The 144,179-nt window shown below is 44.6% G+C and overlaps 1 long non-coding RNA gene across 1 annotated transcript; it reads left to right on the top strand.

Annotated features, from left to right (window-relative positions):
• The first annotated feature begins 61,418 nt into the window (after positions 1-61,418).
• Positions 61,419-125,453, top strand: LOC138261545 (uncharacterized). Its single transcript, XR_011199110.1, has 2 exons — positions 61,419-61,670; positions 116,623-125,453. It is a non-coding gene; the product is annotated as an uncharacterized lncRNA (long non-coding RNA).
• The last annotated feature ends 18,726 nt before the right edge of the window (positions 125,454-144,179 follow it).

Genomic DNA, 144,179 nt, shown 5'->3' with positions numbered 1-144,179 from the left:
TTCAGTTCTTCACATTTAAAGAAATGTAAACATTTAGCCTATTTAATTTTTGGACACTCATTTCTTGCGTTTCAAAACATTGTCCTGCTCAAAGAAAATAGGAACAAAGCTTGTTATATTACAATGTAATGTTTAGGTCAGGTATGAAATTGGAAATAGTTTACTCTTAGAAAATGGGGGCCAGGGGGTAAGAGTAGAATGGAGGTGGTGTCAAGAGAGGTGGGGTCAGGATGAACTAAATCTGACAGTCAAAGCTCTTAACTTTGAAGAATCTGCCCTCAAAAATTGGCATCAAAGATAAATGTGATATCTGGCTTACTTAACTGGTCACTGATTGTATTAAGGCACTTAGGGCCAGATGTAGCAAAGGTTTGCGACTCGCAAACGGGCAGAATCGCAATTTGCGACAGTGCAAAATCGGAAATGGGATGCAAAAAGCCCATTTCCGACTCGCAAAAAGCGATGGGACCCGTTTGCGAGTCGCATCCGTTGCGACCCCATTTTGCGACCCGCAAATACCAAGTCGCAATTTGCGAGTCGCAAACCTTATGCAATTGCAACTCGCAAATTGCGACTAGTCGCAAAAAGGCCATTTTGCATGTCCCATTTACCACTAACTCAGAGCAGGTGGTAACCATTACCAAAGTATAAAAGGAGACCCAGAAGGCATCTGGGTTACACAAGATGGCAGAGATATACCTGATAGCAGTGAGAAGGAGAGTCCACGCAGCCCAGCAGAGGAGGAGGAGGGGCCACAGACAGGAGAAGATATATAGAACAAGGCAGACTCTTTTTCAGCAAACTGAGGATGAGATCTATGACAAATACCGCCTTAGCAGCGCAGCCATCCTAGAATTAATAGATTTACTCAAACCACAGCTAGAGCACCAAACTCTGCGTGGCTGCGCCATCCCTACGCATGTGCAAGTGCTATGCTCACTGCACCTCTTGGCCTCAGGGAGCTATCAGGGGGTCATTGCTGTGGCAGGTGGGGTATCCCAAAGTGCAGTGTCAAGGTTCCTCAGGGCCTTCCTAGATGCCTTAGTCACGCACATGTCCCACTTCATATACTTACCAAGGAATGAGGCAGAAATGAACAGCACCAAGCTGGACTTTTACCGCATTGCCCACTTTCCCCATGTCATAGGGTGTGTAGATGGGACACACATTCAAATATGCCCCCCTGCTAATCTAGAACACATTTTCCGCAACAGAAAGTGTACCCACTCACTCAATATTCAGGTTGTTTGTGACACCCATTATGTCATCACTGACATTGTAGCTAAGTTTCCAGGCAGTACCCATGACTCATACATTTTTAGGCACAGTGGGATACACCAACGCCTGGAACGTGGGGAATTCGGAGACGGTTACCTCCTAGGTAGAGCCACAGACACTTGCAGACATACACACAGGTCACTGTGCACGACAATCTGGACTTCCTAACAGTGTACTTTTGTGCCCAACAGGTGACAGTGCATATGCTCTCAGGCCTTGGATCATGACTCTGTTTTTAACACCCAGCAATGATTCAGAGAGGCAATACAACAGTGCACATAAGAGGACCAGGAACCTCATTGAGCGCACCTTCGGACTCCTGAAGGCAAGATTCAGATGCCTCCACCGCAGTGGAGGTGCCCTCCAATACACCCCCATTACCGCATTTAAAATTGTGGTCGCATGCGCCATCCTCTACAACATAGCCACCCGACGTGGGCTACCTCTCACCCCTGCAGACCCAGTTCCTGATGATGAAGAGCAAGAACAACCACATCGCCATCATGGGGATAGGAGTTTGGCAAATCAAGGCAGACTGAGACGGGAACACATTGCAACACAATATTTTGGACGGTACGTGTCAACTCCAACCATACTCACCTATTAACCAAAAACTCCATTTGTTAAGTGGCACAACAATAACTGTTTTATTAGTGTATTAAATAAACTATTCACAAGTGAAGATTGTCCATGGGCAGTAAAATGCCAACCAGGCATGTGGCACATTAACGTCATGTGCCACATTTAATGGTCCAGGGTGATCTCTAAGACCTTCTGCCCCTCCTGTGTGGTTTCTGGAGTGTTCTGCTGCACCTGTAAGCAATTTTCAAGGTAATCGCAATTTGCGACACCTACTCGCTAATTGCGAGTTCGTTTTTTGCACACTTGCAAAAAGCGACCTCGCAATCTGCGGACTCGCACACTGCGTTGCGAGTCCGGGTGCGAGTCGCTATTTCGGAACGTTTTTTTTCCTTGCATTACAAATTGCGAGTCGCATTTTGCGAGTCGCATAAACTCGCAAAATGCGAGTCGCAATTTTTTGTTTTGCTACATCTGGCCCTTGGTGTCAGCACTTTCCTCAGGGTCATTTGTAGAATGAGTGCCAGCTGCTGCAGATGCATTGTATCTAGACAAGGTCAATGACAGATGGTGTCACTGAAGCTGATGGTGACTGCTGAGCAGGGTTCCCTGTAGCTGTAGGTTTACTACTGGAAACTGCTCAGGGAAGCCTAGGCCTCAGGGCACTCAGGGCACTGAGGGCAGGAAAACAAAACTTTACACCTTGCAGTCGACAATTCTTCCAAGCACCAGTCTAAAGACTCTGGGCCTGATTACAAGTTTGGCAGACAGAAAACCGGACTGCACGACCCATGGTGAAGAAACTGCCATCGAGGTGGCGGTCTCCCCACTGGCCCTATTACAACTTTTCCTCAGGGCTGATTGGTGGGAACCAAGGTTCCTGCCTGTCAGCCCAGTGGGAAAGGTGTGGCAGCATTGTCGTGGCTCATAATTGAGCCGGTAGCAATGCAGCCACATGCAGGGTGCACAAGCACCCTTCAAATGCACACTGTCTGCACGCAGACTGCTCATTTCAAGGGTTCTGGGCAGGGGGACAGTAGGGCATAGGCATGGGCAGTGCAGGGGGCTCCCTGTGCCCCCCTGCACTTGATCCCCACCAGCCTCTTCATGGTGGTTGAGCCGCTATGAAAAGGCTGTCGGAGAACAAGGTTGTAATCAGCAGGGCAGTGCAACCAAGGCCTCCCTCATCCTGTTGGGATCACTGATCTTTGGGGGACAGCGGTATCTGGGAGGGTCTGCCCAGCAACCTCGTAATATGGCGGTCAGACCGCAACAGCCGCGGCAGTCCAACTGCCACCACGAGACTGGCGGTCTTTGGACCGCCAGCCTCATAATAAAGCCCTCTATTTTTGAACTTTCTGTAGATCTGTAAATGAACACAGGAACAAAATAAAACTCGGAACTCACCATGGAGTGTGAAGTTGTTCATCTGGAACAAAGGTATCAACATTGAACTGCTAAATTCAGTGCAACAGCTAGGAATGGAATGGGCACCTAGAACTTTTAAATACCTGTGGGGTCAAGGTTTTTCACGGGGACTCCATTGTGGGGAAGAAAAACTTGGGTGGAGTGATCCAGGTCTTCAGTGGGAGCATAACCTTCTGGCAGACGCTCCAGATCCCAAAAATAGCTAGGATAGCCCTAACAAAAATGGTCATGCTGCCAAGGGTCCTCTACTTTTTTCACAAATCTGATAGTCTGGATCCTGAAACTCTGATTCAGAACTCTGAATGGCATTCTCTGGGATGGGCAGCAGAACCAGGGGTTGTTGTACACACTTCAGATACTGACCGATAAAGGGGGACTGGGAGTTCCAGACTTTGAAATCCATTACTACACAGCCCAATTACAGTGACTGGCCAGATGGATGACTGAACTAGGTTTTAAGGAGCTAGGGGAGTTTGTTCCATGCATAGAGAGGGGTCGATGCTAGCAATGATGCAGGTGGCAGTATTACCACAAACCTGCAAACCAAAACCCCTGCACATTAACCTTTGTTGCTGGAGGGGATTACAACTCAGTTGGTTGCACCCCGCTGTAAACTCCTGCGATCCTACTAGTGGGGTTACCAACACTGAGGGGTAGCTTTTTTACAGCCTGGCAAGGGGGCCTAGAGGGAGGTGGGCATAGCGATGCTACATGCCAGTTATTCCAAAGGATCCTTTAGCACACTGGAGAAACTAACTACAGGCAGTGGTCTAAGGGAGGGCCAGTTCTTTGGTCTTTGGAACAGTCTTGCAGCACTAACTGGACTATATGGAGCAGTGAATCTGGACCCCCCTTCCCATGACATGCAACAAACAGTGCTAATATTTGGTCATGGCAGGCACTTAATATCTTGGTTATACAAAATGACACAGTCCATGACAGAGGACCCCATGCAGAACCTACAGGCTTGGTGGGAGACCTATATTTGCTGACAATTCTTGGGGAAGGAGTGGGAGCAGATGCTAGAACGCACATACACATACACGTGTAACACTCAATTCAAATTTACACAGCTTAGTTATCTGCACTGTACCTACCTAACGCCACACAAACTAAGGCCCTCATTATGAGTTTGGCTGTCAGACCGCCATGTTGGCGGTCATACAGACCGGCTTATTACGAGCCACACAGCCAGGACCGCCAAAAGCCAGCCAAAAACTGACACTGCCAGGGCTTGTGAGGGCACCAAATTGGCAGTCCGACCACCAGCACCGCCAGCCCGTCAACTAAACGCCAAACCTATTACTAGTCAAAAGTCTTAATGACGGTTCAGCCATTGCAGTTTTCCAATGGCAGTTCTGGGTCACCACAGTAATACACAACACCACATTGTATGGATCTGAAAACAACACAGCCGACACACATTCCTACAATTGACACACCTACAAAGTACACTATAAAACACACCCCTTCACACACCACAATCCTCTGCATTTTCACAGCAGGCCCTTGGAAGACAGTGCGAAATTCCTATAACTTAAAATCCACTACAATAGGCTCCCCTCCAATTTACACCAACCACACACCCCACACCCTCAACACACTCCTATCACATCCATCTGCACCTCCCTGCTCCATTTACTCCCCGTCACCTATTCATTTTCCCAGCACCCACCCATCTATTTTTAACACTACCATGTCACAAAAAAATCTGTGTTTCACTGAAGATCAGTTAAGAGTCATGGTGGATGAAATCATTAGAGTAAAGCCACATTTATTTGGTGCCTAAGTCCAGCAAACTACTATTGCATGGAAAACGGAAATGTGGCAAAGGATCGTCACAGAGTGAAAGCTGTAGACCCCACCCCGTGCACAAGGGACAACATCAGGAAGAGGTGGGACAACATCAGGAAGAGGTGGAATGACCTCAGGGGGAAGGTCCATTCCATGGCATCCAGGCACCAACTGCAGTATCAGAAGACTGGTGGTGGACCCCCGCCTCCTCCTTTACAACTCACATCATGGGAGGAGAAGGTCTTGGCCATCCTGCATCCTGAGGGCTTGACAGGAATAGCTGGGGGAGTGGAGTTGGGTAAGTCACAACACAACAATATTGCACTTAAATGTATTGGCATGCATGCGCACCTTTGGACACCTTCACTGGCATCCCAATCACCAGCCCAGTCTTCACCTGTCCAGAGAACACTGTCTGCCATCTCACATGTGAACTAGACTCACCTAGGGTAATCTCATTTGTGTATACTGGGTGTAGGACAGGGGCTGACAGCACTACAGTTCCCAGGAGGCACTGTTGTACAATTCGAAAAACCAGAACCGTGTATCACATACAAAATTACCATGTATTGCAAAGCTCCAAACTAGTGTATTTGCCTAGAAAGGAGCTCAACTGTACATTGTGCGTGTGTAGCACAGGCACTGACAGAACTGCTAAGGCCAGGTGGGCACTAGTGGTGTTACCCCACTCAGCCAACACAGTGTCATCTGCTATAATGAGCCTACTACCACTACTCAGCCATTGAACTGTACTCACCTATAAAGGATCACAACTGTATAGTGTGTGTGTGTGTGTGTGTGTGACAAAGGCCAGGATGCACTAGTAGTGTTACCCCACTCAGCCAACAAAGTGTTCTCTGCCATAATGAGCCTTTCACATCTACTGAGCCACTGAACTGTACTCACCTAGAAAGCGTCATGTCTGTATGGTATGTGTGATACATGGAGTCCAATGGCTACAATACACAGGAGGATCCCTAACTGCCATTCCAAGTACCAGTCCAGTGAACAACTGCCAAAATAAAATTTTCCTGGGATTTCACACATGAAGTGTACTCACCTGGGGTGATGACACATAATAAGGAGTCACATGATTGCTAAGCCAGGAGGCTAGGTCTACCCAATCCAAAGCACCAGCCCACTCTGCATATGCTCAAATATCCTTGTAGGTTAACTTGTAATAGAAGTGTACTCACCTCAGACCATGACCCATGTATACTGTATGTAGTACTTGGAGACACATCACTGTAAATCCCAGGAGGGTAAGTCCTTGTAACTCCTATCACCAGGCTAGTGTTCATGTGACATTGCACATCTGTCTGTGAACTCACTAATGAAGTTTACCCACCTGGGAGGGACCAATATACAGGTCATGGTACACACTGTGATGTGGCTACACACCCAGAACCATTTTAAGCAGCTTTGGCAAGATGAAATGTTGTGGACAGGAAGGAGAGCTCAAAATGTGGGCTATAAAACTTTATGACAGATCAAAGTCCCCAGGATGCATCATCTGAATTGTATTGGCAGCAGACATATCCACAATGCACTGACCACATGGTGACAACTATCACATATACTGCAAGGTATTGGGTCTGCCTGCATAACAGCCAACTAAGTCGTAATATGACCTAAACCACATCCTGCCCAACCACTGGTTTGCCTGCACTGCTGGGAAGATAGAAGTCTTTGACCCTCCATCCAAGTGCCAAGGTACTCAGACATTCTGAAGTCAGATGACTGAAATGAAATAGGTATGTTACTCAAATCTCAGGTCATTACTAATGATAGCATGTCAGCCTATCATATAAGGGAAAGCTTCTAACCCAAATGTGTACATGATCCTAGCCAAATATCACTGTCATCTATTGGAGGTAGATGTCACAATGCAACCTGTAACACTGTATCTCTCAAATCAACAGGTTAAGCAGCCACTGCAACTACTGACATCACTGAAGAGACTGCCACAACCCCCATGGATGAAGCCCTCAGTGAGGACACCACTCCTGGACGTGTGGAAATTGAGGACAGTTCTGGCCCATCCGGGCAACCTGGTCAGACAACACCAGTGAGCCTCACCCTGACCACATCAACTCCTCTCAACCCTGTGGCTTCAACATCTTAGGCAGCCAGTCACCCCCCAAACGTGTGTCCAGAGGAGTCACTAACATCTTATTCCCCCAGCCAGGTTCCTGAGTCACAGCAAGCCAACTCCGACAATGATGGACCTGGAATCAATGGAAGGGGGCAAGATGCGCCAACGGTGCAGGCATGTGGGGTCAGGGTGTGTGGGAGGGATTGTGTGGCCCAGGGACAAGAGACTGCTGGTGATGCTTTTGGTTGGGACACCATCAGCCAAGTCTTGGGACCCTACCAACAATCCTAAGGTGTGATGGGCCAGGTACTTACCAAACTCAGGAAGATGAAGCAGCTGCAGAGGGACTTCCATCGGGAGGCCATGAAAAAGTGGGAGGCCTCCAACGCCATCTTCACCTAACAGGAGTGTTCAAGGAGATCAGCAGTACCCTGATCAGGGACCGTGAATGAACAACGTACCCCTTCCTGTGGCCCAGCAACACCAGCTTCTTCAACACCTGTGGCAGCCACTGGAAGGGAGGCTATGTCAGGGGAAGCATCCGTCTCACACACCCCCGCGTCTGTAGCTACTGATCCCCCACCACAAGTAGGAACGTCCACTCAAGACTCCAAGAGGTGCCGATGGCAAGACACCAACCACTGCAGAAAGTGACCTCTTCCTGATGGAACTCCTTTGTGTGCCACAGATTCACTCTGTTGACTGGTCTTTTACCACTTTACATTTGCCATGGTAGTAGGACACTGGACTTTGGACTTCAAATGTTGTAGCATCTTCTCTATTGATTACATACACCATAACTGATCACTTCACCTTACTTTTGCTTTTGAGAGTTTCACAATTATTCTATCTAAATAAACACACCTATCACAAAAACACTGCTTACTACCTCTTTTTTTTTTTAGCAATTTTGAAATGTCAAATGTTAAAACCATGTAATGCACACGAGGAAGATATGAGACGGTAATAGAAGGAGGGTGAGGTCTCAGGTAGTATCATGCTGAGGATGACTAGCAACACAATGTCACAAAGGTCTGTTTACACCAAACATTTTATTGCACTGTACTGCACATAGGCTGTTAAACTGTCTGGATTGCCATAGCCAAGAACATCTGAACCACATTCAGGCCAGATATCCCAAAGGGACCGTCCACCAGACCACAGCAGAATGTGCTTTGTCAGACCTTGTCACGTAGAATAGGCCAACAGATTAGTCGATGTTGTCACCTGCTTGAGCCTTAACACATACTAAACCAGGTCTGCCAACTCCACATACACCAGGGCACAGCAGAGGGCAGTACAACATTTCCTGACCCTGGGTCCATCCTATTACAATGACCAAGCATCTGGTGGTATGATGCTAACCTGTGTCAGTGTTGTGGCACAGGCACTCAGGCCTTCAACAAGGAAACACATTGACATACACAGAAATGTTATACTGGATCACTGTACATACAATGTGAAGGAATAATGCATGGATTGCACTGGATGACGTAGCAAGGCAACATGGTCACACACATGAAGCAATTGGCCCATCACACCACAACTCACAAATGTATTGTGCACTTCAGATCTCCCCCAATCCACTGTCCAGGCTTCTTTGACACAGGACCCATACATCCCAAATCTGTGACAAGCATTACCTGAATCAGTCCATGTCCACTTCACATGTCAGAACAGCTACAGCTACCTGCCAATGTCACAATTCAAAAATGTCCACATGATGATGAAGAGACCTGGGTGAAAAATTAGAATATGGGGAGTTAAGGCATGCAAAATCGTACATATGACCCACATCACATCACAACCTCATCACTGTAGACCCACTCAAATTGCAATGAGACTGACACAAACAAGGCGGATCGCAAAGGTAGTTACATGTCCTAGTCTGACTTAGGCAGCAAAGCTTGGCTGTATACTGCAAAGCATGAGATGCCCTGTCTTTAGTGGGAAATTATCCCACTCAACACATCCTGACCTCTACATTTCCCCAGATAGTCACAGAAATCACATCACATATATTTACACTCAAGTGAAGAAGTGATTGATGAGATCCGCCCACAAGTTTTCACCTTCCTCTTCATTAATGTAATCCTAACTTGCCATTTCAGGAGGCTCACCCGATGGCACTGATAGCTCCCACTCATCTAGTATATATGGGATACTATTCCGCAGGGCAATGTTGTGGACCATGCAGCAGGACACAATGATCTTACAAACCTTTTAGGGTGAGTAGAGGAGGGCTCCACCTGTCTTGTCCAGACACCAAAATCTGGCTTTCAGGACCCCAAAAGCCCACTCCACGACATGCTGTGTTCTTCCATGGGCATCACCGAAGCTGTCTTCTCCTGGTGTAGTTTGGTTCCTCAACAATGTCAACAAACATGGACGGTTTGGGTATGCAGAGTCCCCTGTAAGGGAATGCGACATATGTGCAACTATGAGTCCCTCTCATCATTTTATTAATACAGACATTGCTTTAAAAAACATAAATGACATATGTGACTTACCAACCACCCAGGCCCTCTTTGGGTACAGTTGTGACATCAGCTGTGGAATTGCGCTGTTCCCCATGGTGAAGGCATAATAGACTGAACCCAGATAACAGGCTCAGACCTGTGAAATGTAGAGATCTGCCAAACAACAACATTGATGGAATGGAAATTCGTCCTGTTCCGGTAGACTTGTTTATTGCCATGTGGTGGAACCAAGGCTGCATGTGTACTATCAATGGCTCCCACCACATGTGGGATGTGTGGCAAAGAAGTCAGCCTTCACATGGGCAAAATCCTCATATTGAAGAAATCGGTCCAAAGCAGCTGTCCAGGTGTTTCAACATTGCTGAAAGTACATCCTTCAATACTAGAATGAACTTAGGCTGGGAAATCCCAGCAGATAGTGCCATTGTATTCTGGAAGGACCCTGTGGCCAGGAAGTGCAACACTGTTATGACTTGTGTGTTGGGTGGCATGCTATTTAGATGACCAATGGTAGGCATCAGATCTGGCCCCAACTGACGACACAGATCCACGATTGTTTGCCTATTCAGACGGTAAATCTGGATGATGTGTCTGTCTTTCATGGCCTGAAGGTCTACCAATGGAAGTCACAGAGGAGGCTCCTTCCCCTCCCTGGGTACCTATGTGGAACAAAAAATGAGTATAGGCATCATTCAATGTGTCCCTTGCAACATACATATATGTCTGTCATTCACAAACTGTGACAAGGCATGTCATAGGTTGAGGACATGATACACAGTACACATCACCACTATCAATCACACAGAAGTAACATATTTTCCCCTTGGATTCCCACAACTGTGTACACATCATCTACCTGGACAGCAACTATTTGTGCATGAGTTTACATCACTTAACATAATTTGTGCGGGGGCTGTGTCCCAGAGCAAGTAGCCATATGTGTGTAATGTATGCCCAAAAGGGTGTAAAATTCGAAGGACTTAAATGCCAGCACAAGACCAGCACATATCACTAGCATTAACAAAATTTTTGCACTTGTCACACATTTTGTTTGGCCATTAACCGCATGTTATGTTCCTAAATGGCTGCTGCCTGACCTACTCAACTGGACATTGTGAACCCCCCTCAACCGCCGGTGAAAGTCGTCATGGCTGTAGGCAGAAGCTACCGCAGCAGGCTCTGCCGTAGGTTAACATTGTTGCCAGTGGCTGTCTTGGGTCAATGGATGTGTCCGCCAGCGGTGACAGCTGCGTACATGGCGGACATGACCAGCATGTTCTGCAACATCCCTCATTTGACTCTTGACACTGCTGCCAGCAAGACCTCCATGTCCTGAGCAGCTGTGTACAGCCTCTGGGAGCAATCATGCCACGTCCAGCAGGTGATAGGATCCCAGCCCTCTCACCTGAGGTGTTGACCAGCACCATAAAATGGCAAGTGCCTGTCCTGTATGTAGGGACAGGTGGAATTCATTTAACTCCTCCGACGTTGGGCGTTATGGCGGAAGGCGGTCTTGCACTGCTGTGCTATTCCTCATTGGCTAAATTGGGGCTGTATGAAGTACAGTGTCCAATGAGGTTCACTGGTGACGGTGTACACCGCTGCAGACGTGACCGCCATTTTCTGTCTATGACCACTTGATTCCTGACTTTCCATAGGATAACACATCCACTGCGTGTGCTTCTGTGACCTGAGCCATGGCCTGTGTGACAGGGGAAAGGGCCCCTGCCTTCACTCCAGAGGAGTTGTAGCACCTGGTTGATGGGGTCCTACCGCTGTATGGATGGCTGTATGAGTTACAGTTGAGTATAGCATGGGGACGATGCATGCAACAAGGTTGCATGGAGATGTGTGTGGGCTGGCAGTGTGTAATTTGGGTGGGGGTATGGCTGGTGATAGTTTACATGAAGGGCTTCAGGTGATGTGTGTGCCATTTGAGGGTAAATGGTATTTGTCCGCCATATGTGTGTCAGGCTGGATTGTATGGTTAATTGTGTCCTCCTGTCTGTATTTCCTCTACAGGTCAGCGCCCATCAGAAGAAGGGATAGTGGCATGCCGTAGCCAAGGACGTGCGGACCCTTGGGGTCTATAGCAGGCGAAGCAACCACTGCAGGAAACGGTGGGAGGACCTGAGACGCTGGGCCTGGAAGACCGCAGAGGCCCAGCTGGGGATGGCCTCTCAATGAGGGAGGGGTGCCTGTCGGAACCTGACCCCCTGATGGCCTGCATTACTGGCGGTGGCATACCCAGAGCTGGATGGGCGCGTGATGGCAGCACAGCAGCCACAAGGGGGCGAGTACAATGTATGTAATAACCGTCTTTTTTGCCTGGCATGGGATCCTGATGGTGGGTTTTAGTTAGTGGGTACCCCTTAATGCCAGCTTAGACATGGCTGCGTGGTCCAGCTCAGGGTAAATGGGTGAATGGCAAAATCATGTTAACTAGCTAGGTGGCATTCCATGTCAGACAGGGCTTAGTAGGTCCCAGGAGGGGTACAGGTGTCGGTGGTTGGCTCATCCTGCTGTGATACCTAGCCAATGGAATGCCAGTGCGGTGCATACTGCTCAATCTTTGTCCCTGTTTGTGATGGTAATGTGTATGCCATCTGTGGTGTTGGTGCTGTAATTGACCAAGTGCTCCCTTTCTCTCCCCCCCTATTTTCTTCTGTCATCCTGTGCATGTGTGCATTTGCATCATCTGGCAGGGGAGCAGGGGCACTGGCTACTAAGGAAGCTGCAACCCATGGGACTCAGGAGGCAGAGTCCTCCGACACCGAGGGGACCAGTGGGACGGAGGGCGAGGGAGCACCACGGCAGGGAAAGGAGGTGACAACACTGACTCTGATTCCTCCTCCAATGGAAGCTCCCTGGTGGTGGCGGACACCTCTGGAACCACCCCAGCTACGGGTACAGCCGCCACCCCCATACCAGCACCAAACTCCCAGTAGCCCCCCACCGAGTTACCCGTGCCCGCTCACCCAGGAGTGTGGGCATCTCCTTCGCTCCAGGCACCTCAGGCCCTGCCCCTGTGAGCCCTGCTGCCCTCAGTGAGGAGGCTATTGACCTCCTGAGATCCAGCTCTGTAGGGCAGTCAACCATAGTGAATGCCATCCAGGGGCTGGCATTCCAGATGCAGCAATGCAATGCCTACCTGGAGGGCATCCATGGTGGGTTGGCAGCCCTACAGAGATGGATTCAGGCTCTGGCCTCCTCTCTGATGGCAGCCAGTGTCCCTGGTCCTTCCGTCCCCCTTCCAACTAACACTTTCCAGTTCCAGTCTCCTCAACCCCAGCCCATCCCATGCAAACATCCAGACACATAAAACATCACACAAGAGTGGCACAGACTAAAACAGGCAGCACACTTCAAGCCACAAGCACTCACACAAACAGACAGTTGCACACACAACATCCACTGCCTCCACTCTCTCCACCTCGTTCTCCCTCACTGTCACATCTGCACACACACCTACATGTACTGCATCAACAGCCACCACCGCCGCCACTACCATCACCACATCATGCAGCACTCACACCTCACTTGCAGACACCTCTACATCATCCATCCATACGTCCTGTTTGTTCTCTCCCACCCCGTCTGCCCCTCTAAGAGACACAAACGCTCCCACTCAGACACCCAACAGCCATCCACCTCACACATGCACACTGTTCATACACCTGCACCCAAGTCCAGCAGACGTACACCTCCTACAGCCACTCCCTCTACCTCCACTCCCATCTCTCCTCCCACATCCCACCCCAACATCCCTAAGAAGTTTTTCCTTGCCCAACTTGACCTCTTCCCTTCCTCTCCACCCCACACCCCGTCCTGCCCATAAGAGCAGGGTCCTAACAACCCTGCCCAGAACCTCAGCCAAACAGTCTACCACAGCTCCCAACAAAAAAACAGTTGCTGGCACAAAGGGGCCCCTGAGTGTGACGCAGCCACTCCTAGTAAGTGCACACCTCTGCCTCAGAAAGGGAGGAATAGGGTGACAAAAGCCAGGGGGTCAAAGGACAGGGTCAGTGGAGGCACCTGCTAGACCTGGAGGCAAGGACACCAGTCACATGTCAAAGGCCAAGGGGGGCCGTCACAAGGGGAAACACATAGACCCCCCTCTCCACCACCAAAGAAAGCCAAGGTGCCCCCTCCACCACCAAAGAAAGCCAAGGAGCCCCCTCCTCCATCAAAGAAAGCCAAGGAGCCCCCTCCACCACCAGAGAAATCCAAGGAGCCTCCTCCACCAGCAGAGGGCAAGGATCCGTCTTCACCAGCAGAGGGCAAAAAGCCCTCTCCACCAGCAGAGGCACCCAAGGAGCCCCCTCCACCAGCAGAGGGCAATGAGCCGTCTTCACCAGCAGAGGGCAAAAAGCTCTCCCCACCAGCAGAGGCACCCAAGGAGCCCCCTCCACCAGCAGAGGGCAAGGAGCCGTCTTCACCAGCAGAGGGCAAAAAGCCCTCTCCACCAGCAGAGGCTCCCAAGGAGCCCCCTCCACCAGCTGAGGGCATGTAGCCTACCCTCCAGAGATGGTTGGGCAATGAGCCCCCTCCAGAACCAGCATGCATGTTACCCACTCCAGAGACTGTAGCCATTCAGTCCCCTCCAGTGACAATTGGGCAAGAAGCCCCCTCCAGAACCAGTGGGCATGTTACCCACTCCAGAGACTGTGGCCTTTCACTCCCCTCCAGTGACAAATTGGGCAAGTTGCCCCCTCCAGAACCAGTGGGCATGATACCCACTCCAGAGACTGTGGCCTTTTACTCCCCTCCAGTGACAAATTGGGCAAGTGGCCCCCTCCAGAACCAGTGGGCATGATACCCACTCCAGAGACTGTGGCCTTTTACTCCCCTCCAGTGACAATTGGGCAAGAAGCCCCCTCCAGAACCAGTGGGCATGTTACCCACTTCAGGTGAGGTGCCCCCCACCTCCCCTTCCCTCTGAGGTGCCTGACCATTGGCAACACAATGCCCCTGAACAGTGGAGTCCGGATTATGGTAGGAGTCAAGTTGGGCCTTGGACTGTGCCCTGCGGCCATGTGTGTCTTTGGTACTTTGGACTGGCCATTGGCCCAATCTGGACATTGACGCCTGCATTTACATTTCATGTTTCTTTATGGTGGCTGTTGGTAGCAAACTTCAGTGTTCGTACATCAGTATTGTTGTCCTTGCATTATTTTCACATGGGTCCTGTGACATTCGTTTTAATCTGCAGCTGGTTCTGTGTATGGTGTGTGGGTGAATGGTGTGTGTTGTGCATGCGTGTGTCACTCTCCTTTTCCTTCCTTCCTCCCATGTGTGCTAGGTGGCTGTACTCACCGTCGTCTTTGTCAGTGTTGGTGTTCCAGGACGGCCATGGCATGGTAGAGCACTGGGAAGACTTGAAGTTCCATTTCCATGGCGGTGGCGGCGGAGTCCTCTGTGTCCCTGATGGTGAGTCTTTCGTTTTCTGTGAAGTGTTTCCGCTAGGCTTTTGATGGCGTTGGTACCACCCCAGAAATCCTGGTGGTTTGCTATGTCATAACATGGAGGGCGGTACCTTGACTTCTGCCTGGCTGTTGATGGCTACTGCCGTGGTCAGTGGTGTTAACGCCCTGGCGGTTGGTGTGGTATATTGGCTGTATATCGGAGGTATCACTGCCATGGTCATAATTTGGCAGCAATTACCACCAGGCTGTTGGCGGTATTACCGCCACTTTAACAGTCACTGCTAAAGTCATGAGGAGGGCCATAATAAAGATGTCGTCTAGAAATATGATCATACCAACATCCCTCTCTCTCAGGTAAGAACCCACAGCTCTCATCACTTTTGTGAAATACCATGGAGCTGAGGATAGGCCATACAGTAGACAACAAAACTGGAACAATTGATTCTGCCAAAAACTGTTGGTATGGTTGGCTGGTCTCTGCACTGGGAACTGTAAAGTAAGCATCCTTGAGATCCAACTTTACTAACCAATCGTTCTGTAGCAACATATCCCTCAAAAGATAGATCCCTTCCATGTTGGAATGTTTGTACACTAAATATCTGTTCAAATCCCTTAGGTTTATAACTGGTCTCCACCCTCTGTCCTTTTTATCTATCAGAAATAGTGTGCTTACAAAAACATGGTCTTCCTTTCCCACTTCTATAATAGCTCCTTTCATCAATAAGGAATATATTTCTTCTTCTACCATTTTCTGTTGGTCTGCACTTAAAATTAACTAACTTGGGTGTGGCAGTGGGTGTAGTGATAAGAAGGACGAAGGTACTCAATCGGAAGGGTGAATAAACGTGGTTTTATTGTATAAAGTTTTAACTTTGCAATTTCCAATGTTTTGAGGTCTGTTGGTTAGTTATCTCTGTTGTCCTCTTCTCCCTTAGGGTTCCTGATGACTGGAGATGGTTTTCCCCGACGGTGTTTCCAGGAGGACAGGAAAAAAAACCAAGAGGAACAGAACGATCGGTAAGTCTAGGGTTTGGATACTGTTGTGTGCTTTAGTGAATAGAGAGAGAGAGAGAGAGAGAGAGAGAGAGAGAGAGAGAGAGATTGTGGTATGTAAGGGTCCCCTCCCCACAGATAGAATATCGTGGTGATAGTAAGTTCCGGCGTCCAGTGAAGTCACCTCTGTGAGTTGTAATTTGTTTGATAATTCTTCTTTGTTTCTGTGCCCATTAATGGTGTTCAAGTGCCCCTTCCCTCTCCCCTTCTTGTCCCCTTCCTCCACCCCCTCTTCTCCTCTTCTCGTCTCCCGCCGCCCCCTCCCTCCCCACAATATAATGAAGGCTATCCTTTAAACAGGACCGTACCTGACTTAGCCACGTCCCTCTGGAGATGTGGCGGCGTTCGAGCTCTTCGGGACCGCCCTGTCCAGTAACAGTATCTCATTGACCGCCGTTCGTCTGTTCCTCCTTCGGCGTTCGTTCGGGGGACGTCTCCTCTCTTCTGCCTCCTTCCGCGTCTCCTTCTTCGGCTTCCCTTGTTGTCAACGCACGCCGTGCGCGTAGTCCATCGTCTCTTTTTACACTGTCGGGAACTCGGATATCCGGGTTCCCAGTTATGGCGAACGTTTCCCAGTCTCTGCGTCCCTCAGGTATGTGTTCGGGAATCCGGCCATCCGGATTCCCAATATCATTATTGTCGTGTCCGCAGGGGTCGGTTGAGCTGCATTCCACTCCGGGTTTTATATGCGATGTAGTCGGGGAGTCCAACTCCCGGCTACACACCCCATCCCAAGCTCGGGACTGATATAGTTCAGAAGGTTCAGGGAACCTAGACAAATAGTCCGCAGTACATTGGAGAGTGCCCGGAATGTGACAAACCTGAAATGAAAAGGGTTGGAGTTCCATAAACCACCTGAGGATGCGGGAGTTGGTGTTCTTATTGGAGGCCAACCAAGTTAGGGGAGCATGGTCAGTGTATAAAACGAAAGGATGCCCCAAGAGATAGTATTGTAGGTTCTCAATGACCCACTTGATAGCGAGACATTCACGCTCGATTATCAGATGACGTTCTCTGGCTAACAGTTTCCTACTAATGAACACAATGGTGTGGTTATAGCCATCTTCGTCTGGTTGGGACAACACTGCCCCTAACCCCACGTCAGAGGCATCAGTTTGAAGATGAAAGACCTTAGTAAAATCAGGACACCTTAAGACAGGTTCCGTAGTGAGACAGGATTTTAGGTGTTGAAAGCTAGCGAGTTGGTCGGCTGTTAGGGTTGATATTTTGGATGGTAGGGTTTTTTTTAAGGAGGTCTGTAAGGGGGGCTGCTAAGGTGGAATATCTGGGTATAAATTGTCGGTAATAACCTATTAACCCCAAAAAGGATCGAAGTTCTTTCTTTGTTGTGGGAATAGGAACTTGTTGGATAGCTTCTATTTTACTCTTCTGAGGTCGGAGTTGTCCCCTCCCTATAAAGTACCCTAGATATGCGATGTGATCATATGCCAGATGGCATTTCTTTGGATTAGCTGTGAGACCGGCTGTGTGTAAAACCCGGAAAACACTATTTAGATGGTCAAGATGGTCTTTCCACGTTTCGCTGAAGACCACTATATCATCTAGATAGGCGGCGGCATACTTTTGGAAAGGTCGTAAGAGATGGTCCATTAACCTTTGAAAGGTAGCCGGAGCCCCGTGGAGGCCAAATGGGAGTACCGTAAACTGATAGAGCCCCGAGGGAGTGGAGAAAGCGTTTTTTTCCCGATCTGCGGGGGCTAGGGGTATTTGCCAGTATCCTTTTGTTAGGTCAAGTGTTGACATGTACTGGGCTTTGCCTAATCTCTCAAGTAGATCGTCAACTCGAGGGATAGGATAGGTATCAAATAGGGAAATGTCATTTAAACGGCGAAAATCAATACAGAAATGGATAAAACTATCTGGTTTCGGCACCAGCATGACGGGGGAACACCAAGGGCTAACAGATGGTTCTATTACTTTCATTTGTAACATGGTCTGTACTTCTTGCTTGATTAGATGTCTGCGGGCCTCGGGAATATGATAGGGTCGAAGTCTTACTATTTGACCCTCCGGGGTTCTAATATGATGTTGTATCAAATGTGTTTTACCGGGTTTTCCCGAGAAAAAGCTGTTATGTGGAGTCAAAAGGCTCTCTAATTGTTTTAGTTGTTGTTCTGTGATATCTGGATTAATTTGGGGTCGTTCTGGGGGTGTATCTGGGTTGGTGGGACACAGTTCAATGTCTAATGGTTTATCTGGTGTTATCAAAACACCTGTAGCAGTAGGGTTTATGGAGATAGTGGGCTCTTCCCATTTTTTTAATAAGTTGATATGGTAAATTTGTACTCTTTTTGGAGTCTTGGATAGTTCCACGAGGTAAGTAACAGGGGAGTCTGATTTGAATACGGTATATGGACCTTGCCATTTGGCTAATAGTTTATTGTCAGAACAGGGGCGTAATATAAGAACTTTATCATTGGGTTGTAGGTATCTTGTTTTTGTACCTCGGTCATAGTATCTTTTTTGTGTATTCTGGGCTTTTTCCATATGACTGCGTACATCTTCCCACACTGTATGTAGTTGGTATTTAAGTTTGTGTACATAGTCCAATAGGGTTTTTTCGCTTTCTCCTTCTTCTTCCCACATCTCAACCACCATATCTAATAGGCTACGGGGTTGTCTTCCAAAGATGAGCTCGAAGGGACTATGTCCGGTAGAGGCTTGTTCATGCGATCTTATGGCATAAAGAACCAATGGGAGCTTTCGATCCCAATCTCGCCCCGACTCAGAGACAGTTTTTCTCAGTAGTGTTTTTATGGTGCGGTTGTATCTTTCAACCAAGCCATCCGTTTGTGGATGATATACCGAGGTTTTAATTTGTTCGACTCCTAAAGTCTTACAAATATCTGCCATTAAGGAGGACATGAAAGGTGTCCCTTGATCCGTCAGGATTTCATTGGGAAACCCAACCCTGGCAAAGAAAGCAATCATGGCTTGGGCTACATTCCTAGTTGTCATGCTAGTGAAAGGTATAGCCTCGGGATACCTAGTGGCATAATCAACGAGAACTCAAATATATGTGTGTCCTTTTGTGGATGGGAGAAGGGGGCCTACTAAGTCCATTCCAATTCTAGAAAATGGGACGTCTATTATTGGTAATGGTTGTAGGGGTGCTTTCCTTTGGGGCCCTGGGTCTACTAGTTGACATCTGGGACATTGGGCACAATACCGCCGGATGTGGGCATACACTCCTGGCCAATAAAATCTTCGTAATAAATATTCTTCAGTTTTCTCCCTACCATAATGCCGCCCCCCTCCCGGTTGGTTGTGAGCCAGGAAGAGTACTTTTGTACGGTAGGGTTCGGGTACCACTAATTGTCGTTTCTCCCCATCGTCCCGTTTGATGACTCGGTAAAGGAGGTTTTTTTGTATAAGGAAATTCGGACCCACCTCGTTGGTACTTTCTGTTTCAGCTGTTTTCCATGCGTTGTGGAGAGACGGGTCCTCCGGTTGACTGGCCAGGAAGGAAGGGGAGGGATGTGGAATAGTGGCCAAGACCTTCCCTAAGTTCTTTTCTTTCTCTGTGGTCCAATAGAGTTGTTTTACATGTCTCTTCTCCCGTTTGGTGGATTTATGACGGTGAGGCTTACTCTCTATATGGGAGTCAGAAAAGGGGGCCTCGGCCCACCAGGAGTCTGACAGGATTCTAGATTTCACCCCCTTTAACCGTTCCGGAAAGCGTATATAATCGGTCCCTTGAATACGTTCTTCGACCAAGCGGTCCATTACACCCACATGTACCAGGTCCTGTTTTCCTTCCCAATCTATCTGCACAGAGGCAAGGGGGTAATTTCTTTTATCCCCGTGTATGCAACATATAGAGACCCATTGTGGTGTCTGTTGTCCTGACAGGTTTACCACGTTGGCTCTTATGACGGATTGACTACATCCCGAATAGAGCAGGGCTATAATGGATTTTCCATTCACTTTTATTTCCTGTCTGTACCGTGGGTCACCCCATCCTGTGCATAGGACTCTTCCCTTCGTAATCCCAATTTACATAGGCTCTGGTTTATCCCTCTTGTGAAGGCATACCCGTGCTATATGTCCCCACTCGCCACAACTGTAGCATTGTGGTTGTTGCATAGGCGGGGTTTCCCCTACTTTGTGTAGTCCCATGTCCTCTGTGGGTTTCCGGGGAAAAGACCGAGCAGGTACTGGTGACAATCGGGTTGCTGTTTTAGGTACTCCGCTCCTAAACTCTGTCGACCTATGGTAGGCACAGGCTAAGTCTACAGCCATAGTTGTATCTACGTTGGGGTGTTGACGTATCCAACTACGGGTGTGGGAAGGAAGGGATTCTAGATATTGTTCTAAAATCACGGCTTTTATAACGTCTTCCCTTTCTGTTCCTAAAGGGCCTAGCCACTTAAGTCCTAGATCCTTTACTTTATAATATAGTGTTCGAGGGTCTTAATTAGGGCCCCATTTTATTTTCCGGAACCGCAGGTGGTAGTACTCTGCGTCGTGGCCTACCCGCTCCAGGATACTCTTTTTGATGTCTTTATATGGAGTTGTACCGTCCGGGTTCGCAGCCTGATAGGCGGTTTGGAGGATGCCTGTTAATAACGGGGCTACATATTGACCCCAGCGTTCTTCAGGCCATTGGGCGGAGGAGGCTACTCTTTCAAAGTTTATAAAAAATGCGTCGGGGTCCTCCCCTTCTTGATATTTTTGGAGGACCGAGCTAGGTACATTAGGATGGACCTTGCTAGCCGCAATAGAGTCTGTTAGCTTTTGGAGGGCCGTTTCGTGTACTAACTGATTGTTTGCCATGATGGTGGCCTGGCTCTTTAATGCGTTCTGGAGGGCCTCCCTATCTTCTTTGGCTTCTCTTTGTTGGGCCTCCCATACTAATTGGAGATGACGTTGACCTTCCGCCAACTGCTGAATCATATCTTCCAAAGTGGGTTTCCCTTCCATTTTATCCTTTTGTTCTGTCCTCTATCGCTCAATAAAATCCCACTTCTGACACCACTGTGGCAGTGGGTGTAGCGATAAGAAGAACGAAGGTACTCAATTGGAAGGGTGAATAAATGTGGTTTTATTGTATAAAGTTATAACTTTGCAATGACCAATGTTTTGAGGTCTGTTGGTTAGTAATCTCCGTTGTCCTCTTCTCCCTTAGGGTTCCTGATGACTGGAGATGGTTTTCCCCGACGGTGTTTCCAGGAGGACTGAAAAAACAAGAGGAACGGAAAGATCAGTAAGTCTAGGTTTTGGGTACTGTCATGTGCTTTTGTGAATATATATAGAGAGAGAGAGAGGGAGAGAAGAGAGAGAGATTGTGGTATGTAAGGGTCCCCTCCCCACAGAAAGAATATCGTGGTGATAGTAAGTTCAGGCGTCCAGTGAAGTCACCTCTGTGGGTTGTAATTTGTATAATAATTCTTCTTTGTTTGTGTGCCCATTAATGGTGTTCAGGTGCCCTTCTCAACCCCTTCCCTCTCCCCTTCTTGTCCCCTTCCTCCACCCCCTCTTCTCCTCTTCTCGTCTCCCGCAGCCCCCTCCCTCCCCACCATCTAACGAAGGCTGTCCTTTAAACAGGACCGAACCTGACTTAGCCATGTCCCTCCGGGGACGTGGCGGCGTTCGAGCTCTTCGGGACCGTCCTGTCCCGTAACAGTATCTCTTTGACCGGCATTCGTCTGTTCCTCCTTCGGCGTTCGTTCGGGGGACGTCTCCTCTCTTCCGCCTCCTTCTGCGTCTCATTCTTCGGCGTCCCTTGTTGTCAACGCACGCCACGCGCGTAGTCCATTATCTCTTTTTACACTGTTGGGAACCCGGATATCCGGGTTCCCAGTTAAGGCGATAGTTTCCCCGTCTCTGCGTCCCTCAGGTATGTGTTCGGGAATCCGGCCATCCGGATTCCCGATATCATTATTGTCGTGTCCGCAGGGGTCGGTGGAGTGGCATTCCGCTCATGGTTTTATATGCGATATAGTCGGGGAGCCAAACTCCCAGCTACATTGGGGTAGTGAATTGTAAGTGGGTTTCCAAAAATTACATTTTGAATCCATTGACTGTTTTTAAAACCGATGGGTCTTGAGTAATGGTCTCCCACAAGTGGGAAAAATATTAGGCGACCCCCTACTCTTCCTGGGAAAGAAAGAACAAAATCAGTGTTCTTACCCTGGAAACTAGAAGTTCCTTGGCCATGATTCTTAATCCCTCCTGTTCCCTGGAAGCAACCTCTGTGTAGAATGAACTTCCTTGATAGCCTCTGCCAAAAGTTCTTTGGATGTAGTTATTGATTTGGGACCTCTGAAAGTCACAGCCGTTAGAAGGGGACTTTGCAAAAAAACACCTTCACTGAGGCTCTGTGCTTATTGGTTTGAGCCTTGTCTACAGCTGTAAATGTCACAACATACTTGCCGAGGCTCTTGATAATTTCTTCCTCAAGTAATAAACCTTTTGGGTTCTCACTGGGCTCTTTAGTAACTAGATCTCCAAATTTGGGATTTATCTTCATTAACACTGTTTGTGTCCTTCGGCATTTAGGCCTGCATTAGCATTGCACTGCACTTTGACTCCAGCCTCTCAAAAAATCCAGATCTAAAGGATTTTAATGTGTGTGTGCTTCTTCTGTAATCTATTATTCTTACTAGAAGCCCAACTACATCCAGGAGTCGGTCCTGGCACTGCTTGAGGGATCTTTCTAGGATCCCTGCCCATTTTAAAAAGGAAGGTGATTAATTAGGGATCCAGATTTGGGTGAGGCAGACCTTATCATCAATGACTGATCTTTGGCATTCTGCTTTAAGAAAATTCCTGACTTATTTTTTGAAAGGATTTCTAATCACTCTCTTGATAAAATGGGCTACATGGCCAAGAGGCCACCATTCTGCACTTCTTGAGTGCTCGATATTGTGTGGCAAAAATATTTCCTCCCCTAAGGGATTCACAATAGTAGTCCTGGAGGTGGAGGGAACAACATTCTCTTCAAATAGCTCATCAGCTCCATCCTTATCCTGTTGGAGGTCTAGAATATATTTGTCAAAGGACTCATTATCTAATCTTTGATAGATATCCTCCATAAACTCAATATCATGAGTGTCTTTCACTTATATGCCACTCTGTGCACCCATCCCCTGCATGTCGCAGAGGACTCCTTTCCTTTTGGATAATATGCTGCATCGGGGACCGATTTCTGAGGTGCTAGGACCTCTCATCTTTCGTAAGGGCATTTGCCCTTTTATAATGTGTTTCATCTTCCTTGTCTTCTTCCCTTTATTACTTTCATCATCTGAATTGTCTGATAAACCTCAGTAATCATTATCTGATGCTTTCCTATTTTTCCTTTTCTGTATCACCTTGTCAGTGGTATCTTTTACACAGCTTCACATTTCATATTGAATTAATCTCTTACTCATTTCTTTATTAATATTCCCTTGAAGGGCTCAAGGGTTTCTCTCTCCTTATTAGACATTTTAAAACTAAAAAGCCACTGTAGAGATATTAAGTAACCTGCCAAATTGCATCAGATATGACAGACAGGTGAGATTAATGTACATCTTGCCCATATACAAATGATATATTAATATACCTTTTAACTTCTGTTAAAATAGATCCCAGCTGTGTAAAGTGGAGTAATTCTATAAAATCTCCTCAAAACAAGAATACTCAGCCTTCAATTAAAGGTAATTTGCTGCTAAGAGATACTGTAATGATCAATTGTCTTCGTGACAGTAACAGATCTTGATCAAAACAACAGCATGTTGTGTATTAAACTGTATGAACCGAGGCCCAAAACAAAATGGAGGTGAAATCTTGCAATGTTTCAGAAAAAAAGTCTGTTGCCCGTTTCTTTCTTCAAATATGATGTTAGCAGCGTTTCATACTTGTTGCCCTGTTTTGAAGGAACAATCGGCCAGAAACTGGATTGTTTCCATATACTGTTTACAGTGACTGTAATTTTTGGAAGACAGCACAATATTTGAAATGAGCTTAATGATGTTATCAAACCACTCGGAAGCGGAAAGCTCCTCATGGCTCTTCCAGTAATGTTGCTGGCTAGCTGACAATCAGTACGCAAATCTGGTTACTGTCAGATTAGTTTGACCGTGGCCTGTCTTGGCAGTGCTGTGGGAAACAGTCACCTGTTATAGTAGTCACTCCCAGAAGAGAAGGTAAAACAAACACTCATAATACTATATATATGAATCAACAAAGCCCTAAAACTAAAATAACATGTTTCCATAAACTGGAAACCAAAGACAACAGAACACTATAAAAAGTGTTTACATAGACTATAAGATGCTAGTATCAATCAGGTATAGAGAATATGAAGTGCTACTTTTCTGTCAGGAGCATCATTTAAAAGAGGAAGATTATTCTTGGCATTGACCTTTTATATGTTATGAAGATTCTATTCTGGATTGTTTTGTTTATGATGTATTACCTTTGAAGTGCTGTGTGGTGTAGCATTAAAGGATTATTGCATAATGATAGCCTCCGGTCTTGTAATGAGATTTCAGTGACAACGTTGACATTTTAAATGTACAAAACCACTGAAACTCGTGTCCACAGAAAGCTATAACTCCTGCCCTCACCATGCACTGCTAATTACCCAACATATTGCAACAGTTGTGACATCTTCTTTGACATCATTGATAATAATTCTGCAACATTTCCAATAAAATTATTGATGCGTAAACTGTGCATGGTGGGCACACAAGTTATAGTTACCTTAGGACCCAGAGCTAACTAACTTGTGAATTTCAGTTGTTTTGTGTGTTTAAAATGTTGTGTTGTCACCTACATTCTCAACTAACTATAACATTTCTTTAACTTTTGTTTTTTTCAGTGAATTATATATATGCAGAGAGAGAGACTTTACGATGCACTGTGTATACCTTTTCATATGACATCACTTATAACATGTGAAATCATGTTGTGGTGGCTGGTAATTTTATCAGGGAGGGGGACGGGGGTCACAAATGCACACATATACACCCATACATTCACACACACGCATACATACACACCCATCCACAACACTCACTCACAAATACACATACATTCATACATACAGGCACCAAACATCAAAAAATATAAAACTTACATTCACTACAGCTCCACTGGAGGGAGGCATCAGATGTTCCAAGAGGATTGGGATTGCTGCCTCCCCTCACTCATCACAGAGTGGGATGGAATCAGTGAGACTGTGACCCCACCCTAATCTGTGACGAGGTGTCACTGATTGACATTCAGCCCTGTGCACTTCAGGGCTTAAAACTGAAGCACCCAGGCCCGAGGCTATCAGTGACACACCCCTTGTCATGAGGGGGAGGGCCTCACGCCACTTTTGCCAGATTGAGCAGATCACGCCCACTGGGCTATATAATCCTCACCCTGGCAAAGTTAAGCTCAGGCACCCAGCAGCCTGCACATTTAGTGCATCTCTAGCTCCTGGCTGCCTGACCTGAACAGTAAGAGTGTCTGTCAGGCTGACCTTTGTTCATCGTGACAGGCACTACTTTTGTCAGGGAAAAATGTGGGGGTCATGGCCCCTCCACAATTACGGCCAGACTGCGACTGCTCATAACAACATTTAACTTATAACATCTCAAATTACATTTTTAGTGAGGTAGAATGCAGTTATAGTTATTGTAGTGTGGCTAGTGAGCTGGAAACACTGTGTACAGAGGTGCATGAGTTACAGTAATTTGTAGGTGGTGCATAAATTATAAATGTAAGTTTTTTTAACCAAAGAATTATATATATATATATATATATATATATATTCGTACTATACCTTTAGAATGTCTAATGTTTGTGTTAGTTTAAGTTGCTGTTCCATAGAGAGAATAAATTAGGTTTTCCTAACTATAATTAACCTTTAACCTTAATTTTTGTCATTGAATTTGTAGAGTTTTTTTAATGTTGTAAAATGTTTTTGTAACAAATCACAAATGAAATCCATCATTGATTTTCTTTTTATACATTGGTTTGGGGAGGAATAAAGTACAGCAGCATAAAGTGGAGTGCCGCAGAGTAGAGTGGCATAGAGTACAGTGGCATGGAGTGGAGTAGGTTGAGTGAAGCTGGGTGGAGTCAAGTGGAGGTACATAGAGTGGCGTAAAGTAGAGTGGGGTACAGTACAGAGACTTAGAGTGAAGTGGGTAGAGTGGAGTAGAGTGGAATACTGTATAATGGAATGGCATAGAGTGGAGTACTATAGAGTGGAGTGGTCATGTCGTAGAGTACAGTGGGGTAGAGTGGAATGGAGTGTTGTATAGTAGAGTGGGGTGTATTGTCAAAGAGTGGCATATCGTACACTGTGCTTCAATGGAGGATCAGATAGTGGAGTGGCAGTGTGGAGTGGTGTGGAGTGGTGAAATTACCACAGTATACCGCGGACCAATATTTCACTAAGTTTTAATGCCTTCTAACTTTAAAACTACTGAACCAAATTACATGAAGTACCAAAAATGATACTTTCTACCCCATAATGTATATTTCTGACAATTATTATCACAATCTAACTGAGCATTTTGGAGTTACACCAGTTTAAAGAGTCTATAAAAAATGCATTGGCGGAAAAAAAGGTTTTTGGACCTCCCTTTTTCTTTTTTTTTTAACTCCCTTAACGAATCACTGTGAAACTTTGCATTGTCTGCCAATGTAGAAAAAGCAATAAGTCTTCAAAGTTTCGCAGAGATTTACAAATGGTGGCAAAGTTATAACCCAGCAAATATCAGAGAAATTCCTATCTTGGAGAATGTGAACTATAACAGCAGAGTGGCTCCTGCCACTCTCTAATATAGATATATAAAGAAATAAATAAAGATATACAAGTATTCACTAAAAAAACAAGGTTAAATGGAAGTTATAGTTGTTTTGCTTCACTAATGACCAAACTGAAACACTCATACACTGACAAAAATCTCTGGAATGCGCTTCTTAGTCCAAAGAAGACATTTATTATTTCACTTCGCAAGGTTCGTTAAAGGAGAATACCATGCTGAAAACACACGTTTAAAAATAGTCACAGCAATTAAATGAAAAGATGTACAAATGATTCTCCACTGTAATATACACAGCAAGTATATGTATCTACATTATAATGCAAAGCAAATAATGAATTAAAAAATATGCATCACCATGAGACAAGAGCACAACTGCTTCATCTTCCTCCTATTCAGCATCAGATCGCCAGAATCGATTGAGGCAAGAGAGATCAATTATCCTCGCGGGAAGGATGACACACCCCAGCGTCCTGGGTATGCCTGAGATCTGCAAACACTCTCAGTCACAGGTTAATCTGGTCTCGGCCTCTTATACTTTGAACAAACAAGAGAGGAAAATTCTAGAACCTCTCTCTCACTGCAGAAGTTTATTTATAAAAAAAAAAATGCTGATTGCTTTAGGCTACTTTGAAAATAACATGTCAAGACTTGGCCACAATCCCAAGGTGCCACTTCAAAACAAGAGCGTTCCCTATCTTAGTAAATTCTTATCAGCCTAAGCTGTTGGTGGGAAAGTACATGAAAAATAAGAAAAATGAGCACAGTATACAACGTGGAAAGCTACTTGCAGCTTTTAACCTGGCGGTGGCTAATGCTAAAATAAAGTCAATAGGCAAAATGAAGTTGGTGGTCACTAATGTGACGGTGTGCTGCTAGAGTCAGTGGTTAAAACTCACATATCAATACAATAGTTGAGGGAAAATGTCAATTTCAATATACCATTTCAGATTAAGAAAACCATTAAAATTCACCAGTTATAGTTACATCAAGGAACTATAACTTGTGCCCTAAAGTAACTTTAACGTGCGCCCCAGCCATGCAATGTGTCAATGATGTCATTTAAGATGTTGCAATATTGTTATTAATTATGTCATTGACTATGTCATGAGTGATGTAATATGTGAGGTAATTAAAAGTGTATGGTGAGGGTGTGAGTTATCGTTACGGATAGTTACTTGATATAACTATAACCTTTGAATTTTTTTAAATGTGAAATGAGATAATTGCAATTTCTAACTATGAGGTCACTTTAACCTTTGCTTTTTCAGTATATTTTTATGTTTTTCTTTAACATAAAGGTGTCCATCAACATGATCAGCAAGAGTTTGGGTACAGGGCCCTGCACCCAGCACCCTGCTGGTGCCCAACCTCTTCCAGCACACAGCTAACAGTGTGATATAACAGTATAAAGGGAGTCATTTTACGTATTGTTTAAAGCAGACCTATTAGCTCCATCAAAAAGTCACCAATTATTATAATCAAATGTACATTATATAAATTCACACACTGCAGTACTGCAGTGTTTAATAAAAGTGACTGTCAATATTTTTTAATAAAGCTTTTTTAAAAACACATCATGTGTTTGAGTCTTTCTTAAACCATTTTCCAGGACACAACATGCTGGCAGCACCACACACTAGAGGGCCCTGCACTGAAGAGCCTACTGCTCTAGCTCTAGAGTGCTTTAACAAAAACTATGGTAAGCTCTCTTTAGTTCATGGATTTAATTACCCAGGAGTCTTACTGTGTTTTTAATAGTATTTGGGGTGGCTGCTGCTCTTCCTGCAGCGCTGAATTACATTAAAAAAGTGCCAGGTGGTGCCCTTGCCCCTTCAAGGGCCATCACCAGTTTCCAAAATTATAAAGACATAGGCCTTCATTCCGACCCTGGCGGTCAAAGACCGCCAGGGCCGCGGGCAAAGGAAGCACCGCCAACAGGCTGGCGGTGCTTCCCTGCCCATACTGACCGCGGCGGTAAAGCCGCGGTCAGAAAACCGGGTCCGGCGGTTTCCCGCCGGATTTCCCCCGGCTGGGCAAATCCGCCATGGCGGCGCTGCAAGCAGCGCCGCCATGGGGATTCTGACCCCCTTCCCGCCACCCTGTTTCTGGCGGTTTTTACCACCAGGAACAGGATGGCAGGAACGGGTGTCCTGGGGCCCCCTAACAGGGCCCCAGCCTGCTTTTCACTGTCTGCCTAGCAGACAGTGAAAAGTGCGACGGGTGCAACTGCACCCGTCGCACACCTGCAACACCGCCGGCTCCATTCGGAGCCGGCTTCAGTGTTGCAGGCCCCTTTCCCGCTGGGCCGGCGGGCGCTAACTTGGCTAGCGCCCGCCAGCCCAGCGGGAAAGTTGAAATGGCCCCAGTGGTCTTTTGACCGCGGAGCGGCCAAATGGCGGTTACCGCATGGCGGGCGGCTTCCGACGCCTGCCGCGGTTGGAATGACCGCCATAGCCCTTATAGGGCATTATGGGGCACTCCTTGCCTAGGGAAGTGAATAATAAATAAGCAGATCCTGACGCTTATTTATTATTTCTTTACTTTACTTACTTTTATATTTTTTTTAATAAACATTTTGGGTGCCCTACTACTCACCAGGGCACCCACACAGTTTAATATTAGGGTTGTGAGACCCAAGGCCGTGGCTGGCTCCCCAGGCACTACCGGGAGAGTGCCATTTTTTAAAAACGTTTTGCTAAGTGGATGTCCTGGTGCCCACCTGTGGCACTCAAATGGAGCAAACCACTGGGGATCAGGGAGTAACCCCAAGGCCCCCACAGCCTCAGCCAACTCCCTAGTCAGCGCCCATTGTGGTGCTAGCGGGAGTTGGCTCACTTTGTACCAGCCCCTGCAGGAGCATCATGCTTTACTGCTAACATGCAGGAGCAAAGCTATGTTTTCTGCCAGGGAGAGTGTGGGCATTGTATGCCTGCACTCTCCCAGGCTGAAAAACGAAATGTCCCAGGGAATGGGTTACCTGGGACACTGCTTGGATTTGGCCCCAAGGCATTGGGTCCCCGGGGCTTATCTCTGGCTTGAGGATGGGGGGCAGACACCACCCTCCTCAGTTACAAATTGGCCCAGGGATATGGGACCCTGGGGCCTCAAAGAGGCCTGCCCACATCCTCTCCTAAATATAAATACCATCCCAGGGGATGGGGTATGGGGTACCTGGACCCTCATACAGGCAAGAGGAGTAGGGCTGCACGCCCCTGCCTATAATAATAAATAACGGCCCGGGGTATGGGGTCCACGTGGCCTCAGAGGCTTTGGGTGGGAGCTACACACCCTTTCCCCAAAATTACTGTCCTATGTCAAGACCTAGGGGCCTGGCCCACCCCAGGAGGCTTTTCTTTGGAAAGGGCTGAAACCTGCCATTTTTTAACCTTGTCGCCGGATCTGAAGATCCTCTGCGAATTTGCGTACTTGATAAAAATAAAATAAATTACATTTTTGTCCCCAGGGTGACCTTGCCACCAGGCCTTCAAGGGGAAGGGTATCCCTACACTGCCTCCTCCTTTTTTTTTAACCTGATTCCACAAGTTCTAAAATAGCTGCTGCAAGATCTTAAGCTCTGTCAGCTCTGCGGATCGTCCGCAGCATGAAATATATAATGTTTTTGAGCCTTAATTTCACCAAACTGCTACAACAATAAATGTATCCACCTCAGCTCCTTTCTGGCAAGTTTTGTGGTGATCCACCAAGTGGGTGCCGAGAAAGAGTGGGTCACAATATATTTTTACCCCCATACATTATCCATAGGAAAAAGTACACAAGGATATAGAGAAAAAGGCTGAACAGAATTCCACCAAATTTTACAGAAAGCTAAATCTTTGTCAAGAAAACATGCTTTTTGTGATGTGCTGTAAATCTTTGAAAAATTAAAGTTCAATAAATATATATATATATATATATATATATATATATATATATATATATATATATATACACACACACCTTTTGTTTCTCAATGCACTGCCTAGAAAACAGTCACGACCACCCACTCTTCCTTTCAGTGGCAATTTATTTTCATCCATTTAAGACAGGTATTTCAACACCCAATTTGTTTCGGAGAATCAATCTCCTTGATCACAGGTAACAAGTACAAATGCAAGACTCCATTTTTAAAACACACCACCCTCGTGTATGAAAGAACAGACTAAATACTCATTGCTTAGCTTCTAAATACATATAACGTGGCTGTCATCTTTAAATGTCATCACTTTCCATAACATTTACTTCCACTTAATCAGCCCAAGTGGGCATCTCTTCGTATTCACATTTATATCAATTATACTCCATATCAATTCTCAGCCACATTATTACTCAACGTATTAAGCCCCCAGTGGGCAACAAAGAATACAATAATTCTTTTGAGATAAAAAGTTTTTTTCTCTTATCTTTACACCCATGTATACAGACACAGGATAAGCTCCATTTTATACCACCTTGTGGTTGAAAAAAAACTACTCTATGTTATTTACGCAGGCAGTGAGGAAAGCATAATGCTCCTAAAGCTAGTGCAATTTAAACAAAAGTATTAGACAAACTACCCTTAGTGGAGGATGGAAGACAAACTCTACCAGCAGTGGAACAGTGTGTTCAATCATGCCTGCGTAAAGGATTTGTTAAGATAGTCGAGAGCCAGTTAAGAAAGGAGTGTCCTTAACTGATCTGTCAGACAAAGTAGCAGGCATCCAGGGTATTAATCCCCATACACTCACTTTCTTAAAAACATACTGAAGAGACCTTAAAAAAGGGCACAGATTGAGCTGGCCAGCATGCCAAGACAAATTATTAGATATCTTGGGCCCGCTCACTAAAATATTGGTGCTTGCTCTGCACACAAAGATACAGGGTTGGCAGTAAACCCTGACATCTTGGCAGAATGGACCCAGAGAGCCATATGCCAGCTGGGAAACACTAACTGCACTATCTAAGCTGAGAGGCACAGGTCAATATTGATGAGAATTAATCCCAAATTAGTGAACTTGACTTTGCCTAAAGGAGGACCCATATCTGAAGGTCTCCTATTTTGGGATTGATTATAGATCTGGGAATATTTATGTTCTCCATGCTTGATAAAATGCAAACATCCTATAAGAAAATATTACACCCTGTCCTTTTCGGCAGGGCCAAGAGAAGGAGGGGACATTCTCCCGGGCAAACAAACTATCAAGGTTCCCAGAGGGGATATGGGATTTGAAAGAGGCGAAATTGTCAAGAAGGTTCAAGAGGCATGTCTTCAGCACTTGGCTCTCAGTGGTAGTGCGGATAGAGCAGTCCAAAGCTTCTCAGGGGCAAGTGGACGCAGGAGTAAGAACACAGACTTACAACTCAAAATACAGGCAGTAGCAGCAATAAATGGTGGATTGCGTAGAATTCTTGGGGTTCCAGGTAGATTCCTGCAAAGCCCAGTTACAACTTTACTAACAAAAAATGAAAGACTTCAAAAAGTAGTTGAGATCTACTCTGGCCAGACAGACAGTGCCCTTACGGGTAATAGTTCAGATCGTGGGGTTTCCGACATCCTCTATCCAAGCGATTTTCCCCAGACCTCTCCATTATAGGCCCCTCAGCACCTACAAATTCAACATTTGAGGAGGTGTCTGGCATATTCAGACAGATCAAGATCTTGGATGAGGCAAGAGAAGAATTAAGGCGGCTAGAAGACATGAAGGACTAGAATGCCAGGGACATTTTCAGCACCAAACCGCAGATGGTTATAGAGTCTGACACCAGCAGACATTCCTCACTGGAAGATATCATGAGAGCAGCTCATTGGTTGTCAGAATTAATATTTAAAATAATTCTATTTTAAACAAATATTAAATGGGACATCTAGGGTGGTCGAAAAACTTTAAACTAGCATAACCTGAGCCTTCAGTTGTGACCTTGAACAAATTATGTTCTAGCTGACACATCAAGAATTTGCAATTCTATTGAGGGAAGGGTGAGGGTTATCACACCCAATAATGATTATTATAATTAATATGTTTGTAAGTGATTTCACATGTTATGATCTTAGGAATATACATAGTGCTGGTACAGCTGTTTTTTTCTTTTATAGGATCGGAAAACAAACAAGAGTATAAAGAGAAGGGACAGTTTTGCAACACCTGTAGGTATACATAAAAAGTACTGTATGGAATTGAAATAAATTAATAATGTTGAATAAATAACCTTTTTTTAGATTTTCAGTTTTGATTCAATTTTAGATGATATTTGGTGACTTAGCTCTCTCTTTGAATTTAACATAGACAGAGAGAAAGAAGAGCAAGAGAGAGGGCTTCAGAGAGAGTAGAAATGACTTAAGACATGACATAATGCGACTTTCACATGAGGCAAGCGATGTCGCTACGGGTAGTTTGTCGCAAACATTTGTTTCAATTGCAATAGCTTTAGGAGAATTATGCTTTCCTCACTGCCTTCGTAAATAACGTAGGGTGTCTTTTTTACCCACAGGGTGCTATAAAATGGTTCTTATCCTGTGTCTGTATAGAGGATCAGGTTTTGGCATTTCTGAGCTGGACCTAGGTGAGTTAAAGGAGCCACACATGCAGCCAGTGTCAATGGTTAGGGATACAGTGGGGGAGGGGGGGAGCCAGCACAGATTGGGAAGGACCAAGTTTATCTGTGGCGTAGCAATGTCCACATGAATGCTGGATGTTTTTGCAAAATAGCCACTGAAGGGAACCTACCCTCCCCAGCTTCTTATACAAAATTTAGTGGGACCATGCACCCAATTACACCCCCATCCCGCTCCGTACCTGGGCTTGTTAGCTTCCCGTAGGTCATCTGCTGTTTCGCTTTTGCTCTCCTCGGCTTGTACTAAACATGGTCCTTGCAGCCAGACAGGGTGCACCTAAAGTTGGCCACCAGCATCCGATGGCAGCATGGGAGGGTGAGGGGCCATGTAGGCTTCATATATGGCCCTCATTGGAGCCTGATTAGTAAGCGAGGGTAAAGTGGGAGAAGAGGCCGAGTGTGGCAGGGCTCTGCTCAGCCTTTCATTTTTGGCTCCATAGGCTGTGGGCCCTAGGCCCTGCCCCTGGGTAGTTGTGCCTGGCTATCACCACTGTGTGGACAGGTACAAGGCAACATTGCAGAGAGGCATATCTCCACCTCACTGGGAAAAGCAATTTCTGCTGCAGAGGTTGTAAATGAGCTGTGCTGTCCAGAAGCCTCTTTGTACCTCAGCCCAGGGATGGCTGCGCACCTCCCCCGCCGCTCTCATTTATAAATAAAAATCAAACACGCCTAACTTTACATTATATCAGACACAAATTTAACGAAATGGAGCTGAGCGGAGCGATTTGGGTGGTTGGAGGACAATGTTGGTATCACACGCTCCGATAAGGGGGTAACAATGAGTTAACACGACTGAGGGCTGGGATACTGGACTGCATGCTCTAAGGGATTAATCAGGCTAGGCGTGCAATTTAGCTTTAAAAAAAAAAAAAAAAAACAATGAAAGGACCAAAACACTCCTTTAGCTGTACACTCATTCCATGATAGAAAAGGAGAGTCACATAGGTAAGGCTCCTACATCATGTCAGGGATTGATTTGAAGAGAACACCAAGTAGGCATGGCCCTTGGTCAGGCTCTGGCCGGGAAGCTGGTGTGTCAGAGCCGAGGATGATTAATGGGATGTCTCGCTTGAACTACAGATGATTACACATGGACCACACAAGGGGTAAGTTATGAGCTATGCAGTGGCCGATTTTGTGGGTGATGTGTTAGTTTTTAGTTCACTTGCATGGATAAGATGTGGATAAGGTTGCCACCACCTTCCCCCGCCACCCCTTTTTCCTTTTTCAGAGGGATATACTGGGAGATACTGGCCATTTATTGTTATTTTGTGCTCTGCAACAGCCATTATGTGATACAAATCATGACTTTAAATGAAATTGTATGTATTTATTTGTAACATGATGTCTGCTTTGTTGACTTTGGGATATTAGTCAGTGATGGTTAACACAGATCTGGAACTCAGTTAAAACAGTTTTCTAGTATAAAAAAACACAAACAGCTTCAGGTGACTCACTCATGATGTACCAGCCTGGACATTAAAACTCCGGGAGGACCGGTAAGAAACCAATCAGGTAGCAACCTAGGTGGGAGCACTTTCTGTCCTGTAATGCTCTGTCTTTTAAGTGGGGGGCATGCTGACTTCAATCCTTTGCATATAGTATATGAATTGCTGTTTCTGTATGGCTGTGATGTAGGGCATACTACACAGAGAGGTTGGAAGGGGCACTTGCTGGCATGGTAATGCTGGGTGCATAACATGAGCTGTCACGATTGCTTTCTTGTTGATGCATATCCTACACCACTGTTGCAGTTGCAGTGGGGGATAAGCGAATAAAGGCAAAGGCACATAAGCAACATTACTACTGAGTAGGTACAGTGATATTTTAGAGGTGCCAGTCACAACAGTGTTTGTTAAGCCAAGCAGTCAGTTTGTGGTAGTGCTCGCAAGGGTTTTTTCACTGGAAAGTTTTTCTGAATAACAGTCAATTTTCAGGCAGCTGACAAGCTGTTTGGGCATTTCACCTGTCGTGCCATCTATAAGAGGGGTTGGATCACAATACGCATCGTAAGTGTGCAGGTCTTCACTGGATGCAGTGGCAAGCATTGCAGTTGACGGGCTGATGGCTCTGCCCACTACTCCCTTATCTGAGAAGGTAGTGGTCACTCACACTTATAATGAAGACACAATTTTCTCCACCATGAACATCGGGTGGACCATGGCATCATGGGTACTCAGATGTATACGTTTTAAGCATCTCCTTTCAGGTGGGATCAGCTGCCAAGGGCTGGTACTGATTTCAAGAGTACAATTAAGGAACTCTGCTTCATTTTGCAGGTGACTGCAGCAAATCTTAAGGCACCTTTCAGCCAAGGAGAGGGTGCAAAAGTGGCACGGCAAAGCTGGATGTGAGGGTCAGCCAAACTAGAGACCAACTTGGACACCAGAAGGAGCATTGGGACCAAGGGTAACTCAGGTATCGGGGTCAAACAAATGGGGAGATGCGGACCCACATTGGTGCTGAGTTAATACTAGCAACCTTCAGACCGCCGCAAGCCCATTATGAGGATGAAGTTTTGTCATGTTTCAGGCCAGGCTATGGCTTTATGGTACTTATTCCGATGTGACTTTCAGAAGGACGCAAGCCCATTATGAAAGGCAGTGTTGCAATGTCTTGTATCTCATTATATGTCTGGGGTTGTGTAGTCAGAGTGGGCTTCAGAAGGGCGCAAGCCAATTATGGACTAGCCACACTGTTACGTCTGTTCCGAAACAAATTTGCTGTACTGGTTGAAGAACACAAGCCTATTATGCGACGGCTAACAAGTCAATAACGCTAATGAGACATTTCCTTGCACAAAATGGTAAAGCTGTCCTCTCTCAAGTGCAGATGTATTTCTCACTTCCACACACATTTGGTACAATGCAAGACCTTGGATCACCATTCCTGTTTTCCCCTGAGGCTAACCAAGAGGAAGCTGAAGTTCGGTGAAGTTCATGGCCATGGGGCAGGCAAAAGGTCTGGAGTGGGCAAGGAAGATGTTAGCAGCACAAGGTGTGTAGCAGCAGTCAGCAACACACGCAATGGCAGACACTGAAGGGGTACCACCATCTGAGTCTGGCCTTGATGTCCAATGCCAGAAAAGTGGTGTGCAGCCTGCCAAAGAGAAGAGAACAGCAAGAGCCGCTGCTCAAACAATCAATCATATTTATAGAGCGCAACTACTCACCTGTAAGGGTCTCAAAGTGCTAAAGGGGTCGTGCCTCTGTGTTTCAGTGGAAGTGCCAGGACTTAAGGTCCTTTCTGAATTGATGCAACAATGGTGACTGCCTGAGGTGAAGAGGCTGGGTGTTCCAGCTCTTTGCGCGAGGTAGGCGAAGGATCTTCCACCAGCTGAAATCTTCCATATGTGGGGTATGGTGGTTAGTGCCTGTTGAGCGGAGCAGAGAGGTCTGGCGGGGGAGTAGAAGTTGATGCGGTGGTTGAGGTAGGTGGGTCCTAGGTTGTGGATTGCCTTGTATGCATAGACGAGGACTCTGAAGTTGATCCTCTTCTCACAGGAGAGCCAGTGGAGGTCTAGTAGGTGTCTGGTGATGTGTTTGCAGTGGGGGACATCCAGGATGAGTCTGGCTGAGGCGTTTTTGGATGTGCTGTAGTTTCTTCAGGTTCTTCTGGGTGGTGCCGGCATAGAGGGTGTTGCAATAGCCGAGCCTGCTGGTGACCAAGGTGTGGGTTACGGTTTTGCAGCAGTTATTTGGGATCCATTTGAAGATCTTCCGGAGAAGGAGGATGCAACCGAGTTGACTTGGTGGGTCATGGAGAGCGATGAGTCCAGGATGAAGCAGAGGTTGCGTGCGTGGGTTGCTTGGGGGGGTGGTGCCGAGGGAAGCAGGCCACTAAGAGTCGTCCAAGGCTGACGTGGAGAGTCCCAAGATGAGGATCTTGGTCTTGTCAGAGTTAAGCTTTTGGAAGCTCTCCTTCATCCAGGCTGCGATGGCTTTCATCCGCTTATGAAAATTCTTCTTGCCAGTTGTGGGGTTTTCAGTCAGTGAGGTGATCAGCTGGGTGTCGTCAGCATAGGAGACAAGGTTCAATCTGTGATTCCTGATGATGGATGTGAGCGAGGCCATGTAAATGTTGAAGCAGTAGGTATCCATTGAAGGGCCTTTCCATGGATGCATGCTGTGTGGAGGCTGGAGCAGAGGATGTAATGTGAGTCGTGTCGAAGGCAGCCAATAGATCCAGTAGGATGAGGGCTGCTGTTTGGCCACGGTTGAGGATCGAGTGCATGTCATCTGTGGCAGGGAGGAGGGTGGTTTCCGTGCTGTGATTGCTCCTTAACCAGGATTGGGAGATGTCCAAGACGTTGTTGCCCTCGATGTGTTTGCAGAGCTGTGCGTTGATGGCCTTTGATGACCTTGGCTGGGAAAGGCAGCAGAAAGATGGGGCGGTAATTCTTGAGGTCCTGGGAGTCAGCTGTGGATTTCTTCAGGAGCGGGCGGATCTCGGCATGCTTCCAATCCTTGAGGAAGGGGGCAATCTTCATGGAGCAGTTGAGAGTGTGGCAGAGCTCGGGTGCGATGGAGGTGTTGGCTTTCTGGGAAATGTGGTGAGGGCAGGGGTTAGTAGGGGCTCCGGAGTGGATGCCTCTCGTGATGGAGAGGTTCTCGTCTGTGGTGAGGGTGGTCCAGCAGTGCAGGATCTGTGAAGGTTCAGAGGATTCAAGCTGGAGGGTTGTTGATGGGCTAAGGGGGTCTTGGGGTTCGAAGCGATTGCTGATGTCTTTGATGTTTCGGTGACAAAAGGTGGCTAGTCTGTCTCAGAGGTCCTGAGATGGAGGGATGTTTGCCACTTCCGATTAAGGTTTGGCAAACTCCTTGACCACGGGGAAGAGCTCTTTGGTGTTGTGTGCGGTGGCACTGATAACGGCCTGCAGGGCGGCTTTCCTGATGAAGGACGCAAGGTCTTCTGGGTTCTTGTTGTTTCTCCATCTTTTTTATAGCCGTCTGCAGGTGCGTCTGGAATCCTAGAGTACGGGAGAGAACCATCTGACCTTCTTTGGGTTGTGCTTTGCTGAGAGTAAATTAAAGAAAACCAAGAAAGACAGTGTTGATCAGGAACTAACCGAAGGTCCCTGAACTTCCCAAAGAGTGAAGAACAAAGAGGGGCAGGAAGGATAGTGAGGAACATGATTCTGTCACTGGGAGCAGTGTTCCCCTCACAGGAGGAGGACTTGACCCACTGAGGAAAATGCCAACTGCTAAGAGGCAGACCAACCATCCCACATGGAAGGTGGCCTCCAGTCTAAGCCCAGGAACATTGGTTTAGGTGCTGCAGTAAGGGCTCGGTAAGATGATGGAAGCAATACATAGCTTCATGGCCTCAGCAAAACCATTGGTTGGGCAGGACAGCAGCCCTCCTCCAGAGGTATGGGCCTGGTCTTCTTTGGTATCGGAGGGTTCAGGCACAGGTGCTACAGACATGTTCACATGCAGGATTAACAGGGGTGCTTTGGTCAGGCCTGATTCTTCCTTGCTTACAGGAAGGTCATCCCTGGCTTGGAGAGTTCCCTCAGAAGCCAGGAAGAGAATATGGAATAGAGAATTCGTTGACATTGATTACATCTGCCAAGGAGGGTGCAGACATAACAGTGCCCAGTAAAAATGTGGATAAACATAAGTGGAGGAGGAAAGTTAAGCCTGAGGAGACAATAGACAACTGTTTAGAGGAATGTGCTATGCTAGCCACGGTAATCATGGAGAAGTTCCCTGAGCAGGGACCAGCCCTCTGCAAGTATAACCAGATAATTTAGGAGGAATATAAGCATAATGGGGGCACGGGTTGGTTGAACTATGACAGAGAGTTCAGACAGAAGACAGAGCAGGCACCTCTGATATCATGGGACTGTTGTGAAATTGAACTTTGGGGGTAGTAGATGGGTAATGGCAACAGGCTAGCAGGCAGAGACTCCTCTTTCCCTAAGCACAAACACACAAAGCCATAATATTTTAAACAGCAGTTTAGGCACTTCTTTCGGGGCAGGGGCCCACAGAGGAGAAGGGACGCTATCAGCATGAGACCAACAACACATGTAGGCTATAAAACACTGATGCCTGCTCTCGGGAGACCACTTGCAAATGTATTCACAACTGCTCCAAGTGTGCCAGATGGCACCCAGCAACCAACTGCAGCAAGGGAAGTAAGACTGATAACCCAAGAGGGGCCAACGCCTGTGCAAAGTAGCCGTAACCATCCTGAATTGCAACACGCTGTGATAGCACCATTTCCCATATTTGTTTTGTATTTTGGCCCATTTCCTTGAAGACTACCCTAAATCAGAGTGTGAACTATTGTTCAAATGTTTTAGTAAGGGCTTTAGGATTCCATGTTCTGGACCTGCAGTTAAGAGGAAGGCCAATAATTTATACTCAGCAATGGAAGCGCTGGGGGTGGTCCGGGAGAAGTTGGAGAAGGAGTGTTGTTTGGGAAGGGTGGATAGAACGTTTGCCCATCCACCCCTTCCACATTTCCAATTGTGCCCAAGAAAGAGCAAGGCAAGTACAGGATGATTCACCATCTCTCTTACCCCAAGGAGTCATCAGTGAATGACTACCTGGATGAAGGAACGTGCTCAGTTTGTTATGTTTCTTTCGATGAGGGAGTCAATCTAGTTCGAGCAGTAGGCAAGGGTGCTCTTATGGCAAAGGGTAATATTGAGTTCACTTTTTGCTTCCACCCAGCCCATCCTGATAGATTTCACCTCCTAGGGATGCAGTGGGACAGCCAGTATTTCTACGATAAATGCATGCCCATGAGTTGTGCAGTGTCATGTTCCCTGTTCAAAATGTTTGTATGCTTCCTGGAGTGGGCACTGAGGAAGAGCAACACCGAGGAAGTTAACTGCACTACCTAGATGACTTCCTCTTCATTGGTAAGGCAGGTTCCAGTGAGTGCAGCAAAATCCTCCATGCATTTCAGCATCTTAGTCAGTCATTAGGGCTTCCCTCAGTAAAAGACAAGACTCAGGGACCAATACTGTTTGACATTCCTGGGCACTGAAATTGATTCTACAGAAGGGATTTGAAGATTGCTGAAGGATAAGGGGATGCTCTTCAGTTTGACATTTTACAGGTTCTGAGTAAGAACAAAGCAACACTAGTCACACTGTAGGCAGGCTAAACTTTGCAGCCAGGATTATACCAGCTGGTAGAATCTTTGCCAGGTGGCTAGCTACGGCACTAGTAAAGGTTACGAAAGCCCAACACTTGGTGTGCCTTAGTGGGGGACTGAAAGATGACCTGCACATGTGGCTGTCCTTTCTGAAGGAGTTTACTAGCGCACTGTTGTGGCGCACTCTGTGGGGCAGCAGTCAGCAGCTCCAGCTCTTCACAGGTGCATCAGGGGGAGAGAGGGTTTTGGTGCCATTCCGGGGCAGGAGTTGGGTGCAGCAAAATGGCCTAGCAAATGGAGGAAGCATGGGCTTACAAAAAACATCACCGTTCAAGAAATGTTCTGAATCGTTTTGTCACTACAACTATGGCCGCAAATGCTAGCTAACAGAAGGATCAAATTCTGGTCAAACAATGTGGCTGTAGTCCAGGCCATTAATTGCCAGTCTGGGAGTTGCCTGCTCTTGGTGGGGCTGTTGAGGGAGTTGGCAAAGGGTTTTCGATTGAGAAATGTGGAAATTTCACACACGCCATGTCCAAGGGGTGAAGAATGCAGCCGCTGACGCTCTTTCTCGTTTTCAATGGGCAAAATTCCAGGTGTTCTACCCTCAGGCGATGGAAGAGATGACACCCTTCAATGCAGAATGTTGGCGCATGGTACAGTGGAACAAAGGATAGTGTTCTTAGGAGAATTATCGTTGGCCCCTGGGACCCGAGCCAGATACTGGGTGTGTTACAACAGGTTTACGTCAGTGACCCATTTCCTGGGGTCAGGGGAGGGCAATCTCCCTGCCAGAAGAGTGCAGCAGTTTTTGCTTTGGGCCAAAGACAACAGGAAATCACATGCATGGGTTTCGAGACACCTGGCAGCAATCACCCATTTTACAAACTGAAAGGGGAGGAAGATCCAACTGCAGGTTTCCCACTAACAGCAGCCCTGAAGGGATGGGCTAGGCAAGAGGCAACAACACCAGACCAGAGGGCACCCATTGATTTGAACATGCTAAAGGGCTTAGCAGGGGCACTCACGGTCATCTGTAACTCACAGTATGAGGAGCTATTATTCTCCACTATCTTTTCCCTAGTCTTTTGGGGGCCTTCAGGACTTCCATGCTAGTGACAAAAGCAAAGAGTGACCCAGCATATAGGGCACTAAGTTTGGGAGACCTCAAGATGGGTCAAAATGTGGCAGAATGACTGTGAGGCATCTGAAAACAGACCAGAAGGGAAAAGGCGCAGTAGTCCATTTGACTAGATTGGGGGACCCCAAGTGTTGCCCGATAGAGATGCTTGGGGCGTATATAGCATGCTGTCCCAAACAACCAGGATACTTACTGCTTCACCAGAATGGCCAGCCTCTCACCCAATTTCAATACAGAAATGTCCTGAGGTGGGGGCTTTCAGAAGTGGGATGCCATGGACAGAGATGGTCAAGGCACTCCTTTAGAACAGGAGCTGCCACCACTGCTTTTGAGGAGGGTTTGCCAACAGGGGGCGATTAAGCAGATTGGAAGGTGGTAGTCAGACAGATACATATTGTATGTTCGGACTAGAGCCAGGAAAGGGATGTCATCGCAACCTCCCCAGTTGAAGAGTACACCGTGACTTGGGGACATAAGGGTAGGGTCCTCCAAAATACTGTATAACAAACAGTTTGCACATATTGTCAATGTAATCTCTGCCCGAAAAAGTGGGGCCAGCGGTTGGTATTACAGAAAGTGATATTTTGTAGAATATTTGACACAGGTGCTAAACAATGTTAATGTCTTGTTAATAGTAATGGAATCTAATGCATTTAGTGTGCTCACAGATGTTAATAAAATGTGTGGTAATGATTATCTTCTTGTTTTATTTAGGGTTTAAGACAGTGTGGGTGATGGGTCACTCCTTTGTTGCCAGAGCGGAACAGCGGGCCATAGAGAGGAGTGGGAATCATGGTTTCAGTAACGCTGGATTGTCCTGGATGGGAAGCCCAGGAATGAGATAGGCTATGCTGGAAACTAAGTTTTGCCCATTTTTGGGGAAGAGAGGGATTAAGCCTGACATCCTGATAATCCATCTGGGGGAAATGATCTAACCTCCAATAGAAGGGGCCCGCTTTTGCAGGCCATATGACAGGGTCTTACCAAGATGGCCACCCTAATGGGAGGCAGCAAGATAGTTTGGTCAGAAATCATCCCACGTAGAGTGTGGCATGGAGCTAGATCACAGGCGGCTACTGAAATATCCAGGCAGAGAATTAATCTGTACCTACAGACATTTACAATGAGGCATGGACTGGGTTTCACCAAGCATAGCCTGTTCAGTAGGCATCTGAGTGGAAAGTTTGCACCAGATGGGGTAAAGTTGTCTGATGTGGGTACGGACAATTTCCTGCTAAACATTAGGGATGCCCCGGAAAGGGCTGGCTGTACTTAATAGGTATGTGGGGAGAGCACAGGTGGGAGGGGGCCTCTATTTTTTTGAAGTGCTAACCCCAAGGTTTGGCGGAGTTACAGGGCGATCCTAAAGCTTTGAAACAACTAAAAGGCCTCCAGACAGTGGATCTTGGAGCCAAAGGCAACCTCTCAGGTCACTGTACCTCTTTACGGCGGGGACTGGGATGACACAATGGAGCTCTTTAATCCCTCAAGGGATAGTTGAAATCCTGAGCAACTGTGGAGACTGGCCAGGGTCTCCTTTGACTTGTCAGGAACATGACACCAAAGTAAAGAGTAGGGTGGCAACCCACTGTAAATGAACAAGCTGTAAAGAATCTAAGTGCGTTGGTGCTGAAAATAACAACAGGACAGCTCTAGCTGTCTCAAGATGGTTGTCGGCTGTTCAAGAAACTCATCGTCCAACACCATGATTGCCCTTAAGCTAACCCAGCCTGTGCAATCAATAAACGTGCACCATATTTTAACCACAAAGAGTGTCACTGTCATTTATTATGTTGCATGCATAGTATGGGTGTAATTTCAAGGTCCTAATATCCTTAAAAGGCTAGGGGTAGCAATGCTTTACAGCTGACCAAGTGGCACGCAGGACGACCTAGAGGGGAAAGCATGCTACCCTGCTAGAATTGTAGCGAGCACATGGGGCCACTGTGGGTGGAAAGGGTTGGTCACCCCTTCGTTCACTGCCCTGGATGTCAGGACGGGAGGAGTAAGGCCAAGAGAAGGGGTCTCACAAGGGGTCATCTCCCAGGGCTGGGGCCTCTTTGGCGATTGGCGTTAACCACCCACCCTCCCAGCAACTTAAAAAAAAGTCTATAAATAAATAAATGTTATACATATATATATATATACATACATATATATATATATATATACATACATACATACATACATATACATTGTTAGAAATGAAGTTTCTGGTTGGCTGGGGTATTCACCTAAGCCAGGCAGAACCCACCTACTTTAGTCAGTCAGAGCAAGGGAATTACACGTAAAAGATAACCCCATCTCACCCTCTTGGTAGCTTGGCACAAGCAGTCAGGCCTAACCCGGAGGCAATGTGTAAAGCGTTTGCACAACACACACAACGCAATAAATACACCACAAAGGGAACATAACACCAAGTTAAGTAAAAATACACTGTATTGCACAAAACATAATTAGACCATACATAACATGTCAGTAACACCCTGCTACCCAAGCAGTTGTCAGAACGTTACATAATACTGTTACTCTGCAGTGATCAGCAGTAGTCAAATATAACACACAGGTTACTTATTTTTCTGCAACATAAGCAGTAGTCGGGAGATCATCACTAAAGAAATGCACTTGTCATAAAAATATCATAAATGCTTATACCAATCAATCCATCAGGAATTTGTGAAGCGCACTACTCACCCATGAGGGTCTCAAGGTGCTGAGGAGGGGTGGGGGGAGGTGCTGCTACTGCTCGAACAGCAAGGTCTTGAGAAGTTTCCTGACGGTAAGGAGGTCTTTGGTCTGGCGCAGGTGGGTGGAAAGAGTGTTCCACGTTTTGGCGGCGAGGTGCAAGAATTATCTACCACCGGTTGTAGTTGTGCCGACACGTGGGACAGTTGCGAGGGCAAAGTCGGCAGAGTGGAGATGCCGGGTCTGGGTGTAGAACAAGAGTCATCTGTTGAGGTATTCTGGTCCAGTGTTGTGCAGTGCTTTGTGAGCGTGGGTGAGGAGTTTGAAGGCGATTCTTTTGTTGACTGGGAGCCACTGCAGGTTTTTCGGGTGGTCTGTGATGTGGCAGTGGCAGGGGATGTCCAGGATGAGGCGTGGCAAGGCGTTCTGGATGAGTTGCAGCCTCTTCTGGAGTTTGGCCGTGGTTCCTGCGTAGAGGGCATTGCCGTAGTCCAGTTTGCTGCTTACGAGGGCTTGGGTGACTGTTCTTCTGGTTTTGGTGGGTACCCATTTGTAGATCTTTCGGAGTATGAGGAGGGTGTTGAAGCAGGAGGAGGAGATAGCGCTGACTTGCTGGGTCATGGATAGTGAGGGGTCCAAGATGAATCATAGGTAGCGTGTGTGGTCGGTGGGAGTCAGAGCAGTTGTGAGAGTGGCACGCCACCAGGAGTCATCCCATGCAGAGGGGGTGGAGCCGAAGATGAGGACTTCGTTCTTGTCGGAATTGAGTTTGAGGCAGCTTCTCTTCATCCATTTGGCGATGGCCTTCATTCCTTCTTGGAGGTAGGTCTTGGCGGAATCCTTGGTGAGGGAGAGGATCAGCTGGGTGTTGTCGGCGTATGAGATGATGTTGAGGTTGTGGGATCGAACATTAGTAAGCATATGGCAAGTCATAAAAACATATCAGCATGTCATGCCCATAAAAGGAACATCAGCAAGGATATGACACATCATAACAGAAAACAGACTATCATAACAGTCCATAAAGCCCATATTAGGAACATTAGAAAAGTATGTGTCTCTTTAAGAGTATCTGTTTCTATTGATGAGGGCACCTCCAGTGCCACGGAGTACCTAGGGGGCTCCCTGTGCTCCTCTGCACTAAATAGGGGGCTGCCCTGGTGATTGGGGGAAGGGGGGCGGCATCCACCCCCTCTGTCTTTTTTATCGGGCCCCTCCTGGGACCCACGATCTCTGGGGCCCCCTCCCCAGACCACTACAGGCCCTCAACAAGGGAGGGGTGGGCGCAAAGCCAAAACCCTGATGAGGGACCAACGGAGGAGACCTTGCAGTGCATGTTGCCTCCGGTGAGGCTTCAGCCCCGCCGGTGATCTCCAACAAACAAAATAAGGGGGCCCGGTAGGGCGGGGAGCCTCTGACAAGGCTTCCTTCCCCGCCCGTCCTCAGGAAACAACTGCTGGGCCCGGTGGGGCAGGGAGCCTCCGTTGATGCTTACTTCCCTGCCCGTCTGGTCCTGGACTCGCCCGCACCTGGCCTGGGGCGCGAATCTCCCGCAGCCCGCCGGGCTAAGGGAAGGCCTTCTAGTGCCTTGGGGGAGCTCCTTGGAGCGTACCTCACCCCGGGGCACCTATAGGAGTGCGCTCGCTCTGCTCTCACTTTCGTCATGCCCCATGGGCACTGAAAGAAGTGCACTTCTGACTCGCTCAGTGATCGAAAAGTGCCCAGATCGCGGCGGTGATACTGGCAGGTTAAATAAACGCTTTCAAAGAGCAACACAGGTAAAACCAACAGCGCTCTCAAAATGCACTTCACAAAGCGCAAAGGCTCAGGGAAAGGAAGCGCTTTCCAGGCGCTTAGAAGCAAGTAGATGCAGGGAGCAGGGGCCACAGCACCCAGCCCCTGGAGACAGAACATGAGAGAGCACAGGGCTGCAAGGCCCAACTTACAGGCCAGCAAAAGGGCTGCAAATAGTGGCAGATCCTCCTAGTGACCCAGCAGGTTAAGGGTCAGCACAACAGCAGTCCAAGGCGGTTCCTGGTGAGTCCATCCAGCAGAGTTCTGTGCCCAGTTCCAAGTATGTGCTTGCCTAAATTGTGGGGAAAAATCCCCTGTACTTATACTCAGTTTTGCAAAGCATTTCCAATGAGGAGGAGAGGGGTTTCAACCAGTTACAACTGGTTCTTGGAGTGTCCCCTCTCTCCTTCAGCACAGGCTCCAAACATAAGTTGGGGGTAAACGACCCTTTTGTGTGAGGTCAGGGCACAGCCTTTAGAGATGCATGTGTGCCCTGCCTCCCCCTTCTCTCAGCCAGGAAGGCCATTCAAAATGCAGATGCACCTCTGTGACACCTCCACCCCCCTATGTACAGGCTGTCTGAAAAGTATGCACAAAGCACAACTGTCACTCTGCCCAGACGTGGATTGGAGTCAAGCTGCAAAACACCAGAGTCATAGGCACAGAGAAATGCTCACTTTCTAGAAGTGGCATTTCTGTAATAGTAATGAAAAATCCACCTACACCAGAAAGCAGCATTTCTCACTACCATTACAACCATAGCAAACATGCCTACGCCACCCCTCATAAATTAGACAATACCCCCTAGATCTAAAGCAGGGCATTTTCAATGCAATCCTATGAGAAGGCAGCACTCACAGCAGTGAGAAACCAAATAGTCTGTTTGTCACTACCAGGACAGGCTGTGCTACTAAGGACATGTCCTGCCTTCTACATACACAACACCCTGCCCACAGGACTAGCTAGGGCCTACCTTACGGGTGACTTACATGTAGTAAAAGGGGAGTTCTGGGCCTGACAAGTAGATTTAGATGCCAGGTCCCTGTGGCAGCAAACTACGCATGCACGTCCTGCACTAGCAGGCCACAGGCTCCAAACCTGTGTTTGAAAGGCTACTTCAGTGGGAGGCCCGAGTTGCATTTAATTTACAGGCCCTGGGTATAAGGATACCACTGTACAGGGGACCTACAGCTAAATTAAATGTGCCAATCAGGTATAAGCCAATCATGCCAAGTTTACCAGGCAGAGCACATATACTTTAGCACTAATTAGCAGTGATAAAGTGCCCAGAGTCATAAGGTCAGCCAAAAAGGGTCAGAAAAATTAGGAGAGGGCCAGGTGTTATATATATATATGTTTTAGACCTGACAGCCTTAGGGTGGTCATCCCCAAACATTTTGCATGCCTCCCTCCAATTATCTGACCCTGTTTTACAGAAGTTCCAGTCATCGTCGCAAGGTGGAGTTACAGGGCGATCGTAAAGCTTTATAACAACTAAAAGGCCTCCAGATTGTGTATCTTGGAGCCAAAGACAATTCCTCAGGTCCACAGGAGTATTTAGGGCAGGGCCTGGGATGATGCAACAGCGCTCCTTAATCCCTCAAGGGACAGTTGAAATCCTGAGCAACTTTAGAGACTGGCCGGGGTCTTGCTCTGACTTGTCAGGAGCATGACACAAAAGTAAAGAGTAGGGCGGCAACCCACTGTAAATGAGCAAGCTGTAAAGAATCTAAGTGTGTTGGTGTTGAAAACACCAACAGGAGAGCTCTGGCTTTCTTAGGATGGGTGTCAGCTGTTCACGTAGCTCATTGTCGACACCTGGAGCGCCCGTAAGCTAACCCAACATGTGTAATCAATAAACTTGCAACATATTTTATCCGCAAAGAGCATCACTGTCATTTATTATGTCTCAAGCATTGTATGGTTGTAATTTCAAGGTCCTCACATCCTCAAAGGACTACGGATAGCAATGCTACACCCTGTGAAATGGGCGCCCAACTGCCTCATTTCATTCACCTGCAGCAGGGCTAACTCTTGTTGAGTGCCACCGTTTACATGAACGCAGCCTAGAGAGAGCAAAGTGCAGGGCTCCCTCTCTAGAGAAGCTCTGTTTTACCTGTGAGCTACAGTGGCAAATCCCAGTGATATAGTTTAGTAGATTTATGCATTAGCTAACTAGACTAGTGTCACATGTGGCCCAAATTTACATGTAATTTCAGCACAAAAGCAAAGTTGAAATATGTGCATGCTAAAGAGATATGCAGGTAACTGTTAGGCCGTGGGTTTGAATGGCACAAAGAAAATGCAGCAAATGTGATAACAGCTTGAAACCTAGGTCTCCTGAATGTCATAGAGTTGCATTGTGGTTAAAACTGCTTAGTGTTTTACTGCGAGGGTAACATGCATTTGTGTGTGATCTACAGGTCACAACTTCAAATCACTGGAAAGTAGCTTGGTTGTTTCTGTACTGACAACTGCAGTAATCTGTGTATCTGATGCAGGTCACATGTTTCAAAAGTATGAGGCTAGTCCAATGCGTAGGATGGCAAGTCCCCATGTCTGTGTGCATCCAGAAGGTTGCAGGTTCCATTGGCATACCTAGCACAGGCTATGCATCTGATAAAGAAACCTGTGTATGGTCGGCTGGTAACAGTTTCAAATCATAGTAAGGAGCACCAATGGATCAGCCCCTGCCACTGTGTGGAAGCCGCAGACCACATGTTCAAATAGTCCTAAGATATCACTGTTGATGGAATGATTTCTCTAATGAATGTGTCACCTGCTTGTAAGACTATATCTCAGTTAGAGAAACTAGTTGATTTGCACACAGATATCTTTGTGTGCCCTTCGTGTTGGAGTCAATATCTCAGTTCCTGCAAAGACTTCTGCAGGCCACATTTTCCATTAGAACGGATATATCCTAGTAGGATTACAATGGCAGCAGATATCTAGGTGGCTTTGAAAGCTACTGATTCGAATTTCAACAAGTGCGTTTATGCTTCTGCTGAAGTAGTATGCCTGTGCAATACAGGTGACAGTTTCACATCACAGCACTTTGATTTCGGTGCCTGATGAAGGCCTGTGTTCAAAAACTGCAGGACTTAGGAGCAAAAACAGTACTAAAAGACCACAGACTTTAATAAGCCGCTATAAAATGGCTAACATGGAAGACAGGCGATCTTATCTATTTAGTAATGAGATAGTTCAGTGTATTAGATCTCGGTATCGCCTTGAGGTCAAAGATTTCACTCCTAGTGAGTTATCATGGTGGATTTACACATCCAGAAAGGACATTTGAGTGTACTGTAGAAGGCTCAGCTCTGAAATTTGTCATGGCTGACGCTGCCCATATCCTTCCATGGTTAACATGTATGGCATTTTGTGGGGTTAAAATAGAAGCAATTTGTATATATTCCACCAGAGGCAACTATCTGCTAGTGTGCAACTTTTCCAGTTTGTGACATGTGCTGTGTAACTTATTACCCGTAAAATATTAATTGTTCACCTCCTTTGGCTGCTAAGTGTGTGTTTTGCTGTACACCACAATTTAAAAAAACATTTTTTGCAGCTTTATTTTATTGATTTTGCAATAAACAAAACAAACCACACAGTGCGATAGACCCAGATTCAAAGTGTACAACTTCAAAGGGTTTTGGATTTAGGTGGGCACAGGAGAGGGTTACTTCATAAGTCAGGGTAAACAGTGTTCATAAAGATCTCACTGTTGGTGATTCTGCAATGAAGAGACCATACCCAGCATTAGAATCTTAAGAGGGAAGAGTTCAGTCTTGACACATTTGGTTGTCCCATTAGTCATGAAGAAACGGCATAATCTAAGGAGTCCGATTTCACCCTCTACACTAATATCAGAAACTGTGTCATTGTCATCTAGAAGCTGCCCCCATGCTATTATGTCTTCCTCTGCACCCTCATCTGAGTGCACCAAATGTGCTATATTGTCCCTCAGGCTCCCCATTCCAACAAGTCTCAAATACAGTTGTCTCTCAAAGGGTTCCTGGACCCCAGCCACTCTATGGCCACACTCACTTTTACCAATAGAAGAGCAAGCTGTGTGAGCATGTAGGAGAGCTTCCATTCTTTAGATCGAGCCACTACTCCCCGGGGACATGCCATCGGTGACAGAGGGATCGCCATCCCAGTGGCCCCCTTTATAGTAAGAACCACTGCTCTCCAAAAGAACTGGATTTCGGCACACCACCAGGCTAAGTGTAAAAAGGTAGCACCCTGTTCCCCACATCATATACAAAGAGCTCATCTGGAGGGATCCTTGCTATTAGGAGTGTAAGGGGTCACACAGGTTAGATGCACAAAGTGAAAATGTAGCAACTTAAACCTGTTATTGCAAGAGACAGTGTGCACCAGCTCTAAGGCATTTGTCCAGCCAGTATCGAATAATGAGCTCTCGAGCTCCAAAGCGCAGCACACCATATGTGTTTTTTTCTCTATATCCCCCCGGAGTGCCTTATAAAACAGGGTGATCAGATGCCTCCCCTCTCCCCACTGACGAAGCCCCTACCATACCTCTGACACCCCAGGAGCGGCCGGTAAGTCACACCACAACTCCCTTGCAACACCCTCTAATTTGGCATGGTGCAGGAAGTGACTAGGATCAACTCCAAAAGTGCCTCTTAATATGAAATGAAGTGCTCCCCAGGATACAGATCATCAGACAGCCCACCTGTTCTCAACAGCTCGACAGACATAATGGCATTGATAGCCCGGAATGGTGCAAGGTCCCAAATATGTAACTCCCTGTCAAATGGAGCTCTACACAACACTCTCCTCACTACTCATTCCCAGAGTGTGGCAGTGGTTCTAACCAGATATGGGACCGGGAGTTCTGACCGTCCCCACTTCATCAAGAGCTGAGCTAATGTATCCTCCCCAAGCATGCCCCAGAAGAGTCGTTTCTCCCAAGTATGCACCTTGGCTAGCCACGTGGCAAGGATGCTGCAAATGTGCTACATAACAGTATAACTGTAAATCTGGAACTGTCAGTCCCCTCTCCTCACAATCCCACAGAAGCATAGATAGTGTCACTCTGCTGTGGTGCCCAGCCCAAATCAAGGAGATCAACAGACTATCCAATCTGCGAAAGAGCCGAGGCTCCAGCGGGAACGAGTTCTGAACTAGGTATAAACAGGAAACATGAGCGATTTCCGGATGTTGGCCCTGAGACCGGAGACCCTCCCCAACAACAGCGCTAAAAATTGCATCAATAAAGATGAGGCCACACCAGGAGACCTAAGATACACTAACGCATTGTCAACGTATAAGGAGACAATATGAGTAGTACCCCCCCCCCCCCGAATTCCCTGCGGTCTGTTTACCGGCAGAACAGTAAAGCAAGAGGTTTGATTGCTAACGCAAATAGACACAGTGATAGAGGACATCAATGTCTGGTCCCTTTGCCTGCTGTCTAGGCTTCAGACAGCTTGCCTCCCACCTGCACTTGGGTAGAGGAAGCAGTATACAGAACCTCACCCACGCACGGAAGTTGGGTCCAACCACCATACCCTTCAATAGTTCTATCAGATAACTTTATTCAACAATATCAAAAACCCTTTCCAGGTCTATAGATACTAGTGCCATCTGATTCAAAGCTTCTGTGGTTTCGTGTAATTCATGAGCTAATCTGCGCAGGTTAAAATGTTATGCTGAGTGGCGGCATAAAGCCGCATGGATCTTCATAAACTAGATCTCATATAACACAGCTCAATCTAGTACCTAGGATCTTGAACAATATCTTGTGGTCAGTGTTGAGCACAGTGAGTGGCCTATACGAAGATGGATCCACCAGGTCCCCCACACAGGCTTGAGAATAAGGCAGGCTATCCCCTGGCGCATAGTCCCCAGCAATACACCCCTCCCTCGACCCTCAAGAAGAACCTCCATTAGCTTCTCCCTAAAAACAGCAGAGTACGACTGAAAAAACTCTAAAGGGAGGCCATCTCCTCTCGGAGCTTTGGATCTATTAAAAGCCGTAATAGCCTTCCTCATTTCTTCAAAGGTTATATCCACTTCCAGCTCCTGCACGCTATCAAGCTGCAACTGAGGTAACCCCACTGCCTCAAATAACGCATCCAAAGCCCCCTCCGAGCAAGCCCGACATACAGCTTGGAGGTGATCCACTAACACAGACAGGATGCCCTGCTGGCTGATGAACACCACACCCACCCATATGATGGTGTACCCCACACCAGTCTCCAGAAAATCCAGCATGTTATCATAGAAGGAACGATTGTTCATATTTGGTGCGTACGTATTTAAAATCGTTAGAGGATCCCCACATAATGTGCCCTGAAGAAGGTAACACCCTTCCATATCTGCTTCGCTATGAGAGTGTCAAAAGGGGACCCCGGTGCCACCCAGAAGGCCACTCTCCTGGCATAGGACGAGTACGAGGCAGAGAAGAGCTGTCCCTGCTATTTCTTCCCCAATTTCTGGGACTCCCCATGTACCAAGTGTGTTTCCTGCAAACAGGCGATTTTCACTTTGAGCTGCCTTAGGCATGAGTGTACTCTGTAGTGGGTGGTGTCATTTCTAAGACCCCTGACATTCCATGTAACAATATTTAAATGCTCAGCCATGCGTTGTGAAATTTCCCACCCGCAACAGCGAGTTTCACTCTGTCTCTCCAGCTATGGCCATAAAATGAAAGTCAACAATGTCTGGATTCTTCAGGCCAGGAAACAGTGAAAGAATAGGTGCAAGGACCTACAGCCTGCTCACATCTCTGTATGTCGTCCCTTGTGGCCCAGCTCTCTGTAGGCGGGCCAGCATTGGGACCTCCAAGGCTGCCCAGTGCAAACAAGGTGATGCGCTACCCTCTCAGTGCAGGGGCCAACCAGAGAGCCTGGCTCATCCCGAGCGCTCCTCCGCTGGAGCCAATTACCCTCCCCCGGACAACACAAGGATTAACTTCAAAGGGCGCACCCGCGCTAGCCATCCCAGCTAAGTGTGACTGCCATGATGTCACCCTTCACGCTTCACACCATACGGGTCCACCCGATGCTTTCCTCCTGCCGGCCGATGCCTGCAATGATGATTATCGGCCTCCACTTTCCGTGGCAAATCAGAAGGCCTCGGACGGAGGCGGGCCCACAGGTGCTGCGTCTCCTCTGGCAGCCTCGATGACCCAGACTAATGCAAAACCCAACCGGCAGGCAGCCATGCACCTGAGCCCCACGGCAGTCTCAGTGATTTTTTCGAGCCTTGCCACACTTCTCTGTGGTTGGGGGGCTCAAAGCCCTGGCGCAGGGGACTCTCAGGTATGCCACACACCACAGAGTCAACCCAGGTGGCAGCAGATACATCAGGATTCTGCAGAATGGAGCAGGGGGTCGAGAGGAGCCTCTTAGGAACTCATCCTGTCAGCCATCTTGCGTAGGCCACCAATATGTATTGTTTTTAAAGTAGGTATTGTACTCAAAAAAATACATAACCACTGATGTTTTATACCGTTAAGACTTGCTCTTTACATGTTGCCACCTCCCACAGATTGGTGTCTCATAGATCTGTAGAAAATATAGGTATTCTTATTAGAAAACCCCATCGTGGTAACACTACTGGTGCCCTGCATATCTTTATTTGATCTGACTGGCAATATGAAGTGAAGAGATGATCCAACAAAGGTTAACAAGATAGGTAAATCTTTATTACGATATCTTCAAACAGGAACTGTTCAGTTGAGCATACAGGTTAAAGGGGCACAGAGAAAGGAGAGACGTGTGCCACGGTCCATTAGTGCCATGTGGAATGCCGAGACATCACCAAACTCCGTCAAAGGATTCCACATGACACACCGGCGTTCCGAGCCACATCACAACATCTCCCTCCCCCTTTTTTTTATAAATAAATAAATAAATTTAAAAACAATAACACTGACTTAAATAAGCAACACCCTTCTAAGAGCAAAATTAATGCAACTAATATAAAATGCTAATTTTTAAACACAGCATAACGACTTACTTAATAAGTGATTAATACATATATATATATATATATATATATATATATTTATTTTTGTACGACAAGACATAATCTCGAAACTTTGCAGGTCTACGGCATTCTCTCTTACTTCTTTCCCCGATCTTTATTTTGTCCCCATACACACCCTTCCTCACATGTTCAGAAGAATTGTGAGCCTCAATTTAATTTCCACTGGTTTGATTAGAAAACTTGTGACCACCCTCATGCTCATTTCTTGTTCGAACACTGGGATCTAAAGCCAAACGTGTGACACCCCACCAACTCCCACCAGTCAACCTAGCAGCATTTCTGCGTACCTCTTGAATTTGCTGAGATTCTTTGAACTTCGACAAGCCTTTTCTGACTAATATGGGATCTTTTACTCTCACCCAATCACCAATCTGCAGACCATCCTTTTTCCTTGGTATCAACCTCAACCTTTTCTTTCCCACAACATCAGAACTGTCCTTTGCTACCTGCCAAGCTTTCTTCAGATCACTTCCTTCATGAAATAATTCAATCATCCAAAAAGGACACAGTTCTGTCGTTGTGATCCTACCTCTCATTAATTCAAAAGGGGTCTTACCAGTAGCAACATGAGGTGTAGTACGATGAGACCAAATTAGTTCTTTATTAGCCTGTCCCACTGACATGTTGCTCCTAAGAACTGCTTGGATACATTCTACAAGCACACAATTGAAACGTTCTACAACACCATTACTCTGGGGATGATAAAGAGGAGTTCTTATGTGTTTGATACCACACTTACTCAGGAAATTACACATCTCTGTGGATACAAACTGTACTCCATTATCAGTCATTATCTGTTCAGGCAACCCTTCCCGACTAAAAACATCTTTCAAACATTTAATGACGCTTTGTGTGGTAGGAAATCTTACAGGTAGAACCTCAACCCATCTATAGAGATGATCCACTGTCACCATGAAATACCTCATGTCTGGTGGCAACACATGATAAGGACCTAGAAAATCCATACCAATTTTCTGCCAAGCTCTAGCTGGTGATGGAACAAAAGAATCACTCACTCCCTGAGTAACCAGAAATTTGTCACTTATGCAACACCTAGGACAATTCCTCACAAATTCTTCAATTTCCTTGTCCATCCTAGGCCACCAGAAGTCTGATCTTAGCTTCCTTTTGGTAATAGTGGAACCTAGATGTCATATATGTGCTTTGAGTATCAAGTCCCTTCTAAGACACTCTGGAGGAATAAGTTTGTCACATCTAATGAGCTTGTCACCTTCAACAGATAATTCCTCCGACACCTTCCAAAAAGGTTGTAATTCAGATGGAAGATTTTTCTCTCTCGGCCGACCGGTCTTAACATAATGCATAACATCACACAACAATTTGTCGTTTTGCAATGACTTAGTCCAAACATCTTCACCCAAAGTTTCAGCAATGCATGCTATGAAACATTCTTCTATTTCAGTTTCCCATTCCTGTTCCTCATCATCCAAGATAGGTAATTGGGACAAACAGTCTGCACTACTGCTTTTACCACACGGAATGTACTCAACTGAAAAGTTGAATTCTAATAATTTAGCTGACAAACCAGCTATGCGAGCAGTAGAGCATTTATTTTTTTTTCCTGATAAAATTTCTACCAGGGGACGGTGATCAGTTTTTAAAATAAAATGTCTACCCCAGAGATATTGCTTAAATTGGTCTGCACTCCATACACAAGCCAGGAGTTCTTTTTCAATTGCGGAGTACTTCCGTTCAACCACTCGCAGTGTCCTTGAAGCAAACCCGATGGTGCTTTCCTTGCCTTCACTTGAAACCTGTGTCAACACTGCACCCAACCCATATTCGCACGCATCCACCGTTACTAAGGTTTTCTTACTTTCCGAAAATGGTTGTAACACTGGAGAATTAATGATGTGTTGTTTTATCTGTTCAAAAGCCTCATTGCACTCATTAGACCAATAAAAAGTTTGTTTCTTTTTAAGAATTGCTCTGAGACACTCTGTAGTTTTGGCAAAGTCCTTCAAGAACTTCGCATAAAATTCACATAACCCCAAGAAGGAAAGTAACTGCTCTTTAGTTTTTGGTGCAAGAGCTTCAAGAATGCTTTTTACTAGTTTTGGTCTAGGTTTGACACCCTGCTCGGATAAGACATGATCCAGGTACTCAATCTCCCGAGTCTTAAAGAGACATTTGTCTCTTCTCAGAGTGACCCCTCTATCTTCCAAAGTTTTCAAGACCTCCTCCAAGACTCTATTGTGTGCCGTATCAGTGTCAGCAAAAATCAGGATATCATCCTGAAATATGACTACATTGGGATTGTTGGGAAACAGGTCAGTCATCAATCTTTGAAAAACGGCAGCTGCTGACGCCAAACAAAAGTATACAAAATTGGAAGGTCCCATCAGGTGTCACAAAAGCTGTAAGATATTGAGAGTTAACATCTAGTTCTACTTGATGATACGCCGATCTTAGATCTAACTTCGTGAACCAACTAGCAGAACCCACTTTTGCAATCAGGCCATCAATTCTAGGTAACCGGAAACTGTCGACCCAAATTGCCTCATTCAAGCTTCTTAAGTCCACATACATTCTCAGGTCGCCAGATCTTTTCTTTGCTAAAACAATGGGAGACAACCACAGGGTTGCTTCCACCTTTTCTATTATGCCCTGTTCACACATGTCCTTCAGTAAATTGGACAACTCTGCACTCACGCTAAAGGGGCCATTTCTCAGTCTATGTTTAACAGGGACCGCCCCTTGTTTCAACCTGATTGCGTGTGTGAAATTTGTTATTTTCCCTAATTTGTCCTGAAACAATCCTTTACATTTTTGTTGCCAAGAGCACGCCGTGTCAGAAAACGTTTTAATACAATTGGTATTATTTGTGTCGATAGACACAGGTTTTTCCCTTCCTGGCTTAATGATTAATTTGAAATCAGCTTGATGAATTAAGCCCAAAACATTAATACCTTTTCTTGCCACAAACACTTTGCCATGGATAGTCTCAACAAAAATGGACAATGAAGTCCAAAAGTACCCAACCAAATCAATTTTGCTCCCCTCAAAAGCCAGCGTGGCAACATCAGGAGGAAAAAGAGTTTTATCGCTCCAAATCTCATTGAATTTTTCTAAAGAGACAAACAACAAAGAAAAAACGTGCCGGTAAATGTAAACTTAGCGCTGATAGCGCTAAGTGTTGCCCGTGTACGTGCAGTACAGCACGCACGAGCTCAGGAAATTGTGCCTCGTGCTGTGCTCGGTGCAGCACACGCGCGCTCCGCTCCTCGCGCTGAACACACCGTTAGGCCTGACGGTGTGTTCCTTCATCACTATGTGCCCCCAAACACCTCAAAAACAATAGAAAAGAAAAACCTCTCCGGTGGCCTCTGCTCGTCGTATCCAGAATAATAAAGCCGGTCAGAATTCAGCGACACTGAGGAAAAATCACGAAGTACAGTGCGTCCGACAGCTCCACTTCATCCTCGTCGCCACATCTGAAGTGAAGAGATGATCCAACGAAGGTTAACAAGATAAGTAAATCTTCATTACGATACCTTCAAACAGGAACTGTTCAGTTGAGCATACAGGTTAAAGGGGCACAGAGAAAAGAGAGACGTGTGCCACGGTCTGTTAGTGCCATGTGGAATGCCGAGACATCACCAAACTCCGTCAAAAGATTCCACATGACACACTGGCGTTCCGAGCCACATCACAACACAATAGTATGCCAAGATGGTACTGTGTGCCCACGGTGTGTGCTGCACAACTCCTTTACCAATGTTCGAAGAACCAGCAGTCCAACACAAAAAAGGTCTATGTGTTGTTTTGGGGGGGAGGAAGGGTAAACAAAGTGCTTTCCTTGGGGGTGCCCCTAAACTGCACAAGTTGATGAACATTTTGAAAAATACGGTGCCGACATGTCAGAATGGGTGCCAGCTATACACCGAACACTGACACACATGCCTACATTTTAGAAGAGGTAAGTGGGAGATTTAACACAATATTAGGGATAATATGTCTACCCCATTGACATCTATTGGAGTAGAGGCAATTTCAGGCAGAAGACACTCAAAATAAAGCCATTTTTGGCTTAATAAACCAGGAGTCTCCCGCCTGAATCAGGTCTATTGGCATACATGACAATGACAGACTTACTTGTATTTGGTGTCAGTGGAATGTTCAGTGCCGAACCAACAGCATCAAATGGAAAGATAAGAACATTACTGTATTAATTACTACACTAACTTCAGAGATCAGACACTGCCAGTGTCAATGTCAATGTGTTTATACAGCACAACAAATGCCTTTGGACGTCATGGCGCTGGTCCTGACACGGAAGAAGGGGAAGGAATCTGAGCTATTATTAATTAGTAAAAAGAACATGAATGACAGGATATCATAGCAGTATTTCAGCCTCCACTGGAGAGTATTCCATAACTGTGTGGTCTTTAGGAAGAAGAAGCTTCTGCCTCCCCAAAACGCTTGTTTGTACTATGGTACAGACAAACAGAAGTTACTGACCTCAAATTCTGGTAGGTATATACCAGCTCAGATTATCTCGGATGCATTTGGGAGCCGTACTATGACGGGCTTTAAAGGTGATACAGACAGCTTTAAATTATTTTCTCTACCTGTAGCCAGTGGAGATCTTTGATAGCATGGAACACAGATTGATGTTTAGGAATCTTTTTCAGCAGCCTAGCGGCTGCATTCTGTAATAATTGTAGCTTTGAAAGTAGCTTTTTCCTTATGCCTAAATACAAGTCATTACCATAAATCAACCTAGCCAGGACTAAACCAGTGATTACAGTCTTTTGGAGTTCCACCGGAATAAACTGGCAGATTTTCCCGATTAGCCTTAATGTCAGGAATGTGGAAGACACTAACAAATTAACCTGATCTTCAAATGATAACTGGTAGTTAAACATCATCCCAAGGTTTTTTGCTTTACGCACTGGTATGGGAGGCAAACCCTGATCCTGGGGCCACCATTTTTGATTCCAAAAGGATTTGTCCTGTTCAAACAGAAGAACCTCGGTTTTACTACAATTAAGTTTCAAACAATTCTGGGACATCCATATACTAATCTGTGGAATTCAAGATTTAAACTTGTTTGATGTTTCGTCCAAAATCACTAGAAATAGATATCACGGTCTGTTTATCATCTGCGTAAGAAATAACTGAAAATCCAAAAGATTTACTCAGACAGGTCAGGGTTGTCACAGACAGATTAAAAAGAGTAGGACTTAATGATGATCCCTGCGGCATCCCGCAGAGTAAACAAAATTGATCAGAAACAAAGCCCTCTATTGCTATATGATGTACGCTACCTGACAAGAATGATTTAATTAGACTAAGTGCAGGCCATCCTAGACCTAACTTGGCAAGGCGATCTACCAGAATAGGGTGGTTAACGTTATCAAAAGATGCTGACAGTTCCAGGAGGGTCATAGCTGCTCTTCCATCATCGTCAAGGATAGATCTAAATTCCTCAAAGGGTGCTAATATAGCTGTCTCTGTGCTATGACATTGTCTAAATCCAAATTGGGTGCTAACCAGCAATTTAGAGGTGTTAGCAAAAACCATCAGTTCAGCATTCAGTGTTTTCCCCTGTACTTTAGCTAGAAAAGAGAGTCTAGAAATTGATTTATAACTACTAAGTTCCTGAGGGTCCAGATTAGCCTTTTTCAAAACAGTTAAGATGGATGCTCGCTTCCACTCCATTGGGAAGTATCCTGTACTTACTATTACAATGAAGATTGACCTCAGGTGTTCACTAAGAATGTCTGGCACCAGGTGTCCAATCTTAGAACAGGGGTCCAGTGGGCTACCTGAGTTAATAGCTAGGACCAACTTGTGTATCTGTTCTGTACTTAGAAGGGAAAAATCATTGAATTTATGCAAGGAACTTTGTGAGACCTTGTTTGTTGCTGCTGAAACTATAGCCTGATCCTGATGTGAGAATGTATCAAAAACGGTTTGAACCTTGGTTTGAAAGTAGTTGGCTAATGTATTGCAGAACTGTTGTGTACAATGATTGTTCCTAACGGTTGGCCCTTTTGCCAAACAGTCAAGGGTGTTGAACAATTCCTTAACATAATTCTTAACCCAAAGAATTCTGCTGGAGAAAAATTTAGACTTTTCTTAAAGAATAAGTTTCTTCTACTTGGCAATAGCTTATTTATAAATCTTTCTTGGTTATATCATAATCAGGCCCCACTCTCGCTGCTTCTTTCTACATTTCCGTTTTTGTGTTCCCAATTTCTCATTATACCATAGTTTAGTAGGGGTTTTTCCTGCGACTAATAAGAACTTTTTGAAGGGCTAGAATATCTACAGTCTTCCCTATCCAGTCTGAGTAACTCTGAGCTATACTCTGGCTTAGAGTCCGATGAAAATAACCAAAACTCAGCCACATTAATGTCCATCCATGCCCTACTCCGAGAGGCCACACTATTGGCTTTCTTGTCAGCTAAGGACACCGGCAAGTAGACTGTAAAACTTATGGTGTGATGATCTGACCAGGTCAGCGGTAATACCTCGCTGGTCTGGAGATTGGGATTATTTGTAACAATGCCATCCTAGGTATGTCCAGCTGCGTGTGTAGCGAATGGCACAAGTTGGCTAGGGTCTAGATGTGCCATCACCTCCGATATAAATCTGGAGTCTTTATCTTCTATTTTCTCCAGGTGATAACTGAAATCGCCCAGCACTGTGAAGTCGTTATCGTCAATACCAGATTCTAGTGCAGGGCTAATGGTGGGAATAAACACATTTCGTGGACCAGGAGGTCGGCAAATCAGCAAGCCTTTAAGCGTGTAGTGGTTGGTAAGTCCTAAAGAAAACGCTAGCGTTGGTTTCAGTTGTTGAATTACTTAAATCTGGAGAACAGCGTGAGGTAATGTTTTTCCGTACCGCAATGACTAATAAACCGCCTTTCTTGTCGGCCGGATTTAACACTGTGAACACAAAAGGTACTGCCTGTTGCCTTATTTTCTTCACCAGCAGTAGCGAGGGTGTCGAATTTCCTTCTGTCTAGAACACTATCCGAGCAAAGTCCGGTCCTATCTGTATACGCAGAACATCAACTAGTGACTGAACAGAATTCCAAAGATTCATGGAGCGACCCAGCTGAATTTACTGCTTGTGCTGCCTCTGCCTCTGCTGTTTCGGAAGTGTAAACCGTTTCCGTTTCCTTAATCGTTCAGTCTAGTATCCGCTCCCATTCTGCTTAGAACATCGATGTGAATTACCGTATTTCTTTCTCTCTGTTTGGTAGTTCTCGCGGATATCACACACCCAGACACAGCTTGCTAGGTTGTCTAGCTCCTTTTTGTAACCTCTGACCCTGGAAGGGATAAGAACACGGATCCTATTTCTGCATTAGAGCTTGCACATTGGATCTGAATAATTACCTGGAAATGGAAAGGGAGGTTGTCCAAATGGGACTCGCAGCAAGTAAGTGATCTATAATGTCGTGCTGTGTACAGTAAAAGCAAGAACTCTCCTATAAGTGGTTCTTGACAGTGTAGGTTGCACCTCTCATCTGTTGTGTTTAATGCACTGCAGGTAAGAGCTCCCCGCGTTGGGTGATGCATGTATTGTTTAATGTCCTCTCCAGATATGTGTTCGTCCTGCATGTAATAGGTCTCAGTTATTTGTTGATGTGCTGTGTACAGTGCAAGTAATACTTTTCTTGCGGGAAGTATATAGTTTAAATAAGAGTCGGCTTGTAGTGTGGTGCGTGCAGATTCAAGCAGTGGCGTTCATGGTGTGTTGCGAGCAGCACCCTTAAGAGGCCTGCATGGTATTTTGTGCGTATGCAATTAAAATGTACCTTGCGATGTGCAGTCGGTAGTGCTGTTAAGAGATCTCTGTATTTGTGTGCATTGCTGAAACCACATATGCCGCCTTGAGCTGCGTGTGTCCTATAAGCGATCTAATGGAGATTGATGTGTGTTTTGTAGATACAAGATCTCCTTTTTTTGTGATTTTGTGCAGAGCTAGCAAGGGTATTCGGAAAGTGGACTGTGTGTTGTTCAAGTTAAAGCTTCCATATAAAGTGATGATCAAGAAGAGCCGCCCAGTAATCAATATAGCACACATCACGGACGTAAAAGTCTTTAAGTGTTTGTGTATTCAGCCTCATATGATCGCTGAAAGAATTTGCTGTTTTTGCCTTTCTGTATTAGTGTTATCGTATTTTATCTAATAATGAGGCGCTCACAAGCGTAGCTAAAGATTTCATACACTCACAACACCAGCACGACCAGTAGCAGCACCACCACCACCAAACCTGTACTGCTGCATACATAGACACTAGATGCTCCTCAGAAAGAGACTAAACAACCATCGGGGAAAACCAAAAGCGTCCTAGGACTGCCGCTAAATTAAGTCTACAAATGTTTGAAACGAGCACACGTTTTTTTAAAGGTATTGTATATATTAAAAAACAAACACTCCCAGTTACACGTCATAGTTCAGTCATCTTCAACGTCCTATAGCTACGTTTTTTGTTTATGAGCTCTGCCAGTCGCACCTGCAGCCAGACAGAGAGAGGCACATCAGATAAACCCTCACCATCTCTGACAGTGGACACTAGTACTTTCTCACTTCCTGTATGCAGACACTTTAGCCATTCCCTCCCCACTGGCCGCATCGGCGCACTCACTATACTCACTCTCTGTTCAGTACTTAATTTCTCATTCTTGATCCGCAGCATCTTGTAGCATGGGGTGTTCGCATACACCCTTGGGCCGGCGCCACGCTACAAAACACTCACTCAGACTGTGTAGTGTGCTCCAACCAGGGTGTCCCAAGAACCACGAGGGGACCGCCCACCTTTATTTTATACCACTCGCTCTGGACACCGTACCGCGTCATGGAGCAGGGTAACGAAATAGAGAAGAGCCCAATTGGCTCTCCACATCCCCCCCAGGTTTTAGCATAACATTATCAACTTCTCAACAGGCAAAGAAAACACCCCAACTGAAACCAAGACAAACACAGAAGAGCAAAGAAAAAAAAAAGAGAGGGAAATATGAGAGAGATTTAATTTGATGCATCAGTTTCTTTCTGTCAGCACAGGAAGTCCTTCAATCGCTGGCTGGGATTCGGGTTGGGCCGTAAATGGTACCGGGTATGCCCACTTCGGAGTTCAGACCCACTCGATGGCCTCAGGTTTGGGGAGCTGGGCCCCTCTGAATCCCGGTCATGTCAGACTCTGTCACTTCTTGAACCTTCACGCGGCGAGCTGAGTTGCAAGGCACCCTCCATCTCCAGCGCTCCGCCTTCCTCATCCGCGCCTCCCGCCTCCGCAAGATCCTCACCAGCCACCACCTTCCGGAACCACAAGACGTTTCGCATCACCCGCCGCCCCCCTCTCACGGCAGTTACCATGGTCCCTTCAACTTTCTCCACTCTCCATATGTCTGGTTCGAAGGGGATACAGAATTTCCAGCCAGGATGGCGATCCTTCAGGATGACTGTCTCCCCCGCCTGCAAATTAGGATGTTTCGCCCTCTGCCTCTTGCTGGCTTTCGCATTGGTCAGTGTTCTCTTTTCCTGTGTCTTGTCACATCAAGATCCACCGGCTGCCAACAGCAATCCATCGGTATACAGTCTCTGGGTGGAGAGCAAAACATTAACGCCACTGGGGCGCATCAGTGGTGCTGTGCGGAGTCTGCTGGTAGGCCCTCAAGAAGGTGTGGAGACAGAGCTCGGCATCCTCTTGCTGACTCACCCCAATGCGTAGGGCCCGATTCAGTGTCCTCGATCGTTCCACTTCCCAATTTGCCTGTGATCATCGAGGGGTGATCCTTCGATGGGTTTTGGCCAGCGAGCGCAAATAGTCGTGGAACTCTTGACCGTGGAATGGGGGTCTATTGTCAGTCCGTATTTAGTCTGGCAAACCCAGCAGGGCAAATGTCTTTTCAAGAACTGGACAGACATGCTCAAATGCCGTGGACACCACCAGTTCCACTACCGGAAACCGAGTACAGGAGTCAACAATAATGGCTGTCAGCCAACCATCCGGAAAACTGCCGAAGTCTAAGCTGATCCGAGGCCAAGGTCTAGTGCTGGGTAACTCCATCACAACTAGAGCAGGGACAGGATCCTGAGTGGTGATAGCGCACGGATGGGCATCTATGTATCAGGTCTTCCACCATGATATCCATCCACAGGAACCAAACCTTGCCTCTTAGGCACGCCTTTGTCTTCGCAGTTCCTTGATGACCTTGGTGCTCCAGTTCCACCATTCTGCTCTGCAGGCTCCTGGGTATCACCAAAAGTTTTCCCCTTAGAAGGAGGCCCTCGGGGCTTTTCTGAGAGCTCCAACCTCACTTTTCATATCTGTTGCATCACACAACGCACCTCAGGGTCAGACACAGATGTTTTATCGAGAAAACGCTTCTAGTACCGGTGGTGTAGTGCCTCCTTTACTCGGCCTATGAGAGCATCTCAGCCTGATGCCTTAGCAAGCTCGTCCACCGTGAGAGCTGTGGGGCACGCCATGCCTACAATCATGCTTATGAAGCATTCCATTCATCCATCCTTCTCTTCTGCTTCCTCCTCAGAGCGTGACTGCAAAGGATGGAGTGACAGATAATCTGCTGGATTGTTAACTCCTGGACGGTAGATCACTTGAAAACAATAGGGCTGAAGTAGTATGGCCCACCGTTCAATCCTTGGGGAGCAAGCCTGGCCGAGCCGGCGAAGAGTGACACCAACGGCTTGTGATCCGTAACCATCGTGAACTCATTCCCACATAGATATAAGTGGAAGTGCTGACACGCCCACCTGATGGCTAGCGCCTCCCTCTCAATATGTGCGTACCATGCCTCAGTGGATGAGAGAGCTCTGCTGGTGTAGGCCACCGGCATCCACTGCTGATGACATTGTTCTTGCAGCAGCACCGCTCCGAGTCCGGCGGGGCTGGCATCCACCACCACCTTAGTTCTCTTCCGTGGATGGAAGTAAGCCATGACTGCTGTGTCCAGTAGGGCTTTTTTCATGGCCCCACTCCCACGGGGTACTGGCTTTTGTGAGTCTCCTGGGAGGACCGGCGAGCGTGGCTAGGTTGGGGATAAACCTCCCGCAGTAAGTCGCTATCCAGAGGAAACTCCAAACCTCGGTGGCATTGCAGGTTATCGATGCACCCTTGATGGCTTCCACTTTCTTCAGGTCAACTTTCAGTCCTTCTCTCAAAAAGATGTAGCCAAAGAACTCTATCGAGTTGCGGTAGGACGCACACTTCTTCCGGTGAAGCGTTAGTCCTGCGTCTGACAGCCGCTGTAGAGTGCCTCTCAGGTGTTTTTGGTGTTCTTCCGGAGTGTCTAAAAATGCCATCACTTAGATTGACAACACCGCCGGGGAGATCCCAAAGCTTAGCCGTTTGTATCGACGCAGCCCAACGTGCGTCGAAAAAGTGGTGACGTTGGGGCTCTCCTAGGTTAGCTCCAGCTGATGGTACCCCAAATTCAGGTCTAGCTTTGAGAACCACTGAGCCCCGTTCAGGTCTGCGATATCGTCCATAGTGGGTGTGATATGGCGCTCCCGTCTGATGGCACTGTTGTGGAGGCGCGTGTCCACACATAGGCAGATAGCTCCTGGCTGTTTGGGCTTTGGGGCGATGACCAAAGGTGAAACCCAAGGTGTTGGTCCAGTCACTTTCTCTATGACCCCCTGCTCTTCAAGGGTCCTTTGTTCTTGTACCACCTGAGGCCTCAGGTGGAATGGCACCCTCCGATGTCTCAGCGCAGTTGGGTGTACGGTAGGGTCGATGTGTAACGGAAAATGCTTTCCTTTGAGCTTTCCCAGTCCGTGGAAGAGCTTTGGAAACTCCTCCAACACCGCTTCGGCATGGGAATCATGCACCTGTCAGACAAAGAATACCAGCTCCCGGTCTTCGGCCGTGTGACACCCTAGGAGCGTTCCTTTCTTCCCTTCCGCTACGTGGAACTTTGCACGTGTAGAGTAATGGCCGCTGTCCACAATAACCTCTATTGCCCCTCTTAGGGGAAGCGATTCTACGCCCCCATATACATAAATATTGGTGCGGCATGGCTTGAGTTCTGGTGGGGGAGATCACCTGTTGTACTGGTCAATGTCCATGCCATTGACCGATGCTCCCATGTCAATGAGCGCCGATACTGGCGTGTCGTTGATCGTTATAGTGCAGATGGGAGGAGGCTGATGCATCCGATCACGTCTGTCAGCGAATGAGACAACGAATATCTGTTCCTCTTCATCGTCATATGGAGTGGTGTATTGATGCGGGCCTACTGCAGCTGCTTCCTCGTCTAGCGTCATCTGTTTCACCACTGCTCTTCTTGCAGAAGTTGTGCCGATTCGCAGCTTTCCCCCTCCGCAAACCCTGGCGAAGTGGTTGGGTTTTCCGCATTTGGAGCAGCTCTTGCCTGTTGCAGGGCACGCGCCAGGTATGCAGTGATCACCGCCGCAATTTCCACATCCCTTTTCCTCCATTCTGGCCGGCAGAGCCGTTCGGGGTGAGTTCTGACGGCGATAGATATCGTTACTTGTTCTTCCTTCACAGGGTTCGGCTTCGTTGGACCTGGCGCAATGGACGATCGCACAAGGGCAGCCGCCATGTCCTCGGCGCGGCTGTTTGACAGCTCATGTGACCTCGCTAGGATGAGGATGTCGTCAAGCGAAATGCCTGGTTGCCGTAGAATTAGCTTACGCAACACTGTTGAGCGGCATCCCTGGATTATTTCCGTCCTAATCTCGTTGTGATGGTTAATGCCTGTGCAGGTGCTTGCTAGTTTGCACAGGTGCGCGTAGAAAATGTCCACTGACTTGGTGTCGGTTTGCTGGGCCTGTCGCAGTTTGAACTTCTCATAACCGGGATTTAGCTGCGGGTCGAAATACCTGTTGAGGGCCTCCACTGCAGCATCAAAGTCGTTATCATTTCCTGTGTTTGGCAGTGTCTTAATCAGGTCATAGAGCTCGTCGCCTCCAAAATGTAACATAAGCAACCTTTCCATCGCACCGTCTGTCTCTCGGGTGGCCCAGAAGTAGTGTCTCAGCCGTCCGAGCCAGTGGCGCCACTGCGGAGCAGCTGTAGCATGATCCACCAACTGGCTGAATGGGGGCAGTGCGGCACAGACGAATGTGACCCATGATGGTGGGTTGGGCATTGGTGGGTGGCATCCGGCAAAGAGCTCATTGTCCTACCAGGGACCTGACTACCTCCTCTCTGAGTAGAAGTCTGTTTTCACCCCCACGTACATCTCTCCTGTTAGGTGGGAGTGTAAGTGCCCACAACGAATGTCTGTGCCCCCCCCATGTTGAGAGGGTTGGGTGTGGCAGGAGGAAACAGGCACACCAAAGGAGAAGAAAAAAACTGAAGAAAACTAGTGACGATGGCTGGCTGTGGAATGGATGGTGCTCCCACACAAATTTCCCTGGCCTGGGTCTTGGTGGTGAAGAGAACAAATGTCTTTATTATTGTTTTTTCTTTCTTCTTGGAACAACACCAGGCCGTGCTCCTCCGCACTGGCCCCATGGGGACCCACCTGACAGGGCCTCTGTCCCAGCGCCAATGAGAGGAAGGGTGAGGAAAAGAAGAAAAAAACTCGGCCTCCGAGCCGCAGAGGCCGCGCAGGCAGTGTGAGGGGCAGCCGCAGGGGACCTCGCACTTGAACGTGCGTCGAGTTCGGACCCCTATTCCCTGAGGGGCTCCGATGTGAGCGCAGTTGCTGTGGGCCGCTCGACTGTTGGAGCACTGCAGATGTGAGCGCTGTCGCCGCAGGCCAGACCGGAGTTGGAGCGCCTCCGCCCTTCTCCTGAGGGCACGCTCAAGAACAGAGATCGGATCACACTGGAGCCGCGGACCTCCGACGAGAAGCGGGGCATCTGCCGTGCACCAATGAAGGGTCGTGCGCCAACGGCAGAGGTCTGCAGCAGGAGTGTCAGGTCAGGCAGGCATTGGGGGCAACGCGTGGGCACCGCCTCATTGCCAATTGTAGCGTGGGGTGTTCGCATACACCCTGGGGCTGGCGCCTCCCTACAAAACACTCAGACTCAGTGTAGTGTGCTCAAACCAGCGTGTCCCAAGAACCATGAGGGGACTGCCCACCTTTATTTTATACCACTCGCACCGGACACCGTACCGCGTCATGGATTGGTACAACGAAATAGAGAAGAGCCAAATTGGCTCTCTGTACACATCTCTCGCATGAAGATCGTTAAGTGTGTGTTGGTGGGGGGGCGTCTGGGGGCCCTGCCGCTGCTTGGTACTAGCAGCAATAGAAAGCCAAAGTCAAACGAGTCACCTTCATTTGCTTAACAGTGCAAATAAAAACACTGATCTGTTTCTTGGCAGTTGGTGTAAGAACCTAATGTTATCTAGTTCAGCCATGTAGTCCCACTTAAATTTGTTTCATGCTGCATGCTGAATATGTCTTTATTCCTTTTCCAGATGTTGTGTTTATGTAGCTTTGTTTTTCACCCAACATATGAGCCTTTTGCAGCTCATAATTTATATTGAGTCACTTCTAGATATCTATACAGCGTAAATGACTTACCCAATTGGGAAGGGCTGTAGAGGATACTAATGTGAAGGGGAAATCTGCAATTTCTGAGACTTGCAGAAGGAAAATCCTCTGTTCCAAAGAGTTTGTAATGTTTAATTCACAATTTCACATAATTCGAATTTTGCAAAGTCACTTTTTCAAAATTAAAGCTCCTTCAGTTCTAATTATTCCTAAAAGTGTAATTTGTATTTATTCATCTTCTATTGAAAAAAAAATGCTAACACGCACCAACAAGTAAATAGGACTAGCTTGTTTTAGGTGTTTGTGTTCATTGTGATTTAATAAATTTAGATGCATGGCCTGAAAACACAAATAAAGGGACATAAATACTGATCAGGTAATATGCTGTGCCACACACAGCATTCCAATTCATACATTATAGCCCATGCTCCCTTATTCATATGGGCCAAATCTCTTGTAAATTATTCCTAGCTATATTTCTTTGGCCATATCCTTTTTAAAGATGGAAACCATCTTTTTCATGCTACCTAAAGAACTGGCATTTTGTCAAATAATATTCCAGTTGATGACATACAATACAGGGGTGTGGAATTTAATAAAATATTTATTTGTCCATGTGACAGGTTGCTTCATATATCTAGTTGTCCCTTTAGTGCCATGGAGTACTGCAACACATTATTGTAGCAATCTCATTATATTAGAGCTCTGATAATACCTTATAGTAGGGCTTGAATACTAGCAATTTCTTTATTTTGGCACCTTTCTGCAGATCTGCATACTGGGACAGGAGGTAGGGGTAAGCACCAGTTCCTAGCTTGGAATGCCTTTTTTAGCCTGTGCGAAGCTATTAACTTGCATGTTTTTAAGGGGTTTCAACAGCTCTTCTCTTATGTCCCATATTGAAAAAAGTTGGAAATTTACTCCTGACACGGGTGGGAGGTAAAACTTACAGGATTGGGAAAAAGTGGTTAAAGGGAAAGTGAGCTTGGAAACACTCTAATTTTTACATGAGCAAATCTGCACATGCATATTTGCTCATGTAAAATAAAGTTCACAAATGTTTTCTAGGACTACAATTTCCTGGTCTACTCCTGTGAATTCATGAAATACACAAATCTGCACTATTGCAAAGGCTTATACCATGGATGCACTTTTGTGACTTTCTTTAAAAAATGGGCACCTAATTCGGCCTGGTGTTAACCAAGATCTTTGATTTATTAAAATTAAATCTCTCTCCATCCATCGGCTAGCTTCACTGTGACTAATCCCACTTGCAGAACCCATACCTATTCTGCATCTAGATACACTCTATTGTGATAAGTTCCACACTCTACAAATCCATGTTACATTATATTACAATGATCGCAATCTGTAGTGTTTTTCAGTGCCAGGAACTACTGTGGCAATATGTACTTTTTGCGACCAAAAATATTTTTGCTTTTTGCTAATATTTGTTACAATGTTGAGGGCCCGGCAGTTCCCACAACAATGCAGTTTTACAAAAGCCAGGTCAAAACAAAACATGCATTTACAAAACCAAAAGACTGACCACCACTGTGAAACCTATTGGCTTTGCCAATGTTTGTTTATATTCATGTTTCCCAAAATCTTGTTGAAACTGGTTAAACTGACTTTCCATGGTGAATATTTTTTGGAAATACTAGCATGCATAAATGCATTTTACTAAACGACGTGTCAAAGAAATGGTACCTAATATTTCACAGTAGTTTAGCCAAACGTTTCTTTTCCTTGTTGAATTTTTTATTGAACGTTTTATTTTGATCGTCAATCTTGCATTCAAGAATCTGCAGATATCTGCATCTAATCAGATAGCATTCTGGGAGCGTTATATGTAGCCTTATACTTTAGGATTAAATCTGTTTATTGACATTTTATCACGTACAACTAATCCACCAACAACCACTGGCCAGTGGATACAAATGTAATAAAAACTTGTAACCAAATATAATGCCTCCCCGTACCGCATCTATATCCTGCGTTAGCGCCTGTTCACCCTCTCCCCCTTCACACTGGCCCTTTCCAAATTATGTCGCAGCTGTCCATCTCGCCGGGGCAGTAGCTAAGCACGTCGAGTGCAGCACTTGTAGATAGCGCGGGCACGTCAGCTCCCTGAACTCATCTGAGAGATAAGAGATACAGGGCCCCATACCTTATCAAACTGGGGTAGGGATCCCATGACCATTGCCATCCATTTTTCCATCCCCAGTATGTCCCACAGTTTGTGTAGCCAGTCCGTCTGTGAGGGAACTATCGCTGAACCCCATCTAGCTAAAAGTAGCTGTTTGGCAGCACAGATCGCCAGTGTAATGGGCCTACCCTTTGGAGCCTTGAGAGGGTATGTCTGTGGGTTTGGTAGCCCTAGTAAAACATAGTTAGGGAAGCGAGGCATGACCGTGTCATACATTCTGTCTATAGCGTCCAGTATGTTCTTCCAGAAGGTAGCCAAACGTGGGCACTGCCATAGAATATGTGTGGGTGTACTCCTCTGTTCACACCCCAGCCAGCAACTATCTGTGGCGCCAGTCCGCCAACCGGCCACTCGCACCATGGTGTAGTACCAATAGTGCACTATTTTCAGGAGGAATTCCTTGGTACAGGCTGTTACGCATGCTCAATGTAGTACATTCTGCCATTCCTTATCTGTGAATGCCCGCCCACATTCGACCTTCCACCTCTGCCCTGTCGGCATCCGGGGTAGGTTTGGTGGCGCCAGTAGGAAGCCATAGATATCTTAGATAAGTTTCTTATCTGACGAGCGCGTCAACAGTCAGCGCTCGAAGGTAAGGAGGGGGTCTAGCCGCATGGGGTCTGACCGTTGGGAACAAGACCCAGTGCCTGATCGCCAAATACTGCCAGTAAGCCTCCTGTGGGAGACTGTAAGTCCCTTTAAGTTGTGGAAACTCCATGATCCCCTGCACATCAAACAGATCCCCAACTCTTTTACATTTGAGTTCTGCCAAGATTGGTAGGTGGACCCCCTGAGAGCAGGGGGGAAGTCCGGGTTGCCAATAATTGGTGTTTGCGGGGATATGGGTGAGGACAGGGCCCTACGCATTTGTAGTTTGTCCCACACCTCCATAGTTGCTCGCAGGACCGGAGACCCCTAAACACTCCTCGGGCGGCATGTCCTCGGCAGCCAGGGGACCTTCCAAATATGTAACCCTGCGACTGCTTGGTTAATAAAACACCAGTGCTTTTCAGTGCTTCTACGAGACCATTCCACCAGGTATCGCAGTTGGGCAGCTTGATAGTACCCCATTAAATATGGAACTCACAGCCCTCCTCAGACTGCGGTAGATAGGCCTGCTCCCTTGACATTCTTGCCCGCCCAGATGAAGTCCCAGGTCAACCTCTGCATATCATCTAATACACCCGGCGGGGGTTGTAAGGCTAGGACCTCCGTGATGAACAGCACCTTGGGCAAGAGAGTCATCTTTACCACTGCAATATGTCCCAACGACGAAAGGACGAACCCTCTCCACGGGGCCAGAGTCTCCAGCGCCTCGCCAAGTAGCACAGTATAGTTATGTTCCGCTGTAACAACCGGTGTGGGGCGTAACTGCAAGCCTAAATATTGTATTTCCAGCAGGGCCCAAACAAATGGCAGGAGGGGTCTCAAGTCCTCCACGTCCCTCTCCAGCACCGTCAAGTTAAGAATAGAGGATTTAGACAGATTACTTTTAAAGCCCGCCACCTCTCCAAAAGCCCGCAGTTTATCCACCACTGTTACAAGAGAGACCCTCAGTTCCATCATATAAAGCAGCACATCATCGGCGTACAGAGCAATTTTATGGGATCTGCCCCCCATTGGGATACCCCTAATGTCCTGGTTTTGCCGAATATGTTCCGCGAAGGGCTCCATATACAGTGCATACAACAGTGGCGATAGAGGGCAGCCCTGCCTAGTCCTCCTGGCAATTGAGAAAATCTCAGAAAGTCCACCATTTACCCTCACCCGGGCCTGGGGGAGACGATAATTACTCCGCACCCATTCACAGAAACTCGGGCCCAGACCACAACGATGGAGTACTGAAAATAAAAAACTCCAATGAACCCGGTCGAAGGCCTTCTCTGCATCGATAGAAAGCCGTATTGTCGGGATACAGGCCTGTTGTGCCTTGTCTAGAAGGTGGCAAAGCCTCTTAGTATTATCCACACATGTTCTCTCTGGAATAAACCTGGTCTGATCCGGGTCTATTAGGCTTTGCATATAGAGGCCCAGCCTCTGCGCTAAGATGCCAGAAAAAAGTTTAGCATCTACATTCAATAATGTGATCGGTCGATAGGACGCACACAGAGTTGGGTCTTTGCCAGGCTTCTGGATAACCATAATAGTGCCCATGCGCATTGACTGGGGCATCAATCCGGCAGAAGCTAAACCGTTGAACAGCCGCACCAGTACTGGAGCCATGAGCTCAACAAAAATCGCATAAAATTCGGCCCCAAACCAGTGAGGAGTTGCCGGATGGCCTCCAGGACTCAGCTGGAGTAATATCCTTATCTAACTCATTGGCTAGCATTTTAAGTATTTGGGGCAAGGGTGTCTCATCTAAGTATCTCGCTATTGCCCTCTCATCTTGGAGCTCTGCGGTATATAGTGAGGCATAGAAAGTCTCAAATTCTTTCAGGATCAGCTCTTCATCTGTTGTGGTCACTCCCCCGCTTTTCTGTATTGAGTTTATCTGTCGATGTGCCACCTGTGCGCGCAACCGGTGCACCAAGAGTCGCCCTGCCTTATTGCCTCCCACATAGCACATCTGTTTAGTGCGTAGGAGAGCGTATTCCACCCCATTCATATCTATTGCTTTCAACTGTTTACGAGCCACCATCAGCTGCCGCTTCACTCTCTGCACACACGTAGCCCTGTGTTTCCCTTCTAGCTCTCTTATCTGATAATCTAACTGCCACCTCTTTTCCCTCCTAAGGGCGTTGGCGCAAGCTGCAATAGCTATACACTGACCACTGCCTTCATCACCTCCCAGACCGTCTCCACCTTAGCCTGCGGTGTATCGTTAATGCTTAAATAAGATGTAATTGTATCCCTTATTTCTTGATGTATTTCTTCATCAGCCAGGAGCTGGTATTTAGCCGCCATAGCGGGAGTCTTCACCCAGGCCCAGCAGTGTGAGGCTTACTGTGATCGGAGCGTGATCCGATAGAGACGCCACCCCAATCCCTGAGTGCGTAATTGCATGAAGCAGGCCCGGGGAGGCCAGAAAGAGGTCAAGTTTCGCATAGGTCTGGTGTGCGGCCGAAAAAAACGTATATGTCTGAAGGGTTGGATTTTGTGCTCACCAAACATCCGTCAAATTCTAACCCCCCCCAACCACTTTCGGAAACCCACAGAGTACGCCTCCACCTGTCCACTTCGCTGTGCTGATCTATCTACATGGGTGTCCGGGACCAAGTTGAAATCCCCTCCTGTAAGGACATCCGCACCCTCATGGCCAACAACCGCCCAATGGCCTCCCATAAAAACTCCTCTTGATGTTCATTAGGGTCGTAAATGCAGGCCACCGTGATAGCATGCCCATTGATGTCTATGTGTAGGGAAATGAGTCTTCCATTCATCTCTGCCTGTAAGTCACATAGCTTCCATGTGAAATGTGTAGCTAGCACGATTGCCACTCCCGTCCGTCTCCCTGGCCCGGAAGAGTGATATTGTCTATCGAACCATCGTGTTCTCATCTTCTTCCAATCTGATCTCAGCAAGTGTTCCTCTTGGAGCAACCATATGTCCCCCTTGGCTTCCCTCAGGATCGCTACCAGAGCCCGCCTCTTCACCGGGGAGTTGAGGCCCCTAATGTCAAGACTAAGAGGGTCATTCTGACCCTGGCGGCCGGTGGCCGCCAGGGCCACCGACCACGGGAGCACCGCCAACAGGCTGGCGGTGCTCCAACGAGCATTCTGACCGCGGCGGTTCAGCCGCGGTCAGAAGCGGAAAGTCAGCGGTCTCCCGCTGACTTTCCGCTGCTCGTGTGAATCCTCCATGGATTCTGACCCCCCCTACCGCCATCCTGTTCATGGCGGGAAAGCCGCCATGAACAGGATGACGGTAGGGGGGGTCGGGGGCCCCTGGGGGCCCCTGCCGTGCCCATGCCAATGGCATGGGCACGGCAGGGGCCCCCGTAAGAGGGCCCCGCAAAGTATTTCAGTGTCTGCCTTGCAGACACTGAAATACGCGACGGGTGCCACTGCACCCGTCGCACCTTCCCACTCCGCCGGCTCGATTACGAGCCGGCATCCTCGTGGGAAGGTCGTTTTCCCCTGGGCTGGCGGGCGGTTTTTCAGCAACCGCCCGCCAGCCCAGGGGAAAACTTGTAATACCCGACGCGGTCTTTTGACCGCGGCGCGTTATTTTGGAGGGCGGCATCCTGGCGGGCGGCCTCCGCCGCCCGCCAGGGTCATAATGAGGCCCTAAGTACTTTAACCGACATGCATGCTTGGAGAGATAGCGCCCGTGGGCCTATGTGGGACCCTCCGATTACCAAATGTTCCTGCCACAAACACTGCCTTGCATAGCATTAGAAAATAAGGCACAGGAGGCATAGGCAACCTAACAACTAGCCAACATAATAAAACACAGTAAACACAACTTGTTCCCCGCCTGGGAACTATATAGAAACCCCCGGGGGAGGATACACCTGGTTGTACCAAGTCTTATCTGTCCCAGCCATCATTTTCCATCATAGGAGCTCCGTCGCCTCCCCTTATTCATTGTTATTGCAGCTTTCACTTGTCACCTCTCATCAGTATGTTTTCCACACTCAGGACTCTTGACTTTAAGGCGGGGTGACCTCATGCGGTGTCGTTATGGCCTCGTCCCTGGCCGGCACCAACTAGTTGCTAGGTTCCTTGTCCTGTCTCCGGTGGACCCTCCTGGTGGCGCAAACCACAGAGCAAGTTCTCCTTTTCTTTCTTGCTCTCCTTCTCCAATGGTTTGGTGGGGTTTCTTCTGCTGTTGGTGAACTGGGTGCCCTTGTTTCCCTTGAGCCTCTCGCGAGGAGTCCTCCGAATCCCCAGTAGGGATATCGCTCAAACCCAAGTCCATGCCCGGGAGTACTTCAGCCTCTGCCAGTGAACAGTTCGTTCTGCCACACAAATTGGAGACGGAAGGGGTGGCCCCATTTGTAGCTTATTCCTTTTCCTTGAAGTAGGACCGTGAGAGACCGCAGGGCGCGCCTGCGCTACAGTGTCTGTGATGAGAGATCTTGAAACAGATATAATTTAGGGCCCTCAAAGTATTTGGTATTCTTGTCATGGACCTCTGTCAGAATTTGCTCCTTCTGCTTATAGTAATGAAGGCATGTGAGTATATCTTGTAGCTGGCCTAGAGACTGGGAGGGGCGTCCAGTCCGGTGTGTGTGATCCAATATTATATCTTGGTCGTCGAGCGCCGGCACCACATGTTTGAACAGACGGATTACAAAGCCCTCCAAGGGACCCATGATGGCTTGCACCGGAACTCCTCCTATGTGAACGTTGGATCGCCGGGACCTTTTTTCCAAGTCATCAAGCCTATACTGCAGGTCTCGGTTGCTGTCCTGTAGAGCGATGATCTCCTGCCTATGGTGGTCCAGTTCCTCCTCCTGCCTATCACATGTGCGTTCCACTGTATCCACTCTTTGGCCCAGCTCCGTCACCTCTCCCTTCAGTTCCTTGACTGTTGTCGCGAGCTCCTGCCTGAGGGCAGAAAGGTCGTCTCGGAGTACCCCAAGTAGTTGTTCCATAAAGCTCGTGAGCAGGATCCTGTTTCTTTGCCAGGGTTTTAGCAAAGAGGTCTCTCAGGTTGCTGTCCTTCTTGCTCTGCTTTTGGGTCGCCATCGTCTCTCGCTTAAGCCAGCCTCTCAATCGACCGCGTTGGGCACCTCATCTGTATTGGCCTAGGCCACGTCATCAGTGCTAAGGCTCCAGCACCCCTCCCCTGTCCACCAATGCTCAACCGCCGACTGCGGTCTCTCCCCTACCGAATGCCAGCCAGGGAGGCATAGCTCTTGTGTGTGTATGTGCTCAGCAGTGGCAGCCCAAAGAAGTAGGGCCTCCCTCCACTTGCGAGCCAGGTTTCGTAGAGCACCGCCGCTTCCTTCACCTGCCGGTCCGCCCCGCACTCTGCTCGCACATCCTTGTGTGTCATGCTCTCTTTAGGGCCCCCACTTCCAGTCGTCTGCTCTCGTTATGGGCCAACTCTCCTGCAGGCCTGGCTGTCACGATCTCCAGGGCCACACCGTCTCCCAGGGGCACCCTGAAGGCCCGCGGGCTCTCGATCTGCCTCCTCTGTTCAGGGCACGGTCGGCCGCACCGGCTCCGCGCCCTTCTGCTCTTTTGGTTCCAATCGGGGGAGTGGGGAGGAACACTCACCGCCTCTTCTCGGCCCACTGGGCCCGATCTCTACTCCCCCCCTCGTCACGTCTGGGGTATGCAGGACCTCCTTACCGGGTCCAAGTGCGGCTTCTCGTGGCACGAGTCGCCCGTTGAGCTCGGGCTATCCGCGCATCGGAGCTGCGGCCGCCATCTTGTTCACGCCACCGCAGCTCCATCGCGGCCCACCAGACCTTCCATCTCGCTCCTTAGGGGCCAAAAAGCACCGCGTCAGCTTCTCGTGAGTCTCCCACAGCCCCACTGAAACTGTGGGGTCCGCCCGTCTCTGTGGCTGCTTTTGGCCTGCAGCCGACGACGGAGCTCCGTGGAGGTGCTCCTACGCCACCGCCATCTTGGCTCTGCCCCCTTGCCTCATACTTTAAACTTTACAAACAAGTACACTTTTTTTTCTAGAACTACTGTCCACAGTGCAATCTGAGCTTACAAAATAGTTTTTAGAACGCTCACCCAGATATTTAAGGCTTTCCATTAATGAACCAGAAATACAAGTTTGAACAGCATTAACATATATTACCTCAACAAATTCCTTTCCATACTCAAAGTGGTACTGTAAATTGACAGCCAAAAGGTTTGTGCTGGAGGGGGTTGGGCCTACCTGTCCCATTAACAAAATAAACTTTGAAAGCTTGTTGTCGTTGACCCCAAACAAAAGGTCCTGGGCATTGAGCCATAGGAATTCCACACCCCTGCAATGTCATTTGGGCCATTTCAGGAGCGGCATCCCATAAATGAAGCTTTTCATTAGTTCTAAAAAATGATAACCGTCTGTATCCCAACTCATTTGTGTATTTTTTGTCATTAGCATTCTCGTTGAGTATGCTTTGGAGGGAAAGTCAACTACACAATTTACATAAGATTCTGACAGCCCTATATAGAAAGTTAGTTATGTTGTTAGGGTGGTGGTGTTGTCGTCCAGTTAGTTAATACCAATTTCTCATTAATTTGTTTTCTCTTCTAGATGAATAGTTCAGGGAGCAATGTGAGTTACCACTTCAGTAACCCCCAGCACTTGCTGTGTTCCATTGTGAACTATACGTAATATGAAGTTTACTCTTGTCAAATTACCCTACATGAGTTAACATTTCTGTGTAGTGTGCAATTTTCTCAAGGCTTTTCTCATTTTGAACACCGCCTTGCAGCGGTGGAAATAAAACTCATTAAACTAACAGTTCTTTTACCCTTACAGTTCTCTCAGGAAGAAGCCAACTCAATTCTCACAGGACGACCTCTGGGTTTTGTAAACCTCCTACTTAAAACTGGAACATGTAGTTTTCTTGGTTTCGGCACGTAGTTCCCTGTTTTCTAAACATGTTTCTTGTTCACTATATTTTTCTTCCTTGCATGTACTTGCCAAAATGCCTTCTTTAAATTCAAGGTTTAGAGCAGGACATTTTCCATAACTGTCCAAATGTTTGATCTTAATAAACATAATAACCTGACTTGTCATCTTTGAAATAAATATCTTTTTACGTTTGCCTTCTACGATTTACTTTTGGGCACAATAACACTATAGAGCAGCTACGAAGAAACGGTTGAGTGTCACTATTATCAAGTGCTACTATGTTGTGCAACATTACATGATCACCCCCACAAGGTGGCGTACTACCACATCTTGAGCAATGATGTATAGCAGTGATTCCCAACCTGTGGTCTGGGGACCCCCTAGAGATCTAGGAATGTTTAGAAAATTAAATATTATTAACAGATTATGGGGGTCATTCTGACCCTGGCGGTCACTGACCGCCAGGGCCAACGACCGCGGAAGCACCGCCAACAGGCTTGCGGTGCTTCCTGGGCCATTCTGACCGCGGCGGTAAAGCCGCGGTCAGAAAAGGGGAACCAGCGGTTTTCCGGCGGTTTACCCCTGGCCCAGGGAATCCTCCATGGCGGCGCTGCCTGCAGCGCCGCCATGGGGATTCCGACCCCCTTCCCGCCATCCTGTTCCTGGCGGTTTTTACCGCCAGGAACAGGATGGTGGGAACGGGTGTCATGCGGCCCCTGGGGGCCCCAGCACTGCCCATGCCACTGGCATGGGCAGTGCAGGGGCCCCCTAACAGGGCCCCATAATGATTTTCAGTGTCTGCCTCGCAGACACTGAAAATCGCGACGGGTGCCACTGCACCTGTCGCACCCCAGCAACTCCGCCGGCTCCATTCGGAGCCGGCTTCATCGTTGCTGGGTCTTTCCTGCTGGGCCGGCGGGCAGCCTTTTGGCGGTCGCCCAGCGGGAAAGCCACAATGACCGCGGTGCGGTCATTCGGCGGCTACCGCCGCCCGCCGCGGTTGGAATGACCGCCTTTGTCCCCAGCTTTCAGTAATGACTCAGTGAGGGGTGGGTCCCTGGATTCCACTAATGATTTGGTGGGGGCCCGTAGGTTCCAGTAATAATAAAGTGGGTTTCCACAGAAGTCAAAAGGTTGGGAACCACTGAATTGTATAGTACCACCCATTTTTAAATCTATTTAAATAAGTTACCCTATTAAGTTATTTCTTAATTAATTAACACTTACTCCTAACACATTTATATTACTGAATGTAGTGTTCCATTATGTAGTGGCAGATGAGGTTTTGTTCAAATATATATTAAACCTGATGTTGCAGGACACAGCGTGAGGAATTCATGCGGTAAGGCAGAGTCTCAGCAAAAATGGGTTTCTACCTTTGCAGCTTGTTTAGCATTAATGTACACTTGCCAAAAGACCCTTCGTCTGCTGCTTAATTTACAGATTTTACCAAAGAAAATGATTTCTTGCTGAAGTCGCTCAAATGTTATTAAAATCAAAGCACATATGGCAAACGTTTTGGCTGACACTTTGATAATCTTGACTGGACATCCCTTGTCTGCTCATTTGTAATTCCAGCGTTTAAAGAGACATATGTTTTGATCAGATTGTGCAACCATCCTCCATTGATGGAGTGAGGGAATGGTTTTTGCCTATAACAGGAAGCAGAACTCAGAAGTACTAAAATGTAGTCTAACCAGTTGGAAACAATCATTATTTTTTCATGAAAATATTTTTTTCATTGTTATGTTTACTTTACATTGAAAGAATCACATTCACAAGTATAGCCTTTTTATACCATTTTTTTGTGTGATAGTTGTAAACAAGCTGTAGCTAGTAAGCATCAGCTCAGCACTTCTTTTCTGGTTTCAAAGTGGTTCCTAACTGTACATCTCGTCATGCACACCTTTGGTTAGTACAGAGGTCTTCAAACTTTTTGATGCCGGGACCCCCTCTTAAAAAACTTTAGGTGTAAGGACCACCTCCTGATAAAAATTTCTAGAACCTGGTACTCCTCATCATCAACAATAATAAACATCCCCATTTCACACAGCAAATCATTTTTACTGTGAGGAAATAATATTAAACAGTGTTTAGCAAATCAAAGATCAGTGAGTGTGGGGGCGTGGTCAAGGGTGTGGCTAAAAACAAAGGTCCTCATTTATTAGGAATTGACATGGGGCAGAGCTGCAAGTCTTTTTGCTACACTGCCACACTCCAATTCAAAAGGGCAGGAATGGACGGTATTTATGAAATACAGTACATTTCTGTCCTTTCCCTCTGCGTTGGCGCAAAATTGCTGCCTAGTGCCAACATAGGCAGGATTGTATTTGTGCAGGAAGGGGCACCTTCCTGCACAAAAACAATCCAGAAAGGCATTGTACCTCTTTCTACATGTGTGGCAGATAGCAGCACACATGGAAAGAGAAAAAAACAAGGAGAAATTAAAACATTTCTCCTCATTATGCGTGCTCTGCGGAGACGTAAGGTTTTGGTACTGCTCCAGTTTACGTGATTTTGTAAATCTGGGGCAGCGTCAAAATCCATCTGTGTTGCATAGGAACACCCACCACTACGCCATTGGAACACCTCCTTGACGCAAAGTAAGGCAATGCAGCCACTTGCACTGCCTTGCCTTACTCCATGTCTACAAGGCCATTCAATCCACACAGGGTGGCTTTGAGTCAGCTCATAGGTATGATTGAGAGGCTTGTGATGCTGGAGCATTAAAAAAAAGTGATGCTCCAGCAGCGCAAGCCTCTCATAAATAAACCCAAATTATTCTCTAAATTTTTTTAAGTCTTTCACCGCCAGGTAGCTACATATAAATAATAGCCAGCTGAAATGAAAAATAAATAAAATAAAGTTGTTACTCATTGGGAAATGCACTGTAGTGCATTATGAAACCTCTATTAGTTAATGCACTGCAGAGGTCTGTGTTTAACCGGAAAGCAAAAGAACTAAGGCCTTCATTACAACCCTGGCGGTCCAAGACCGCCAGGGCTGTTTTGGCTGAAGCATTGCCAACAGGCTGGCGGTGGTTCAGAGGGGATTACGACCGCGCCGGTAGCGCTGCGGTCGCACCGCCGGGGCCAGTGGTTTCCCGCCACATTTGCCCCGGCGGTGATAATCCGCCAGGGCAGCGCTGCCCAGGGGATTACGAGTCCCCCTACCGCCAGCCTTTTCCTGGCGGTTTGCAACTGCACCCGTCACACGGCCGCAACACCGCCAGCTCCATTTGGAGCCGGCTCCCATGTTGCGGCCCACATCCCCGCTGGGCCGGCGTGGATGTCATAATGGGCACCGCGGGAGTGTGGGCGCACGGCGGATACAACTCGGCGGACGAACCCCCTAAATCTTTGTTAGTACAGTTGAGAATAGTGACTTGTGTATTTTTAGTGCCATGAGGTCACAGCCTGTGACAGAATGCACTGCGAATATATAAAAGGGCATTATTTTATACTTTCATTACACGCAGTATAATATAGGCCACTACAAAAAGGTTTATTATAAAACTGTGCTTCCAAAATGTGGATTTAAGTAATATCAGAGCATATGCAATACCTTTCTTTTTTAATAGCTGTCCCTTCAACACCTCCAGGTGAAGTAAGCGCTGTGTAAATACAATTACAATTAAAAGCATGCACTTTACAGCTCAGTTGTTAACTCTTCGCACTACCCCTCAAAAAAAAAAAATGTTTGTCCTCACAAAGCTTTGATCATTTAAAGCTGCTCCCAAGCACCCTTTACATTTGCAGATCAGCTCGTAGAGCACATTTGCTTTTCATTCAGGAAGCAGAAGCCCTGGGCTGAAAGTCTCCTTAGCTGTCTGTGCGGCTTTCACAGCACAGGAGACTCAAATTCAGCTGAGGCATTTTAAGGATCAGCTGGGGGAATGTGCGACCCCCTTTCCAGGTCTCCACGGCCCACCTGGGGGTCCCGACCCCCAGATTGAAGACCTCTGGGTTAGTATCTCAGATACATTTAAATCTTTTCAATGTTCAGCAATAGAAATGGTGGTCTCTACCACTTTAGTATGTTCGTTATGTTATGTCCCGTTATGTTCGTTATTGTTATGTCCCACTTTCTTAGTTTGTAACTTGTTTAGTGACAGACATGGATTCCTTCTTTACTCTGTTCTTTCATCTACCTGTTGTTCCCAAAGGGCCTTCAGACTCTTTTGGGTTTTGGAGTATGTACATTGATTAGCTTCACTATGTCACAATTACAAAAGAATTTAATATCTAACTTCTCAAAAGTATTTGAACATGCTTCTGTTTCTGTGGGTTTCTAACGGACGTCTACTCTCCAGATAACCCTTAGGCATGCAAAGGTTCTTGCATTTGGCACTATTTTCTTGCAAAACTATAAGAATCCAGTTACCAAGTAGTGGTGAGCTAGTTGAGCTGATGGAGGCACTATTTAATGCATTACTTTAAAAAAAAGGTAAGAGAAAGGAGATACCCTTTCAGACCGCTTTGAATCTATCAAAGCAGGGATTCATCCTCAGGTCTTCCAGCCAGGAGTTCCAGCACATGGCACCCTGGCAAACAGATTGTGTTGCCCCCATGGTGAAAAACTGAGCATTTGGATGCAGAAAATCTCTATCAGTAGACCTCGAGATTGTTTTGGAATAAGAAAATAAGAAGAACGCAGTTCCATGAATGTACCAGGGATATATGCATACACTCTAAACTAGACCCCATTTTTAATGGAAAAACAATGTTTTCAGAGACCTGTTGAACTTAAACAGATGTGTTGGTACTCTCACTCTGGCATTTAGATGTATTTGTAATCAATGCACAGGTTTTCTTGTGATGCCCAGATAAAAGCAGGTAGGGTAGTCCAGACTTCAGTTAAATGGTGCTCCTAACACAATAACCAAATCCACTTTCTGATGAGCTCCAGACAAGGTTGACACTTTTTAAAAAACATACTTTTTAATATACTAATTTATAGTTATGATTATAAAACAGCAATAAAAATAAACATATGGCAACAACAACATGACATCTACATTGTATGCACACCATGACTTAAATAGGCCGCAAAATTGCTACTCGTGTGTCCACCAGGGCTGAACCTGCCCCTACCCACCCCTCACTTCTACCGTCAAATTCCTGCACATTAATGCTTAATCTTCTAAGTCGTTATCCAAATACTCATCCATGCAGACCCTTACCATTCGTATTTCCTCTGCTACGGCCATCTCATTAAATATCTCACTCCCAGTGCATTGAATCTGGACTGGACTCCTGCATCCACCGAATAGCTATGCGTAGCTTCGCCAGCACAAACCCCAGCAATGCAACCTATTACTGCATCCTTTTCCTTTTGCGCAACTAAAGGTCCCAGCAGACAGTGGTGGGGGAAATCGAGCAGTGTTCAGCTCAGTAACCCTATGTTACTGGAAATCGTTCAGCGAGCCTTCTGTCTCATTGCCTGTTTCTGTGTCTCATCGTTTCATGCCCCGAACAACCCGGACACCCCATGCTCAGCCAAACCTGACTTCAGTATTAAACACAATGTCCCAGAAACTGGGTTTGGGGGTGGCGGGTGGGGGGAGTGTAGAGGGATGGCAGAGAAGGTGAGCAACTCTGGAATGGATTCCATATTAATTCATTTCTACAACATTTGGGTGTTATTGGTGTATTTTTAGAAGTGAACATTTCAGCCCTCAATCATTTACAACATTAGGGGATGTATATATTAACAAAGAGTGGCAAATCCAATCGATTTCACCTTTGTGAGGAAAACAAATGCGTGATGTCTTTGCTACATGACACTACTGATGTGGCATCATTCAATAGGTGCATGCATGTGTCACCACGCATACGCACTCCCACTGATTGTTATGTCATTTTCTTAATTTTTTTTTATTTATTTTTTTATTTACAGACCCAAGATAGTTAAAGCCACGTGGAGTGGTAATTAAACAAAATAATATTTCTTTCATGCGTGAAAGGAAAGTATCTGCAAGTGAGTTGCGGGATGGTAATGGACGGGGAGGTCAGATAATTAAGAGCGAAGTAGGAGAACGCAGTAGAGAAGGTAATGGAGGAGTATGCAACATAGAATACATTCGGTAGGGGTCTGAGACTGGACCGAAGCACATAAGGGAGAGAGCAAGTGGGGGGATGAGGGAGCAACACAGAACAATCGGGAAGGGTGCTGTGAGGATTTGGGGAGGAAGCATGCTTCGAGGTGGAGATTCTGAAAAAACACACACTCTCATGGACTGCTTAAATAAAAAAAGAAAAAGTAGCTCCCTGAATGTGAGCAGGGGAGGGACACAGGTTAGCTGATCAAAAGGATGGTAAATAGGCTGAAGGGCAAAATCAAGAAGAGAAAATACCTCATTGAATAAGAAGGAAGCAAATTAGTGAAAATAAAGCCAAACAATGGTAAGCAATTGGTGGATTGTAAGCCCACTTAAAGTTTTTGGCATGGTCCACAAGAGACTTTCACCTTCCGACAGCTAAAATCTATCTTGTATTAGAGACCTAAAAAGGCATAGTATAAGTTGAGACACCACAGGGTCACCTCTGTCTAGTATCCATTTAAAAAATATTGGAATAATTTCAAGGATCCCTCATCACCCCACTTTAAACGAAGGCAAGCTGTCTAATACGTCAAAGTTGTCAGCAGTATTGAAAGTTATCAGTGACACATTATTAGTGTCAGTGTATGTGCACAGAAGCTCAGAGCCATAGATGTCCAACAGATTTTCGTGGTCCAAAAGGGTCTGTAGTTGAAACATTGCCACCTTCTCCACAAGTCTGCTCACCGTTGGGAGTCCTGAAGTAGGGAGGTAGCTACAGGCTGAGTCAAATCCAGGCTAGGTTCTTAGGGTTTGCGTGCACTGTGCTTGCGAAATTTCTTGTATTTACACAAATCCTTCCCATTGGCTGGCTCCTACATCACCTTACCTACCATTGGCAGGCTCCCATGTGGCTCACCACATCTCTTGTTTCCCTGCTTACTATTGCTCAGCACCCTCTGCCTCACCTCGGTCTTCTTCCTGGGCTTCGAGTCTCCATCCTGCTGACTTGCCAAGGAGCCGGGACCTAGTACTGCTTCCGGTGGGCCTGTGTCCTTCCAATGCAGACTTTTGTAGTGAAGGTACTCTTAAATCACTTTTCAGCATGCATTCGCACTGAGTGCATGTCTCTGCAGTCCCTCTCTTTCACTCCCGCTTAAATTGAGAAAAAAAGTTATGACATGGTTTGTGCAGGCCGCATCATAGCTTCTTTTTTTTTTAGCCATGTTTTTTTAAAGGCAGAGGAGTTTAAATGATTTATTCAAAATCACAGGATGCTGCGGTGATGCCAAGACTCAAACCTGGTTCCGCAGTTTCAAGTCGGCATCTTTACCCGCATTGCCAGATCCTTCTTCCTTCTTCCTACTTCCATCTAATCCTCCTATCAGGTTGGGAATCTCTACTTTATCCTGTGCTGAACATTGCTGATGAAGAAGAGGATTGAAATCAAACAGTGGCATGTGACTGTAGGTACGTTAAGAAGGGCTTGGCTGCCCACACACTGTGTCATGGTGTTGTGAATGCACATCTTTTACTCCTATGTATAAACTGTGGGATCACACATTTCCTGTTTGATTAATCCCCTTAACATCATACCAGGCACTGTACACAGGCACCCTCACACACCATGCCAACATGTCGCTGTCTACTATTGTGGTCTTCTAGCATGAGGTCCTGCAGTGTATACGCTGTGCCCACTCACATACAAAACGTAAGTTAATATTGTTTTGTACCCAATGAGCTTGCCTCATGTGAGGCAGAAACAAATAGGCAGTCAAATTCTCCTTTTTAACACAAAAGCTTAAATTGCTTGCTTGTCCTTTTTTGTGAATTGGTTTAGGGTTTTCCATCCCTTTTGTGAGTCTTATTTATAGCGCCCTTAGGCAGCTATTAGAAAGAAGAAGAAGAAATCAACTGGGTAATCTTTAACGTCTGCCCAGCATCACTAGGAGTAAAGAAATGTCACCCAGAGGAAATTTATGCTTTTCATAGCTTCGTCTGAAAGACTTTGACAAGGCCACGCCATCAGTTTGAAAAGCCATAATCACTACAGCCTGTTCTTGTGGAGCCCTTTTCAACTTTGTCTTTTTGACACAATGTTGCCAGACCTGTTGGAGTCCTGCGACTTCAGAATTAAAGAGCTAACCAGACCTCAGTCATAATTGAGTCACATACAGCTATTTTTCAACATTTTACTGCATTTTCTTCCAGCTTGGATTGCCTAGGTGTTGACTGGAGTTCCCTCTGGCAGTCCAGTGCACATGCTTCTCAGCCTTATTGGAATGATGGCTAGAGCTGAAGTTGCGAAGCCACATGGGTGCTCAGTGGGCATAGGTTTTCACAATGACTGTGAAAAGAGCCTCACTCACTGTTTCTGAAGGTCTGTATGCCACATTTCTGACCGTGAGATGATCCAGTTTGTAATGCTGGGCATCAGCAGTCACTTGCTCATTGATGGCAAGGATAACTGCAGCTTCGCTGTGGAGCAGATCGTGGCAGCTGCAATACTCTAGGGTTCCTTTTTAGGTGTCATCTACCAGACCACACAAGTTCTCTGTTGGTGAAAAGACCTATTGTCAGCTTACTGTAGGCTAGCAGCCCACCCATTGCTTACCATTGGTCGGCTATATTGCCCTAGTCATTTACTTCTTATTCAGTGGCTTGTGTGGGCCTTACTTCCTATGCTCGTGTTTGCCCCTGCCCCTGGAGCATTACTACATCTCTGGTGTACTACCACTGCTTACTTTTCAATCATCCTCTTTTCGTTTTGTTTAACCACTGCTTGCAAGCACATGTGTTTTCCAACGGTATCACTGGTGTACTCCTCCCCCCCACCCTTCATAGCTTCATGTTGCTTTTCCTTGCCTTTGTGCTTCTCCCCTGCCCCTCACAATATGTTCAATTTCCAGCATTGCCTTCTCACCTGTGTACTTTCTCACTCTGGTCCACATTGCTCTTTTGCCACGTGCTTCTGTCCCCTACCCATTCTACACTTTGCTTTCTCATGTTACTTTTTACCAGGAGTGCCCTCCATTTTGCTTCCTCTTCCTTCCTTGTTGGTTTCGCCTCACCCCCACTCTCCATGTTATTTCCTCTCATTCACTTAAATTAATGTCTTTTGCGCTACTTTTTTCTTTTTATGTACTGATCACGCTCCGATTGGTTAAAAAAACAAAAAAAACACCTATGCCATTCATGCATAAACCTTTACTCGAGTACAGCAGGTAATCATAAAAATACACGCTTGATAAAGCACAGCAAAAATACAATAAAATAGCATACTGGAGCGTCAACAGACAATACTTTTAAGAAAGGAGCAAACTAGAAAGCAAGTTTCCTCATAAGTTTGTGTCCTCTGGTAGTAAAATGTTGGCCTACATGCTCTTAACGTTTTAGCTTTCAGTAAAGGGAATGAACTTTTTTCATATAAATTACATAAAATGTAAATAAAAAAGTAAAATGCGACTAATTTTGAAATGAGACACCATCAAAAGGCATACACTAGAACAATCCCCTTCAAAATAGCCTAGAGGGAAGCCGAGCGGATTTCACAAAGAACCCGTTCCAAATCTACAGAGTACTGAATGCTCTTTCCCACTGTATACAACAAATAAAGTTCAATACCAGGGGTAGTCCATAAAATAATATACTGTGTCTCAATAGACTTAGCTGGTTCTTTCCCTTCTCTTTTGGTACGTTTAATGTAAAAAAAAAAAAAAAAAAAAAAAACTTTTAGCCTCAGTTAGGTTTTGTGACACTACTGGAAATCTCAAAAAAAGAGAAGGCATGCCCAGTTTCCCAAATTCACGTTTGATATAGGACAGCCACGTGAAATTCAACCCTAGTCACAACTAACACAGTCCCCAATAACCTGCTGGTTGAAAACTGCATGAGCATTACTCCATAGAGCCAAAGCATAGGAGGGGAAAGTTTAATAAAGTCCTCAATGAAAGATAAACCTAATTCCTCGTGGCAAATGAAGTAAGGTGTTGCATAGGTGGCCCGCTCAGCCAGTATCTCTGCTCCCATCATGACCGGGCAGAATGCATGGCTTCTGAGTGGCAGGGGAGAGGCTGGCAGGTCACTACGTCACTCCTCTTGCACACTTACCTCATGGCAGCCATTCCTCTCCCTGGCTAAGATCCTATAAATCATCATCATCCTCATGATTGCAGGTGCTTGAAAGGCACAGTCGAAATCAATTGTACTGCACGTTGGAGAAATATGAATTTGACCAATCTGAAATAGAATATCTCTGCTTCTAAATAAATGACCCGGAGATAGCCATGGATCATCAAAGGGTATCTGCCACACTAAACTGGCTAACCTTTTCCAATGTCAAGGAAACACAGTGCTTACTTGGCTTTGCTAATTCTTACCATCAATTAATTGGGGAGTTTGCATTATTAAACAGTGATATAACTCAACTCCTTGAAAAGGAGAGGCTTCCTTGTGGGTTGCAGTGGGCTGATCACGCAGAAGCAGCCTTTATGTGACTAAAGTTAGCCTTTAGTCAAGCTTCAATACTTCGTCATCTGGATACTACAAAGAAGTTCATTGTAGAAACCGATGCAGCTGATCGTGCTTTTAGGGCTGTCCTTAATCCACAACTGGATGTGGAAGGCCTAGAACATCCCATCATCTGTCTCTCACATATTTTATATAAATCAGAAAATAACTGATTTTTCTGGAGCAATAACTTTTATCCCTGAAGATGGTCTGCTCCAAATGGAGACATTTTCTGATAGGAACCAGTGAACCCCTTTGAAATACGAACCGATCACAGTAATCTCGGATGTCTTTGGACCATGCAATGCAGGACTAGCCGTCAAGCCTGCTGGGCATATTTTTTCAATCGATATGAGTTTTTTGTCACCTACCTTCCTGGTAGGAGATGCTCTCTCTTGCAGATATAACATTATAGCAGATGCTCCCTCTCGCAGATATCCCGGGTCACCATTTTCTTTCAAATAAAACGTCCTCTCTCCACAATGAATTATTGGAGTATTGCAAATCCTATTGAATAGAGTGCAAACCAACTATTCTAAGATTTCAGAGAAAGATAAAACTTCCTTTATTAGGTCAACTCCAGAAGAGAGACAGCTTACTTTTCAGAGAGGAGAACTCTTTTCTTACCCACCAAGCCACTTACACTCGAAGTTCTTAAACTGTGCCAAGATTCTCCTGTCGCTGGTTAACAAGGCGTTAAATCGACCATCAAACTACTGTCCCCTCTTTTTGGTGACCAGAGATGATATTGAGCTCTATATTAACTCCTGTCCAGTTTCTGCTCGAAATAAGCCTTCCGATACTCAAACTTCTGATTTACTTCAACCTTTGCCAGTCGCTCCTTATCCTTGGCATACTACATCCACCGATTTTATTACTGCACTACCTCAGCATCTGGTAACTGAGTCATACTGGTGACAGTGAGATTGCTTTTCAAATAGGGTATTTTTCACAGCTGTAAGACAGCTAACTTGCGCTAAGACCTTAGGCCATATACTTTTCAAGAGATTATTCGTCTTCATGGGCCTTCTCAAGCTGTTATCTCATTCAGAGGTCCTCAGTATCTTTCCAATTTTTAGAAATCCTTTTGCAAATAATCGATTGATGTAGCATTATCATCTGGCTTCCATCGACAAATTAACAGACAAACAGAACATCTGAACTAGAGCCTTAAATAGCATCTGTTGTTTTTGTAAACCCACCAAGAGTGATGGTCCACATTTCTGCCCTTGGCCTAGTTTTTGTACAGTAACTCTCTTCATAGTGGCACCAGGCCCAGACCTTTTGTTTTGACTGTTTAGTCTTCATCCTAGATCCTTTTTTCTAGTCCCTTTGCCCCTCTTTCTGATCCTGCATCTGGCTTTATTCACTACCTTCAGATGGTTCATTGGTGGATTCTCAGGGATCTAAATGAGGCTAAACAGAAGATGAAGTCTGTTGCTGATGCTCATCGGCTTCCTTCTCTTGCTTACCATCCTGCTGCCAAGGTTTACATTTCTATTCTATGATCTTTCTCGAAAAAAGTTCAAACCATGCTTTTATGGCCCTTTCAAGATAGTGGAGATGATCAATCCTTTTGCCTTAAAGGTTCACTTGCCACTTTCCTAAGGTCCATCCAGTATTTAATTCCTTCTGTTTGACACCTTATTGCAGAGATCCCTTTCACCATCTCTTTACTCAAGCCCCAATGCTTTTGGTGGATGGTTCTCCTGAGTTTGACTTTCAGTAAATATGTGATTCCTGCCTTTTTAGGAACAAGATACAGTTTTATATCCACTGGAAAGGCTATCCACCCAGTGATCGTTCATGGGAAGGTGCGTCTTCTGTCCATGCCTCTTTCTCTGTTTTTCAACGGTTTCACTACAAGCCCGGGGCCTCAAGAGGGAGCATACTGTTGTGCCAGCATCTGGGGCCACTGCATGAAGCCTCCTGCACACTTACCTCAGGTAGCCGCCTCGCCAGGACCATTTTTTCGAGAGTCCTTTCCTTTTCTTGGGTGGAAGTGGGTTGGGAGAATGCGGTTAGCATCGTATTGCCTATGTTCTTTCTCTTCCCAGAATCCTCATGAGTATTTACATGACCCAATCCAAGATGGCAGCTCCTTCAGCCTTTAGTGTTTCTTCTCAATCCATAATGGCCATTGTACCTTCCTATAAAGCAAATCCTGTTTTACCAGTGTAAAAGGCTATTTCTCTTTTGGCTCCCTGCATTGCAACACTTCTTCCTGTGGGTGTGTTCCTCGCTCCTGTAACTTCTTTTCAGTGCTCCTGCGGTTCCTTAGAATCCCCTGCATTCTACCCGCCTTGGGGTTTCGTCTTTGTGTACCATCTGCTGGTGACATCCATCTGCCATTATGAAGTTTTTTTTTTTTGTTTTTTTTTTGGCCTGTGGACTTTTCCTCCTCCTGGACTCCACCTGGGAGGCACCATCTGCTTAGGTGCTTTTCTAATGCTGGTGGCAACGTGCCTACTGGAAGGGGTTGCCCTTACCGCTGTCAGACTAAGACTGGTAAAGACTCTCCATCTTGCCTACAGAAAGGTGTGTCAGTGGGGACTACTGGGAGGTTGAGAGAGGAGACGATGACAACCAGCTCTCTCACCGAATGTACGAAACATTAGTGTAATCCCATAATCCAGCTCCTTGGGGAGTTACTGGCACACATTGGATTTTTACAGATGTCTTAAAACATTGTGATAGGTTTACCACCCATTAATAGACCCAAATTAAAAAGTGCACACATGGATGGTGTGGATGTTTGTAGTGGTATTAATATGCCAGGAGCTAGACCAGTCAAAAAAACACTCCTAAATAGGGAAAGCCGGTCGCCATTGTCAATTTAGTCGAGTTAATCTTGAGCATAGTCATTTTCAGACACTTCAAACCACAGTCTATGGCATGTCTTAGAATAATTAATATCCAAGTTTAAACTGATCATGAAATTATAAAGGCCCATGACAGAGGCCCTCATTACGAGACTGGCGGTAATGAGACCGCCAGCCTCGCAGTGGTGGTCCTACTGCCGTGGAGCTGGCGGAATGGACTGCCACATTAGGAGTTGTGGGGCTTGGCAGATGCCAAGCCTCTACAACCCCGCCTGGCCTGCTGGTGCAGTCGCACCGCTGCGGCCCGCGGGGAGCACCTCCAACCTGGTGGCATGCCTCAGCCTGCCATCCGGATTACAAGGTTGCACACCGCCAGACTTTTCGTGGCGGTCACACACACCCCCAACCCCCCCTCCCCAGTCACGCACCCGGCGACAGGAATCTTTATTCCTGTCACCGACACACACAAACACACACGTCCCTATCCGTCCACACACTCACAGGCACCCCCCACCCCTTCGTGCATGGATTCACATACATACCCATTCAGCATACACATACATGCACTTAGACACCCCACTCACTCACATTCATCAACACAGACACACCAATACACACACACACATACACTCTCAGACACGCACACATTCAGCACCCCCTCCGCAAACACACACACACCCAAACTCACCACAGATCCCCACCTACCTTTCGGACGCCCACTTACCTCTTCCGTCAAGCCGGACGTCCGGCAGGGGATGGGTCCTGGCAGTATTCCCTCGCCGCCATCACCATGCCTGCAGGACTCCGCCAAGCCGTATTACGGCTTGTAAAACGGAGGGTGGAGTCCTGCTGGCGTGGCCATGCCGGCGAGGGACCCGCCTCTGCGGTGCAGACCGCCAGCACGACTGCTAGCTGCTTTCCACCTCAATAATGGTGGAAAGCAGCCAGCACTCATAATATGGCAGTCTGCCGACTGCCAGCACTGGCGGCCGTCTGGCGGGTTGGGCTTTGACCGCCAGAGGCCAAATGAGGGCCTAAATACTTAAAACGTCTTGGGCTACATGCTACAACACAGCATCCTTCACATAATGCAGGAATCGGGTATGGTCTGTCATCAACCCACAATCAGTCAAGAAAGAACTTTAGTCAATAATTTGAAGAATAAATAATAAAAAACAGTTAAAATAAAGACCTGATGTACAACCTGCTCAAACCCAAACGATTCGGTGCACCCGCCAAATCTGTCATTTCCAGACAAGTTGCAATAAAAAAAAACAGAAAGCAGAATAGTTAATACCAGGTCTAATCCCCTATTCAATAACTGAGGCCATAGCCTGGATCTGTTAACATGGTCAGATGCACTTGACAGCTCCATGAAGACATTGTACAGTAGGCAGTGCCTGGCTACAGCATATTTGCAGATGATAAATTGGAAATTCAAGCACTGCCACAGTGTACAAAGGCCCTCTCAATCTGTACTGACAAAAGCTGAGAATATTGTGCTCATTTGCTCAGGCCCTTAGCCTGTTGAAAAACACTCTTCCCCATTACTTTGGGTGTTGAATTGATAGATGGGCCCCGTAATAGCATAGCTGATGAATCAATAGATGGGCCTGTAACAGCGTGGGTCTGAGCAGTCATACTTATTAAAGATAAGTATTATCAAAGAAGCAGACTGATACGTTGGAAATGTAGAGGTATTCCAATTATTAAAACATTAGCGAGCAGTGGGGTCCATAGCGCTATATTGCATTTCAGCAGATCAGTGAGTCCACCATCAGGCCCACGGCTATATTTGATGGACACTCCTGCAAGGGCACGCTCTAACATACTTGCTAAAATGGAACTAGGTTCATGAATACTATCATTTTTAGAAAGATTATCATTATTTCTGATAAGACAATATATTTTCGAAAAATGAGAGATCCTTAGATTAGTGGGAATGTGAGAACTAATGTTTGGTAGGACTCTGGACCTGATTACGACTTTGGTGGAGGGGATTACTCCGTCCCAAATGTGGCGGATATCCCGCCCGCCGTATTACAAGTGCCATAGGATATAATGGACTCGTAATTCGACAGGAGGGATATCCGCCACATTTGGGACAGAGTAATCCCCTCCGCTAAAGTCGTAATCAGCCCCCTGTTTCTTATAGAACTAACCATGCCTCAGAATTCTTTGATACATTTTTTACTTGTTAGCATTAGTTAAAGGTGAAGACTATTCACTTTAATCTCTTTCAAGTTCGAATGGTGTTTATATAATGCGCCTGACAAGCAATTACTTCCTCTTTTATCTGTGGTTTATCTTTGGCAAGAGCTTTTCTAAAACATCTGTTAGCAGAAGAACAAGCACCTTTAAACCATATGGGCTACAGATCTTTGGGGCAGTGGATAGGCTTCCAAATTAAGCCTCTTGTCAAGGCCCATAGATAAACAAATGGCTGCAAAGTACAACCTCTAGCTCCTTTTTCAGTAAGGCGTGCATTAAAAACACTTATATTACTCTTAATTAGGAAATGTGTAGGTATTTGATAAGTTCCGAACTAATCTCAAATCTATTTTGTTTTCACTCTAAATATGGGTATATGGCCTGACGAATTGGCAGACTTTAATACAGGTACCATAAGAGTAGCTGCCAAGGGATTATTAAGCTCTCTGATATATAACTTTAAGGTTTCTCTATTTAAAACATAATTTACGAACGGTCTGGACATAAAGATGTAATCGATTGTGGTGGAGCAACCTCTGCCAAACAAGGGGACATAGTAATTGATTAGGTAAAGACTGTTCATATACATTTATTAAATCCCATTCCAAAATAAGGGAGACTAGCACAGTACTTCCATGTTTGGAGCGTGGAAAGGTCTCATGTGTTACTATTAGACCCAAATGATTTAAGTCAGAGGTGCCTCCTTGTATACTCGCATCATTAAACTCAACACAAATATTCTTGCTATGAATGTGGAACAACAACCTGTGCAGACTTGTCTGGTTATCATTCAAATAAAACTGCCTCTCAAAATTACTGTTTTTTTAGTACAAATTCTTAATCGTGGAAATTGGTTATACAAAACCTAAAATCACTACAGCACTTTATAGCTAACACCTGTTTTGCCCTGCGGTTAACATCAGTGGGGTTCCCTTACCACGAGCTTCACACAAGTGGAGAGACCCCACTCTACTTCTCCATAGCTGGAGCTTCAGTGATGTTGGAAGTATGGCTAAAAACTATTGGCAAAGCCAATCGCTCCCTAAGGCAAGACCTATGGATTTTGCCAGTGCTGGTTTCCTACAGCACACAGCTGTACAGAAATCCCTTGTAAGTAGCAAACCGTGTTAAACTGGTGTCAAAATGAAAAGACTTTAACAGCCAGCAAAATTGTTCTACGTAACTTATTTCTTCTTAATTTTGCAAATGGTTGTATTAAAAGTGTATTTCTTAAAACATTATGAAACTGCTGTCTAGGGCGTCCACATGCAGCATTAGAGTAATCTGTAACATCAGTTGATCCATACCCGTTGATTTAATCAACTGCTGAATCAGAAATCCAAACATGTATTCAGCTATTCATTCTTGCACTTACCTACTCATCCATCAGTCCATGCCCTCACCATTTAAATATCCATTCAACTATTCTTCTATTCTCACAGTCAGCGCCGATCCTTCCCCATACAAAACATATGAAAAAGCAGGTTTTCAGATAAAATCGCAAGACCTCTGGGCTTGCCAATGCTTTTTATCTGTTGCCTCTTATCATTTTCTACCGCGCCTTTCCACCCATCTTCAAGGTTGAAATAGAAACTCATACGTCATTATTTGGTGGATGCTCTCCTTCCCAATTCTTAATTATTTTTAATTGTCTTTGCCATAGGGCTGTCATATTTCCTGGTTGCGTTCTTTTGCTTTAAAATATACTTGCTTATTGGGTTTTACAAACTTTCTCACATGGCTCTTGCGCCTTTTGCTTTTTTTTTTTTTTTATAAATCCCCTGGTTTGCGTTACTTCTCATACTCAGGTAGGGCAAGTAGACTTCCGGTTCATGCATTTGTTCACTCAACTTGTTTTCGTTACACGAGCCACCGTTTTTGTCCAAGTTCTGAAATCACCCATCATTGGGCCACCTCGAAATCCAGGCTCCCCTCGAGTACTCAAGTTGTTAGGAATGATCTTGACCTCGTAAATTTCCTATTAGGTGTTTAAGGAGAGATGAGCAGCGTGCTTGTGCTAGTTACAGATCAGGTGATGCATTTCTTTATCAGCGTGATGCTTGTTTATCCGATATTATGAGCTCCACGCAAATACTGTACCAACAAGCAAACAAACTAAGGGTGCTAAAGCAGGCCACGAAATATTTATTTTTCTCTGCGTTTTCCCACGTGCCCCTGAACTTACTCTTTATTGCTTTGTGTTTGCATTTGATTTACTTTTAATGTGGATTGCCCCATCTACCCAGCACCTGTTTTCCCATATACCACCTACCAGAATAATAACTACTGCCCTCCAAGTTTTCTCTCTTCGATGCCCATTTGAACCCACTCCTCCTCAGAACCCCGGTTTCCCTTCTTCGTAAGTCTAATTCAGAAAGTCTGAAATCTATTCCTTTCGACTTTTGACAACATTTGATTAGGTGTTCGACTTTTTGTGATTTACTGAAATGCCTGACGAGTGTTCCTGATTATCTGTGAGCAACACACTATTCTAAGAGAATCCTGTTGATCAACACGTATGCGACATTTCTGCATCTCTGCACTTACAGCTGGGTGGTGTTAATTCCCTACTCTCTGGGCCCCCACACAACAGCCTAGCACCACTTAGGCTCCCTACATGCCTCAGTACATCTCATCCAGGGTCTGAAGAAATGTGATCACATCTCCCCTGTCCTGATGGCACTCCATATCACATTTAAAACCAAGAAAAAAACGAAAACAGCCAGCTTCTCTAACTCTGCTGCCTGAATCTGGAACAGCGTCCCCATACCCGTATCCATCAAGTCCGTAGCAACATTGCCCCAGTTTTGAAAAATTTTCACCTCCTTAAAGAAGACTTAAAAAAAGACTCACCTCCTTAACGAACATTACATCACGATGCATTAACCACCCTCAACCCAGCTCCATCCCCTCTTACTTGTTGACTTTATGCTTGTCCATGACCTTGTACAGCTCTCTGCTGCTTTTTGGCTAGGTTCACACTATAGAAATACAATACACATACATTTCCAATTGGTGGAAAATCTGCATGAATAAATCATACAGTAATAGGAATTTGTATATTTACCTTTTTTTCGCTCTAAACGGAAAATATTGTTACATGTAGACCAACTATTTATGTGCAAAGTGTTTGCGAGTACGCACAAAATTCTGAGTCAGGGTGTATTTGATGCATAGTCGCCCCTTAACTCTCCCCCTTTTCGCTCCTGTGCATAACTTACCATTGTCAAAGAATCTAACATCTTAAGGACATGTTGCCATCCTAAAAATCTACATAGACCCCCATATGAACCTAGAAGTCACAAATGCTGATTTTGCATGCCAGTTAGGTGTGCTAAAACCTGTATTTCGGGCTGTTTCTTCCAGTGTGCACTGGACTTCATATTCACGAGAATTGGGTCTAGATGTATGTTGCCAGGCAATCAAAGAGTGTCATTCGCAAATATTGTGACAATCCATTCTGTATTTCACCCACATTTGGGTAACAGTAATTGAAGTTTTGTAAAAAATAGACTGCCATATCAAGTCCCCCAAGGATATCCTTTTCAGCATGCACTGACCTTCAACTACCATAAGTTGCATGCTTCATCATTGGGTCGGCACCTCAGATGGGCAGGTGGTGCAATACCCAGTGGGCCTCATTCCAGTGTAATAAGGGAAAAAGATCTTAAGCCAAAAGCTGCCTTTGAGGGGCCTTTGAGTATTGCATCACCCACCCATCGAGGGGCAATTCTAAGCTATCACCTTCAATATTTTAATGTTGTGTTCATTCCATCTTTGTGGCCTTCTGGGTATCGCTATTACCTTTCCGGATTAGTATGCTTTCAACACCACCTACCATTCTTGCTTTTCTTCCACAGCTTAGGCAAATGTTTGGTTTGTATTTTACTTGATCCTAAGTTAAATAGGTGGGCTGGGAGATAGAAGAGAGGAGCAACTATTTCTGCCTCTTCTACCACTTCACCAGCTCCTGTACATTTTCCTCTCCAGGTTGGTGCTCTCTCGAGGCATCAAGGGGTTGTCCCTACCTCTGCCTTTGCAGCTACTAACAAGCAAAAGTTGTACAGACACCACGCATTATCCTGTGTTGGGGTCACATGCCATGACTTGGGCAGGGTGGTGTATGGTGGCTCCTCTAAACTCTTGACGTGTGAGTTTATTGATCTGCTGCTTCATGCAGACATTGGCTCCCAGACCTGTACCTCTCTCTGTTCCTTAGTCTTGGCTTCCTGTCAGTGACAAACAATATGGATAGGCATCAAACCACCTTGCAAAACTGTGTGCCACGGTGGGAACCAAAGGGAGGGTGGCTGCTGGTGACTTTTACAATGGCCAGCAAACAGCTGCAAGCCTAATCATCAGAGTATGATTTCTTGGGTTTTGATTAACAATATGAGGCTAAATATAATGTGCCCAGAATGCTCTCTAATTGGATGCAAGTGTTTGCAGAAGCTTGTAAGCAAGAGTGATGATACTTTGCTTTCAAAATAAAATGTTCAAGTAGGAAATAAAAAAATTCACATCTATGAATTTTGAGGTGCTATTTCTTTGAAGCCACATTTAGTAAAATGTGTTGATGCATGCTAGTATTTCCAAAAATATTCCTAATGGAAAATCAGTGTAACCATTTTCAACAAGATTATGGGAAGCCAGAAAATAAGCACTGGCAAAGCCAACTGATCCAACATCTTTTGGTTTCGTCAATGCGTGCCTTGTTTTGACATGGCTTTTGTAACCCTTTTATGTTGCGGGAGCTGCCAGGCCCTCACAATTGCAAAAAAATACTGGCAAAAATAAAAAACGTTTTTGGTCTCATAAAAGCATACACTGCCACCAGTGGTGTAACAAAGGCCCCGCAGCCCCCCTCCAGGGGGCTCCCTTAGCACAACACCTGCCCTGAGTGAGTCCGAAGGGGGCACCTCCATGTTCTTTGCCAGGAGGCTCCAGTTTTGCTACACCACTGATTGCCACAGTAGTTCCTTGCACTGAACAGAACTACATTTTGTGACAATATGCTCCTTGTGGAAGAGCAGAATGCGATCACTCACAGTAAAGCCAGCTGATAGATAGAGAGAAATAGAAGTTTAATAAAAACAAAATGTCTTTTTTAATGGCAGACCTAATTAGGGACCCAATTCTTAAAGAAAGTCACAAAAGTGCACCCAAGGTATATGTCTTTGAGTTAGTGGCCTTCATGAATTCACAAGAATTTACAGAAGTAGACCAGGAAATTGTGCTCCTAGAAAATATTTGTGGACTGTATTTTGGCACGAGCAAATATGCATCTGTAGATTTGCTTATGTGAAAATCTATTGCACGTTTACAACTTCACTTTCCCATCAACCGTTTTTTTCCCAAACCTGGAAGAACTTCTACTTCTGCCATTGCCGGAGTGTATTACCATCCATTCTCATTATGGAGATTTTCACCAGCTCTTAGAAAAGAGCTGGTGAAAATCCTTAAAACATGCAATTTAGTAGGTTTGCAAACTTGCTTTTTCAAAAACCTGTTTTTTTGAGTGCTTTCTCCTTGCTTTCCCTCATTCTCATTGCTTTCGCCTTGCTTTTTCACCCGTTTTTTGTGTGCTCTCGCTTTGCTTTTCCCTCATTTTCACTGCTTCCTCCTTGCTTTTTCCCCGTATTTTGTGTCCTCACCTTGCTTTCCTCTTGTTTTCACTGCTTTCTCTATGCTTCCCCCGTATTTTGTATGCCTTCTCGTTGAATATCCCTCGTTTTCACTGCTTTCTCCTTGCTTCCACCTGTTTTGTGTGTGCCCTCCCCATGTTTTCACTGCTTTCTCATTGCTTCCCCCCCCCCCCCAGTATTTTGAGTGACTACTCCTTGCTTTTCCCTCGTTCTCACTTTCACCTTGCTTTTTTCACTGTTTTGGTGCACCCGCTCCTTTTCTCTTGTATTCACTGCCTTTACCTTGCATTTTCAGCTGTTTGTGTGCCCTCTCCTTGGTTTTCTTTCATTCACCCTGCTTTCTCCTTGCTTTTTCACCCGTTGTTTATACCCTCTCCTTGCTTTTCCATCTTTTTCACTGCTTTCTCCTTGATTTTTTCCCCCTGCATTTTGTGTGCCCTCTCCTTGCTTTCCTTGTTTTCACTGCTTTCTCCTGCCTTTTCCCACAGTTTGAGTGAATTCTCCATACTTACCCCCATTCTTACTACTTTCACCTTGCTTTTTCACCTGTTTTTTTGTGTGCCCTCCCTGCTTTTCCCTCATTTTCACTGCTTTGCCCTTGATTTTTCTCTCGTTGTTTGTGTGCCCTCGCTTTCATTTTCCCCGCATTTTCACTGCTTTGTCGTTTACTTTTCCTTGGTATTGTGTGCCTCCTCCTTACATTTCCTAATTTTCACTGGTTTCATCTTGCTTTTTTTCCCCCCGTTTTTTGAGTGCCTTCTCCTTGCTTTTTCCCCATATTTTGTGTGCCTTCTCCTAGCTTTTCCCTCGTTCTCACTGCTTTCTCCTTGCCTTTTTCATCGTCTTTTGTGTGTCTCCCTTGCTTTTCCCTCTTTCTCCTTGCTTTTTCCCTTTTTATTTGAGTGCCCTTTCCTTGCTTCCCCCACATTTTCACTGCTTTTACCTCCCTTTTAACTAATTTTTGTGTGGCCTGTCCTTGCTTTTCCCTCTTTCACATTGCTTTCTCCTTGGTTTTTCCCCTGTGTATTGTGTGCCCTCTCCATGCTTTTCCTTCATTTTCACTGGTTTGTCCTTGTATTTTAACCCCTATTTTGTTTGCCCTCTTCTTGCTTTTCCCTCTTTCTCACTTCTTTCGCCTTGCTTTTTCATCTGTTATTTGAGTGGGCTTTCCTTGCTTTCCCCTCATTTTCACTGCTTTTACCTCCTGTTAGACCGACCAGCCTTAGGGTGGTCACCCCTAACTTTTTGCCTCCCTCCCTCCACTTTTCAAATACTGTTTTGGCTGATTTTAAGACTCTGTGCACTTTAGAGTGCATATGCTCTCTCCCTTCAAACATGGTAACATTGGATCATACCCAATTGGATTATTTAATTTACTTATAAATCCCTAGTAAAGTGCACTATGTGTGCCCAGGGCCTGTAGATTAAATGTTACTAGTGGGCCTGCAGCACTGATTGTGCCACCCATTTAAGTAGCTCCTTACCCCTTGTCTGAGGCCTGCCATTGCAGGGCCTGTGTGTGCAGTTTTACTGCCAATTTGACTTGGCATTTAAAAGTACTTGCCAGGCCTAACACCTCCCTTTTTCTACATATAAGTCACCCCCAAAGTATGCCCTAGGTAACCCATAGGGCAGGGTGCTGTGTAGGCAAAAGGCAGGGCATGTACCTATGTAGCTTACATGTCCTGGTAGTGTACAACTCCTAAATTCGTTTTTACACTGCTGTGAGGCCTGCTCCCTTCATGGGCTAAAATTGGGGCTACCCTCATATACTGTTTGAGTGGTAGCCGCTGATCTGAAAGGAGTAGGAGGGTCATGTTTAGTGTGGCCACAATGGTGATACAAAACCCTGCTGACTGGTGAAGTTGGATTTAATATTACTATTTTAGAAATGCCACTTTTAGAAAGTGAGCATTTATCTGCACTCAAATCCTTCTGTGCCTTACAATCCACGTCTGGCTGTGTTCAGTTGACAGCTCCCTTATGCATTCACTCAGACACACCCCAAACACAGGATACTCAGCCTCACTTGCATACATCTGCATTTTGAATGGGTATTCCTGGACTTGGAGGGTGGAGGTCCTGACACTTCCATGTCAACGGACAGTAGCCTGCCCTCACACAAACAACTGCCACACCCCTTACTGGGACCCTGGCAGACAGGATTGAACTGAAAGAGGACCCTATGCACTTCCAAGCCACTCTTTGAAGTCTCCCCCACTTCAAAGGCACATTTGGGTATTTAAACAGGGCCTCTGCCCCTACCAACTATGAGACTTCCTGGAGAAGAGAACCTGAACCAGAACCTGCATCCTGCCAAGAAGAACTGCCTAGCTGGCCAAAGGACTACCTGACTGCTTTCTGTGAAGGACTGCTGCCTTGCTGTTGCCTTGCTGCTCTCTGTCTGTGGTAAGAAGTGCTCTTCAAGGGCTTGGATAGAGCTTGCCTCATGGTCCCTGAAGTCTCAGGACCAAAAAGACTTCATCTCTACAAGAAGGACTCCTTGTGCGGTGAAAAATTGATGCACAGCCTGCCAGAAACGATGCACAGCCTGCACTGCAGGCAGAACGGGAATGACGCAGCCCGACTTCGCAACTTGAAGATATACGCAGCACCAGCGTAGCAACCGGAAATTTGGCGCACGTCCTACTGGATCGACGCACAGCCGAACCGGAACAACGCAGCCTGACTTCCAGAGACGAATAGACGCAGCGTCTGCCGCGCTGTAGAAATTTCCACACAGCGCCCACCAGATCGACGCAGCCCCTGTGACTTCGTCCTGTCATCGCCGGAAATCCACGCATCATCCCTGGGGCATCCGTTAACCCCACAACCCGAAGAGGATCCACGACGATCGCCGGAAATCAATGCACAGCCGTCCCTGCGTGAAAACTAAAAGATGCATCGCCGTGTGTGGCCCGAGAAATCGACGCACACCCCCTTGTTTTCCACACATCTCCTCCTCTGCGGTTCTTTACAGAGATTTTGAACACGAACCAGGTACTTTGTGCTTGAAAGAGACATTTATTGCTTTTAAAAGACTAAAGGCACTTTGTACCACTTTTACAGTGATATCTCAACACATACTTATTGCATTTTAATTGTTTTGACCTGCATCTTATCAGATAAATATTATATATTTTTCTAAACACTGTGTGGTGTATTTGTGTGGTGCTATACAGTGTCATTGCATGATTTATTGCACAAATAACTTTACACATTGCCTTCTAAGTTAAGCCTGACTGCTCAGTGCCAAGCTACCAGAGGGTGGGCACAGGATAATTTGGATTGTGTGTGACTTACCCTGACTCGAGTGAGGGTCCTTGCTTGGACAGGGGGTAACCTGACTGCCACCAAAGACCCCATTTCTAACGCCTCCCTTTTAACTAATTTTTGTGTGCTCTATCCTTGCTTTTCCTTCAATTTCACTGCTTTCTCCTTGCTTTTTCACCCCTATTTTGTGTGCCCATTTTCACTTGTATTTTTGTGAGCCTTCTCCTTGCTCTTTCCTTATTCTCACTGCTTTCACCTTGCTTTTCCCCTGTTTTTGTGTGTACCCTCTCATTGCTTTTCCCTCATCATTTTCACAGCCTTCTCCTTGCTTTTTTTCCTTATTATTTATGTGCCTTCTCCTTGTCTTTCCCTAATTGTCACCACTTTCTCCTTGCCTTTTCCCACATTTTTGAGTGTCTTCTTCTTGCTTTTCCATTGTGATGTGGGGTTTGAAGCATTTACCCTAGGGCACAAGTTATATGAAATTCTATGATTTTGTGCCTGTAAATTCTGATCCTAACTGTAACTCCCCTGTAACCTTTGTTTTTTTTTTAGTGAATATATATATATATATATATATATATATATATATATATATATATATATATATATTGCTGGTATCTTCGATTGTAGGTTGTGTGTAATTTCAAAGGATGGAGTAGATTGTAGTAATAAGGCTTTAAGTGGTTGGTATTTAGGAAGAGAGGAAATATCTCATCCAAATTTATCTTGGAGTGTGGGAAAATAAGCCTGTGATCTGAAAAAAAACCTGTCCCACCCTATTGATACCAGTCTTTCCATAACAGAACTCGGTTGTGTATTTTAAGGTGTATATTGTACCAAATAAATGACATCATAAAATATTCGAATTCAGGTAGAGTACTTGTGATAAGTGGTTTTGCTATGTTCACAGAAAAGGTAATGATAGATGAAGAGATAGATTTAAAAGGTTGTGAAATGTAAGCCATGTCATGAAAGAAAAACAAGGTTAAAAGGGAGCATTCTAATCTTTGGCAGATGGTGACGGTGGGGCTGTATTCCTCTGACTAACATGCCCAGATCTGTGTAAAAGCAGAGTGATATTTCTTAAAGTTAGGAAAATTCACACCACCAAAAACTTTTGTAATGAAATGTAGGATTTTTTATTCTGCCACAAAAAGTGCAGCTTAAACCTATTTAGGGATTATAAAAAAGGTTTAACAAGTTTCACTGGGAGCATGGATAAGGAAAAAATAATTATAGGTAACATCATCATCTTTATGGTGTCCAACCTTTCCCACCAAAATAAAAATAAAGGGGACCATAGATTAGATAATGAGAGTATATTTTCTTTGGCTGTGGCCATATGAACCTGAAAGGTATTGCGCAAAGAGGAGGAATATCTTATACCTAAACATTTGATACATGAAGAATTCCAAGTAAAGTTTGAGTCTTGAAACAGATCTTTATGACACTATTTGTTGAAAGGAAGTACTTACTTCAGATTTGTTAATATTTAATGTGTATCCTGACATCTTCGACTATTACCTCAGTAAATTAAAAAAATCAGGAATAGATTGGAGGGGAAAAAAGGAGAATATCTTCAGCATATGCAGTGAATTTTATCTTGGTTTCTTTATATTTAAAGCCTGCAAAGTTATTAGACCTGCGTATTTGTTCCAAAACCGGTTCTCAAGGCAAAATGAGTAATAATGGAAAGTGGGCAATCCTGATAGGTGCCTCTGTTCCATTCAAAATATGAGAATTGTTGACCATTAATAAAGAAAAGTGGTTGGTGAAGAATATATTGCAAACCTTTGTATTTCAAAATGTCTGCCCCAAAACTGTGCCATTTCAGTGCTCTTATAATAGAATCACAGTTAACACAGTCAAAAGACTTCTTAGCATCTAAACTAATTGCTGAAATGGGGGAGTTGTTTTTGGAGGACAACTGAATAATATTCAAAATGGTTCTGGTGTTATCTGTAATTTGCCGTCCCTTGACAAAGCCTGATTGTTCCATAACAATGAGATCTGGAACATTAAGGTTGATACGAAGAGCCAAGAGCTTTGTGTAAATCTTACAATCTGTTGATACATGAGATGGGTCTGTAATTTTCTAACCGAGTTCAGTCTTTGTTTTTCAGGGATTGAACAAAGTATAGCCTCGAGAAAAGAACTTCAAGCCTTATTTATGGAAAGAAAATGTTGGAGTAATTTTGAGAATTTGGAGTAGAATTCGACAGAAAGCCTACCGGGACTGGGAGCCTTATCTGTAGGTAGTTTAGTTAGGGCATCTATGAGTTTGTGACAGAGATGTCTTCTTCAAAGGAGAAAAGATCAACTGATCTTTCCTTGTTCTATGGGATAAAGGTAATAAAGGCATCTAATGCCTCCTTGGAAAGAGAAAGACCTGACCTGTAAAGTTTAGTATAAAAATCAAAAAAACATTGTAAGATCTCATAGTCGGTGTGGTGGCTGTTTCCTCGGATATCTTTTATAAAAATGATTTTTGATTAGGTTTTTTAAAAACCTTTAAGTAAGTAGCTAGGGCTTGCCTGCTTTATTAAAACCCCAGTAATATTTTGTGTTCATTTTTTATAGGAGTTCTGCGTGTGCTTTCAATAGATTTTATGTTAAATTCCAATTTTGCTGTAGTGAAACAGGCCAGGTTTCTATGGTTGGGTGTGAAATACTGATGTTCCAGGCTTCTCCAGGTTTTCTAGCACAATTCCTTAAGAGATCATTTTTTTCTTAGAGGTGACATAGTCAATAATAAATCCTGTAACAGCTGCCTTATATGCATCCCATACATGATTCACTTTAGCATTTGATTAAGATCAAAGAATTCAAGAGAGAACTGTTGAAATCTGTCAATAATGTATAATTGAATCTCCACCTGTTGGGGTGAGTATAATGTGACTTGGGGAGGAGTGGTCAGAGATTAAAATGAAGCCGATTTAGGCTTGGGTCAAGGATCATAAAACATTGTGAATAACAGAGATGTTATCAATCCTGGAGTTTGAATGACATACAGGTAAGTAAAATGTAAATTCTATACTACCCTGATGGAAAGATCTCCAGACATCTATTAAACCTTGAGAGAGAAGAGCCCTTGCAAAGGTTTTTTGCATTTATTAGGAAAATATTTGTCTGAGAGCATCGCTCAATCAAAGGGTCCATTACTGGATTACATTCTTTGCCTACAATGAGGCTATCTTATGAGCATGAATGTAACGGTGGACATTGTTCCCCACAATTGAAAATCTACACTAGCGGTATCATACACATTACATATAGAAATGTGAAAACACTGTTGATTTTTTAGCTCCGCAGTAGCCATCTACCATCCTCATCCTTAACTTCAGTATGGAAGTGAAGAGTTAAGGATTTGTGAAATAGAATAATGACACTAATTGTGTGATTAGTTGCGAGATAGTGGGAAACATGACCTACTCAATATGTCTTTAAAGAGTTCATATCTTTATCTGAAAGCTTGGTTTCCTGCAGTAGAGCAATCTGTATTTAAAGTGTTGATAAATGTATTAGAACTGTTTGCATTTTATGGGAGTACAAAGACCCTAATATTCCACGAAACAATGTGTAGATGACTCATGGTATGCATTTATGTAAAAGATAGCAAACATTAGTGTGAAAATGATTACTTAAGATATAATATGAGCTCATCCAGAAGGCAATAGTAAGAGCTGCATATAAAAACCATAGAAGTAGGTAATGTGAAAAGGGACAGAGAGAGCTGATAAAAGAGAGGAAAAGCAAAAAGGGAGATCACAGAATTCCCATTAGTAGCTGTAGAAGAGTTGCAAACAATCTGAAAGAATGTACCCATAATTATGCAGGTAGAAATATGATCAACACAGTGAACTGAGAGGGAGTCGGAATAAAAAGGCAGCAACAGTCTGGGGATCCGCCCCCATAGAAGAGAAACAAACATATAATATAACAAGCATTTGCAATGCAATAGGTCTTGCATTTGTGAAAGTAAGAGCTGTTGGCATTGTAAATGACAATGTCTTTTACTCATGTTTTTGGTGTGGAGTGTGGTGCATATATGCCAGGTGCCACAGCAACCCTCTCAGGCCTGTCACTGCAGGAGAGAGGACACAACAAGGCCGCCGTCTTGAGAGTGTTTTTGCCTTATTCCTGCAGACTGGCTGTGATACTCTAGAGATGCAACCCTTTCTAGTGTGTTTACCTAAACTTTTGTAGCACCAAACAAGCCACAAAGAGGCACCTTTTTGGAATTTAACCTGGAGAATGAGTGGGGTCAAAAGAGTTAGGAGCAAAGAAAAGGGGGCAACCATATATTTCTGCGTGTTAAACTTTTAAAGGAATTATTCCTCTACATTGGCAATACCAGCCTAACCTTTAAGAACATTGACTGTATACAAAGAGAATAACAGAAGAGGCAGCTTAACTGAATAGGAGGCTTCAGATTTGTGCAGATTGGTGAAACAGAGCTTCACTGCTAGATGGGCCTGACAATATAGGTTCCCGAGGTGCAACATCTGTGACCTTGGGTCAGTGTTTTAAATGGAAATACAGAAAGGATGGTACTCTGTATTCATTTAAAGTACTTCCTTAGGTTAATAGTCTCATGACAACCCTCATTCATGACTGGACTCTACTTGTACCTGAATCTCCTGGACCTTGACAGTGCCTTTTTGGGGCATTCAATTGTGCACTGGCTGATGGTTTTGAAGTGAGAATTATCTCTGTTGGAGTGGCTACTCAAAATTTGGAGTATTGGCCTTGCCACCTGAAGCACTTAGTAGAGCGGGAAGCCTGGGTTTGGACAAAGTGTTTTTTTGCCCAGACCAGTGGGGCCCAGTGAGGCTCCTACAGGGACGGTTCATTAGCATTTTTTCAGACTATGAAAAGGATTCAAATTTATGTTTTTCTTGGGAATTCAAGGTAGGTCTAGAACCATGCCAGAGTTTCTTGATTCCCAAATAAGATAAATTATGAAAAAATTATTTATATGGAACTTATTTACACGGTGGTTACCCTGCAAGCCTGTCATGGATCCTGCCTTCCCAGCCCATTGCATGTTCTAAAATGACATTTAATAAAGTGTTCCAATAACCTCAACGTATACCTATAATATGTATATAGCACATAAGAATCACAGCATAAAAATGAAATAAAAAAAGTGTTGCTCTGCAGTGCACAGCTTCCTGTGTCACCTCGCTTTCTATAAATAGGCCACTGTCAGCTCATGAGGTCACTGAAGTCTCTCCTCTCTGAGCGAGTAGAATGACCACAGAGGCCCAAAGCAAGCATTTTCAGCAAATAGAAAAATCCAGTGTTTAAAATATTTTAAAATAAGTACTTTCAACCCATACACATTATGAAGTGAAAAGACATTCAACCAGAAGATGCTAGGAAGCAGCCATGGGTTTGCAGCCCAAGCTGCAGATGACTGTTTACGAATGCAAAGACATGCAGCTAGCAAACTAGGCCGAACTTCAGTAGACAGAAGCAAACAAAGACTGTCAGACCACACATCACCGGCTTTATTTTAAATGGCGAGTTAGAATTTCCTAAGCAAAACAGTAACAAATATTCACAGAGAGGAGGGGGCATTGGGCTGCCACCCAGCCTGGTGTCTTTGCTCCTCCAGTTATGTTCTACACTTGTGTGTGCGCTTTTTCCCAGAAACAAGGGGCAACATTCACAAAGAAAACCTGCAGTCTTAAGTTTACTCCTACATTAAGGGGGAGATTTTCTGTTCTGATTTTGGAATTCTCAAAGACTTCCATAAGTAATCCTGGGACCCTGAAACAGTCATAACTTTTCAGAAGTACTCACAATCGTAAGCAGCTACACATACGTAACTGCTCGTGGAAAAACAAAATAGGATTACTAAGACATTTACCTTTTCTAACTTTTTCCCCCTTTTTCCATCATGAAAAAGACTTTCTGGGTGGAGAAGCACATTTCCTAGAACTCCACAAATTTTAGGAATGTTTCCCCTGGTTATGTTTCTGAGAAATCATCTACTCCAGTCTGTTACAACAGTAAGTCTCTAAACATTTCCAGGCTGAGAATATGAGTACTTACCAATTCCTACATTTGTCAGTATGCACAAATGCTCTATGACAACATCACAGTGGAATGCGTACTCCACACCCATGAGAGCAGCTTTACTCCAACCTAATGTTACATAATACAGGTGTTATATTATGTGTGTGTAAATTGAGTTACAAACTCAAATTCATATTCCACTTGTGTAAAATCAAGCCATTTACACAAATAAGTTGAACTTAAACATGCAAATGACTGTGACTCTGACAATGAGTGCTGTGGGGCACATAAGCCTAACTTCTTGCTTCCTGGGAAATCGTTTAAACAAGCAAATCTCATGGTGCCCAATTAGATGCTGGGAAAAAGTTTGCATTCAAAATATACCTCCAGACCAGGATGTGGACAGTGATCCAGCCAAGGCTGGCCACTGTCCATGTCACTGTCGTGGCACTGGGTGCATCAGTGGTGGTACCTTGTGTTATATCACGCTGATGCTTGGTCCCCTTTAGAGTTTTGACACAGTTTGGTTGTGTGGCACAGCGGGAAATGAGAAATCACGCAGACCTTTTCCAGCTGGCAAGCAGCTGTGTGTGAATTGTATTATCGAATACGATATTCTGAGACATGATGAGGCACATTCCTCTCCATTGTTTTTAGCTTGTCTGTACCAACAAAGGCTAGGACAAACAATGTGAGAATTAATTTAGCCCAGCCATTTGGACGTTCTGTCTGAACAGCTGGGCCAGGGAGTGGTGCAATTTTAAGCTCCTCTGGCAAAATAGAACTGTGTCAGTGGTACAGTCCCCATCTAGGTTTTTAAGGTAAATTGGCAAAAATGTCACCTAAACACTAAGTGACTCCATAAGGCACCTTCCTTACAACACAGGGCTTGGTTAGAACATATACCCTCTGAAGGGGAACTTGTGCATCCCCAAATGCAACAAATATAAAGCGTACAACATTAGTGTACTTCTGGTGTGTAGTTGTAGAACACACAATGAGAATAAGCTAATATAGTCAAGTCCTTCTCAGGCAGTGACTCAGCTCTGACCTCTCTTAAAGTCAAAGAGGATGTCTAGAAATAGTCTGGTCATGTGACAGGAATATTTGTAATTATTGAAGATGCAGTGAACACATACTCTGAAACAGCTCAATGTTGTGGTGATGCTGAGAGCGGATGTGTCCAAGTCTGAAGCATAAATAGATGTTGCTCCAGCCAGAAATTCTCAGTGCCTCACAGGCTATAGACTACATCATGTGTATGTAGTGCAGTCGTAAAGATGCATTCCTTTTCATAATCCCATCACACAACTAATGAAAATAATACAACAACAGCCATAAAATTAAAACAATCATTTATGTAGCCCACATTAAGCATGCAGCGTCTCCTCTTGGTACATGTTAGTAAGAGAAAGGGCCACTGGAATGATGCAGTTCTGTGACTCAGGCATATTCTGCAGAGAGGCAGATCCTTTGCAGAGGTCATCCGGTAATTGTTTAGTTGCTGACTCTTGTGGTCATGCGTTAAACTGGTACTAATAAGGAGAAATCTTTGCTCAGACCGTATTAATGTGTGTTAGATGACAATACAGCAAAATATGTGCAGCACTAAGCAGCATAATTTGTACTTTCTGGCCACATAATTCACGCACATCTGCCACATATGTTTGCTCGCCATTTGCTGCATAATTCCAGTGGACCTGATAATAGGTGATCTGAAGAGAAGACACCGATGCACAGCACATGAGGCAGATAAATACATGTGTTGAAGCATTTATGACCATGTAAATCAGTACAGAAGGTAACTGATCAGTTATGTATGTGGCACTGTCCCACCAGCAATGTGATTTTAGCACATCATTCTTTGAGTAGCTACTCCTGTTTCCAGTTGACATACAAAATCCAGAGGAACCACATGGCATCACACACAAAGCAATGACAAGTCATGCCTCCAGGACAAGGAAATGATCAAGAGACAAGATAAAACATATATATTACCTTCTCACCGTTTGTTTTGCACACTTTTGCCTGCTGTATGGCGTCATCTGAAGCTGTGGCACCCCTTTTGCTTGGTTCTGAAAGTTCTCAGTAACTGGGATACTGGTGGTCTGGGCTCAGTGTGTTAGTTCAGTGACAGCAGGTCTCTTCCATGCACTGATGGTGTGATATATTATTTAAAGGCTCAGGTGGTATCACCCTGGATGATGAATGGCCAAGCTAGCCCCTCTGGGAAACAAACATTTAACCTTTACTGCCACACACATCTTTGCTGAGGACACATTAGGCCTGTGGGCTACCTTAGCCCATATTCTAGCTACCTTCATTTAAAAGCCAAGACCTCAAATTTCTGTTATTTGTAATGTGAACAAAAATGTGTGATGCAATTATGTAACCCACTTGATGTACGCTTTTTCAATTGTCTAGGGTCTTTCCACTGTGGCCCTGTGCGAGCCATATTATAATAACCTATCAATGATGTGCCAGTGTCAAATCTCGACTCTTCTTAGCATATATTTGTATTCTGTCTGTTTTTATATGCCAAAAATAAAAGACTTCAGTCACAATTACACATTTGGGTTACATATGTACAAGCAGTGGCTGGTCCTGGTGTCCACACTTTGTGAAACAAACTATTCTGTTTAAAACATCTTCTGGCCATAGAGTCTTTACTGTTACTGTCCTTGATTGACTTTGAGATGTAGTCCTTGGGGTGTGTGCCCAATTAAACAATCACACGTATATTCCTATAGACACGGGGAGGCATGGTGAAGCACTGAGAGGAACACCAGTTGCAGCAGGAGTGAGAAAAGGGCCACTTGATAAAGTCAGAAAGATATTTTCTTGACATTGATTTTCCATGTACTCGGTAGCCATGGCAATCAGAAATAATGCATAGTTTTTACATCAAATGATGCATGGGAACTTAGTGGAGTGGTTACATCAAGCCAGGGGTTGGAAGAGAGGAGAGCAGGTTAAACATTACTGTCTGTGACAGATGATGCGTGGATCATTATACACAGTAGTCCAGATGGTGATGGGGAAGCTCTCTGTGCCTGTGACAGCAACAGCGGAGGAGGGATGGTGGTGGGGCAGGGTGATGGTATTCGAGTTGGTGCCTAGTCAAACAGGAAGCAGTGCTATTCAAGCGCATGTTTAGACCGCACTTCTGGAAGTGGCATCTGCAAGGTCACAGTAACTGTGAGGGGACTAGCAAAGCCATAACACCAGTGAATTCTGAGAGGAGGAAGTGATAGAATTAGCTTCTTTGTGCTACAGGGTTAGAAAATGGCAGCCTCTAATAACTGAACTCCATTTGAAGAGGCCCAGTTTACATCCAAAGGCTAGATGTTTTTTGCTATCAAGCTTGAGGCCGTGAAGTGCTTGGGTCTGGAGTCACAGCTCCTTTTCGACCATTTTGGAGACAACACTTTTCGCCATCTTCTTGCCTAGAACTAACCTATGTGCTTGGTTGGTCACCCTTCAGAGGTTATCAAGAGCACATGTTATTGCCTAGAGTTAAGCTCTACTCAAGTCAGTTGGTTAATGCACTCACTGCAGAGGTCTTGACAGAATGAGAAGGTCACTGATCACAATCATGACATAGCTTTTTCACCTCTTCATCTCTGCAAGGTAAATGCAAATGAATTATAGCAATTTTGTTAAGAGTGGCACCTGCTTTGCAGCGCTATCAAATGGCAGAACCTGTATTACCAAGTGCTATATAAAAAAAATTTCAAAATGATTTTTTCCCAGACTGCCCCCAACACGCACCAGACAAAGAGCCCTAGTGGAGAGGATGAGGCGTAAGGGCTGAGCTGCCGACTTTGGAGCTGGGGAAACACAGTTCTAGTCTCAATGCTGGCTCGACATCCTGTGATTCGGGGCAAATTACTTAATCTCCCTTTGCTACCTAAAACTAATGTGTTCTTGTGTGTTGTATATCGCTGCTCATGTAAAGCATTGCGACACCTTTGTATCGAGCTATCTAAAACTGCAAATAAAAATAAAGCACTCTGTTGCCTTTGTGTCATGTTCACGCTACATAAAACTGCAAAAAAAAAAAAAAGAACAACATACCACAGTGAGCGCGAAGCGGCAAAACAAAACAAGGGGGTCCGGGGCAAGTAGCCACAGGAGCTAACAAGTGACAGCTGGAGGAGGGTAATTGGGTGGCGGGACAGGTAAAAATATGGTGTGGGGGGGAGTGTGATTTAGGCTCTAAGGACGAAGCAGGGGGGTGCGTGTACAGTGCTCCTGAGCTCAGCATTGTAAGCACAATGACTCACAGGAGCAGGAAACCAAGAAGAAAAGAAAAATAAAAGTCTCCCAAAGAACAGATAAACATGACGAAGCGTGTATTATACAGTAGTTAATCCCTGCTCCCAGACAGAAAAAGGCATGACTGACCACTAGCAAGCAAGAATTTTTAAATGACACTAAAATGAACAAATGAAATGGCTTTCAGCCCACAGAAGTACGTATACTAAAAGTATATAAGAGGCTGTACGCTTACGCGAAACCTTTAAAAAATAAAAAGGTACGCAAACGGCAACTTTTGGGTTAAACAACACTACAGTGACCAAAAAAAACCTCAGAAAAAACAAACATTATACACACACACACACAGATTTATATATGTATATATATAACACTTACAAGTGAAGCAGTTGGGTGTACAGGCAATGATGAGTCCAGAGGTGGGAAGACAATAAAATGCAGGTCTACAGAACACAGCATACCAGCTAAAGTAACAGACAAGGGGCCTGGGAAGTTCATTATAACAAGTTATGTTACATATTATAAAACAGACCTCCAACAGCAAACAGGTAGAATATTATCTTGTCACGTGTGTATTTAAAGATAGAGGTCAAATGCCCGGCTTTGTCTTCTGAGGAGCTTGTTGTTTACTTTTGTTTCTCTGACTTCAAAGTGAGAGGATTTATGCGACAATCTTGCTGGATACTGGGGTACAGAAAAGGGCTTTTTTTCTAGCACACAACATTTAACTGACCTGTGCAAGTATTTTAGAATATATCAGAATTCGCAATGCACAAATGAAGCACTTTTGTTGTTTATTCTGAATTCTGAAGTGTGCTGGAAACAAATACCTTAATATGATCATAACCAATCAATACACTAGGTGATGTCATTTCCACACATTATCGTTTGTGCTCTGTATAGTTTTATTAGTAAAAAAACATTCTACTCCGTGGCAGTGCATTCTACACCACTGCACTCTTCACCACTTCACTCTACACCACTCCAGTCTACTCATGCCAACTCCACTCTACACCAATCTGCAACACTGCACTCTGTGCTAATCAATAGTATGCACCTCCACTCTACTCCACTGCACTCTGTGCCATTGCACTATACTCTACTTTACGCAACTACCCTGCACCACCCTACCCTAAACCATGCCACTGTACCTCACTTTAATCTACCCACACCACTCCACTCTGAAAAAAGTTACTCTGCGCCACTGCACTATATGCCGCCAAACTGTAGTCTACGCCATTGCATTCTACAACACTATTCTGCAACTCATCACACTACGCCACTCCACTCTGTAGTAATGCACTTTACACCACTGCATTCTGCAGCACTCCACTTTACGCCACTGCACTCTACGTGACACTACTCTGCACCACTCTATGCCAATCTACACTGCACTCTGTGCCACTGTATTCACCGTCACTTCACACCATGCCACTCTACTCTGCACAGATCCATGCTTCACCACTCTAATCTATGCTACTGCATTCTACAACGCTGCATTGTACGCTAGTGAATTCTATGCCGCTGAACTTTAGGTCACTATACTCTGTAACACTGTGCCAGTGCACTCTACACCAGTCCACTCTACTCTAATACACTCTACTGTACACACTCCACCCTTTTTCACCACTCTGCTCAATGCCACTTCATTCTATGCCACTGCACTCTTCTCTGCACCACAGTACTCAACACCACTGCAGTCCACACCACTCTTTTCTACGCCACTGTACACCACTGCACTCTACCGCCACTCTACTCTGCAACACTGCAGTATATACAACTAAACTCTGTGCCACTTTACTCTGCACTGCTGCATTCTATGCAATTCACTCTATGCCTAGCTATGCCACTGCACTCCAGGTCACTTTACTATAGTCTGTACCATTCTATGCCACTCTACTCTGAAACACTGCACCCTATGCCACTCTACTCTGTGCCACTGCAGTCTATGCCACTGCACTCTACACCACTTTATGGCGTTACTCTATACCACTATTTCTCTGAACTGTACCCTGCACCACCACACTCTACTCTGAAACATTCTTCTCTATGCTATTGCTCTCTACACCACTCTGCACCACTGCAACTCTATGCCACGGCTGTCAACCCTGCACCACTGAAGTCAACGCCTCTACTCTGTGCCACTATTCTCTACAATGAACTCTACATCACTGCACTCTAGGACACTACTCTGCAACACTCCACTCTATGCCACTGCACTCTACGCCTCTCTGCTCTACTCTACACAACTGAAACTGCACTCTGTCACTCTACACCACTCTGCTCTGCACCGCTGCCCTCTATTCCAGTGTATTCTATACAACTGCACTCCATGCCACTCTATTCTGCACCAGTCCATTCTGCTATGTACACTGTAATACGTGCACTGCATTATATGACGCTGCATGGTATGCTTCAGAATTCTATGCTGCTACAGTTTACATCACTATACTCTGCAACACTGTATGCCAATGCACTCTATACCAGTCCACTAAGCCACTGCACTCTACTCCACTCTATGCCATTGCACTCTACTCTGCACCTCTGTACTGAGCACCACTGCACTCCGACTCTCTACTCTGCAACACTGCACTCTGCGCCACTCTACTCTGGGTCACTCCATTTCATGCCACCGCTCTCTACGGCACTATAGTCTATTGTACACCATTCTGCACCACTCTATGCCAGTGCACTCGATCTCACTGTACTCTGTGCCACTCCACCCAGCACCACTGCACTCTAATTTACACCACTGCATTCGGCGATGCTACATTGTACACCACTGAATTCTATGCTGTTGCGCTCTACACCACTACACTCTACATCAGTCCACTCCACACACTCCACTCTATGCCACTCCAATCCACAACACTATATCACTCAACTCTGCAACACTATACTCCACTGTTCACCATTCCACTCTTACACTCCACGCCACTCTGCTGTATGACACACTTTTAGCCATACTAAACAGCAGCCACACTGTACAGCATGGCTAAGACACATTGGGAAAGTCAATAGCTCTCAACTTATTGGCTTTACCAATGCTTGTTTTTAGGTCTACGTTAAGTCAAACCTTTTGAATTTTACTAAAATTAGGTGCATCATTACGTTTTGCCAACCATCTTCATCCATTGGTGTGTTGTTCTGTCATTCACAATGACCATTCTCTTCTACCCACTACAACACAGTAAGGGCCAGTGGGTCTGCCCTGTATAGTCATTTGTTAGGCGTACTTCCTGGTACAACTGCTTTAAGCCACTTATATTTCTCAAAAGAGCTTGAGGTCAGTTACAGACAAAGTTATCTAATGAGATGTAACTTCAGATAGTAAGAAATATATTCTATGCTTGTTTTTTTTCACTTATGCCCTAAATGTTTCCTTCTTTTTGTTTTTTTTGCAGTTTACCAATCAAAGAACGGCTTTATTGTGAATGAAGCGCTCTATAGATGCAGAACCTGTGAAGAGAGTTTCACGTATAAATCACATCTTCTAATCCATCAGAGAATTCACACCAGAGAGAGATGTTTTTCTTGCACACAGTGCGAGAAGAATTTTTCCAGAAAGGATAAACTTCTTTCCCATCAGAAAATACACATCACAGGGAACCTTTTTCCATGCAAAGACTGTGAGAAGAACTTTGCTCAAAAGGATAAACTTGTCATCCATCAGAGAATCCACACTAAGGAGAGACCCTTTCAGTGCACAGAATGTAAAAAGTATTTTTCTCGGAAGGATAAACTTCTCATTCATCAGAGAATTCATACCAGGGAGAGACCCTATCCCTGCACAGAGTGTGAGAAAGATTTTTCTCGAAAGGATAAACTTGACATCCATATGAGAATTCATACCCAAGAGAGACCCTTTCCCTGCCACGAGTGTGGTAAGACATTTTCCAGAAAAGATAACCTTCGTATCCACCAGAGAATTCATACTAATGAGAGACTCTTCCCCTGCAAGCTGTGTGAGAAGACCTTTTCTCGAAAAGATAAGCTTCTTATCCACCAGAGAATTCACACCAGAGAAAAACCCTTTCCATGTGCAGAGTGTGAGAAGAAATTTTCCAGAAAGGATAAACTTCACGCCCACCAGAAAATACACAACAGAGACAAACTATTTCACCTCATAGATGGAGACGGCTTGACTCGGACAGCCTGGGAAGAGACCTGCAGGCTCCTTCTCCCATCTGGGAGCATGCCCACTCATGTCTGAATGCTTCCTAGCAGTGGTTTCCCAACTTCTATGACTTCAGACCAACATATTTTGAAAAGGAGTTTCAGGGCACTGACATGTTCCTCAGTACTACAACACATTCCTTTTGAACCAAAGGGAAGCTGCAAGTTCATGACAATTAAAAACATATTCCTGGCTTCCAAGTAATGATACATTAATTGCTTCTCACATTTATGGTCAGAGTAATCCTTGCCCTATAATTTATTTCTGACAGTAAATGGCAACACCTACTCAAATAAGTGTCAATCAATAGATGCTTCTAAGCAATTAATTTCTAAGACTAATGATATCACTTATTGCAGGAAATTGTGCATAGTTTATTTCTCGTACAGCTTTATTATGAGTTGTGAAGAACTCTATGGGGAGATTCTAAATGGCCAGAATTAGAGATACTGATCAGAATCCGTGCATGGAATACTGGCAATTAGGATTTAGACCCCTCGAAAATAACGGCAGACTGGTATTTACTTAGTACAGTTCTACACAGTATTCCTGATTCCGGGGCATTTAATGCAAACATTTACTTCCTGTTCTGAGCAAGTAGTAAATGTAAGCAAGGACTTCTGTTTAGGACAGTGGAGAGAGGGGTTGGATGGAAGAGGGTAGGAAAGAATCTTTCCTGGTAGGGGTGAGTGTTGCATGCCAACCCCCATGCCTTTGCTGAGGTTTGGGCTGAGATGGGGACAGACTACTCTGTTCTAATGCAATTGTACTGGCCAGAAAACTCTGGTCCCATGTTCCCACATCCATGAAATCTGGATGTGGGAGTACTGCCCACTTTTACATGTACTGAGCGTAATTGCACACAAGAAGTAAACTTTACACAAATTGTAAGTGGGCCAATAGCCTACAGATACAATGATCGTATTCATCAGTTGACCTCTTCACATGATTACTTCCAGGTTACGTTTCTAAAGTAATGTGCCCATCAGCTGACTCCCCATTAATTCACTACTAAAGCTTTTGACATGAATGAGTATGACCATCAATCAATCTTAACATTTTAATTGCCAAGATATTTGAGTCAAATGAGGCATGCAATCAGAAGGCTCCAAAATCATTCATTGCCTACTCTGTTGTCCCTTTGGTTGTGTTCCTTAATGATTTTCTGACTTATTAAATTTGTAAGACTGAATTGATGGTACCATTAGTCAGTTTTGTCATTGTTTACTGCGGTGACTCTTGAAACAACTGATTTGTGCTGTTTTATTGTTCTCTTTATAAACATTACAAATGCTTGAGATCAGAATGATACTCGTTCCTTAATTCATCCTTTAGTAAAGACTGTTTATTTGAACGATACATGCCCATCACTTGCTCAATTAGTCATTCATTGCTGAGGCCATCATGGGGCACAATTTGTGTCCATTTATTTCCTCATATACCTTGGTTTAATTGTGAGCTGTATGGTCATATTCCCTTATTGATCCCTCAGTTCAATGGTATGCGAAGCCTTTTGATCTTAGTAATTTGAGCCTGTCTGTTGTTCCCTCAACAGTCCGATTCTAAGCCTACTGACCTTCAGTATTTGTGCCCACTTAGTCACATCCCACACGTCCACTGCAATGATTGTTGATTTAATGAGTGTACTCATCAATTGATTCCTCAGTAATCCATTGGCAAAATCAAGGCATTTCAACCATTGCTCTCCTTATCCGATCCTTCTATGTATGTATGTGGACTTTTATAGTGCAAAACAAAAAAAATCACCAAGGTACTGCATGCAGCAGAGCCACAACATACTCATTATGCCTCTCACTGTGACCGCCACATCCATGTTCCACAAACAGAGTCCAAAGTTCTTATTAGCTCTTAAAGACTATCCCTACTAATTTGCCGTCTATCACTAGCATAAATAACTAATCAGATAAGGAACACTGTCCCCGCCACCATGAATTCAGTAAACATATGAGCACAGTGACTATGTATATTTATAACTTGCTCTTCACATCCAGTATGAAGGTGAAACCCATGGTAGCAAAGCTATTATCACACCTTGTTATTCTTGATCTCTGTTTCCGGATTGTCACATTTCACACCTGCATGCCATTCAAATCATGATCAGATCAGTGGGGCCAGCTTTGTACATGTGATGGATATAGCACACAAAATAATGGATAGAATGGAGTGTCAGTCCTCCAGAGCCTTTCAGCACAGTCAGCCAAAAAGGTCTTCTTAGCTGCCCTGAAATGTGAAATAAAGCTTGGAGGTGCCATTACATGGTGTGGGTCTGCCTGACTGAATTTGTGTGTCTGGCATCCTTCTGCCTAGCATCAAAAAATATACTGGATCCTTTTACCTCCTTTGTGTCCAGAAAATGCTCTCTGGCACATTAGATTTTGTTCCCAGCATATTCAACCATTCAGTTATTCTTGTTCAAAGTCAACATCCCGGTCATCTGGGTAGGGGGACTTTGCCCTTGAAGCATGGCTGAAAATTGTTAACAGTGCCCCTCACCATGAACTAACACTCCCCTGTGTGCCCTCTTATTAATACCAGACCATAACAGGCTGCTGTAACCTAAATTCTAATATAATATCTACAAGTAATTAGCCCTTCTCTTTACTATTGCATTTTATTACTATGTGAGGACAATGTTTCTGAAACTCTTTGAATAAGATACACAGTTTTTATTATGTGTCCTCTGTAGATATGTGGTATTAGCAGCTTCATCCAACATTTGTTGGTACTATCATTTATGTAATGAATATGTGACCCTTCCTTATGTTTCCTTTCACAATTAGTGTATTAAACCAAATTCAGGGCAGAGGCTTTGCAGAACGTCAAAACTGTTGCCAGTGATCAGTTGACAAGACATTTAAAGGGAAACAAAATATGTACTGCTCCAAGGTGAGGCAAATACATTAAAAGGCCTCAGAGCCTGAGAATGTCGTCAAGACCAAAACATTTTTTGGAGCACCAGCTTTGCAAACCATCAACGTCCAGCAGGAAACAACAGATTTTATGTTGAGGATTGTGAGAATTCCTACAACAAGCCGTGGGTACAGTTTCCACCTATAAAAGCCCTGCTTTTTGTTTGCTGCTGACAGGTTTTTTCCTTATAAAATTGTTCCACAGTCGTTTCTGTCCTGATAATGAATCCCTAATTAATATTTGAATTTGAAATGTTAACACTGCCATTCAGACAAGGTCTTTATATGCCATTTGATGGTTGGAGCTGTGAATTGTTTCAATTTGTTACATACATTATTTTGACCAAAGTCGATTGTTTAATGTATATACACATGTATTCACAGTTCGCTTGGATGATCACAGAGTGATCAGTTCTTTATAGCGTCCTGTGTTTTTGACTTTACTACTGTTATATTATTTTCATAATTTAAATAGGACTCATGCACATACTGAGACTAGGTATTGTTCTTATGCTTGAAATTAAGGGCCTAATTACAATCCTGGTAATCCTAAAACTGCCAGGACTGCCACCACTATGGCAGTCTGACAGCCACATTATGACCGTGTTCATAATAAGTATTCATAATAATTGATTTGCTAATTATTAATTAACTATTGTTACACTGTATGTGTCCACAGCAAATCATTATCCCTCATGTTCTTGGACCAGCTGGAAGCAGAACCAGAATTACTCGAATCCTGACTGAGCACATGTGAAAGCAATGGGAAGCAAATGTAAGCTTCCTGTAGGAGCTCTTGTGTTAGGCGCAACAACATCCTACAAAAGAAGGCCATAAGTTACAATTCCTCTCTGTGCCCCTCTTTTTCGATAATTACATGAAGGCTCATTTAAGCATATTTTTATTTTGACTCCATCAAAAGAAGCATTAGACGATTAGCCCAAGGCAGACCCATCATCCGGCCAAGCATGTTCTCAAAACATGGCATATTTGTTTTTTCCAATCCACCTGAGCAAGAATAACTTTTTACAGCTACCGCTCACCTGCAGTGGGACTTAGGAAATGTTGAAACTTAGACTATATCTTTGGATTTACTGAGCAGAATCGCAGAAGAAAGTTTTTAATAATGTGTTTGTGTGGAGAGAAATGCACTGTGTTGGGGAGCTGAAACGTTTTGTTGAATCAACAGAAGTAATTTAAAGATTTTAAAAATAAAATATATTACGCCCGAGACTTGAAATGACCTTTCATCATATATTATTTTGCTAAATTACTAAAAACAAGCAGCTGATTTGTTTTTGGGTGGGGCTTAGGTTGAAGGATTCAAAGATATAATAAAATAAGAATAGATACGCGAGTCTTGGCTTGCTCATTTGAAACTTCCACATAAAACAAAATAAAACTTAATGAAGGTCATTTTAGCTTACCTAGTAGCACAATCTGTTGTTTGCTGTGGAAGTCTAAGATCAATGCACTCTTAATGCCTTAAAAGCCAAATCCATGCCATGAAATAGAAAGTTTTAATTTTCCCCTATGTTCAGGTATGACACTCATAATTGCTTTACCTTGTTTGATAAGATAAGGTCCGATAAATACATTAAACTATGTTCTCCATTTGGTGGAAAAAGGTTGTGAATAAGATTTAGTCATGTGTGTTGCAATCAGGCTTCTCTGCAACGTGCAGGTTCTGTGATGGGTGCTTGTATTGAACATATAAAAAAAAATTAGTTGATGGTGTTGTTGACAATAGCATTTCTACAATTAGATATGAGAGATCAGTGGATTATCTCTATGTTGGTGGTGATAGGGGATTTTTTTTTATTCACTGTTTTGTTTCTTTGTTAGCATAGTTTGCACATTTTAATTTATTAATATACTTAAGCAAATACTTTCCTTGCATTCCAGTGTGTTCTATTTCTCCATTTGTCAGAGAGGGTAACATTTATTAATTAGTGAATTCACTGTAAAATTGTCAAACGAGGGTTTGGATGTTTAAGAACAGATTTTTGAATAAAATGGCTGTAAATTAGATTTCTTCATTTGGCTTGGAGGAAAAATAATCATATTTTGCAAATACTGATATCTGTCTGTGGAATTTAAATAAAGTCCGTATTGTTCGTCCTGTTTTAGGTACAAAGTGGCAGTCAATGGGAGGTTAAATACATTCATGTTAAGTTCAAAGGGGAGTGTTCTAGATAGGTAGATATTGAAATAGATCCCAAATTACTCCAGTACATCCCCTAGGTTGGTCATAATAAAATTATATCTTTATATTGGTAACATGCTAGTGGTTGATAATTCTTTGGTTGGTCCACTTTTATCAAGGCAGTCAGGAAAAGATTTGAATATTATTAGGCCATTTTTGTCCCTATAAGTATCACTGTGATCTTCAGAACAGGTTAGTTAATGAAAACAAAATTATTGTGTGGGAGAAAGAATGATGCAACAAACTTTAATTCACTGCATTATGCAAAACGCATATCTCCTTTAATGTAGGAGATTATGGCACTCATCAGTATCATCTATGTGGGCAGTGTTGGTGTTAACTGTGCTGTTATACTTGGTGACATGTATGACTTTCTAGAGGTCTTTGTTATGTGTTGTAATTTGTGTGGAAGGACTGCTCTGTCTGAATAAAGCAGTGTTTGTGATATGATTGTAGGGACTCTTATAGTGATCGGTGGGCAAGCATATACAGGTTTGTGCAATACCAAGAATTATACACAAAAATCCTTGGGTGTATTTTCCACACCAGATGTGTCAGAGGCCGGTTGTAGTGGTTCGAATTAGAATAAACCATCCTCTTATATATGTGGTTTTTGAGTAGTGATTCGAGCAAAGTACCACAGTAATTGACCGTAGACCCTTGTGTACTGAATTACTGGACTGTACAGTCCATCACAATGAAGAGCGAGTACCCCAGTGGTAAACTGAAGGTTTACCTGCCTTATAAATAGGCAGGTGGAACTTAAGTATGTCGACGATGGAGCCTACTCTAGTAGCGCCATCGCTGACACACTCCTCTGGCAGCCCGGAGTATGGGCATTTGAAGGGACGCATGTAACACCATCCACCCTATTTCGAGTGGATAGTGATATGTTATTTTTTTTAATTTTTTTATCTGTCCTTCACTGCCAAGGAAAACCATATGGGTAGAAAAAATAAATATGACACCCCTACACCATGCGAAACAACTTCCACGGTATTGGGGTCATTGATTTTACATTTTTTGGGGGAGTTTGTTTTTGAAAAATGTTATACATTTTAAAAGTGTGATGAAAGCGTGTCATATTTGATAGACCTGTCCGTCAAACGTTCACAACATTGACAGGAACCCGCCATGATGGCAGTTCCTAACAATTTTTAGATACGTCTGTGGGAGGGTGCTAAATTTGGTAGATAAGATATCTGTAAGGATGATGGAGTAAAGTATCCTGTCGCCACACCTGACAGTACACCATCTGTCAAAATCAGGCCTTAAATTGTCTGTTACATTCTGCCATCCCTCCAAATATCTTAACCCCATCAAATCTTTGAATGAATGAGCGTCATGTATGTTTTATTATTTTGCGTAGCAGAGCTGTAGGAGTAGTTCGTGGTGCATGTTTTTGCCTTGGATTTATCTTAGCTGTATTTCCAGCAGTTGGTTTTGGTATTATTGTTGATTATGTAAGTCGTCTTGTGGATTTCTTTATCTCAGCTTGCAGCAATATTCTTTAGAAGAGAGCAGAAGGAGAGCTCTTAATTTGAGTGCTTAATTGTTGCTTAAATGTTTAGCAGAAGGGCTGTTGTAAACTGTCCTTATCAGATTCTGGTCTATAATCCTCCTGGTTTGAGAGGTTCTTTTTAGGCCTGGCCTCTCACCAGACTATTGTCTTTTCCCCCTAAATATCATACATAATAAAAGAAAAGGAAGTCTGGTCATTGGGCTGTGTCTATTGAACTGTTAAACTGTAACTCACATTTTACTGCCTCCCACCACAGCACACAGGATGGGGCAAAGGGCAGGGCACTTTAGCCAATGATTTCCCTAACTTTATTGACCACACAATGCGTGTGCGCATTGTGTAAGTCCATCTAAAAATACTTCCTTTCTAGTCTGTTGCAAAGCAGGTTAAATGTGTACGCATTTATTTATATATTAACTTTAAATCCCAGTTTTTATTTTGCCTGCATTGCTTTTTAAAGTGCAGCGGCTTCCGAATGGAGTAGGTGGTGATTTATTTTTGTGTCCTTCACAAGTAATAATAATGCAATTTATGGGGCACTGGAAGGTTTGTTTGAAAACATCACTGGTAAAACAACCACTTTGGTGAATGTTTTTTAAAATAAAAAAATTGTATTGCAAGCATAAGCAACATTTTTATTTAAGTGCCTGCATACTTTCTTATATTCATTTTCACTTTTTTGGCATATGTTTGAAATAAAAAAACAAACAAATCACTGCATTAGCTTGCCAAGGCCCGACATTTGGTATCGCCAGTGATGGTTTCCTTTTGATACACAGATGTCTCTGGTAAATTGTGCTACCCTTCCTATTCCTTAACACATTTTCTGTTACAGGTGGTTTGGAATAGTATAAACCATTGCACTAAAAAATAAAATCTCAACACTATATTGGTCTAGAGAAAACAATACGCTGTTTTGGTGATGGCACATTTTATTAGGCAAACAACTTTATGAAGATGTTACAGATGTATGCATCTGTTTTGGTAACATAGCAGTTTGTTTCATCCCTCTGATATTCATAAAGTTAATTTGCAATGTTATGCATTTTACGTTAGTAAGAGTAACAGAGGATGTGAAAGGGATACTGTAGAGTTTAATTTTGACCGTTGAACAGGCACCGGAGCATGAAAATATGTTTGTGCGAGTGAAAACATTAAATATATGATAATTGTTTTACATGTTTGCCGCAGTGTACTGCCTTCCTTTCTCTTGGCTCGGAGAGGAAAAACTTTTCAAAAACAAAACCAAGACATTTTCAATAAAAGGCAGAACATTATTAACCATTGCTTACCTCTTTTTTTATTTTTTCTGCCTTTTACTTATGGACTCTTAGCCACACCAAGGTAACTCCTCCTTGGCGAAAGCGCTACTCTGTTCAATAAATCTTAATTCACTTTTACCTGCCTTGTTTATTGTGTCTTTTTACTTCATACCATTCTTAGAGTGTCTGGCAGCATATACCCCATTCCACATGGATTTTTTTTTAAGATCACTTAGAAAAGGTGCTCACGAAATACTTCTCTTTAGGACCTTATTGCCTGGATTGATGCTGTCAGTCTGCTGTGTTTTTCTGACAGGAGTTCACTGCATCTAAACTAGATTATTTAGCTGTAATCTACGTACATATATCAGAAAAAATATATTTGAACAGCTCCACGAGGTCTAACAGAGACAAAATCTTTGCAGTTTGCAAGAGTGTTGCAGGATAATTCAGACATTCAGAACATGGAAAACAAGACTCCTGTTTGGCAGGACAGCTCTTTACTGTCACGACACAAAGATTAACCCTCCTCACACAGGCAGGCATCCAGTCTCAAACTGCTGTTACACAGACAGCTTCTTATATACAAAACCACACAATGCTTTATTACAAAACAGCAAACAGTGAATCACTATATAGTTATACATTCGTTGTGAAAAACATCATGCCACCAGTGACCCTAAACTTTAACCTAAATTACTACACATCCATTATTGCAGAACATCAAATATTAATTGACATGTCAGTTACAGATTGAAAACAGAAAAACATTAGAACACCTGTGACTCCTTAACCCTAAACTCTGACCCAAACCCCTACAGGTTCTTAATTTGTGGCTTTAACAATGCTTGGCAAACTAACCAATCTTTGTTTTTTAATGCATGCATAGTTGCTGTAAATAAAGCTTTATTAATGTGCTTTATCATTGTCACATTAAGACGTCCATGTAGTCTGAGCGGATTACATTTCCTGCACCCACTGTCTAATCAGGTTACAGTCTGTTTGAAAACACAAAATATGTGCCAGTAAGCCTGTGTGTTAAGATCATAAATCCCTTCATGCTTACTAAACATGAGTTGGCCGTTAACTGCAACCCTTTCAAGTTACATATTCCGTTATGTCCTAAGGTGAACGCTTCACCTTATTCAGATCATTATTAGATTTGGGCCTACAATGTTCCTTTACTGTCTAGAACAGTGCTGTCTGCTGGTGTCTGTTGCGTTATATTTTCACAAATATATTCCACATTTTCTGTACAAGATGAATGTTTAAGATTATCACTGCCTCAAGATCAGCCAAAGTATTGTGTTGAAAATCTTAACTATGGTTCACCTTCTCTCGTGTTGGTCTAGTCCTCCTCTTTGTTTCTAAATTACAGAGAAATACCATCATCCACTTCTGAATACCCAATAATGCTCATCTTTGCCAGTCACATTCACCGAAAAACAGCCACTTGAACCTCTCATTCTTGGGATCTTAATCTTCATAAAACCTCAGAGAACCACTTTGAAAGATTAACATTCCCTATGCCTCCTGAAATGGCATTATAACTTTTTCACGACCATCACGGAATAAAGAAAGAGACAAGTTTGCTGGTAAAGGTGTTGCTAATTGCCTGCTCAGGGTCATAAAACATTTGAGTCATTGCGACAGATTGAGATTAATGCCCGACAGATTGAAGATGTTCAATCTGAAATAGTTGCATAATAGTCATGAGATCGGATCATACACAAGCCCACAACAATCCTGCAGTTGAAGGCATTTGATTGCATATCCATAAAAGAGCCCTTAATGTTTAAGGCATGAGAGAATATGGGTGTTGGACTGCAGTACGTTTTGTGGGTCAGAACTACATTTTGTGCCCCCCCTCCCCCCCCCCCTTTCTAGAGTATCGGTAAAGGGGGTAATGTCAAATGTTTCCAAAGGAGTTTGATAAGCCGACACCCCCTTGTCCCACCTGCTTTTTGCTCTGTCCATTGCCCCTTTGGTGTAGAGGGTCAGGATAAACCTTTCGATTGGGGCCTAAAGCGGTGTTGGGAGTAAAATTATAACATATCTCTATATATGGAAAATATACTTTTATATGTCACACATCTGGACAATACAATTAGTAGATTAATTAACAAAATTAAGATCCATCACAGATTATCTGGCTTTAAGAATAATTGGTTGGCATTTGTACTGTTAAGTGAATGGAGACCAGATCCTTACAGTTGGTGCCTCTTGTGAATCGCTAACAAGGAGTTCCGATACTTAGCTGTGATAGTGTCAAGTGCAGGTTCTATGAACGTAGTCCTGAGACCTTGTTGATACATTTTCAGGAAGATGTGCTTTATTGGAGGAAACTAAGCTGTACTTGCTTGGAAGAGCAGCAGTTTGTAAAATTAAATTCCTCTGCATCATCATTAACACCAGATTCTGGAAGCCGGAGGATTTTGTCCAATTACATTATGTGGTCACTACTCTGGGACGTTTAATCTCTACAATATCTTTTAACATGTTATGAAGGCCCGTATAGGCTGGGTCATCTCACTTGTGCACACTACTGAGCCTCAGAGCTCACAAAAGGAAACAAGTGGGCTTTCTCCCTCTCAGGATACATCAGCACTCCATTGGCTGAACAGCCCATTTGCACCCACTCTTTGGAGATTTGGCAGCAGTGAATCTCTCAGCACCCACATCATTTTTGTACAATCCTAGCATCTGGCCATTGTCCTGGTGTGATGGAAGAGTAAAGCTACTTGGTACACCCCTAAGGGGAGTGGGAGTAGGGATTAGGGGATCTGAAACAGTTTGAGTGGTTCAAGCAGGGGCTGGAACTCAATTGGTCTGATCAAACTAGTAGAAGACGCCTGAGGCAACTCTGGTCTGAAAACCTTGGGGGAACCATGTGGAATAGGAGATGTGCCATAGTGAATTCTTTAAGTAGATACAGCTCTAAGTCACCCTTCAGAAATCAGGGGTAAAATGTCTAGGATAGGGCTTTGGTCCTTGGGAAATGTGTGGGAATTCTGTGTTCACAGGGTTTTCTGCGTGGGACACCAAAAGCAATATGGAGTGGTGAGAGGATAAGGGGGATGAATCGATCTAGGGAAAATGTGAGAACAAATTTAGACTGGTTCACTCACAGGGTTTTATATTGAAGTACAAATACATTTGTTTGGGAAGGCCAACATTACCTGCCTGAGAGGGTGTGGACAGGTGCTACTTTCTAATACATCTTTTGGCAGTGCTTCAGGATCCAGACCTTCTGGGGGAAAATGAGAGGCAATTAAATTTGGTATTACGAGTTCAGACCAAGGTGTTCCTGTATGGTATGTGTGGTGGGGGGGAGCAGGGGAAGAAATCAAACTTTTGTGCTACATTAATATGTTGGTGTACCTGGCTTCACTGGTCATCTGTAGGTCAGGCTACTGCAGTGGCTACCCCAAGCCTTCATGTGGCAAGTTTGGTGTGACCAGTCAATAAGTTAGAGACTGGAGAGTACATTCTGAATTAAGCATGAGCTGGTAGATGGTCATTGAACTCCTCTGTGACTGGCATTACCCTTGTAATACACAAGAGGGGGACATTATTCCATATATAATGTCCCAGAGACCACGGTCAGTTGATAGTGGCAAATGTCTGTGTTTTTCATTAATAAAATAAATCGTATATATAATCAAAAAATTTGTATGTGTACCTGAGCTTAGCCGTAGCAGCACAGAGAAGGAATTACTGTTGTGCCTCTAATTCCCCCTAGAGCCATCAAAATACCAGTGGTGCTTGAAGGTCAAAGACGGGCCAGAATTATCAGAGGCTGTGACTCTTTCTTTTCAAAGCAGTTAAGTCATTGGAGGTGACCGATCACCTGTATGTTTGGCCTACTGAGTGTGATGCAGGTTAAAATTGTAAGTACCCAATACGTTTGGAACTCTGCGATCCACCAAAGAGGAAGGGTCTCAGTGGCTCTATCCATGTTGGTCACCAATGTTCCTTGGATGTCCGTGGCATTGTGCATGTTTTTGGCTGCACACGCTAAGAAAAGTACCTACTACGAACCTTGCTCTCTTGAGCGAGACAGTGGTATTTCCTAGACGGAATCTGTTTTTTTTTTTTAATTTTTTTTTATTGATGTGAACAAGCGCTTGTGTGATGTCTGAAGACAATGACGAGGGATTGGCCTCTGTGTGTCAAGACTAGTTTTTGTTACAGTGTTTGAGAATGTAGAACATGATGAACTCTAAATAAGAGACTGGGAGACAGAGTGGATTATGTCTCACTACAAACTAGTCTGGTTTCAGGAAGTGCCATTTCCCTGAAACAGCAGTGCTGGAAGTATCCGGTTATAGGATATGGTACACAGAAGAAGGAAATGCCTTTTTTCAGTCTCAGAGATCCGTCCAGAGCCTTTGAAACCTTGGATTACTCTATAGGTGGTGACACAAACACACATTCATGATGTGTATGAGAGGGGACTGTCCGTGAAACCATCCCCAGCTGATCAAGCACATCCTCTCACTGCTCCATATCACTTTTGGTGTCCCACTCAGACAACCCCAGGGAAAACAGATTTTCTACACATTTTCCTAGGACCATAGTCATATCCAAGGCACTTTACAGTCATCAGGATTCTGCCCTGCAATGGTCACTTCAGACAATACACTACACATGGATTTTCACATAAAGAGCATTGCAAGGTGTGTCTACTACCAACTGAGATCAGTTCCAACTATGGAACATTTCCTTCAGAAGGAGGATTCTAAACAGACCTAGAATCTCTGGTTGTCTACCTTGGATATGGAAATTCGTTTCTCAAAGGGCTCTAATCCATTCTACCAGCTTCCATTAAGGTAGTTCTTAACACAGTGGTGAAACTCACATCAGACACAAATACGTAAAATAAATATGATTACATAACACCTGTACTTTGATGTCTCAAAGGACTAATGCTGCATATTTACTTTCAAAAGGGAACGCGTTGCATCCAAATATCTGTCCAATAAACTGATCACCTTTGAAAGGAAAAAAGCCCTATGCACTTAAAAAAATAAAATAAAAAAAATGCAGCTAGAAATGCTATATATCAGGAAACCATCATCTTGCCTCACTCTTTCTCTGGTTGTTCCTACTCGCGGCTGATTGACCATGTTAATGTTACTATACTGTACATCTCTTTGTTAATGCTCAGCTTTTCCATGCCAAACCTTAGGTAATCGAAGAGAAAACCATATCTCTCCTATGCTTTGCTGTCATCGTCTACCACAGCTCCCATGTGCTATTGATTCACTGATTCTATGTTAACTGTATTGTTCTGCAGCATGAATAGTGTCGATAAGTATATATATATATTTTTTTTAACTATAATGCATAACTGACTTGGGCAGCTTTCTCCCTTGTGTTTTTCGATGAGGACCTACTCAGGATCGTGTTATAGACTATATTACTGATATGTTATTTGAAATTGTAGTGGGAAAGCCCTCTGAATTTCCTCAGGCTCAGTCTGCGCTATACAAACACAGATTAGGAGAACTTTGAGACTTTCTGAATAGGTTGTATGTACTAACAGGAGTATCACATCCATTTCTCTCTAATGGATAACATTTTGCCTTCGATTGGTGTTAATTGGTAAATTTGATGGGACAGTGAAAGCTCTCCCCTGCATGGTTCTGAAGAACATCTACCCCTGCCTTAAGTATATCATATCTAGCTGTGGCTTTCTGGGCCTTGCCTCAAAGATCATGCTTGTGCACTGAAGTTATTTTTTTGGCACGGACTGGGGCTCAGAATGCCACTGTGAGATCTGGATGGGCACACCAGCTGCAACCTCCTTTACCTGAGAGGGACCACTGTCAGCTCATCTGGCAGTGAAGAACTGAATTTGATGTCCGAAACACCATGTATATTAGCAAGTCAGACCTTTTTAATCGGCTGTGCCCATCTTCTTGTAAACTGGTCTGCTAGACACCCTGCAACCAGTTCCACACCTTGCTGAAGTGTGAATAAGAGGTGTATATGGAGCATATGTGATACATGTGGCCATAGTCAATGGAATTCACTTTATATTTACTACATCCAAGTAGTCCCTATGATGAAGGGTTTTAAAGAGCCCAGACAGCAGGTATGAGTTGCAGGTCTCTTCTAGGAAATTCCAGGGTTCATTTGTAGAGTGTGGAGGAGAGAAGACAGAGGGCCCCTTTGAAGCTAGTGACTTTCCCCTGTCCTTTCCTATCCAGTTGTTATCTGGAAACCCTTGCGTAGGTACCCTTATTTTGGGTTTCTCCTAGAAGACTCCATGCTCCCCACACCTTCCAGCAAGCACCTTTAACCAATAACCTTGGTGACCCCAATAGGAGTGTGCTAGACAAGAGAGCAGAACTGCCCAGTACCAACCTCCAAGCTTAGTGTTTGAATATACACTACTGTGTGCACCTTTGTTATATAGATGAGGCGGAAACACCAGTGTATAAAGATATCTCCACCAGAATCTTTGAACTCAACACCAAGCATGATGATCCAATGTTGGGGAATCACAAGCCACCTCCCCTAGTCTAGTTGATGACCAGAACCTAGGAAACATTGACAGCAGAACCAGGAATGGCTGCTCAAATCTGCTTCAAGGAAGAAAGCTGACCGACTTCTCAGAAAGGGGACTAGATGTCCCTTTGTAGTAGTATGGTTCTGCTCAGAAGGGAAAGGCCTTGAAGGAGCAGAGGCAAGATGAACTGAAGATGCCTGTTGTCACATCCAAGTAGGATCTGCACCGCTTTGTGAGGGTGTGACCCAGCTATCCTGAAGTAACCTTGCAGTGTGAGTAGAATTGTGTACTGCACTGGCTGGATGATACCAAGGAACTCCTGTCCAGTTGAGGTCTGTTATTTAAAAATAAATAAATAAATAATAAAAAAATAAAAAACCAGTCCAAGAAGCCACGCAGCACCTGCAGAGCAGAACCAAGATCTCAAATGGAGAACCTCATCAACCAAGAGGCTTGCATCCAGAACTAAGTACTCACTAAGGCCATGTGGTGAGGTAACCTTGTGTGTTTTGGGTAATGGGTTTTGTCTTTTGGCCTAATGAAGAAACCAAGCATTAGGATTTGTTGAGGCAATGCCAATGGACTGACCATGTAACCCCGAGACACAAGATTGATTTCTTGCTCTCTCTCTGAGCTATTGTGAATTCAGATATTGAGATCTGGTAAGATTGAAATTTCAGGGGTTTCTCCTTTGTTATGGTATGATGTATTAATGAGTCAACTGTACAGCAAACAGAGATTAATGTCTCCAATAAGAAAAGACAGGGTTAGAGTCCCCAACAAAATAGAATGGGTTAGAGACCCAACAAACTAACAGTGGTTAGAATAAAACAAAAGTAAAAGGAATTCTGTGTCCTGTTTCTCTTTTAAATAATTATGTTAAATTACCGGCCTCTTTAAAATTTCTTGGATGTGTGTATTTTTGGGGTTCCTCAGAGTAATACCATGGGTAATCTATTTTGTACACTTACCCAGGAGGATCAAGCACAGCCAAAAGATTTGCCTGCCTTTGAAATAATGATGAAAAAAATACTTCAGTCTGGACTTTTTCTGAACCAGTGGAGTCAAAGCACTAGGAAAAACTCAGACTTACAGTTCTAGACTAATGGACACATTTCCCTTTAAGAAATTAGATAACCTTCACTTAACATTATATACACTAGGTAAGACAAAGATAAGAAAAACTAAATTTGAAATACTAATTATGTGGGAGGACTATGCCAGGGAGTGATTAGTAAAACAGGCCATGGTAAAAAGAGATAAGAAAAGGAATATTAGAGAAGTTGCCTGGGAAATATGGGGCCAAAGAAAGGAACAAGGTAGGCAGGATGAATTAATAATAAAAATAAAAAAGTAACCCAATCAAACCTTCTGCACCATCTGAACTAGAGCCAGAGTAGGGAAACCTTATTATAGATGGCTTACTAAATGGAACTATATGTCCCCCTCCACATGAACAGCCTAAAATAGATAATAACAGAAAGATGGAAGTGAATCACCTGTAGAGTCAAAAACTTCAACATTACTCATACCAGTTGTATCTCCCAACAACCTATCTGAGAGATCTAAAAGATTAATAGGCACTGTGTTGTCCACCGCTGTTATTTTTTGCAGACAATGTGATATGCAATGGCATTTATTATTATGGGGGTGATGTGAATAAGTAAAGCCAAACATATATTTCAAGATGTAAAAAAAAAAAAAAAAACATGGGGCCAGGGCACATGGCAGGAAAGTGGAATCAAAATGTGAATGGGATATAAAGCTGCAGGATATTGATTACCAGGCTTGCAACCTTTAAGTTAGGTAAGAAGAGGCACCATGTCTATTAATGCATTTAGTATCCACAATTGAGAAAATAAAACCAGTATGTATTGGTCAGTGTCCAATGCAAGAAATTCGTGAGTTTATCACTATAAAGCCTATGTTTCATATAAACACATCTTGGACTAAGGCAAAGATGCTAGCTTTCGCTAAAGACTATCCAAACAGTAGGGAAAATGCAGAGGAGTGGTATACCCACACAAGTATACCAAAGATAGGACAGTTGACAATAAGGACCTTAGATCAGATGTTTACCATCATTTTGCCAGCAGAGATATAAAAAAAGGTGTAAAGAGGACCAACAAGTAGAGAAGTGGCATAATACAACATTTAAAAAGGGAGAGAAAGGATGACAGGACCATACAAGATGAAATACAGGAACGTGAGGAGAGATGTGCCCTTCCTGTTCTTACTCAGCAACATGGAGATCGCTAAAGACCATGTGCGTATTTTTCTGTGGTGTTAGACCCAGTACCTATAAGTCTTCAAAATTGAGAGCTATTGTGGCAATATCATTACAACTGCCTGAAACTTTGATATTAGGAAATACATTTCATGTATGCATTCCACATGCTGCTGACCTGATTTTGAACAAAACAAAGACACAGCATTCAACTGTTTGATTGCCAAATTATATGTTACAATTCTATGCCCCACAATGTTATTCTGCATCGATGCACCACCTTGAACCCAGCCACACTTATGCCACTACCAGAAGGGGCAAAGGCTATACCACACAATTATGCCCTCATAACAGAAGAACAGACTAAAGGCTGAATTGACCTAACAGATGTTCCCTTTCAGAAAAAAGATGGGGATCGATGTGTAGATGGGTCCTGTTTCCAGTTGCCAAACGGGGATACTACTGCTGCTGCATATGAGGTAACCACAATAAAAACTGTTGTTGAAACTTGTAAAATTACATAGGTATCTGAACAAGCAACAGGTCATCACATTGACTAGAGGATGTGAGCTAAGAAAGAGGGTGATAGTAAATATGTATACAGATAGTCAGTTTGCATTCAGGGTAGCCCATAGCTTTGGCAAAAAAGTGGGTTTCTCCTGACCACAGGAGAGGAAATAAAACACACTCATTGTAAAATTGTTGAATGCATTAATGTACATATCTCATTGTGTTAATGGATTGACAACTTGATCCTGTACAGCAAGTCCCCAAGAATTGCAAAAGTCAGCAAACCCTAGCCAATACAAAAATTGCAAAAGGAAATAACGTTATTGAATGATATCTGGGTAGGACCTGGGGAAAGGATAAGATTGCTTGATGCATAGATTCGGAACATGGCACTAACTAAACACAGACCCAACAATTTGGGGCAGGATGCAATGTGCAGTTATTTCTCACAGTTTTGGTGAAACAAAAGCTTTCGCAAACATGCTGACGCTGTATGTCAGACATGCACAGCTTGGGGACTGCATAATGCTGGAAAGAGAATATCAATGGAAAAAGGACACCTTATACCATTTGAGGCACCTTTTAACATTAGAAAGCTCACTATATTGAGATGCCTCCAACAAACATCTGTATGTACTGGTGGTAGTTTGTATGTTTTCACGCTGGATAAAAGCCTACCCCACTAAGTTGAATGATGCCATGAGTGTTGCAAAGAACATGGTGAAGGAACTGTTTCCAAGGATCAGGCTGCTTAAAATATGATGAACAGACAGAGAGCTATTTTTTTTTTTACAAAGTGATGAACTGGGTGACCAGAGCCTTAGCCATCAAGCAGAAGTTCCATTGTGTGTATCATCCACAGCAGCGGGTCACTTAGAGAAACGGGATGGCATACTGACTGCCGAAATTGTGAAACTGTGCTCTGAAACAAGCCTGACATGGGTGGATGCTCTGCTGTTGGTTCTTATGAGTATGCGCAGTACACCTGTTTCAACAAACAAAGCCCCATCAACTCGTCAGAGGATGCCTGATGTCTGCCTGCGGGGGGCTCCCAAACATGCTGCAACATTGCATTTGTCTAATGAATTGTTAAGAGACAATTGTATTGCCCCGATTAAGCAAGTACAACCTTCGCACCAGAAGGTTTATGAAGCCTTGTGGGAATTTCTTTAGACCTCGGGCAAGATCTCAAACATAGCAAGTGGGCCCTAGTAAGAGAAAGAAAAAAAAGATAAAAAAATAAATAATAATAATAATCAGAGAACAAACTGTCTGTAGCAGAGGTGGAAATTTATGGTTCAAATTCTGCTGGTAAACACCACAAGTAGAATGTACTAATTAAAATAAATTGGTACATGGCTCTCATTTGAAGTAGGCACCTGCATCAACATATCAAGAACAATCTGAATGCGGACCAGATTTACCACAAGCAGTGATTACCAACAAACCCCGATATAATTGATGACCAAAAGTGCAAAGGAATTAAAAACAAATTGATAAAGGACTCATAAGTGCTAGGAACCTCTACAAGCCTTTTATCTACGTGCTTCTGGAAAATAACGGATGACAAAAGAATAGAGAAGTTGAAGAAACTAAAAAGGGAAATTTCTACAAAACATGCTTGTACTTTGAAATTAGCATTTTTAATGTGTTGCTTAATAAGTTGTGCCATAATCGTCTATGAAATATTAATGCCTGTTATATTGCCTACGTCATCTTCCACATTACAAGTTGTCCATTAACAACACTATGAGGAATATAAAGATAATGTTGCTGTACAGTCTATGAATGCTTATCACAGGGAAAGAAATGTGTCAGACTGTTGGATATGTTTGAAACTCCAAGCAACAGCAGAAAAAGGAATATCTTTCTTCTTTTGTTATACGAGGATTCATGTTTTATTATGTATAAAATGTTTATTACTTGGGTTCCAAGAAGCACACAAACTCATTAAACCTATGTTGAGAAAAAGTAATCATATCTGGTTGTAGTAATTATGTTCAGAGGCCAGTTGATAATACATGGGAGGATTAAGCATGCAGAGATTTGCTAAAATATAATACCATGGCTAGAAGATCTAGTGATTTCCTTATGCGGCTGAGTATCTCAGAAATAGAAGACACCAAATCCCATATCGTATGTTATCAGCTAAAACTCTAGGAAAATTATGTATACATGCCAATTGGTCACAAACATTACATAAATCCTTCACAGTGGGGGCAGTGTATGTAATACCACATTTTCACTTACCAATAGTGCATGGCCTAGTGTAACTTTATATGCAGGGGATGGAGTCTACTGGACGTGTGGATTGAAAGCCTAAACCTGGCTACATTTAAATTGGACAGGTACTTGTTATCTTGGAATTACATTTCCCCATGTCAGACATCACAGTAGAGACAGTATGAAGTATTGGATGGTGGATTTTAAACATGTGAGAAAGAAAAAAGGGAAACAAAATTCAGCGGGAGAAAGTTTCTGACGGAGCAAACTGTCTTTTTATACCTTGGATAGGGATATCTCTCAATACTGTGAAGATCAGGAGAATGGGTAGATTTCTGGGGACAATACAAGAAACATCAGTGGGAATAGCTAATATAAAAGAAGTAGCTGCAGAACGTTTAGTAACTTTACAACATAGGATTGTCGTTTGGCTCATGGGGGTCATGATGGTCACTTCAGCTTAAATGGGCACTAATACTTGGCCTACTAGTTGGGCGTTGCCTGTTAGTGAATTTATTACCAAACTGTTTGTCAGCCTGTAAATTTACATGTTGTTCTCAAATTACTAAGGTGATGATGACAAGACCAAGGGTTATACAAGTTAATAATTGTAGCGAAATACATGAGAATAGAAATAGTTTAAGTTGAACAAATGATTGAATATTAGTTCAAAAGGAAGGACTGAGAAAGTTTAATTTCTATGTTTCATGCAATTTTTACTTATTCTGTGCCAGTCAAGTTTTACTAATTCCTGTTCCCTAGTTGATCAGTCTACGTGTTGTTCTATTTCTGAGACATTATTATTTGTTCACATACTGTTAAAGTCCAAATGTTCCTGACACTCAGGAACAGCTGAATAGTATTACTCTTTCTTGTCTTGTAATAGCTCAAGGCTTGTTCTTCTGCAGGAGAGGACAGGTGAGGTCTGCAGGAAATTCTGCAGAGTTCTGTGTTTTCACCCTGCAAAGTCTCTGGTTAGGCCTTTTCTAATTTATGTTTGAAACTAATGAGGAAAAGATAAGAAGTCTAAAATTAAGAAGTCCAAAAGTGGTAAATCTGTCAGGAACATGTATAGCCACATCCTTTCAAGCATGTTTGCACCCTCTGTGATATTTTTGTTTACTGACTCATCTGTTTCAATTCTAACCAATTATGCCATATATATATAGTGCATGTTTCATTCAGCAAAGTTGCTGGTCTGTAGTATACCAGGCTCTCTGCAGTGCTGCAGCTAAATAAACAAGATTCTTTTCCACGTCTGCATTCTATCCCATTTGTGAGCAGTGACATTATTAACACTCTATCATAGGTAGTCTGAAAGAGTAGAGACTTGTGAAGAGGATATTTTCTTTTACCAGTCTGGCCCTCAGGTCCATTAATGCCAGTTGCCTGCTAGGTTGCTATTCCCATGTTCTTCGGGATTCATTGGCTCAATCCCTCCCAGATGTCTTGGGAGTCCTCAACCTGTATTGACCTAAGCTCGATAGGATGGTAGTGATGTGGCCAAGTTCACAATATGTTGTTGCTCGGACTCTACTGATACATAGGAACTAGTATTACCATTAGTCGCCATGCCTGCCTGCGGTCGACAGGGTTTTTGGGCAATGTAGAGTCACCCCTTATTAGCATGCTCTTTGAAGGGACTCATATTTTTTGAGACAAGGCCGATTCCACTCTGGTGTGGTTCAAAAAGAGTGTAGTGTGGTTAGTTTTACGTATTCATTGCGCTTTAGCTTCAGGCTTTAGGCCTTTGTGCACTTTGCCCTGAATATATTTTATTCATTTGCTGACAGCTTAGAGCCTCTGTGCACTTTGCTCTACATGCTTTTTATTAGGCTTCGTACTGTTATTTTTCAAATAGCCAGTTCTACGGTGTTGTTTTTTTATTCATATCACACTGTTTTGCCTACTTCAGCACTGGAGTTCTCCATAACATATTTACTCTGTGCTTCAGTCAAGGATACAGTCTGGTACATTGCCGATAGACGTGGTAAGAGTTTAGACTTGGCATTCCTGCGTACGGACATTTTGTGATCACGATGACATGTTAGTTATAAAATCACTTCCTTGTCCCAATACACGCAAGAGGGAGATTCCGACCAGGGAACCACAACTAGACGCTGACTGCCTCGTTGCAGATGCTGAACCAAGATCACAGGTCTTTGCTCAGGTATGAGGGCTGATGTCTCCACAGTGATTCTAATAGGCAAGCTAGAAGCTTAACATGCTGTGCTCTAAATAGAACAAGCAGAGGGAGAGTAGAAACTGTTAGACAATATGATAGCTTTGTTCTTATGTTTTACTCTCCTGGTAACTATTTCAATCCTACTGTGTTGTATCGTTCTGGTTATTGCGGCTCACGCCATAATATCTAAAATACAGTCGTTTTATTAAAACATAATATAAAACTTATACTGTCTTTGTCATTTGTATATGAGATCATATTGGAAATAAGAGAGTTGGTTTGGATCTGAGTAACCACGACTTCCCTGAGAAGTTCCAAAGATGTCATGCGCACGGCTGCCAAATCATTCCTTCCACATGGGAGAAATGAGGCACTGCTAGTTAGCCGGAGCAAAAACCGGATTTAGGGTGACAGAGTTCTTTACACGTGGGTCAGACTCAGTCCCCCACACCGTTATAGATCCTGCTACCTAGAAATCCAGTAGTCTCATTTAGAATAATGAGAGCCCACGCGACAAGAGTAAGGCCATGGCGCACCCCCTGGGCTTGTCTGCCCTGCCAGCTGCCTAAACCCTATTGTCCTTTTTGCAGCTTTGTCAGAGGCACCCCATAAAAGCAGCCAATCCAGCCTCCTCAACACTCCCACCAGTTTGGAGGCTGAGGTGGTCATTCTCTCCGTGGTCAGGGCCGGTGAGCCAGCCAGCTTACTGGCCAACCCCCGCTGCTTCCCCACCTTCCAAGTCACTTTAGCATCCAACTTATAAAGCACAGCTTCCTGTTTAGAGTAAGGATTCAACGATTCTTGCCGGGTTGGCAGATGATAACATCAGACAGGTGGGTCTTGTAGACTGTTCAGAAGGGCTATGCATTGCCCTTCATTTCCACTCCTCTGCACCTTCCACTGTCTCCAGAACGAGTGACAGAGGGTCATCTGTCCATCATATGGCAGGATGTGCAGGCCTCATAGGCCAAATGGGTTATAGAGAAGGTGGCTACACCAGAAGTAGGACATTGTTGTTATTCCTGCCATTTTCAGGTGCCCAAGAATGATGGTGGTCTTTGTCCTATTTTAGACTGCGCCCTCTGAATGTCTTCCTTGAGAAGGACAAATTTAAAATGCACACACTGGCCCAGGACTTGTCTGCCCTTGACCCTGCAGATAGGATTGTGGCGTTGGATCTGCAGATGCCTATTTTCATGCAGCAATACTGCTGGCCCATTCTGCTTTACCTGTGGTTAGAGGTGGGATAGGAGCATTACAGTTCGCTGTGCTCCTCTCTGGTCTTACCAGCACACGGATAATAGCAGCACACTTTCAGCTCTTGAAGGGCGCTCGTACCAGGCAGACATCAGCCACCTCCAGACTACTGTTAACCTCCTGCCATCTTTGGAGTTTATGATCAACATGCCGAAGTCACACCTGACTCATTCTCATACGTTCCCCTTCATCTATGCCATTCTGAACATGGTTTGTTTCAATTACTCTTCGTTTTGGTGCCTCTTCCCTGGAAAGGAGTGTCTAGGACCTTCAGGCTATGATCCCAATCATCTCAGTGAGGTTGACTCTGAGGCTGCTGGTCAAGCATGACAGGTGACATATGCAAGCTCTGCATTTAGATCCGAAGACCCAGTGGGCCCAAAATCAAGGGGACCTCTCAAACCACATCCAGATTTCAGAGGAGACTGCAAAAGATCTGCAGTGGTGGTTACTGGACTGCGGTGGGATAAGTGTCAGTTCCCTCTTCCTACCACACCCAGAGCTGACAGTGGTGAGCAAAGCGTCACTTCTGGGTTGAGGCAGCCACCTGGGAGAGGTGGAGATCAGAAGCCTCTTGTCTCAAGTGGAGCTCAGGCTCCACATCAGCCTTATGGAGTTGAGGGCCATCTACTTAGCGCAGAAGGCCTTCCTTCCATTAATCAAGAGAAGGCTGGTGCCTAAGGACAACACCACTGCCATGTGATATTGCAACCAACAAAGAGAGTTGAGTGGATTTATGGCTCCTGTAACACCCCTAGCAGGATCATTAAATGCCAGGGTAGACAAGCACAGTCATCGACACATAGCAGATCACAAGTGGGAGTTATACATGGATGTGATGCATGGTCTCTTTCACAAATGGGGAGAACCTTGGCTCAATCTGTTCTCTACCACTGAGAATGTGTAATGTCAGCAGATCTACGCATTGGTGTTTTGAAAATGTCTTTTGCTAGGAGAGGTATTCTTCCTAGGAATTTGGGACACCTGTATGCCTTTCTGCCAATACCTCTTCTGCTCAGAGTTCTCTTGAAGATCAGGACTGACTGGGCCCGGGTCATCCTTTTGACTCTGGACTGAGCATGTAGAGAACTATATTCAGAACTCCTGGATATGAGCATCTGCCCTATGGGAGGATCTGCTGTTGCAGCAATTGGGCAAGGTTCTGCACCTGGGATTCACAATTTCCACCTTCATCTTTGGAGATTGAGTGGCAACAGCTTAACACCTTCGACCTTCCACCAGATGTGGTAGATGTCATCTTGGCAGCCAGGCATCCATTGATCACATCTCTGTATATCCGTCTTTGGGATATGTTTGTAGCTTTGTGTGGCACAATGCAGACAGTCAACTTCCAGGCAAAGTTAGCTGAAGTCCCTTGCCACTGAAAGGCCTTGCTTTGGGCACAGTTAAAGGGTACCTTTTGGCTCCTTCTGCCTTTTTATGGTTGCCAGCCCAGCCCTCATTATTTAACTCATCTGTTGTGATACAATGTTTGATGGATTTACAGCATCAGTTTCCTGTGTCACACTCTCATGCCACAGTGGGATCTTAACTTGGTCCTCACATGCTTAATGTGCTCTCCTTTTGAGCTGCTCCAAGGCTGTCCAATGCGGCTTCTCACCCTCAGGACATTATTCCTTGTCACCATAACATGGGTGTGGTGGATAAATGAGTGAGCTTCAGGCTCTCTGTGTAAACCCAGTGTATGCCGCCTTCTTCTCAGACATATGGTTTCTATGAACGTGTATATTCTTGCTACCGAAAGTTGTGACGCCATTCCACATTAACCACTGAGCCACCTTGCTGGCATTCTTTGCTCCGCCTTCCCCCTCTTTGGAGGGAGGAGAGACTCTAAAAGGGCACTGACCTTTTACATTGATCATACCAGAGAACACCAAGTGGACTTTCAGCTGTTTGTGTGGTTCATTGGTGAAAGAAAAAAATGGACAATCTGCCACTGGATTGTGCTCAGCATTATGATTTGGGACGCACTGGCCAAAAAGCAGCCTCCAGAAGGACTGCAAGTTCATCCCATCAGGGCCAATGCTCCTACCACTGTATTGACTCATAGACTTCCTGTCCTGGACATCTGCCAGGTAACTAACTATGTGAGCATCACTCCATAAGTTCACAAACAATTAGGTCCTACACAACCAGATTCACCAAGATGGGCATTTTGTCCTCTCAGTCCTACAAGACTTTCTGGTTGTGAGTCACTTCACAGCCCCACCTCCAAATAGGTACTGCTTTGGTATGTATTCAAAAGATGTCTTATCTGCAGTTAGAAGTCTCCAGAGTGTTTCTGATTGAGACAGTCTAAACTCAGATCCCTCACTGACACCTCCATCCACCACATTCTGTGATTAGACTCTTCCCATTAATACGTTCCCAAATCTAGGAATCTGTCAGAAACAATTTGCTGTTTGGGTCTGCATCTAGGAGTCAAAGAGCCTTGAAATCAACTGTCATCAGTGCGTCTGAGTGGCGCCTATATAGGCTCTGCATGTCATTTCCCGAGTGGAATTTAACTAAGATTAAAAATGGTATGACTCAGATTTTGTAGAAACATGCAGCAATTCTTTCATCCGTGATTTATCTGGTGGAATAAATAAAAATATTGAAATAAATATCTCCTTTCTGATTTCTTTTTTCTTTTTAGGAAACAAATGTAAAAAGAAGGTAAAGCCTGCTCCCATTTTCTTTCTTTAAACTGCGGCTGTAATTGTGCGCCATGATTTGCCTGTCAAGTCAAAGAATCTCGGCCAATAGTAGGTCATAAAAGAACAAAGCATAAAAATACAATAAAATATATACAATAAAACATTATTTTAAAATTCCTACAAAAACGTAAAATACAAATTCAAGAAGCTTGCAACACTACCACAAAGAATCATTTCTGGGGCTATGTAATTCATGATCCTTAACTAAAAAGGCAAGTATAATACAAGTTAAAAGAGGGACATCTCTCTTTAAAAACGCCACACACTTTTTAAAAACCCTTAGTATCCGCAGTTACAAACCAAGTGAATTTCTAGCGCTTATGGCATGTTTGAAAAAAGTGCTAACTCAGAAACATGGATAGGGGGAGTTCAATAGTTGCATGTGTAACAAAGCTTCTCCTCATCTCCAGTCCATCAGCAGTAGCTTAAGAAAGAGACTGAGTGAAAGGCTAAAAAAAAAAATAAGTGCTTCAGTGACTGTTCACTAGCTTTATGACAAGGGCATGAGGGGACTGAGTCCCCTAATAATGCGTGGCTATTATTAAAGCAAAAGAGCCGCCATATTGTTCCTGCCCTAAAGCAAAAAAGGAGTGATCTCTCCCAACAAGTAAGGTCTAATGACAAATACATAGCAGGTTTGAATGTTGCCAGAGACCTGTAATAAGCCAATACTGAGCACTTAGATATGTCTATTCTTAATCTTGATTCTTCACAGTACTCCCCCCCCCAAAAAATTAGACTTATCTCTGGTTTTAGCCTCTCTAAGAATGCTCCTAGTGTTGATAAACAAGGAGGACAAACCAAGGGAATTTTGGAGCTATACTTCAATACTTCAGCCACAGGATTAAAAAACCCTTGTCTTTATTAAGGCAATCCGCTATTATATCTCTACATAATGATACCTCTGCATTTACCCAGCCATTAAATGAGGGGGCTAGGTGGACCTTAATCGGCAACATAGTTTAACTTTAGTTCCGAATGTGCAATAAACCTAGAGGCTTGGAGAAAAGGTGTCCCCAATGACCCATTACCCCCTCCCCATATATGGCAGTGTTACACACTCAAGAGGAAAAGGATGGTACCTTTTCCTGTAGGCAGCATAAGACTACAAACAACTCCTGCTGATCTACTGAGCTTGAGCTATTAAAGTTGGAGTGCTGCAAGCCAGATGAACTAAAAGTAACTCCTTGATAACTGAAGCTGCTAACACTAAGTAGGAGTGGCC

This window comes from Pleurodeles waltl, chromosome 10, assembly GCF_031143425.1.
Source record: "Pleurodeles waltl isolate 20211129_DDA chromosome 10, aPleWal1.hap1.20221129, whole genome shotgun sequence".
Taxonomy (NCBI): Eukaryota; Metazoa; Chordata; class Amphibia; order Caudata; family Salamandridae; genus Pleurodeles; species Pleurodeles waltl.
Note: the sequence above shows the minus strand (reverse complement) of the source record. Positions and strands in the feature narration are given on the sequence as shown.